Here is a 114,419-nt window from a genome sequence, read left to right as displayed (position 1 = left end):
GCGTTAGTTCGAATTAGCTTAGTTCGAATTAACTAATTCGAACTAAGTTAGTTCGAATTAACGTTGTAGTGTAGACGTACCCTGTCTCTGTGAACTACATTATGTTGGACCAATCTTCATTGCTCAGGCTCAGTGCTTCTGAGTGGCAGAGAGCACAGTTGCAAGATGCTGATATTCATGACACACTACTTGCAAAAAGAGAGGGGCAAAGCCCTAGTGCAGTTGCCCCATCCACCCATGAGGGTAAGCTACTGTTGTGGGGGTAGTGCAAACTGGAACTAATATGGGGGATGCTACACCGGATCACCATAGATCCTTTGCAAAATCAATGAACACAACTAGTGCTACCAAAAGAATACAGAGCCCTGGCCATGAGAGCCCTGTGTGATGATTTTGGGCATTTGGGACTGGAGAAAACCCTTGAACTTATCCATAGTAGGTTCTACTGGCCCCGGATGGCTCAAGATGTACGGAAAAAATGTGAGAACTGCGCCCAATGTGTTCAGAGGAAAATTCTGCCTACAAGAGCTATCTCTCTGGAGAATATTACCACCAGCAGGCCTTTGGAGTTGTTGTGCATCGATTTCTTGTCTTTAGAAGTGGACAGGAAAAATATGGGGAATATTTTAGTAGTCACTGACCATTATACCCACACATGACCAGAAGGCCACTACTGTGGCTCGAGTTTTGTGGGAAAGATATTTTTCAGTATATGATCTCCCAACTCGGATACACTCTGACTAGGGCTGGGACTTTGAGAGTCACCTCTTGAAGGAAGTGCTACGATTGTCCGGAGTTAAGAAGTCCAGAACAACACCTTACCACCCCCAAGGTGACCCTCATCCCGAGCAGTTCAATCGGTCTCTACTAAATATTCTGGGGACTTTACGCCTGGACCAGAAGACTTCCTGGAGCCAGCATGTCACATTTTTGGTGCATGCCTACAATGCTACAAGGAATAATAATACAAGGGTCACCCCATACTTCATGATGTTTGGACAAGAGCCGACATCTATAGACATATGCTTTGGAGTATCAGAGGATGGTGAGAGCTATGAATACACTTGCAGTATGTCTCCCGATTAAGGGTGTGTCTAGACTACATGCCTCCTTCGACGGAGGCATGTAGATTAGCGAGATCGGAAGAGGGAAATGAAGCCGCGATTAAAATAATCGCGGCTTCATTTAAATTTAAATGGCTGCCCCGATCTGCCGATCAGCTGTTTGTCGGCAGATCGGGGGAGTCTGGACGCGATGCCCCGACAAAGAAGCCTTTCTTCATCGACACAGGTAAGCCTCGTGAAACCAGGTTTACCTGTGTCGATGAAGAAAGGCTTCTTTGTCGGGGCATCGCGTCCAGACTCCCCCGATCTGCCGACAAACAGCTGATCGGCAGATCGGGGCAGCCATTTAAATTTAAATGAAGCCGCGATTATTTTAATCGCGGCTTCATTTCCCTCTTCCGATCTGGCTAATCTACATGCCTCCGTCGAAGGAGGCATGTAGTCTAGACACACCCTAAGAGAAAAGCTGCAGAATGCCTATCGCTTGGCTACTGCGGCTGCCTTGAAAAATGCAGACTGTAATAAACACCGATATGATGCCTGAGTGTGCCCAGAGGGGCTCCAACCCGGAGACAGAGTGCTGCTATGAAATTTGGGTATTGCTGGCAAGCACAAGATTACTGACACATGAAAGGCAATGCCTTACCTGGTGGTGGAAAACATAGAGATCTACCTGTCTACAAGATTAAACCAGAAACTGGGTCAGGGCAAGTAAAGACAGTGCATCGGAAGTTTCCATCCAACACCTTACTGGCGTGAAATCCCCAATGGTGACAAAGTGGAGAGGCCATGGCTTATGTACTCAAAAACCCAGAATGCTGCATACTGTTTTTGTTGCAAACTCTTCCAATCTAATGTTCCAACCAACTGGGTTCTACAGGAACAAAGGACTGGAAAAATCTGGCTAGAAATTTGGCATGCCATGAAAAGGCAGCAAATCACCAGAGAGCATTCCATAGGTGGAAAGTGCTTGAGATGAGACTAAGGTTAAAAGCCACCTTAGATGATCAGCATCAAGAGAAGATTGCATCAGAATCTCTTTACTGGCAAAATGTTCTGAAAAGGCTCATTGCCATTGTGAGAATGCTTGCTACACAAAACCTACCACTGTGTGGCATTTCAGATAAGCTGTATGTGCCAAACAATGGAAACTTCCTTAAAACTGTGGAGCTGATGGCTGAGTTTGATGCTGTACTCCAGGAGCATCTAAGAAGAGTCACCACCCAAGAAATGTACACACACCACAACCTTGGAAAAGCAACTCAAAATGAGATCATACAGTTACTGGCAGCAAAAGTCAAACAGAAGATTGTGGCAGATCTGAAGATATTACTCTGTTATTCTGGACTGTACACCTGACATGAGCCATACGAAACAAATGACTTTAATGGTATATTTTGTAACATCAACAGAACCTAGTGAAAATGTCCCTGCAATGGTGTACGTCACCACCCCCCTTCCTCTCCCGCTGTGGCACTCAGCTGAGTGCTGCACCCCTCAGCTGGGTCACCGGGGGAGCCAGCAGCACAAGGGGCCGTTTGGGCTCCCCCACAGTGGGAGGGAAACGGAGGGCGGTGACATACACAGACCCACCCCCTGGCCATGTATGTCACCACCCTGGCCCCCTCCCTTGCGGCAGCTCGGCTGAGCAGGCAGCACTCAGCCAAGCACCACGGCAGGAAGGAAGGGGAAGGGGGAAGGGGTGCGGGGAGAGACGGAGGGGAGAGAGAGTCAGGAGGAGGAGAAGAAGAGAAAGGGAGAGTGAGAGGCAGGAGGGGGAGAAGAGAAAGAAAGAGACGGAGAGAGAGGTAGGAGGTGGAGGAGAGCTGAGGGGGGGATGCAGTAGGAGGAGCGAGAGAGAGAGAGCGAAAGAGAGATGGAGCAAGAGAGCTCAGGAGAAAAGACCTGAAAATCCCATCTTCTGACTGGCTAATTGGCTAGTTTGAAATAAATGTTGAAAGCAAGAGACTCCAAGGTGTTAACCTTGATATATCTGAAGCAAGGGAACAACTGGACAAAGCAAAGTCATACCTACAGTCTGACTTAGATGAGAGATTTCAAAACATTCTGAAGAGTACACAGAAGATGGCATAGGATCTTCACACTGAAGCTATTTTCCCACCCATTCAAGAATATAAGAGTCACCGAAGAAGACATTTTGATTATGAGACACAGAATAATCCCATAAGAGACCCCAAACAACAATTCAAAGTTGAATTCTTTTACCAGGTGCTAGATTGTGTAATACAGTCAGCTGAAGAACACTACATGCTGCTCAAGGAACACAGCAGTATATTTGGGATGTTGTATGATATTCCAAAACTCCTCACTATACCTGAAGAAGACCTACACCAGCAATGCAGGGCACTAGAGACAGCGTTGACACATGATGACATGCACAATGTTAATGCAAGTGATTTAGGTGATGAACTGAAAGCCCTTTCAAAATACATTTCAGCAGGATCAACTCCAGAGGCAATACTGGAATATATGTGCACAAATAAGATGACCACCGTCTTTCCAATGCTTCTGTTGCTCTGAGCATACTTCTAACACTTCCTGTAGCAGTTGCCAGTGGAGAACACAGCTTCTCCAAGCTGAAGTTAATGAAAACACCTCTACGCTCCACAATGACACAGGAGAGGCTGGTCGGCCTTGCAACCATTTTAATAGAGCATGAGCTGGCCCAGACTGTGGACCTTCAGGAAGCAGTTCAAATCTTTGCAACCAAGAAGGCACAGAAAGCACCACTTTGATTATTCAAACAGATAAAAATGCCAGTGTTTACTATGCAGACAAGAAGAGTTACATTTGCTGTACAGGCATTTGAAAGTTAAGTGTTACTTAACATTTTTGAACAAGGCATTTTAAGTTGTTAGTTCTCCTTTATTGGAGTAGGTAGCAGAGCAGAACCATGAGAAGAGTAGAACAGGAAAAAGACAGAATTGAGACCTATCAAAGTTTTGGCCCAAGTGAGGAGGCATGGGTGTGTCATTTGAGCTCCCTACCTCAGGTGCCAAAATGTTGTGGGCCGGCCCTGTTTCTACCTGCCTCTGCAGTGCCACTGGGTTAAGTCTTTTTTTTTTTTTTTGTCCTAGTAAACAGTGCCGAGTGGTCCTATGAAAGGAGACAACCGAAGAGGGGAAATAACTTATGGTATGTCTACACTACCCCCCTAGTTCGAACTGGGGGGGTAATGTAGTCATATGGAGTTGCAAATGAAGCCCGGGATTTGAATTTCCCGGGCTTCATTTGCATAAAGCCGGCCGGCGCCATTTTTAAATGCCAGCTAGTTCGGACTGCGTGCCACGCGGCTACACACGACACAAACTAGCTAGTTCGGATTAGGCTTCCTAATCTGAACTAGCTGTACGCCTCGTGGAACAGATTAGGAAGCCTAATCTGAACTAGCTAGTTCGTGCCGCGTGTAGCCGCGTGGCACGCAGTCCGAACTAGCCGGCATTTAAAAATGGCGCCGGCTGGTTTTATGCAAATGAAGCCCGGGAAATTCAAATCCCGGGCTTCATTTGCAACTCCATATGACTACATTACCCCCCCTAGTTCGAACTAGGGGGGTAGTGTAGACATACCCTTACACTTACCTGTGAAGCTTATAATTGAGGAAAAATAATTCACCAAATAAGAAAACAAATCTGTAATTCCCCATTACACTGTACAGTGTGCATTATGTGGTCATGATTTTCCCAGTTGCAGGAGAAAGATCTCCACCTGCTGGGAAGTCTTGCTCACAACTGATTATTAATATTATTGTTGTTTCCATTGTTATAGTGAGAAAAAAATTGGAATTTTCTTTCTTTTACAGTACGTTTCTCTTTTTTTCTCTATTTTTTTACCAGTCTTATCTGGTCGATGTTTTGAGAGATCAGATCTCATACAAAACACAGCAAAGGGTGAGCAAATTGAGAATTCAGCTGGATGTGTGCATCTACTCAGAATCCCCTGAGGTGAGGGCACTCAGCTGGGATATGTGGGACCCAGCTTCAAATCCCTGCATATGTTATACTCTCTCTCTCTCTCTCTCTCTCTCTCTCTATATATATATATATATATATATTACAGTGCATCTATCTGTCTATCTGTGAGTCCTTCTATCAGTGTCTGTGAGTCCATTTGCATGAGAATTCCTCCTAATCTGTAAGAGCTAAGACCATCAAATTTGGTATGCAGCTTCCATTTACCCTAACTTCAACCACAGTTAGGGTTTGGTGGTGATTGGAAAAGGTAAAGTGCCAGGAATGGCACTGTTTCCGATAACACAGAAAGGGAGGGGGCAGAGAGAGGAGGGATGTGATACTGAAAGTGGCAACTGGAGGCAGCAGCAACACCAAGAGAGTGGCGGGGGAGGGTGAGAGGCCTGAGGCTCCGCCAACTTGCCTACCTTCAAACTGGGTAAGAAGCCCCCCTACCCTAAACCCAGAGCCTTTTCCCCCACCTCCATGGAGAATCTGCAGGCTGGGGAGCACTGGATAGGCCACATCTGGAGGAGTGAGTAGCTTCCCAGAGCCTAGTCCCCAGTAGCCCACTGGCTGAGGGGGAAGGCTAGTGGAAGAGGATACATCATCCTCTCTCCCCCCCCAAATATTCTGCAGGTGTTGCCACACGTAGGTATCTGGGGAAGGAAGGTGGAGGAGGTGACAGACCCCAAAGCCTAGCCTCCCTGACAGCCTTCAGGCTGCAGTGGGGCTGCTGGAGACCAGAGGCAGACCCTGGAGCTTTGCCCCCTGCTCCCCAGACAGCCAGCAGTGGAGGGGGTGATAATCTCCAGAACCTGAACCCTTCTCCCCCCACAGCCTATAGGCCCCCACTGCAGTAGCCCCCAGAGCTTTGCCCATCTCAATACCCTGCAGGGTGTAGTATGGGGGGTGCTGGAGGCTGGGGACAGCCCCCAGATCCTGGCCTCCCTAGACAACCTGTGGGCTGCAGGGGGTCAACTGGAGGGGGTAACAGCCTCTGGAGCCTGGTCCCCCCAGACAGCCTGCAGGCCACCGTGGGGGCAACTGGAGGGGTTATAGTTGCCTACAGACCTTTGAACCATAAGCCCAACCCCTTTCCTCTGCTTTTCACTTCTAGCTAGCTTAGGCAGCTTCCCACTCTCATGCAGGCTTGTGGGGATCCCTTTCCTTGGTGATTAACTCTCCCCGTGTATTGTACAGGAAGCCTGGGTTAAGGCTGCTAGGGGATGGCAGCATGTCTAGGAGCTGGGTGTTGCCACATGTAGGTCTCTGTGGCTCTAGCCAAGGAGATTGCAGACAGCTTAGAGGAAGAGGAGCTTTTAAGTATTAATAGCTCTATTAAGGCAGTTCCAGAACTGGGCATTTGAACAAACATCTCCGGGAGGCAAAGTCCTGAAACGGTGAGTTGATCAACCCCCAGAGATTTATATTTAAATGTAGTCGAAGAAAAGGTGATTTTCAACTGAGGAACATGTTGGCACTGTGTTTACGTTCCACGAGGCGTACAGATAGTTCGGAATGGCTTGCTAGTCCGAACTATCAAGCCCGTGCCGCGTGTAGCCACGCGGCACGGGGTTCGAACAAGCCGGCATTTAAAAATGGCGCCGGCCGGCTTATGCAAATAAAGCCCGGGAAATTCAAATCCCGGGCTTCATTTGCACGTTCGGTATGCATACATTACCCCGCTAGTTCGCACTAGTGGGGTAGTGTAGACATACCCAAATAGATTAGTAAGGCATGATTTCCTTTTACAGAAACCATGTTGACTTTCCCCCAACAAATAATATTCATCCATATGTCTGACAATTTTATTTTTTACTATAATTTCAACTAATTTTCCCAGTACTGACATTAATCTTTGAGTTATGCATATTTGTGTCCATAAATCTATTTTGTAAAGCATGGGGGGTGGAGGGGAAGTCATACCCAATATATTAATTCTGTTTCACAGTAAAACTTAGTCTTTGAAGAGAGATGTGAATGCTGCTGTTTACTTAGTTGAGTCTTCACTGGAAGGAAAAACTTGCTTTGCTTCAAAAGGTCTCTTCAAAAGTGTGTTCTGTCAAAAGTGCAGTGTAAGTTTCCAAGTACCCTGGAAGTTGCACAAGTGCTGTTTACACTGTTACCGGAAGACTTTATGTTGTAAGAATTCCAGCTATTCATTGAATGATATGAACATATACTGTTTTGCCTATTGTTTTTTTCAGATTAGTTTAAAACAAAAAAATCAAAAATATGTCATACATTGCTAAGACTTTCTGAAGTTTTTACTTAAGAGAAGTATTTTTCTTAGGTCTGCTCATAAGCCAGGCTACTCTCATGGTTGATGCTAACATGACATAGCACACAGAGTCGATTGTGCAGATCTTCTAACTAATCATCCCTCTTTTGCTGCATACACCAATCAGCTGTGAAAGTATTAAAATAAGATAGTTACCAGCTCTGTTACCTCAGGCTGTCCACAGACTCTGGAAGACATTGCCTCACCTGTTTCTGCTTCACATTTTGAAAATAATCTACATAAATATAAGGGTTAGAGACTTTTTGAAAATGAAAATACAGGGTAAACAGTAAACAGGGGTGGGTATAATTGTGTTCACCACATGGTTATGGTTATACATTAGATGGGTTTTCACATTACTAATTTAAGGCCTAAAGAGTGATGTAATTGATAAGTGTATTTACATACTGACAAAGATAAAAAGATGTACTTGGGCAAATTCATTGCTCACTCGCATCCCAGGTAGGAGGATCTGAGATGGAACAAGTATCAGCAATAAAAGTGCCCTGATTACCCTATCCACCCCAGGTCACCTATTTCTTTTCTAACACCCAGTAGGGCATTGGTGGCAGTAACCACTGACAGGCTTGCATCCAAGGGCTTGTCTTTATTATCGCTGGAGGGTAGTAGAGCTGCACCAAAATAATAAAAGGTGCAGATTTGCCTGTGTGGATAAGCCTCAAGGATATACTGGTAAGTGTGTCAATCTGTGGGATGGTGGGGTGGCGCAGGGCCACAAAGAGTAGGAAGAAGAGAAGGCGATAGATAGAGGAGAAGGGGACCAGCCAGACCAGCCTGCCAGAGAACCAAGAGATCCTCTTGACCTTAGAGCTGATCTACTCCCCCCCTTTCCAGAACTTCTCCCACACCATCAACAACCTTGAGCAGGGCAGTTCTAGTGAGTTCTCTAACTTTCTCTAACTACAGGCAGGGTCAGACAATGAGCTGTAAGGGTGGCACACTCTCTCTTGGCCTATTCAGTGTGAGAGGCGCAGAACAAATTGTTCACATGCATCCAGATCGAGCTCCAGTCTGGAGTATTCAGCTCCAGGAAGCTCTCACACAGGAACCCTTTGATCCTTCTCACAAGGTTCCCGGGGCGGCCTGCCTTATTCCATCCTCCATGGTAGGACACTTTCCCAGCATAGGAACTGTGCAGCATGAGGATGAGGTTCATGGCCACATTGAGTCAGCATTCATTCCTGATCAAGCATGGTGATACGGAGAAGACTGATATTTTGCATGGGAACCTGCCGGGAAGAGAGGGAGAGGAACCTATTAGCGCTCTCTCTCGCGCTCTCTCTCGCGCTCTCTCTCTCTCTCTCTCTCTCTCTTAGGGAAGCCAAGTCTGCTGCTCACACACAAATCCCTCACCTCCACCCACTCCTGCCCCCTTCCTATTCTCTCAGCCTGAAGGTAGGGAAAGAAGTTCTCTCTCCAGTGGGTCTGGCCCACGAAAGCTCATCATCTAATAAACCATCTTGTTAGTCTTTAAAGTGCTACATTGTCCTGCATTTTTGCTTTCCCAGGAGACTGAGAGTTCCAGACCGAGCATGTGCCAGAAACAGTCGGATACTGAGCTGCCCCTTTTCCCCCTCCCACCTGCAAGCTCCTGGCCTAGCCAGGAAAGTTGTACTGTCTTGAGAAATCATGTGTGCCGGACACAGTGGGAAGCTACTCTCTGTCCCCACCCTCCTTTTCCCCACAATCGCATAACCTGGCTGTCCATTTACCATGAACACTTGCCTCTGGATTCTGTGTGTCCCAATGCTCCCCTGAGGACATCTGTGAACCTGCTGTAAGGTGCCCATTTTAAAGCCAAGACCTGGCCTTGCATGAAATACATTGCCATTGTCGTACAAAGTATCTTTTGTGATGCCTGCCCTTGTAACTTTTCTTGACAGCTGGGTCATCTGCAAGCTGGACTATCTAACACCTCTCACTGCATCTGCCACCTGTATGGGATGTGAAGGTGAAACGCACAAGTAGTGACACATGAGGGAGCAAATAGATTGCCTGCACTCTCTGGTACAGGAAGTCGAGACAGAGCGGCAGAATTTTGTTACCAAGTGAGAGGAGAGCAGGGCCGACCAAGAGACGAGAAAGGCCACTCAGGAACAGCTCATGTGTCAGCAGGAGACCATGTTCTCCCTCACTTCGGTGATGGAATGCGTGGTGATCTGCCTTGAGCGAGCCAATGGCCAGAACCTGCCGTACCCTGTGCCTTCCACCGCAAGGGTTCCCAGAGGTTGCCAGGACCCCACAACATGGGGGCAACCTCTAGGGCAGCTGGAGCCTCCTGGGCATCTCGAGGGCATGTGGGAGTCCCAATCCCATTCCTGAACCCGGCTCCCCCCTTCCCAATCCATTCCCTTCCCTGTTGTTTTTTCCCAATATTAATATTCCTGTTAATTGATCTTTTTATTGCTTGAACTGCAAGGGAGGGGAAAGCAGAGGAGGGAAGGGGAAGAATTACAAGGGGTGGGGATGCAGGAGCTCTTTGTGGAGATTCACAGGGAAGAGTCTCACCACTGGCCTTCCATAAAACTGCCCTTCATGGCCTCTCAGATTAACACTGCCCCATGCTGTGATTTTCTCAGGTCCAAGCAGGTGAGGAAACTCCTGCACCTCCCCTTTAAATGTCCAAATGCACATTCCACCACCATTCTGCACCTGGTCTGCCTGTTATTGAATTTCTCCTTGCTGGTGTTCAGGCTGCCCATATAGGTCTTCATGAGCCAGAGGAACAAGGGGTAGGTTGGGGCACCCAGGATCACAATGGGCATGTTCACCTCTCAGACTCTGATTGTCAGTCTGGGAAAAGTGCTGGTGCACATCTTTCAGAAGAGGCAGAGTTCCAAAAGATGAGTGAATCATGCGCCCTTCTCAACCATCCACGCTGATGCCAGTGAAGCTTCCCTTGTGATCCAGGAGCGCCTGCAGCACCATGGAGAAGTACCCCTTGCAGTTGATGTACTCGGCGGCAGTGTTCAGGGCTATGATGAGGATTTGTGTTCGGTCTATGGCACCCCCGCAGTTAGGGAGTTCCATAAGAGCAAAGCCATCCAAGATGTTGTCCTGGTTCCCCAGAGACGCAACCCTCCATAGCAGGCTATGGTTGGCTAATTGTATGAGCACAGCCCTGACTGTGGAGATTCCATAGGGAAATGGCCCCATGCTTCTGCACGGTGAGAATGCATCTCATGTGGGTATTCTGTCTCCTGAGGGCAGGGGTGAGCCATTCGCAGAGCTCCAGGAATGTGGCTTTGCTCGTGTGAAATTTCTGTAGACATCCCATCCCTGCAACGTGACATGGTCCCACCAGTCTGGGTTCATCTCCTGATGCCAGCAGCAGTATTCCACTGTGTCCAGGGGATTGAGCGGCCTTCAGAATAACATGATTACCATGAGTTGCCTGAGCAGGGCCAGTGATCCACGCCGAGTTTTCTTCTCCTCGTCTTCCTGGTCCTCATCCTCCTGCTCCTCATCCTGTTCCTGGTGGACAACATGTGGGCACTCTCCAAGTCCTGCACCATGAGAGCCAAGAGCATTGCAATAATCTGCAGCACCTAGAGCTCCATGTTTGTAGTGCTGTGGCAGCCATGCAGGCAACCAGGACATGAAAAATAGCATGTCCACTGTGGCCCATTTATGTCACGTGAGGGGGGAGAGAGTAGGGAAGCACCTTCTGGGACTCAGACAGAAAGAGTCCCCGTAAGTATCTGCTGATGCTTTTTGGACCCAACAGACACTAGAAGCCTAGGCCTTCCTCACTCTGAGTCTTCCTCACTCATAGTACTTCCTCACTCTGGCTATGTCTAGACTGCAGGCTTCTTTTGAAAGAGGCTCTTTCGAAAGCATCTTTCGAAAAAGCCTCTTTCGAAAGATCGCGTCTAGACTGCAGGCGGATCTTTCGAAAGAGAAATCCGCTTTTTCGAAAGAGAGCACCCAGCGAGTCTGGATGCTCTCTTTCGAAGATGGCCTCTTTACATTGAAGAACGCCTTCTTTCGAAAGAGGAACTTTCGAAGGAAGGCATTCTTCCTCGTGAAATGAGGTTTACCGCCATCGAAAGAAAAGCCGCGTTCTTTTGAAATAATTTCGAAAGAACGCGGCTTGAGTCTGGACGCAGGGGAAGTTTTTTCGGGAAAAGGCTACTTTTCCCGAAAAAACCCCTGAGTCTGGACACGGCCTCTGAGTCTGAGGCAGACCCCATAAATGTGTATGCACTACCTCTGAGAATCTAATCTTCCCTGTAGTGGGGACACAGCCCCTTGCCTTCTAAATATTGGGGTCCAGAACTTGATCACAGTACATTCGAGCTTATTTCCTAGTGTAGATAAGCCCTCAATGTTTCTTTTGTGTGAAATTATTTCTGTTCTGTGAAACAAGGAAATAAAACATGTTCCAGTGACTGTGAAGGAAATGACTTAAGGAACTAGCTCACTGTATGTCTTGCAACACTTTCCAGGAGCCACATATTATATAATGAGAGCGTATTCTTGCAGCACTGCCAGAGCTTCAGACTCAAGCATTCCTGTCATCTCAGAAACAGGGCCTTAAGTTAAATGAAACATAGGCCTTGTGCAAGGACGAGGTAAGCTAGTTTTTGGCTTCATTTTAGTTTGTTGGGGAGGGGGGGAGTATTGTAATTTTATTTTTCAGGGATCCTATGACATACCACAAACATTTTCAACAGGAAGAAAAGCTCTATGTGACTGAGTTCATCTATCTCCCAGTACATATTCTTCTCCCTCCTGGAGGGATGACCTCTCCAAAATTTGGATGACACTTTATTATTTATGGTTAATGATCTGAAGGTAAGTATACTTAGCTCAATATGAGTACAGAGAGTGATCTGACTTCCAGCACCACCTGCCAGAGCCAGAAAAAACATTAGTAATATTTTCCCTCATCTGTTGGGTTGCTTTATTTTGTCTGACAGCTACTTTGTGTATCCAGGAGAAATGTTACTGTCTCTTTCTTCTTATAAAATATAATTTCTTGTAAATGTTCGTAAGTTGTCTCTTCTACCTGTGTGTGTGGTTGGCAAGTTCCATATCACTCTATAGAGTGAATCAGTCCTAGGAATATTGTATTCAAGCATGAATTGATTGTATATTTCAGTGGAGAGTACAGAAAGGATGTATGCCACACAAGCCATGTTCTGTAACAGCCTCCCAATACAAGTAACGGAGACAAGATACCTCAGTGGTTTCAAAGTGGAATGTATTAATGGATTACAGGCCAGGGTGCCTGTGACAGCAGCCCTGTCTCTTCTGCCAGTGGTCCTGCCCCTTCTGGAAATACAGAGCCAACCCTCATATCTTGCCCTGGGGCCTGGCAATTCTGTCGGGCTGCCTGGACATTGGGATTCCTATTGTCCTTCCGGATCCTCCATTAAAATGTGTCGATTCCAGCCAGTTCTTCATGGTGCATTCATACAGCCCCAGACATCAAGGTAACACAAACACCTCAGATCTCCTGCTCTATTCCAGAAGACATGTTTTAACCCAGTGGCCACCAATCAGTACATTGGGATTTACCAGGAGATCTTGGAGCCTCTGACAGGTGCTCCTGACTGGTTTGTCCAGAAACCTTTCAAGTGCTGGTACTTCAGTTGCCCCTCTACCTACTGTCATGTTGCTCCTGCCTTCTGCCTTGGAGCTATCCCCTACAGCATTGGCACAGGAACTACCGCTCAGGGAACCGCCTAAATTGGTGTCACCTTACCACACCCTACTTTGTGTGGGTGACACACAAAGCAGATGGAAAGTTTGGCGGGATTAGGGATTTGGGGTAAAACAGTTATCTGGGGGAGATCGTGTGACGAAGATGCATAGATTACGTCTCACCACATCTGCAGCCACCTTCCTACTTTCACTTCCTTATTTGAAGTTCCTTTTAAGGAGGGTCTGAAGGCAGCGTGTAAGCCCATCAAGAGAAGTGCTGCCAAAAAGCATCAGAAAGCTGGAGATGGGGGCAGGGCAGAATGGTGGAGGCAAGAGACCTCTATGGGGATGGTCTCTCTCTCTCAGTAGACATCCTGAGACTGGTGAGGAGCTGATACTCTTGAAGCTCCTGAGGAGAGATCACCTCCCCACTCATCCTACGAAGTGGTCCAAGAAAGTTAAATGCAATAATACATGTATTTGCCATGTGTGAATACTTAGTGTGATTAGAACTGAGCGCCTGCTGAACTGAGTTGAGATTTCACAAAGATTTACAAACATAGCCAATGTTTGGACAGTTGTTCAGGAATTCTAGTGATTTAAGTGTGTAAAGTTCTTGATTGGTACATTTAGGGGAAATGTATTTTTTCCTGTGCATGTAACAATCACGTATGGTAAAAGCCCAAGCATAAAAAGTTTTGGCTCTAGAGTATTTTGAAAGAGAAAGTGCTAAAGAACTGAAAAAGGGGATTTGTAATGTTGGAGGTACATTAGTGGAGTCAATGAGAAATAGCAATGAATAACCATATAATTAATTTTACCATCTATGGGTGAAGGAGCCATACTAATAACATAGCACCATAGAAAGGGTTTTTTTAAATTAAAATAAAGAAAATGAAGCTAGTCAAAAACTTCCTAATATCAAGTTACCTAGACCTAGTAAGGAGGTTTTTTTATTTAACAAAAACAAAGAAAGTTTGGAATGGTCCTAAAAAAGAGGAAGTGGATAGATAAGAACAAAAATATGACAAAACACAAGATTGTATTTGTCCACATAAATGTCCTTCAGAAAATCCATCCAAATGGATTTTGGTAGAAACAAATTCTGACAGGTAAAAAAAAAGATTCTAACTTGAATTTTAAATAGCAAATAGATTAAAAAAAATGAAATGTGCCACAAGCAGAGTACCTGTAAATGAGTTGGTGTGTCTGAAGCACAGGACTAAAGGTTATAGAGCTACCACTGCCTCTGTTTTGTACAGAAATAGGAGGGAACTCCTGCCACTCCCGCAAGAAAGGCTTGGTTCCTGCGTCCAGGAGAAGGTTACGTGGCTGCATAGCCCAGGCAAAGGTAGGTGTCTCCCTCCAGCCTCAATTTTGAAATCTAACTCCTGGAAAGGGATGAGGATCAGGACACATCCCTCCCCATATCTGCTATTGGCTTGCTTTGACAGCTCAGTTCCTGTCATACATTCTTTCATAGGCCCCTTTGTTACACAGCTAGCTCTCTGATGCGTTATACAGAGAGCCTAGTTGTCTAGCCCTGGGTGTGTGGATTCTACCGAGTGGCAGGACACAACAATGGCTGTGACCCTTTGGGCCTAAAAATCCAGCCCAAAGTCACAGTGAGTCTGTGACAAAGCAGAAGCTTGCACTCCAGTCTTTCAAGTGTCAGCATAATGCCCTAAACACTGGACCTTCTTGCTGGTGCATATGTGTGATTTACCGTATTTAGCTGATTCTAGGGACTAATGAGAAAGTCTCTGATTCTGTCCTTCAAAGAAATTCAGCTTAACAGAAACCTAAGTCTGCTTTGGTATCAGTCTCTTTCTCTTACAGGTTTTATTCCTATTTCCAAGAAAAATAAAGGATGACTGCCACCTTCCGACTTGTTTCCATGATTTGGAGAGTCCTGTTCTTTCTGATATGGTGTGCTGACTATGTGAATACAAAGAGTATGTATAATACTTTATAACTGAGATAATCTAGGACTGGGTTTAATTCACCTCACTCTAGGTATTGTCATGTAGGCCTGCTAAATACCAGCCTCTGCACCTGAAAACATGGAAAAATCATATTGCATCCTTTCTGATATTAATTCATAAAACTTTCAGTGATGCCATCATCCTCACCCATTGCCAACTTGACATTCAGTCACACAAAGCTACAGCTGACCTGGGACAGCAGCATCACTGATATTGACTACAACTGTTATATCGAAACAAGCCAGGATTATACAGAGAAAGAGGTAAGTTTTCTATTTACTTGTTAACAGAAATAATTAACTGTACTTTTCCTTTTATATACCTGCTCTATTGACAAATATATATATTTATCACTTAGAATCATAGAATTATACAGCTGTGAGAATCTTCTAGAGGTTCGAGTCTAACCTGCTCTTAAAAATATCCAAGGATGGAGGTTCTACAACCTTCCTAGGCAATTTTATTCCAGTGCTTAGTCACACTGACAGTTTAGGAAGTTTTTTCTAATGTCCAACCTAAACTTTCCCTGCTACAGTTTAAGCCCATTGCTTCTTGTCCTATCCTTAGAAGTTAAGGAGAATATTTTTTCTCCTCCTTTTACGTATCTGAATCTATCATCATATCCCTCTCTTTTCCAGACCAAAAAAACCAAATTATTTAATTCTTTCCTCATAGGTCATGTTTTCTAGATGTTTAATCATTTTTGTTACTCTGGATTTCTCCTATCTGTCCACATCTTTCCTGAACTGTGGCACCCAGAACTGGACATAATACTCCAATTGAGGCCTAATCAGTGCAGAGTAAAGTGAAAGAATTACTTCTGGTGTCTTACTTACAACTCTACTGCTAATACATCCCAAAATGATTGGGCAGAGGTTTGCGGCATGTCACATTGTTGACTCATATTGAGCTTGTGATCCACTATGACCCTAGATTCCTTTCTGCAGTACTCCTTCCTAGACAATCACTTCCCATTTTGTATGTGTGAAACTGAATGTTCCTTCCTGTGTCAGGTACTTTGCATTTGCCCTTATTTTATCCTATTTACCTCAGACCATTTCTTTAGCTGGTCCATACCCTGTGCAGGAATAGCCATGCAGGCAAGCAGAAACTTTGGAAACATGCATTGGTAAAATTTCCTCCTTTATGGTTTCTAGTTCGCTTTGCCCTCACATAGACGCCACTGGAGATTTGGTCACATTTGCAGATACAGACAGCTCCCTGAGAATCCATTGAAGGGAAGGGGCATCCAAGCAGAAGCCCTACACTGTCACCCAACCCTTTCCTGAAGAGCCCCTTCAGACTACAATCCACACAAATTGCCACATTTTCTTTGGTCAAGAGTGGATAGATCCTAATGGAGCATGGTTCCTTTCAAAGTCTTGATCTCTCCTGCCCTGCTTCAGGGCTGGGATCTTTCAGGGCCTCACAGAGGAGTTTTGGGACTTAAGGGAAGGTGGCTGTATAAGAACATATCAGATTTCAATAGTAATTTTAAAAGTACCTCATAACCGTTTCTACCACTCTATAGGTGTGAATGTGTTTTCAGTGAGAGCTTTCAAAGAGGAAGGAAAGTTCTTGGAGAGTTCCCCAAGGATGCTCTACGCTTGGTCATAGTGCCATCCCGGTGCCTGGATTGGAGATTTTGCAGCAGTCCCGGTCGGGCCACACATACTCAGTATCAAGTTGCATGCCGTGCTAGTCAGCACCACGCATTTGCAGCCCACACCCTCCAGTTCCTTCTCAACCGCCCTCAGCCTGAGATGGACCTCTGCAATTCTCTGCCTTGTTCATTCCTTGTTCACACCTTGTTTTCATTAGCAAGTTTTAGTTAGTTAGGTTGTTAACAGTTTTGACAGTAATAGTGACCAAAAAAAAAGAAGTTTTTCATCATGCCCGGCTCTCCGGGTTTCACACACTGCACCTCCTGTAGAGACGCAATGCCTATCTCGGACGGACATTGAGAATGTATCAGATGTCTAGAGAGCACCACTCCATTCAACATTGTCCCCACTGTGCCTTACTTAAGGCCAGAACTTGTAGGGACAGGAATCTTCACCTCAAACTCATCCTTATGGAGAAGAAGACACACCCAGATTCAGACCCAGGAACACAACCTAGGGAGGTACATTCACTCCCAAGCTTACCTCAGTGCAAGAAGGCACCCAAAAAGAGGAGGCCTCACATCAGCACTTAAGATGTGCCGGGCATCTCAGGTGTCCAGGCACTGTCGCACACTGCCAGCACTGACGCAAAGGTCTTAGCCATCGCCCTAAGACTGTACCGACACAAAACTCGGTACCGTCATCCACATCGGTTCCAGCTCAGGCACCACCCATATTGATGACTTCATCAGTACCAACGACTACAGCACAAACACCCTTATCGGTACTGGACTCTATGGCACCAACTAGTTCCACTGCACCTGATGGTCCCTTCTCATTCATCGGTACTGTCGGCACCATTGGCACCACTCAGATCATCGGCACCGCTCATATACTCAGTACTGCTGACATACCAGCGGTCTCTGCCATCTGTACCGAACACCCTGACTGTACCATACAGACACACATTACAAATTCCAGCACTGATCCTTGTGGCACTGTTGCCATATATTCAAAGTGCTGACTTGGCAATCATGTCTGCCCCTCCATCACCACTCTTCAGCACCAATGATTAGCTGATACCAATGACATCTCAGGCTTTATCCCCGGTGCAGTCGCAATTCTCTAACGATGCTGAAGGAGAGGTACAGGGCTCCTTTTCTCTGCACAGCAGCTCTCTGATGCAATATTACAAGCCCAAATATGGGTATGTCTACACTACCACCCTAGTTCGAACTAGGGTGGTTAATGTAGGCAACCGAAGTTGCAAATGAAGCCCAGGATTTGAATTTCCCGGGCTTCATTTGCATCTTGCCGGGTGCCGTCATTTTTAAATCCCGGCTAGTTCAGACTCCATGCCCGCGGCTACATGCAGCACGGACTAGGTAGTTCGGATTAGGCTTCCTATTCCGAACTACCGTTACTCCTTGTGGAACGAGGTGTACAGGTAGTTTGGAATAGGAAGCCTAATCCGAACTACCTACTCCATGCTGCGTGTAGCCGCAGGCACGGAGTCTGAACTAGCGGACATTTAAAAAAGGCGGCGCCCAGCAACATGCAAATGAAGCCCGGGAAATTCAAATCCCAGGCTTCATTTGCAACTCTGGCTGACTACATTAACCACCCTAATTCGAACTAGGGTGGTAGTGTAGACATACCCCAAGAGTTGATCATCCATAGGGACCTCTTGAAGAGGAAATGAGGTTTTTCACCGCATGCAGTAGCTGCAGTTCTTCCAGACGGTGTCCCTGTGGATGTTCTATGACCCATCCTCCTCGCCCTGCTTCGGAACTGGAGCCTCCGGGGTAGAGAAGGAATTGGAGAGTGCGGGCTGCGTATGTGCAGTGCCTACTGGCATGGCGCACACTGGTTGGTACTGCGCATGTGCAGCCTGGCAGGAACTACTGCAAAATCTCCCATATAGGTGCTGGGATGGTACCAAGACTAAGCGTGGAGCATCCCCAGGGACACTACCTTGAAGAACTCCAGTTATGGCACAAAGTGAGTAACCTTCATTTCAAAGACTAAGGCACTAACCTCATCTCTGCTCTGTCACAAATTCCCTGTGCAACCTTGGCAAAGTAATTAAATTTTTCTGTGCCTCAGTTCCCCATCTACAAAATGGGAACCTTCACTAGCTTGTGAGACAAGCAGATGTTACGGTAAAGGGGGCCATATAAAATAGCTAGTTCCAGTAAGACTGATTCTGCCCAGCAGGAGGTCAGATCTCATAAAGGGGAGTAGGCCACAGGGAATATAGCTTTTACCGTGAATGCAGCATAAACACATAAGATTTATATTTACAATACTAAAAAAGAAGAAACAAACCCTTGCATTTAAAACTCTGAGGCTGTGTCTACATTGGCCCCTTTTCCGTAATAGGGATGCAAATGTAGCACTTTGGAATAGGCAAATCCGCGGGGGATTTAAATATCCCCCGCGGCATTTGCATTAATATGGCTGCCACTTTTTTCCGGCTTGTAGATAAGCCGGAGAAAAGCGCCAGTCTGGACGCGATCCTCCGGAAAATAAGCTGTTTTCCGGAGGATCTCTTATTCCTACTTGAAAGTCTTATTACTTGAAAGTTGGAATAAGAGAACCTCCGGAAAAGAGCTTATTTTCCGGAGGATCGCGTCCAGACTGGCGCTTTTCTCCGGCTTATCTACAAGCTGGAAAAAAGTGGCAGCCATGTTAATGCAAATGCCGCGGGGGATATTTAAATCCCCTGCAGATTTGCCTATTCCAAAGTGCTACATTTGCATCCCTATTATGGAATAGGGGCCAATATAGACACAGCCTCAGAGTCAGGCTTGCTTTCCTTTTACATTCATATGAGAGCTGCCTTTCCCACCTACCAAAATGCACTATCAACATTTCACCTTCCTCAGTCTCTGGTTTCCATTTTTCAAAAGTATGGATCTCCTAGAGAATCATAGCACTGTTTTCTTGGGGTTAGAGATTTTTTCGTCATATATATAGTAGCCCAGTGTCTGTGCATCTGTAACGCTGATGGGAAAGCCACTTTCTTGGGAAAGAAAAACAAAGGCTTAATACAAATGCATGTTATTTTTCAGGCATCGAATAAAACCTGTATATTTAGCAGACATATACATATGGGGGCAAAATTGGGAGTTAAAGGAACATACAATGGCACTGAATATTCAGAAGAAATCAGATTCATTCCCCCAGGTAATGCACTAGTGTTTGTGAAAGGTTTGGTCTATCTACAATATTTGGAGAAAAAGAATCCCCTCAGAATATATTTTATTCTAGAAGCCATTAATTATTTCATTTCCTCTATTGCAAATGCTTTTGCAAATTCACTGCAATTATGCCATTTGTAACCAGTGGTTGCCCCAACTGTGCAAGTGACATTGTGGCAGAACTAATTTCTACTTTTGCATGATGGAAACATCTGTGTGTGATATAGTTGTTTTACTTCCTTGAGCCTCTTAGAAAATCTGAGGATTAAAATGGTGCATAGAAAAATAAAACTCTTAGCACATTGCATCTACGTCTACACTGCAGCACTATTTTGGAATACCCGAGGTACCCTGGAATAGCTATCCCACATCTTAACAGCAAGCCCGTTATTTCAAAATATAACAGCCTCACTATTCCGACGTCTCTGTAAACCTCATTCCACAAAGAGCAAGGGATATTTTGGAATAGCAGGTTATTCTGAAATTTGGAGCTGTGTAGAGATTGCCAAATTACAAAATAATCTATTTTGAAATTGACTCGAAATAAGCTAAGCAATTTGTGTAGCTCTAACTGAGTAGCTTATTTTGAGCTACAGCTGCAGTATAGACACACACTAGGTGTCCCCACTTAAGCAATTTATGGCTAATATGAGCCTTGTTGTGGCTGCCCAATACAAACTAAGTTCCCTAGTCTTATCGGTAGTGATTATGACAACTAAGAATAATCACTGTTTAAATGTAATCCAAAAGTTTTCAAACTTTAGTGCCTAAAATTAGGCACCTAAATCTTTAGTTACCTAAAATCAATAGAAGTTGCACATGCTCAGAATCTCTCTGCATCTGACCTACTATGTGAAAACTTGTACCTTCTTGAAACCATAACTCACTTTATTCTTCATCTTGCAAAACCAACCAGCAATATATAAATACACATGTAATTTTTCTTGGTTTCCAGGCAAGAATGGAACACGTGTTGAAAATTTCTCCTGTGTGATTTACAATATTTCCTTCATGAATTGCACTTGGGATGCTGGCAGAAAAGCTCCAATCAATACCCAATATTGTCTTTCATTGCAGTACCCAAGGTAAATAATTTTTACTGTCTGAAGGAAGTTTTGTATTCAAATTTGACAGATGCCATTTTTTTATGTTTAACTGAAACATTTTGGTATTTACAGTGAAAAAGATGCACTAAAGTGTCCACATTACATAAAAGATGCGCTTGGAAGACATATCTCATGCATTTTCCAAAATGTGACAATAATTAAGGATCCAGTTTACTTCCTGGTGAAGGGGGACAGCAATGAATTGGAGATTCAGTTTTATGATGAGTTCATCAAACTCTATGAAATTGGTAAGGAAAAAATTTTATTCTGTTTAATTCTTATTTATACTACAAGTGGCATGGACCATTTTCACTGGGAGAAGGGCCTGTATTTGTTTCAGAGCTATGCTCCAGAACAAAGCTTTTTTTCTTCCATTTGTTCAAGCTGTTTCTAACTGTTACAGTTGCAAAGGTTGAATTCCAAATGGAAGCAGATTCTTTATCAAAAGCTGATTTTTTATCAAATGTAATACTGATGATTTTCTTCTAGAAAAGTTAACTCCTCCAGTCAATATCACCGTAAACTGTTCTGAAGACCAGCCACGGTGTATCGTGCAATGGAAACGGCCCCAGTTAAGCCACGAAGAAAGAGATATAGATCAATGTTTTGAGTATGAAATTGACATTCGAAATAAGAAAACTAACGTAAGTGTAATTTTTTCAATGACTCTCACCCCAAATACATATTTTCTGTTTATCAGCCTATAACTGATACACATCACAACCCACTCTTATACTACTATCTCCTCTTCTTCCTTGTCTGACATGCATCCTTTTTAGTTCCAGGCATTCCTGTATGTAGCATAGTTCATTGCCTTATTTCCTAACCTTGCCCACATGACTGACTTAAGAAAATAAGAACATAAGAACGGCCATACTGGGAAAGACCAATGGTCCCTCTAGCCCAGTATCCTGTCTGGCAACAGTAGCCAATACAAAGATTCCTGAGAGGGAGGGAACACAATAGGTAATCCTCACATGATCCCTCCTCTGTAATCCATTTCCAGATAAACAGAGGCTAGAGAGACACCATTCCTACCTGTCCTGGCTAAGAACCATTGATAGACTTAACCTCTATGAATCTATCTAGCTCTTTTTTGAACCCTGTTAAAGTCTTAGGGTATGTCTATACTGCAAAGTAAATTCGAAATAACAGCCCTTATTTCGAATTAACTTCAAAAGCGTCTATACATGCAAACCACTATTTCAAATTTAATTCAAAATAGCAGAGCGCTAAATTCGAATTTGGTAAACCTCATTCTACAAGGAGTAATGCCAAATTTGAAATAGCTATTTCAAATTAAGTGCTGTATAGACACTTAATTGGAAATGGGGGGCCTCCAGACCTTCCCAGGGAGCCCTGGTGGCCAGTCTGGGCACAACCAGGAAAACTTACTCTCCTCTTCCCCTGCCCCGGAGCCATTAAAGGGGTAGACCCTGGCCACAGTGCCTGTGCCAGCTCCAAGCCTGCCAGCCCAGAGCCAGCGGTGGCCACCAGGGCCCCTAACCCAGTGGCCCCAAAACATGAGCCAGCAAGCCACTGGCAGCCAGCTCTCTACTGCTCCCCAGGAGCAGCTGCCAGCTCCCAGGAGCCTGACAGGGGCTGGAGAAGCTGGGCACCTTCCTGGTCCAGGGTGCAGATCATGGACCTTATTCAGGTTTGGGGGGGATGCCCCCAATGTCCATGATCTCTGCACTAGACGGAGGAATGTGGCCATCTATGGCAGGATAGCTGCCAGCCTGGCCACTAAAGGCCACATGCGAACCCAGGAGCAGGTTTGCATGAAAATCAAGTTGGTCTGGTGAGACCCCCAATCCTGGGCCATGAGCTTCCCCTCCCACTCCTTCCCCTTGCTTCTCCCTTCCAGCTCCCTCCTACTAGGTTTCCCCATCCTCTCTCCCACCCTCTCTCCATCCCTCTCCCACCTCCTTTTCCTAGTCTCCTCAGAGATTCATCCCTTCCCCCAGTTTTGTTCAATAAACCAGGTTTCTATTTTTGAACATATGTGTCTTTTGTTTGACATCAGGAAGGGGGCTTAAGGAGGGGTAAGTGGAAAGATGTCAGGGAGGAATGGGGCACGAGCCCCCGATGGGGAGGACCGGGGTGGTTCTGCAGACTCCTTGGAATGGAAGCTCTCCCGCAGGGCCTCCTGGATCCTGACAGCCCACTGATAGGCCCCCCCAGATGGCAGCCTGCAGCAAGTGCAGCCGGGCTGATGGCAACAACCCCATGAGATGCACCAGCATACCCAGGGGCAGCTCTGGCTCCATGTGGCCGAGTGCTATGGTGTCCCGAGTGTGAGCACTCAGGGCAGACCAAGACAAGACTGCTTTGCTGTCCCTCATCAAGGTAGACAATCAAGCGGGGAACCCTGAGAACTGTCTGTCTGGGGTGGGGGTAGGGTCCCTTTAAGCACAGAGCTCAGTTAGCCTCAGGCAGCAGCCCCACACACTAAGTCCTAACCTGATGCCTTGCTGGCACTGGTTCCAGCCATCCTTAACCTCGGTTCAGGGTTCACTCAGTGTTGACATGCTATTTCAAAATATTTTTTGCTATTTCGAAATACTGGGTCCCTGCCACGTGTAGACGTGGGTAGTTAGTCTGGACTTGTACATTTCAAAAATGGCAACCAGCCGGGAAGATGCAAATCAAGCATGGGATATTTAAATCCTGGGCTTGATTTGCAACTTCGAATGCCTACCTTAGCCTCCTAGTTCGAACTAGGGGGCTAGTGTAGGCATACCCTAAGAGCGTATGTTTCCATACTACTGATACACTAATTTAACTCATCCCCACCTCAAAATATGCCTTTTTGAAGTGTAAAGATGACCCATACAACATTACAGGCAAGGCTGATAGTGCAGTACCAGCTATCATTAAGATTGCCCGGCATTCCCAGTCTAAGACCTTGCTTTTGGTTACTACTAACTTTGCCAAACTTTATAACTATTTGGGTTGAAATGTTCTATACATTATTAGCCAAAATGGTCCAACAAATTTCAATAAGAAGATTAGAGAAAAATAAAGTTTTTGTCAGGGATGTGCCTTTTATCATCCAAGTGAAAATTTGCACAGATATAACCAGATGGGAAGTCTTTGGAAAAAAATCAGTTTGTACATTCTGAGTAGAGACTCACTGAGCATACTTGACCCTCTCACAGCTCTTAATTTTGAGTAGACTTTGCAAGTGTGCTGTCCCCACAGAGCTGCTGAGCATGGTCCAGGCCAGGGCTGCAAGGTTATGGCTGCTCTCAATAGGTGCTGGCAAGGTGGGACTCAATACTAGAACTAACAGCTGGACTTTTCTATGCTCTCAATGTATCCCCACTAGAGCTCTGGCAGTGTGGAGGAGGAAGCCATCTGATGCAACTATATTATAGGGAAGGCCTGGTGGCAATGTAGATTGGAACAAGGAGCCAGGAAAGGTGGAGCTGGGATTTGCAAGGAGAGTTGGTTTCAGAATCAGTGAGGGAAACAGGTGAGGGAAAGAGAATAGGAGGGGGAATGAGATTGCGTGGAAAGAGATTGGAACTGTCAGGGTAAGGAGATGGCAACTAGGAACAAATGCATCAGAGAGAAGGAGGTTGTAGGGAAGAAGAGACAGATCTGACAATGAGTTGGAGAGCAGGGGGAGAACTGGGACCAGTGGGGCAAAAGAGAATGGGACAAGGAACCATGTGAGACAAGGGCGGAATGAAGAACCATTAGGGATAGGAAACGTGAGTGTGGAAGGTGGGGCTGTGACTAAAGGCTGCAGAGGGAGACTGACAGATCAGGAAGTCAGGACAAGCAACTGGAAACAGTTGAGCAGGGAGATGGCAGAGTCTGGGAGCAGGGCAGGGAACTAGGACTGGGTATGGGGGAGACTCAGAATGGAAGGTTGGATGGGTGAGATTAGGGCCTATTGAGCAACGGGTGCCTGGGATTATGATCAGAAGTCTGAAAGTGGAGACTGGAACTGACTAAGTGAGGAGAATTGGATGGGGATAAGCAGCCAGTTGTCGGCTCTACAGGACTGGCAGAGGTTGGAGGGGGAAGGACAGAATGGGGTGAGCTTGTGGGGAATGGTCAGAAAAGTCTTTGTCCATTCTGAGACTCCCCTCCAGAGCTTGCAGTGAAACCCATGATCCCAGAGTCTCAACGTTGTTCTGCTTTCAGCAACTATCTGTGAAACTCACTGGTAAAGTGTCCATGCCCTTTCCAGTGCTGGTCTTGTGGTGCTCAGTAATTAAAGACTGTACCATAATGCATATTAGAAAGGAGACAAACTAAGTTTGCAAGGAGAATTTTATTCTTATGTTCGCTAACTTTTGAGTGCTTTGCTTTGTGAACTTAATGCCTCCTTAGCACAGGACTTTTGTGTGTGATTTCATATTATGTTGTAGGTACAGGGAACCAATTACACTCAAGAGTGTCTATGTGTTTCCATTATAAAGGCCGTGGTATAGACAAGCTTTGACATTTGCAATTCTTCCCTTTGCTCAGTTAACATTCTTGTGCAGTAGCTCTTTGTAATGACTATAATTTTATTCCACTTGGGGGGAGGGATAGCTTAGTGGTTTGAGCATTCACCTGCTTAAACCCAAAGTTATGAATTCAATCCTAAAGAGGGCCATTTAGGAATCTGGGGCAAATCTGTCTTGGCCCTGCTGTGAGGGCAGGGGACTGGACTTGGTGACCTCTCAAGGTCCCTTCCAGTTCTAGGAGATGGTATATCTCCATATATTATTTGAAATAAATTGATTGTAAGAGTTTGTTCCAACAGACAGGGATTTGTGATAATTAACCAAACAGCTTTCTCTGTTGAACTGGTGTGATGTTATGCACTGGGTTGTAGCAGCAAGCTGGGACTAGGAGCAAGTTGAAATCAAGGCTGAGATACAACATTCTTAAGACCAAACTCAGCCCTGGGGAGAGGAAGTATAGCTGTCATTGATTCAATGGGAATAGCTCAGGACTGAAGTTGCTTACTGGGGTGGGAACCTCTTTTAAACAATAAAGCCAGTCAGTAAAAGCTAAACCAGTAATGTCAATTATGGAATTAGGGATCTTAGACTGAAAGAAGAAAATCAAAGATGCCTGAAGGTAACAGTTTAAATATAAAGGGCTTGTGGATGTCTACATTATAGACACAACAGCAGCACGGCTATGGAGCTGCAATAGTGAGGATGCTTCCTACAGCAACTGATGGGGATTTTCTATCACTGTAGTTGTTACCTCTCTGAGAGGTGATGTCTATTTTGCATTAGGGTTTAGGTCAAACTAATCACAGAACTTCAATGTGCAGGATTTTCATACCCTGAGCAATACAGATAGATCGCTCTTGTTTTCTCAGTGTAGATAAATATCCCATTGGTGTAATGACTGGGCCTTTCCAAAGTTACATAAAAGGATCTCAGGTTGCTGTTTTCCAGCACAAGGATGAACAGATTTAAGTTACTTTGTCTTTGAAATAATGGAATAAGATGACCACATGATGGCATCCTAGAAACCTAAACAAGACATGTTTTGTTATGCTACACTTCAGTATAACTGATTCTAGAAAGGGCTTCTTTCCACATCCTCAGAGATCAACACCCCAAAGATCAATCTCCCAGGCTTTGATTTAACAGGTCTAGTAAGAACTCACTAAATCAGGGCTACTCAACTTTGGAAGCCCTGGGGGACACAATGCACATGCCAAGGGCTACAATTCAAGTGTGGTTGCTTATACATAAATATATAAATATATATGCAAATAGCTTCTTTCACATTGACAAGAATGAACACAAATGCCCCTGCACTCCCAGCACCTCCTCCCTGGGGACTAGAAATGCCGACAACCTATACCTGTCTGTTCCAGCCAGTCTGTCTGCTTGCATCTTTCAATGCTCACCCCGCCTGGGAGACGGCTCACCGTTGTGGAGGCCATGTTCAAAGGATCTCCCCCCCCCCGTGGGCCACGTGTTGAGCCCTGTGTAAACCCAAATTGCCCCACGGGCCACAAACAAACAGCCTGCGGGCCACATGCGCCGCGGGCCACGTGTTGAGTAGCCCTGCACTAAATCAGCCACTGATGGCACTCTCGTTAATCCTGGTTCTTCACTGCATTTTGAGGAGTAAGAGAAGTCTATGGGAGAGTTTCTCCCATCAACCTTCCACAGTGGGGATGCTGCAGAAATTTGACCTAAGGTGCATTGACTCCATCCATGATATTCTTGTAGCTGGAGTTGCATATCTTAGGTTGACTTTCCCCTCTAGTATAGTACTGGCCTTATGATTGTCTGACCATAATGGTTTCCTTGCAAACAGAGACCCAAAATAAAATCATAGAAGAGAGAACGAAAGTCAAACAAGATTAGCCACTTATGCACCCAAGGAACCAGCCTTAGTTTCAGCCTCTGCCTCTGCTTCCTTTGTGATGTCACAAACAGGGCAAGCGGGGAAGAGGAAGACTTTAATCAGCACCAGCATCATGCAATTGCTTAGTCAAAGAAGGGAAACGAAAAATGCAAGAAGCCCAAACATTGAATAAGAAACCCATCAAAGGGGAGTTATTAGAGCAGACACTCCAGGTTTGCCAGACACTGATTACAAACAAAGAAATCTGTATATGATAAAAGGCCATTTATTCCATAATATAGGCTTTGTAAATTCTATTTGCACCTTCTTCTGAAACAAGCAAGCACGTAAATTATCCAAAAGGAAAAAAAAGGAAGAAAGACATTATTACAGGGTAACAAAAAAAATAATAATAAATATTTTTCTTTCTTTTGCAGGCCAACCCCGAGGAAAACAAAAATGAGCCTCATACGGTAACAATTCTCTTTCCATACCAACATATGGGCTTATCCTAGTTTTGCAAAGATTTTCAAAAAGTCCTTCCAGGAGCAGTATAATAGGTCCTTGCATAGATTTTGCTTAAATTCTTCCATAAAAATTTGCAGGGACAATTCAGATTACCTGGCGATCTCAGTAAGGCAGCTTGAACTTCCTCTGACAAAATTTAAGCAGTTCTTAAATGGAAAGGACTGGGCAGTAGAATTATGTTATACTAGCAGGCAGTGGCACAATAGGTATTCTGTTATTAACAGCATGATTGTAATTAATTTTTAAATTACACAATTAATTAATATGTTATCATTTGATAATCTTAGTAACAACCATACAACAAAATCTCATAACTTCATATACAGTAATATTATACATGTTTGGAAAGAACAATGAGTTTCTGTCAATCATGCCCTTTCACGAGATATCTTACCTATTCATACCACAACCGTATATGCATGATGAATATGAGGGTTTCGGAATTCCATTTTGAGGTACAGTGTGTGTCAACCATATTCTGCTTTCATAGGTAGGCACAAATATATGGTTGGGGCACATCTACATTGCAGGGCAAAAGTGAAATTAAGCTACACATGTTCAGGTACATCAACTGTGCAGCTGAAGTCAAAATAGCTCAATTTGGCTTTTGGAGCTATCTATACAGCAGAGAGTCGAAGGAAGAACACTCTTCCTTTGACTTCCCTTACACTTCATGAAATGAGGGTTACAGGAGTTGGAGTAAGAAATTGTCCATCTAGACATTATGTCGAAATAATGGCTTGCTGTGTAGACATGCAGGCTGTGTCTACACTGGGCCACTTATTCCGGAAAATCAGCCGCTTTTCCAGAATAAGCTGCGAGCTGTCTACACGGGCCCTTGAATTTCCGGAAAAGCAACGACGCTCTACTGTACAAAATCAGCCGCTATTCCGGAAAAACTATTCTGCTCCTGCTCGGGCATAAGTCCTTATTCCAGAACACTGTTCCAGAACAGGGCCAGTGTAGTCAGCCCAGTAGTCTTTTCCGGAAAAAAGCCACGATCGCGAAAATGGCGATTGGGGCTCTTTTCCGGAAAAGCGCGTCTACATTGGCCACAGACGCTTTTCCGGAAAAAGAGCTTTTCCGGAAAAGCAGCCTGCCAATGTAGACGCTCCTTTTCCGGAAAAACTGAAAACGGAATCGTATTCCGTTTTAAACAGTTCCAGAAATTCATGCCAGTGTAGACACAGGCACTGTGTTATTTCGAAATAATGTCACTTATTCTGAAATAATGCTGCTGTGTAGATGCACCCTTTGTAAACTTGGATCAACAAATGAAAACATTGCATGTTAGCAACTCTACATGTACAATGAAAAAGAGTAGTTAGTCTAATTCTTTGTTGTACAGTGTCTAGCACAGTGGGGTGGCATTCTTGCCTGGTTCTTAGGCACTATGAAAATAAAAGTAATGAATAATAATAATAATAGCATTGTTTTTAGGCACAAGGAACAAGTTTCACATTTGAGAATTACAATGTGAAAAAAAAATACTCCTTGAAAATCAGAGCCAAGGGAGATGCTTGTCTCATAAGCAAAAAATGGGGGGAATGGAGTGAGCCCATTGACTTTGGTAAGGATGTTGAGAATTTCCTTTATTACTTTTCTCCCTTTGTCTACTGATGGAGTCCTCATAAACTCCTGAGCTCTATGGCCCTGACTGATCTATGCTTCTGTTGTTGGATTTATATATTCTATCTGCTCCTTAGTCCTTTACTCACCAAGGTAGTTCAGATTTCACAAGAAGGCTTTTCATACTGCCATTGATTGCTATGAGTAATCTAAGCAGAGATTTGACTTTGTCACCTGTGTTCATCTTTACTGTGCTAAACATGTATAATCTTTGTGACTATCTTTCTTTAAGGTAACACAGATGGTGCAGCCCTTATGTACCCAATTGTTTTACTTCTCATAGCAATTGGAACAATCCTAGTGGCACTGCTTATATTTTTTCTATGCAAAAGGTAAATCTTTTTGTGAAACATGTATATATCCCACCCTGCAGAACCACTTTACATGTCTAAATTTTGCCTGATTATTTTTGCAGGATGATATTTATATATAATATAATATAATATAATATAATATAATATAATATAATATAATATAATATAATATAATATAATATAATATAATATAATATATTTGAGGGAACTGGTACCACCACTTTTTATTAAGGTTGCCCACCATTTGTCATGCTAAGAATCCTGTTTTCAGTTGTTTATAACTTTGCCAAACCATTTGTTTGGAAGTTTTCCATGCTGGGAGTCTGCAGTATGGTCAATTAACTAACTCATTTTCTTCCTTTTTAATGTCAGCCAAAAACAGTCAGTCATTTCAGAGAATTAGGCTAGGAAATATATGCTAATTTGCGCATTGTAAAAAAAATCAATGACATTTTCTTGGATAGCTCTAATGCTGATATAGCCATGCTTTGGAGCATGGATTTGAAATTTGGCAGACACAAACCCTTTATGCCAGGGTTGTGTCTTGTGCTGTTTCTGTGAAAATTGAAAAAATCTGACCAAGTTATAAGCCCTTGAATAATGTAGGTTTGCACATGCTCAGTCAGGTCTTGCCAGAGCTTAGCAGCTGAAATCTCTAAAGAATTTACGGTCCCCTGCATGCTTGAGCCTCTCACAGCTCCTCATGCTGACCGAATTGCCCATGCATTATCCCCAAAGAGTGACTGGAGCATGCTCCTGATCAAGATTAGGATTCAATGGCTGCTCCGGACTGAGGTGGGGCTAAACACCAGAAATGGGATCAGGAACCCTGTCCCTCCGTCTTCAGTGACTCCCCACTAGCACTCTGGCAACATGGAGGAGGGAATAGTCTGATTCAAATGTAGAGGGATCAAGAACCCAGTGTAAATCCCTGCATGAGAGGTCTGGGGGAACAAATAGGGTTTCAGGGCAAAAACTGGGCCTGGTGGCCAAAGAGAGAAATCTGGGAAAGACAGGTGGAGTATGGGTGAGGGGAAACTGGGACTAACAGGGCAATGAGACTAGGACAAACAGCTGGAAAACACTGAGATTGGATGAGGGGCCCAAGGAGACATACTGGGAGTGAGGGTGGGAACTGGGATGGACTGAGTGAGACAACTGGGAACAAGGGACTAGAGCATGAAGAAAGGATGGACTGGCAATGGCTGAGCAAGGGGACTGGGAGCTGGAGAAGACTGAGCTTTGACTGAACAAGGAGACTGGAATAGGGATAGAGAATGGGACTGGAATGAGTAGCCAGTGGAGGGTTAGAGCCAGTACTGTCAAGGTATGTCTACACTGCAGTGCTATTTTGGGATACCACAGGTATCCCAAAATAGCTCACCCTCATCTTCACAAACCACCCGTTATTTCAAAATATTTTTTGAAAGAACGGGCGCGCTATTTTGGCATCCTGGTAATCCTCATTTCATGAGGGTTAAGGGATGACTTGAAATAGCACTTTATTTCGAAATAAACTCAAAATAACATGCAATTTGCATAGCGGAAATTGCATAGCTTATTTCGCCTATAGACTGCAAGTGTAGTCATAGCCTCAGAGAGATAGATTTGAGGGAAAAGATGTAAAACTCTTGGGGATGGGCAGAAGAGTCTGTACCCACTAAAGCAGTGGTTTCCAAACTTTTTGGCATCACGCCTCCTTTTTGATTTTTGAGAAACCCTCATGCTCCCCCCCCCCCAAAAAAATAGCAGCAAAACTTGGGGTGGGATTGACGGGTGTGTGTGTGGCTGGGTTGCCTTGCACCCCCCCCCCCCTGGAATTTCTTCACGCCCCTCCCCCTCCCCGCCCCCAGATGGGCATGCCTCCCAGTTTGGGAACGCATGCACTAAAGCATCCTCATTCAGAGCCTGAAATGGAACCCAAATTCCCTGAGTCTTACCATTCCTTTGCAGTCAGGAAACTCTGTGAACCTCATTGGCAAAGTGTCCTATCTCCCTCTACTGTTGGTCCACTGGGGATAACTACTGTTATCACTTATCCATGAACTGAAATGGCAGGTCTATATGGTGGAGGTTTAAAGGTTCCAACCCTGCTGACAACCATGAAGATCAATATGATGCCACATGATGGAATTTCGATTTTTTTTAACTGGCTTTTGAAAAAAAATCTAGGCAATTGAACACAAAAAACTGTTAAATCACATTAATGCAAAGTCAAACACTCATAAAATAGGAAAGAGCAATTTGTGCTACCTTCATTTATCTCCCTTCTGCACATACATTATGACACAGTCTTTAATTACATGATCACATACTATTTTTTCCACAAAACCGCTGTCTCATTCAGTGCACAGAATGGTGTGCATTTAATGAACAAATAGTCAGTAGTTTGTTATTATTCAGTCTGTGGCTCAAAGCCTTTTTTACTGCACTATATTCTAATCCTGTGGTGCGGACAGAACTGATGGTATCTTAATAGGCTTTTCTATGGTACACATTACCATATCATCTTCATTAGAATGCTTCACAAACATTAATGCATTTATTTTCACAATACTCCTGTGAGATTAAAGGGGCTATATTATTCCCATTTTACAGATGGGAAGAAGAGGCACTGAGAGATTAAGGTCAACTAACCACTAATTTTGGATGTCCAATCTGAGACTACTGGGACCAAATATATTTTAGAGAACTCAGAGTTAAATAGAACTTCTTGGCTACGTCTACACTGGCACCCTTTTCCAGAAATGCTTAAAACAGAACAGTTTTCCATTATAAGTATTTCCGGAAAAAGCGCATCTACATTGGCAGGATGCTTTTCCGGAAAAGCACTTTTTTCCGGAAAAGCGTCCATGGCCAATGTAGAAGCGCTTTTCCGGAAAAAAAGCCCCGATCATCATTTTCGCGATCGGGGCTTTTTTGCGGAAAAGACTAATGTGCTGTCTATGCTGGCCCTTTTCTGGAATAGTTTTTCCAGAAAAGGACTTTTGCCCGAACGGAAGCAGCATAGTTTTTCTGGAAAAACACTGACAATTTTACAGTAGATCGTCATTGCTTTTACGGAAAAGCAAGCGGCCAGTGTAGACAGCTGGCAAGTTATTCCGGAAAAGCGCCTGCGTTTCCGGAATAAGTGGCCCAGTGTAGACACAGCCCTTGTGTTTAAAGTGTAGCTTTCATGGACTTTGGTTGCAGTTGTAAGCACTCAGTGCTTCTGAAGATCAGACCAAGGATTTCAATCCAGGAACTCTTAAAGTGGAATACACAGTTAGGGCACATCTCCACAGCAGGGCTAAATCTGAAATAAGACACACAACGCGAGCTATGTCAATTGCGTAGCTGAAGTTGAAATAGCGTATTTCAGCTTTTGGCGATGTCTATATAGCACAAAGTCCGAGAAAGACCACTCTTCCTCAGACTTACCCCAGCTGCTCTGCCACAGGTGTCCCCAAGTCAGCAGCTGCTGAAAATGACAAGTGGCTGACTACAGGAAGCCCCTGCCCCAGGCTTCCTGGAATCAGCCACTGATCAGTTTCAGCAGCAGCTGACTTGGGGATGCCTGGGGTTCTTAAGTTGAATCTGTATGTAAGTCAGAACTGGCGTCCAGATTCAGCCGCTGTTGAAACTGATCAGTTTCAGCAGCGGCTGAATCTGGATGCCAGTTCCGACTTACATACAGATTCAACTTAAGAACAAACCTACAGTCCCTATCTTGTACGTAACCCGGGGACTGCCTGTATATTGTAATGCATGGAACACAAGAAGACAGAACTACATTTGTTCAGGCAAAATTCTGGCATTTCCTAACCTCGGAGTGCTTGACTTTGCAATTTAATATGTTCTTGTAACAGTTTTTGGAGCAGTTACATAGAAAGATTGTCTTTTTGAACGTTTTATGTCCCAAAAAAACTTGCAGTCTAATTTATATAAGTAAACTCTTGGAGTAGTGAAATCAATAACACGTCTTTAACTACATTTGACTATCTAACTCCTGTCAAATATTATTTGTACTATTTCTTTAACACTGTAGCAAGAAGCTAGATCAGTGGAATGGCACTGAAGCAAATTTTGGGAAGGTTTAAAAGTGGAACAGATGAGCTTTAATAAGGGGCCTAATTCTCCATTTCCCTGTGCCTTGTGTGGTTATTTACACTAATGTAAAATAATGTAAATTGCAGTCATTCCTATTTAGCAGCATTTTACATTTACATTGCAATGGCATGACTGATTTCCCAACTTTTATGGCACTGGAGAATCAGACATTATGGTTTCTTTATTCTAATCTAGTTCCTGTTTCAATGGTATAAGTGACTTTATTTTTTAAAACTAGTCACGAGGGAACAGAAGTTGTCTTATTCTAAAAAAATAATTTATGTTACTCCACTGATTCTTTGTATCTTGAAAAAGGAAAATAAGAAATGTATCAAACATGTAAGAGAACAGAAAATGTTTGTCCATGTCCCGTATCCATCTTTTTTTTTTCACTATTTCTTCTTGTTCACAAAGGTGCTGCAATTTGAAAAAAATGTTTCCTCCAGTTCCACAACCAAAAAACAAATTTTACGAACTTCAGGTATTTGATAAAAATATAAAGGTATATTTTTCATATATAAAATGTGTTGATTGTAAAGATCTATCAGTCTGAAAAGTCTGACACAAAAAGTCAAGGTTTGCATTTCCATTTATAAACACTGTGGCTATGTCTATACTTCATGCTTATTTTGAAATAACTCATGTTATTCTGAAATAACAGTGTGAGTCTACACAGCAAGCCCATTATTTTGAAATAATTTTAAACACTTCAACTTCTATAACCCTCACTTCACAAGGAGTAAGGGAAGTCAAAGTAAGAGTGTTTTTCCTTCGACTTCCTGCTATGTATACAATGTCAAAAGTACAGTTAAGCTATTTCTACTTCAGCTACGCAATTAACATAGCTTAACTAGACTTTGTCCTGCAGTGTCCTGCAGTGTCAAGTGAGTAAGGCCAAAGCATAAAGATAATTCTTTTGATAGCACTGCTGAATTGCTTCTTTATTAGTCTTAATATGCTTAATTGTTACTGCCTGCAGACCACACAAAACCTGGGATCTCAGGAGCTAAGGCTATGTTTAGACTGCAAACCTCTTTCGAAAGAGGCTTTTTCAAAAGAGCCTTTTTTGAAAAAGCCTCTTTCGAAAAAGAGCATCTAGACTACACCCAGTACTTTCGAAAAAGCAAGTTGCTTTTTCGAAAGAGAGCACCCAGGCAGTCTGGATACTCTCTTTTGAAAAAGCACAGTTTGCATTATATAGTGCCTTTTTTCGAAAGAGCACTTTTGAAAAAAGGCATTCTTCCTTGTAAAATGAGGTTTTCCGTGGTTGAAAAAACTGCTGCGTTCTTTCGATTTATTTTCGAAAGAACGTGGCAGCAGTCTAGATGCAGGGGCCTTTTTTTAAAAAAAAGGCCACTTTTTTCAAAAAAACCCTGTCGTCTAGACACACCCTGGCTACGTCTACACTGGCCCCTCTTCCGGAAGGGGCATGTAAATTTCACGAGTCGTCGTAGGGAAATCCGCGGGGGATTTAAATATCCCCCGCGGCATTTAAATAAAAATGTCCGCCGCTTTTTTCCGGCTTTTAAAAAAGCCGGAAAAGAGCGTCTAGACTGGCCCCGATCCTCCGGAAAAAGTGCCCTTTTCCGGAGGCTCTTATTCTTACTTCAAAGCCCCTATTCAGAGTAAGAATAAGAGCCTCCGGAAAAGGGCGCTTTTTCCGGAGGATCGGGGCCAGTCTAGACGCTCTTTTCCGGCTTTTTTAAAAGCCGGAAAAAAGCGGCGGACATTTTTATTTAAATGCCGCGGGGGATATTTAAATCCCCCGCGGATTTCCCTACCACGACTAGTGAAATTTACATGCCCCTTCCGGAAAAGGGGTCAGTGTAGACGTAGCCCCTAAGTGTAGGATTCTCTACAGCTTGAGCTATAAAACGAGTTGGCTCTCAGATTAGGTTGTAGAGCTCTCTCATTGTTATCTCTTGCTGTAAGTGGTCTAAGTGCCACTTCATAGGACAGTGAACCACACCACATAGGTGTGAGGGTTACATAAGGACTGCAGAACTCCCATTCATGTTACACTAAACTTCTAATAATCCGGCACCTTTAGGACCCAGGGGGTGCCGGATTATCAAATATGCCGGACTATCAAAAGGGGGGGCTATGAGGTGCCTGGGGGGGCTATGAGGGGTCCGGCAGCACCCCAGCTGCTCTGTCCCAGGTGTCCCTGAGTCAGCTGCTGCTGAAACTGATCAGCGGCTGACTCCGGGAAGCCTGGGCAGAGCTGCTCTGCCCCGGGCTTCCCGGACTCAGCCGCTGGTCAGTTTCAGCAGCGGCTGAATAGGGGCGCCTGGGGCAGAGTATCTGGGGTGCTGCTGGGTTGGTCCCGTAGCGCCGCCCCTCGGCGCTGCGAGATCAACCCGGCAGCATCCGGCTGCTCTGCTCCAGGCATCCCCAAGAGCAGCTGGGGTGCTGCCGGGTTGGTCCTGCAGCCCCGAGGTGCAGCGCTGCAGGACCAACCCAGCAGCACCCCAGCTGCTCTGCCCCCGGCTTTCACAATTCAGCTGCTGGTCAGTTTCAGCAGCGGCTGAATTGGGGAAGCCAGGCGCAGAGCAGCTCCAATTGTCCTGCTGCCCCAGGTTCCTGATGGTGTCAGACCATCAGGAGTGCCAGAGCATTGGCATTTTACTGTAGCATTGGAGTTTTACTGTAGCTGGAATTTTCTCTGAGTAAAAACTTTTAGGAATCAAAGTGATGCATCCTTTATATCTTTGAGTTCATAGGCACTATAATAGAGGTGTGCCCACTGTTGTTTTCCTTGCAAGAGGTGGCATTCGAAAGAAAAATTAAAGGGAAGAAAAAATTTTGAAATACCCTTACCTGTTAAATGAATAAACTGGGGTCTCAAGTGGTAAATCTCTAATCAATCTCATGCATGAAACTAATGGAGATTGTTTCTTCTTCCTACAATAGAAGGAAGGGATGGATCCACCACTAACAAAATATGAAACTGAAGAAATAACTACTGTTGAAGAAGTTGCATAACTTACCAAAAGCAAAATGAAGCATGTGGATTCCCCAAGTTAAACACCTACAATCCTCATGGCAATGCTGTGCATTTTGTACACTCACTCCCTTTCTCTCACCTACAAATATTACTTAACACTTCTAAGATCCTGTTTTCAGTTTCCTATAATTTTGTCAAATTTGGACAGATGTTTTTCCATGCTACGTGTCTGCATGGGTGAATTACTTGGAATGTGTCAGAAAAAACATTTCAGTAATTTGGAATCCCTAGCAGCTCAGCAGCAGTGTGGGGCCGAGTCTCCTGATAATCCCCGAGCGCAGGGCGAGAGGCCCACAGCAGCCCCCCAAGTCAAGGGACTAGGATTGGAGCCCTGAAGCAGCTTCTAGGAATGCGGGCCGGAGCGCTGTGTAAACCTGCAGCAGCACAAGGCCGGTGCTGGAGTCTTTGGGCAGCCCATGTTGGAATGGGGCCGAAGCTGCACAGCAACGCCTGGGAATGGGGGCTGTGATTGAAGCCCTGCAGCAGTGTGGTGGCGGAGCCTGCTGGCAGCCTCCACAAATGCAGGGCCAGAGCCAACATAGCAGCCCCTCAGGCACCTGGGGACTGGAGTCCTGCAGCAGCAGAGCCGGCCCAAGGTACAGGCCAATCAGGCTACCCGCCCAGGGCACCCCGTTGTAAGGGGTGCCACGCGGGGCTGCTGGGCTGGGCAGGGGCAGTACCGCACATGCTCCGCGTGCCCAGGGTGGCGCCACGTATGCGCTGGGCGCCTGGGGGCAGCACCACACATGCGTCGCACTCCCGGGGTCGGCACTATGCTCCCGGAACCTGGAGTGCACAAATGGCTCGGGCCGGCCCTGTGCAGCAGCCCCTGGGCGTGTGGGGATGGGCCACAGCCCCCCGCAGGAGCCGGAGTCTGTGCTGCTCAGGAAGCCAACAGCAGCTAGCCAAGCAGCCCAGCCAGTTTGGAGGGGAAGGTGAAGCAGGGTGCTTCCTGAGGCAGCCTGCCAGCTGCATGGGCTTGGGTTCCAGTGGCAGACCTCCCCATGTCTGGCAAATTCTCTTGTTCGGGACCAGTTACATCCTGATGGTGCAGGACAAGGGAGGCCCAACCTGTACTTTGACCATTGTTGCATTTTCTGCTTTTGTCCTCCTTGCATCATAAGTAATCATAAGCACCTACCCCTATCCTTAGACAATGTCCACGCTTAGTATAGCCACGGCAGCAGTGCTGTAATTTGTTGCACTCGGGAGGTTTTTTTCACCCCTAAGCAAGGAAGTTGCAAGGCAGTAAAATGCCAGCATAGACGAGCTTAGTATTTCTCTTGTTTCTAATACATTTCTAAAATGATTTCTTGTTACTCTTTATTTTCTAGCTAGTTTTATCTTACTGTGTGCCTTGGCCTTACTAATTTTTTTCCTACATGCTTGTGTTCAGTTTTTATATATGTAGTAATTTGACTTAGTTTCCACTTGTATATTTTTTTCCAAGTTTCACATCTTTGACAATCTCTTGGCTAAGCCCAATAACTAGGTTGGGGTTCTCTGTTGGTTTTAACCCCCAAGTGGGATGTAAGCCTATTTCAACAGGGTCACCAAGACTGGTGTCAGCCCTGACCCCAACAAGTTTGAAGCCCATGGCCCAAGGCTAAGGTTACAGCTTTGGGATCAAGCAGGCTCAGTGTTCAGTCCCCCTCCATGGAGTCGTGTAATACTTTCTTTTTGTCAGAAGGAAGTCATGATGCAGTGAGAATTGAGAACCACTGAACTAGATCAACCCCTGGCCTTTCACGAAGCCCATTCTCAGAAGGTGGAGAAATATACCACACTAGCCAACTCCCTGAGAACCCAGGGGTATAAGTTACAGATTCACACCGGGATCGTGTGAGTATGGTGCTGTATGTGGCGTTGATCGGCGCCATGCTTGACTTATGAGGCAGCTCAATGGTGTCTGACACCATCGAGTGGTCTAGAGCCATTTACACAGAGCACACCACAGAACACAGAGTACCAGGATGCATAAACAAGACCACCACCAAGAGACACAGTCAGGGAAATAACTCATTGCCTTCCCTGATCAAATTGTGGAAGAAAACTGGCATGTCATGCCAATTTTCTTTCACAATCTCATCTGAGGAAGTGGGTCTGGCCCACGAAAGCTCACCCTCTACTAAACCATCTTGTTAGTCTTAAGTGCTGCATAGTCCTGTCTTTTGTTTCAGCAAGACTAGACTAACATGGCTACATCTCTATTACTATTCTGCCTGAATAAAGGTTGCCTGTGCACTCTAAACTTGATCCCTTGTGCATGTGTATTGTGATAGTCTTTTCCCATAAACCATAGTTTGTGTACAAGACAGATGTTTCTCATTGAACCAATAGCTGTTCCATTTTTTTTTAAAATTTAGCATTCAGTATGTGCAGCGCTTAGATTCAAGCACAAATGTCAATTTCATTCATCTTTACAACAGATCAGTGAAGTAGGAGGTATTGCTATCCATTTACTGTAAGTGAAACTTGAGATGTACCCTGAAAAAATCAGATCCTAGACATGTCCCATGCCAATTAAATTTAACTGAGTTGACCCATACACTTACGTAAAAAATAAAGTTATATACCAACCAATCCAACATATTTACAAAAATTAAAAGTACTAAACATACACATTTAAAGGCCAGCCTTGTAAAAATTGTCTACAGGTCGTAACTTCCTGTTCTGGTACCTTTGGGACCCAACAGGTCCTAAACAAGGGAATCTGCTAAACTGGAGAAGTCAGTGTTGGACTCTCTAGGGCCACTTCCTGTGCAGCTCTGCACCAGTGGCTGGAGAGGAGACAGCATTGACTGACAAAGAATGGGGAGTGAAGGGGCTGGACTACAGCCCAGTGGAGTGCTGCACCCACCATACCTCTTCCCCCGAGTGTCCCCCCTCTTCCTGCCTCCACTCCTCCCAAGAACAAGCACTACTAGTAAACCATTTGTGATGGACTGGAAGCGCTGAGGCTACGTTTATACTGGCATGATTTTGCTCAAATACGTTTAACGGGAAAGTTTTTCCGTATTTGTGCAAGAGAGCGTCTACACTGGCACAGATGCTTTTGCGCAAAAGCATCCGTGCCAGTGTAGACGCTCTCTTGCGCAAGAAAGCTCCGATTGCCATTTTAGCCATCGGGCTTTCTTGCGCGAGAAATTAACTTGCCTGTCTACACTGGCCCTCTTGCGCAAGAATACTTGCGCAAGAGGGCTTATCCCTGAGCAGGAGTGTCAAAGTATTTGCGCAAGAACTACTGATTTTGTAAAGTACAAAGTCAGTGTTCTTGCGCAAATACTCGCGGCCAGTGTAGACAGGCAGCAAGATTTTGCGCAAAATCTTGCCAGTCTAGACCCACCCTGAGAGGGTGAGTAGGAGTCGCTGAGGGTAGGGCCTGGCTTTCCCCAGGGGTGCACCAGCCTGATAGCACCCACTGGGAGGGGGGACAGGACGGGACACGACGACACAGCCTATAGCAGTCAAATCTATAGTTTTCATACATTTGAAATTTTCTATTATTCAGGGTATGCAAACGATATCTGTTAGTGCCAGTCAGTCTTTTGGGAGTTCCAGTTAAATGCTTTGAATTTAAACTGTGGTTTTATTCATTTGAATAGAAACTGGTTGTTGCAGTAATACAGAAAACAAGTTTTTAATATCTCATTTATTGTTTAGAACCTATGCGTCCACACTGTTTAATCACAAATAAAGTTGTGTTGCTAAATATGATAGAGAACCATAAAAAGCATGAAAAATGACACAAGCTGTAATTTACAGCAGAGATATAGGGAATACAAATTCCATCAGCACGCCCTTGAAAAAAAGACTGGTTTCCCTCCTCCAGTTCATGTGTGTATGTGTTAAATACATAAAAATATATAAATGTTTCAATACTATACCAGTCACAGTGTGTGCTTTATTGGCAGATTTTGGCCCCCCTCTCACTAGATAGAGGTGCGAAGTACATAGTGTACCTTCTGTATTCTCTCTACCTTCATGTCCCAGTGGATCCTAGAGGGAAAAAACTAGGAGGGTTCCTGTTTATTTTACTGCTTTAACAAGCAGTCTTGACAACAAACAGCAGCTTCAACTGAGAAATAAGACCACAAGAACTGCCAATTCTGCACAAACTAATAAGAAATATTAGCATAAATTATATTGAAAACAAAAAGTGAACATAATTGCTGGCAGTAGTATGATAATTAACCATGTCTGCTACAGGAAAACATACCATGTATCTAAGGGAGGAAATTACATTACATGAAAACTTTTAAATCAAGGAGTAGCTGATCCAGCTTTAACTCTGAGAAATGTCTGCGAACCTCATGCCTACTGTGGCCAAATCACAGACCAAGTAGCTCAAGTGTCTGGTGCCCAGTATGTTATACTGATGGGTTTCAATCTTTTCCCAGGGGAGAGGCACTCACATTTCAGAAGACCTCCCATCATGCTCCAGCATATTTTTTCCATTTGTGAAGGGACAGAGGTTGAAAATTTTAGAACAGAGGGAGGTGGGGAGAAAAATGTTATTTTGTCTATGTTCTCTACTTCACAAAGCAGGGTTTTTTGACACCCCCCCCCCCCCCCTCCAAAAAAAGCACACGCCAGACTTATGTGCACCATAAAATGTAAGAGCTTGACTTTCCAGCTTTGTCTTTATTATTCCATGCTACCCAGGTTTGAATTAGTCTTCCACAGCTGCCAACTCAACATGGCACCCGATAGCAATGTAGATCTTTTACTCCTCAAATACTCGCATCCCCAATAATAAAGACTATGCAGGCTCTCTTTCACTTGTTACAAATGTAACTTAAGCCCTGAGTCATACCTGTGCAACAAACTGGCTTAAATTTTGATAGATAAGTATAATTGACTAAAATCAATGCAGAAATCCCATCTCTCCCCCAAAAGCTATTGCTATTAACTAAGAAAGATAAAACTTATGCGAAGGACAAGATTTACATAAAATACCTGGATACATTTTGTTGCACCTACCATAGAGCTTAACAGAGACAGAACAGCTATAAAAGTGTTATACGGGCTTACCTATTACAGAAATAGGAGAATGATTAAAGCACAGATTGCTTATATTGGCCATACACAACTCCACAAAGGAAATTAGGTCTCCATTTATAGACTCTCCCGGCCAAACCCAAAGATGATCCCATTTTTACAGCCGGTTCAGACAACTGCTGAAGCTGGAGGCATGAGCCACATTTAAATTTAGGGCAACATTGCTATGGTACCATGGAGGCATGAAAAACCCACCCCCATGAAATCAGTTATGCCAATCTAGCCCCATGCAGTCATGGAGTAAGGTCAATAGAACAAAGATCAATGCTAATGATGGAAGAATTTTTCCAAGTGGTGTTCCTACAGCAATAGAAAAATCCCTTCTATCATTGCCAGCTGCATCTAGCTCCAGAGTATTATGGTAGCACACCTAGAATGCCGCAGTATGACACCATAAGCCACTATGGGATAGACACAGCCTTAAGAATGCACTAGTTGAATTTAATTCATTTACTTGAGCTATTACACCATTCTGAATATCAAGCCTCTCCCTCCCCAACAAATATCCCAAAAGAAATCCAAGCTCAATTTAAATGTCACCTTCCTATTAAGCATTTATTGATTAAAACTAATTCAAGGGAGATCCACTACCTCCTTCCAGGGGCTGGAGTGAGAGAAGGAAGAAGAGAAGGGGGCACAAAAATATAGGAACTGGGTTGGACATAGGGGTTTCTTTAACTTTTCCTGAGGGAATGTGTGTGTCTATTAATGTGTGCATCTGATGAAGTGAGTCTTTGCCCACGAAAGCTTATGCTCCTACACTTCAGTTAGTCTATAAGGTGCCACAGGACTCCACGCCGCTTTTGTCTATTAATAGCTACTTCTCAAACAGGTATTTTGAAATAAATCACAAAAATAATTTAAACTGGAATGATTATATAGTATTATAACACATTTTTAAAGTTAAAAAATGAGGTCAATGCAACAACAATTTCTTGCATTTACCATACCTAATCCTGTTTAGGGCAAGGTATGTACTATGTTGTAACATACTGATTCAAATGAAGGTATCAAGTGAAATTGGAACGTTATGGAAAGAGGCTCGCACATTTTCCCAGGAGAGTCAAAGCTTAAATATTAGTTTCAACACAGTAAGTATGTTTATTGTTTTACAGCAGAATGCCCCAATTTAAAAAACATAATTGCTAGATGTTCAGTTGTGCAAAATGGTACAGAGTGCTTAAATACAAGTGGAATAGACATGAGCTGTTAAATACTCAAACAATTTTATGGTCCTATAAGATAAGATGTGAAACTACAGACTGATCTGAGGGCAGATATAGAAAACATGATTTGTCCAAACTGCTTGTGAATCAACCATTTTGGACCTGGCCCTACTGCCACTGATATCCCAACACTAATATAGACAATTCAGAATGCTGAACTGTCAATTTCAGTGTCTGTCAAAGTCAATCTTTAAATAGATCAGTTTCCTTAAGTTTCTAGTCTCCCATCTACCAACATGATCTGGCCCCGATAAATAATACAACACAGGAATTTCTTGAAGGTCGATGGTCCATAATAGCAAAGTTATTCTACATGATATGCTCAACTTGATTTCCAATTCTAGTCAGGCTGTTTTTAAATTACTTTCTTGAATTCATCATACAGCACAAGCACAAAAGCACCACCCATGCCTCGGAGAACATTGGACCATGCACCTTTGAAAAAAGCTTTTCCTCCCTCATCCCTTGCAATCTTCCTCCAACAATCAATTGTTCCAGAGTACATTATATCAGCTGTGGAAGAAACAAGAAAAACAGTTTTTCAGTACAATTTGCTTCAGTATTTTTCTTAACTACAATGTTATAATGGGAACGCTTCAATTTTATGAAAGCCTAATTGAGACAGTAACTGACAAGAAAGATGTCATTGACAAATGTAATGCCACATGGGAAAGTACCCATAAAGATCAACACTGCCTTACATAAAATACAGTATCCTCAATTTGAGAACCTAAACTAATTTGTAAATATTAGAAAGTAACAGATGAATAAAAGCTAATGTCTTGTGATTTAAAATGATCATGACAATTAAGGATATTAAGCAGCAAGTAAACGACTAATCATATAGTCGATACATGATTACACGAGTACATAATTAGTCAATAAGGAGCTGCTGCGGCTCTGCAGTTTAAATGTAGTAAGAACTGGGCGTGCAGACAGCCTGGTGCCTACTACATTTAAGGTACAGAGCTGCAGTGGGGGCAGGTCTGGGAACCGGCATGACCTGGGACTACTTAGGCACCTCTGCCTCTTCCCCACCCACCCTGTGGACACAGTACAGGGAGAGAACCAGCTTTTGGGGGTAGGGAGGAAATGTGAGTAGTCGACTCAACTACCCGACAAGCCTAGGTTTATCAAGTAGTCGACTAATGGACTACTCCGAGACAACCAGCTATTCAAGATATAAAATGAGCGCTGATGGATTAAAGCTTGTTCTAAGAAAAGTTTATCAAAAAAGTTCAAAAGAAATTTAAATTACCAGTATTTGCATCTGCATCAAGTCAAAGGCACTGGTAATTATACAAACTATTGCTAAACTGCAGAACAAAGTTTTAAATTAATAAATATCAAGAGCTTACCTGTTTTACGTCCTGACTGCATCATCATTCGGCGCCGCACTGTATCAAAAGGATAAGAGACAACACCTGCCACAGAAGTCACTGTTTGTGCAATCATCCAGCTTATCACAATATGAGTGTTTCTGGGATCCGGAAGCATGCCTGCAGTAAAGACACCAAAACATATATGTCTGGGTTCAAACTCCCTCCTTCCCTGCAACTCACACAACCAACTTTGAAAGTTACCTGTTATTCACAGTTTTACAATAATGAGCAACTCCACGTGCTGTAAGGCTAGCATTGCACAAAATGTTGCACCAGGACCATAGTTCTCTCTTCCAAAAATAGTCAATATACAGGTTCAGAAATTTAAAGATAAAGTGCTTTTGTTTTGTAACTTTAATTAAAGAACATTAACATCAATTGCCCAGGGACTTCACAGAAAGCAGGGGGGAAAATATTCCAAGCCTTTAAAGTAAATATTTGCTTTAATAGTCCGTAAACAAAATGAATTTGTTTAAGTGAAACTATAACTGGTATCAATGTGATAGATATGAATCGCCTCTAAGCAAATGAAAAAAGATTAAGCTACTCATTCTACATATAGTTCAATGCAGCTTTGTGTGTGTATACGTTCATATTGCAATTAAACACCCAAGAGTTAAGAAAGTTTACTTTTTCGCCTGTGCAATCTTCCAGCTACCCCTATAAATTACCTTTTGCAGTATCATAGATTCCGAAGTAGGCAGCTCTATAGATGATGATGCCCTGAACAGACACATTGAATCCTTGATATAAGCCACGCAGACCATCAGACTTGGTAATTTTGACTAGACAGTCCCCAAGACCTCTGAATTCTCTGTCAGCACCAGCTTTTCCAACATCAGCAGCCAAACGGGTTCTTGCAAAATCCAAAGGATAGACAAAGCAGAGAGAAGTGGCTCCAGCTGCACCACCAGAAGCCAGATTGCCAGCAAAATACCTCCAAAATTGAGTGTGCTTGTCCACTCCTCCTAAGAACACCTGCTTATACTTATCCTTGAAAGCAAAATTGAGAGCCTGAGTGGGGAAATATCTGATGACATTAGCCAAGTTTCCACGCCAAAAGGACAGCATTCCTTGCTCCTTTGGGATACGGACTACACAATCAATGATACCCTTGTACTGTTTGTCAGCAGCAATTTGTCTACTTGCATGTTGCACCTATAAAAAAAAAATCCATTTATTATTTTGACCACATTTACAAAAACACTGCATGTGGAAACCAATATTAAGAGTACAGACAGCATCTATTCATGCTAGAATAGAAATCAAGGTAATCACCAAGTTTGAACTGTTCCCAATAATCATTTAGCTATATACATATACCTAGGTATATGTATACATATAGAGTTAGGTATACATATACATATATAGTTAGCTATATACGCATACATATACCCATCACAAATTAATTTTACATTTTCAAAAGTAGTTATACATGAAGCTTTCTATTTATTTGTGTAATTATAATACAAGCATTCTGCTTGCACATAATTTTAGAAGTCCCTTCAGGTCAACACTACCCAGGAACTAAAAAGGGTGTGCCTTGTTTACAAAGAAAAACTGAACAGCTGACTGTCATGAGAAAAATGCCTACATCCTTTCCGTCCTGGGATGCATGAAGGCCTGGAAGGTTCAGCATTTGTTACATACCTACCATTACAAATGGGCCACCTGCCTAGGCTGACCAGTGGAGGAGTCAGACAAGAGCAACATCCCCCTCGCTGATTGTGCCACTCCATTTACTCCTTAGTCCAGACATTTACTGTAAGTCAGGGGTCTCCAACCTTTTTAAGCACGAGATCACTTTTTGAATTTAAGTGCAAGCCAAGAGCTACCTCAAACCCAAACACCCTGGCCCCGCCTCCTTCGTGTCCTTTGAGGCCCCGCCCCTTGCTCACTCCATCCTCCCTCACTTTCATCAGACAAGGGCAGCAGGTTGGGGTGCAGGCTCTGGTCTTGGATTAAGGGGTTTGGAGGGTGAGGGGCTCTGAGCTGGGCCTGGGGCTGGGTGCTGGAAGGATTTCTAGGTGCAGGCTCTGGGAGGGTGTTTGGATGCGGGGTGCTTGAGGCTAGGGCTGGGACTTGGGGTGCAGGACGGAGTTCATGAACAGCGCAGGGTTTCAGGATGTGGGCTCCAGCTGGGCACTGCTTATCTCCGGTGGCTCCTGTTTAGTGGTGCAGTGGGTTAAGGCAGGCTTATCCCTGCCCTAACCCTGCACCACTCTCAAAGGCAGCCAACAAACTCCATCCCAAGCCCTGTTATGCCCTTCACTCTGCTCAGAGCAGATAGGATTGGGGGGGGGGGGGAGGGGAGGGCACTTTGACACCTCTTCTCCCTCCCCTGCCCAGCAAGCAGGCAGCTACCAGAGGTTGGAGGAAGCAGCTCCAAGGCAAAGGGCAGGAGCTGCGCAGCAGTGGGAAGAGGGGGCAGCTGAAGCCTCTTGGCCAAACCAGTCAGGGTCCCGTCAGAGGCTCCAAGCTCTACCAGTAGAGCCCGTGTAAGTGACCAACTCCAAAGACAGGAAGCCCCCCCCCAGTGCAACGGCCCCACCACCCGTTTCCCAGGGCCTCAGGCCAGCAGCTCCTGCACAAGGGGCGGGGCTACGGCGGAAGGGCCCGGCCCCAGCATCCCAGAGCCGAGCCCCAGGCCGGGCAGTGACGTTGGAAGCCCCCAACGGGCCGGGGGCAGTTTCCATGGCGATGACGTGACCTCACGGTTCGGGGGAGGGGCCTGGGAAGGCCGCCGCCGAATGAAGGGCCGAGCACAGACCGCGGCCCGCGCTACGCCACTCGCCGCCACGTGACGGTCATTCTACGCCAGGGAGACCCGCCCAACCCGCGAGCGCGGGCCATGATTGGTAGAAGGAAGCGTGTGACGCGGGGGAAGCGCCTCCACGCGCCTCCTTCGCAAGGCGTCGCATAGCGGAACAGGCTCCCGCGCGCCCTCTGCTCACGTGACCTGCGCCCGCTTCTAGGAGCCGGCTACCAGCTGGGCCGAGCGAGCAGCCACGCCAGTGGCGGCGGCTGCAGCGCGAGACAGACGCGCTGGGGCGCGAGCGGGACCAGAACTCCCCGCGTCCCTTAAGGAGCGCGCGCTGCGGGCAGAGCGGTCACGCGCCACCGCCAGGCCCGCCGCTCCTCCCCCCCGCGGTCCCCGCCACGCGCCCTCCGCCCGGCTCCCGCGCGCCGCTGACCTGCAGCAGCAGCTTGACCCGCTCGATGGGCGCCACCGCCGTTTTGCTGATGGCCGCGGCCACGCCGCCCGCCAGGAAGTCCTTGGCGAAGGAGAGGGCCTGGTCCGCCATGTTCCTGCCGAGCCGGGAGCTGCCGAGGGGAAAAGACGCCGCAGCCGCTCAGACAAAAAGGGCCGGGCTCTCCCCGCGCATGGGCTAAACCGCCGGCCCCGTCGGCCCTGCCCCCGCCGCGCCATTGGCCGCCCGCAGTCCTGCCTCCCCGCCCCGCCCCTTCCCGCCAGCTCGTGTCGCGCGCGCTCGCCAGGAGGTGCCTGCCCGGCCCCCGCAGCCGGTAACGGGCAAGTCCCGCCGGCCCCGCTCGCGCCTCCTGCTGCGGGGCTGCCCCCCCCCCCCCCCCCCGCGTCGCAGGTCACAAGCCGCCAGTATCCGCCCGGCTCCCGCCGCCCTCGTGCACGTGCGGCTGCCCCGGCGGAGCGACAGCGCGGCTGGCAAAGCTTCTGGACCTCCCCTCACCGGGCTAGGAACCCTCCACCGGCTATTGCTGTAGCTCCCACGTCTGCCGATTCACGGATCAACTGCCTGCAATAGGGCAGACTTTTAATAAAAACAAAGACCCACTCCCGTTGGGCATCCTCCCTGCCTTTCCCTGTCACCAGAAGTTTTGTGTACAGCCTGTGTCTGACTTAGGAACCGTTTACGGACCAAGCAGTTGGTCGTAACTCGGTGTGTTCGTAAGTCGGACCCCACTGAGTTACACACCACCGCCATTTACGACATTGTTGGTTGTAAATGCGAATGGTCGTAAACTGTTACCCACAACTTAACAAAATGAGTTGTGATCTGGCTAATCATGTAGTCAATACAGAGTCACAATGGGGGGTAATTCCAGGAGCTGGCTTGAGCTGGGAGCCACCCTTTCCATGGCTCTGCATTTTAAATGTAGTAAGAGCCACTGCGGGCAGAGGCTGTGCCACAGAAAGCTCCTCTATCTCCACTCACTATTGCTCCCGCCAGCTGCCCTGCTGGCTGCCAGCTGCCTACTGGTCACCTGTTGCCACTCTCACCAGCCACTGTGCCCACTGGCCGCTCCCACCAACCAGCCAGCTGCCCTGCTAGCCGCCCTGCTAGCTGCCTGCTGCTGCTTCCATGATGGGTCTGGCTCTGGGCCAAACCTAGTGATTTCAGCTCTTGGTCCACCACATAGGTTAGCCAAAGATTCCCTTCCACTGGAATAATATTTTAAAATAATAAAGAGACCCTTGTGGAGTCTGTTTTAGTTCTATCCTTAGAGCGGGAGGGTAAACAAGTTGAACCAGTCTTACAGCTGGTGGCATGTAACCTGCTGGTTCAAGCTCCCTTCCCCCCTTCAATCCATTTGAGTCTAGAAAGGGAAGCCTTGTCCATCCGAGACTTTACATTGACAGTGTCTCTCCTGCAAGCACTGGTGGTTATATTTTAGAATTCCTACATTTAAGATTAACATGATTTGTGACCTCTCAACAGCCAAATTAGTTACAATACACAAAATTCTAACAGTTGACCATCCATCAGGCCTGTAGCACTGACTGAACTGGATTCACATACCCACACCCAGGACTCCTTTCCCCTTTCAGCTGGCTGCATTGGAAGCAATGGTTCAGACCCTGCTGACACACAGAAAGGGAGAGGGCTGATAGGAGGGACAGTGATATACTGCAGAGTGAAAACAGGGAACCACACCAGGAAGAGAGTGGCTCTCCATGTTGCTAGCAAATGGCCCAGGTAAGTAGCCTTTTATCCCAAACTTCTCCCTGGACCCTCAGCCGCAGCAGCAGACCAGAATGGAGCCACCACTTAGCAGCCCTGTTGCCCCAGAGAAGAGCTCCTGGAGGCTGGGGCTGGGCTACAGAGCTTCACCCCCAACCTCCCAAGGTACACCACAACCAAAAACCTCTAGGAGGAGCTGGGGGGTAGGGGCAGAAGCTACAGTGTTGTCTTTGCTTCCATAGGCAGCCTCAGTGAATCCCCCCAGACCTCTGAGCCCACTGGCCTAAGCCTCCTGCTTCCTATCCTGAGCCCCCTACATCTCCCAGCCTCTTGCCCTGAACCATACCCCATCACACTCCTGCCCTGAGTCTTGTATCCCTACGCCTTGTCTTGAGCACTTCCACATACACACACCCAATCTTCTGCCCTGACTCTTGAACTCCCCACACTGCCAGGCCCCTGCCCTGCTAGACCCAAGCAATGCTGGGTATGTCTCCTGGTACCAATATAGGTTTGTACTATAGATCAGTGCTGGAATTTTTCAGCAGAATTATGCTGCTTGTATATGCTGTCAGTTTTCACATTATTGAATACTGAAAGTGATATTACAAACATAAAAGCCACACTTCTGACATTATACCTACTATTTTAAGAGTACCATGTAAAATTAGATTATACTTGAGAGAAGACAACTATTTTTTCAGCTGTGCATTTGACAGCATATTGTGCACTGCAAGTTTCATTATTTTCCCTTTAATAATTTTTACTTGTCCTTTCTATTGATCTTTCATACAGCATGGGGCCGGGAAATGCTGTTCAAAATGCCCAGTGCCTCTCCCCCTCTTAAACTCTCTTCCCTTCCCCTGTCTAAGTCTCTGGAAGGAAGTTTGGATGGGAGAGGGATGCGGGCTCTGACTGGGAGGGAGTTTGGGTTCCAGGTGAAGGCTCTGTGCTGGAGCAGAGAGTTGGGAGAATGAAGAGGATGCAGGTTCTGGGAGTTTGGATACAGGAGGGGTGAGTGGTGGGGCTCTGTGATGGTTGTGTGGTGGTGGTGGTCCGACATGCAGGCTCTGGGAAGGTATGTATATGCAGGAAGGGGAAGAATGCAGGCTCTGAGATGGAGTCTGGGTGCTGTCTCTGACCTGCCCCAGGGTGTGTGTCTCTTGAGTGCAGGCTCTGGGAAGAAGTTCAAGGGCAGGATGGAGGTGTGGGAGAAGAGGATGCAATCTCTATAGGTGGAAGGTTCTACGCCTATCTGGGGTACCTCACCCTGGCAGTGGCTCTTAGGGGATGTCTGTGGACACTGCTGCCCACCTGCTGCATCCATGTGCTCCCTCCCCCAGTCCTACCTGACATCCCTGTGTGATTTAAAATGCCCTGGGGGCCCCTGTTGTCACCATCAGTAGTGCAGCAGAGCTAGAGTGCCTTCCTGCTGCTCGCTCCTCTTGGCTGCCAGCATGTCCCTGTGGCCCAAGGAAAGGGGTGGGCTCTGTACACTGTTCCCTGTTCCAGCTGTAGGAGCAAATACACTGCCCCCTCTTTCCCTGGCTGCCAGGACACACGTGCCAGCAGCCATGGGGAGCAAACAGCAGGAAACTGCTCTAGCCCTACTATGCTGCCGGTGGGAAGCGGAAGGGCACGCCCTGGAGGATTTTAAGTCACCTAGGGACAGCAGAGCTATGTCTACACCAGTGGCTTCTTGTGTGAATAATATGCAAATGAGGCTAAGCGTGGAATATTGCTGAGCCTCATTTGCATACCAAATGAGCCACCATTTTTTTCCGAAAAAGCTCTTGTGCAAGAAGGAAAGTCTACACTGCCCCTTTTTGTGCAAGAAAAACCCTCTTGCGCAATGCCGTTCTTCCTGAAAAGTAATAGGTGTAACGGCATTGTGCAAGAGGGTTTTTCTTGTGCAAGAATGGGCAGTGTCGACGCTCCTTCTTGCGCAAGAGCCTCTTCTAAAAAAAAATGGTGGCTCATTAGGTATGCAAATGAGGCTCAGCAATAGTCCATGCTTAACCTCATTTGCATATTACTCACGCAAGAAGCTGCGAGTGTAGACATAGCCCAGGTGAGGTTGGGGGAACATACAAAGGGAATGCAGCAAGCTTTGGTGGAGCCTGGCCTAGGAATAGTCATACTGTTGGGGCACCAGAGACCCAGATAAATTCACGGGCTATGCTTCTATTATTATGTAATAAATTCCTGCAAAATGTTATATGGGATATATATATACACAACCACAATTACTTGGATTTAAAAGCGGTGCTGGCTTGTAAAATTGGAGAATAGCATATGTCAGTTCTATTATTTGGAAATGTCCTGCCTAATGCACTTTTATTGTCAGCAATTGCTCATACACTACAATGGACATTAGAACCTATTCTTAAGAGAGGCAATGTTAGACAGGACACAGCATTATTTCAGAGTAACAACCATTATTCCAAACCAACAATGCAAGCATCTAGATGGCCATTCCAAAATATTTAAAAAAATTCAAAATAAAGGGTAACTTATTCTGACTTCTGCAAACCTCATTCCACAAGGAACATCACCTATTCCAAAATAACAGTAGCAAGGACACGCCACTGATGCTATTTTGAAACAGCTCTTCCAAGGACCAGTCAAACTAATTACTCCCCAGAGCCTCCCGTGTGTCTAAATCAAGGTAGCAGGTCCACATTATTTTGAGGCTTCTCCGTAGTGTAGACATGCCATTTCAAAACAAGCTATTTCAGAGTATTTCTTCCAGAATAGCTTATTTTGAAATAAGAGTACAGTATAGATGTAGCCTTTAACTTAGTACCCACATTTCTGGTTAAGGGCAGACTATTCAGGTTGAATAGTTTCTCTGTAAACACTACAGTTTGTTAAGAAGCCGCCCCACTGTTGCATTCGATTAATGTTTTTACTTGTTTGGGAAAACAATTTATTTTCCTCTTAATTTTCGTCTTTTCCAAGTCATTAAACTCTGAATCTCACCCATCCCCACTCCTGTCATTTCTAGTAGATCATGAGTTAATTGTGTTTAGAGTTTGTGTGTTTTGCTATCAACTTTATTAGTAATAGAAAGAGGTAGAATAGAGCTTCTTCTGACTGCCACGAAGTAGCTGATCTCCTAGGATAAGACAATGGGGATCCAGGAGTGGTATTTCACCCCTAAAGGTGAAGGGCAAAAGACAACAGCGAACACCTGGGGCTGGTGCCAGAATGTTATGAACAAGGAGAAAGGTCAGAGAAGGAGAGATCTTAGGATGGATTGTAGGTAAACTGGGGAAAGAAGTCAGGAGGTGTGGTGGGTGAATGTAGAGTATAAGAATTGGAGGTGTTCTATCTTCGGTAGGCAACAAAGATGCCCAGAAGAAGCAGGAATAGTGGACAGTGGGGGAAAAAGTAAATGTGGAGATAAAAGGAGGAGTCTTAATGAAGGAAGAATTAGTATAAGCACTGTTCTAATCATTTTCTCCACATTCCACCAATGCCCTACCTTGACAGAGCAAGGGAAGAGCTAATATACAGTGAAAAAAATGAAAACAGAGCATGAAAAAAATAGGACAAATTACACCGAGGAAAGTTAAAGAAGTCAGGTAGAACTTGAAGCCAGAGGCAAAGTGGGCGAGTGAAAGATGAATAATGGTCCAAAAAGGAATGGAGCATATAGAGGACTAGAGTAAAAGTTACAGTAAAAGGACAGTAACATGGAGAGCTGCACTAACATCCAAGGGATAGTAGGAGGGTGAAGAAATAGCAATGAGTTCTGGTCCAGAAATGCCATCTTATGTGGACTCAGAGAAACAAAGTGGTTCATTAGCAATGCCAAAAATGTATCACTGTTGATACATCTTCCGATTTTGGAGTAGTTTTACAAAGTACTAGCACTTCAATGCAGCCACAGAACTACAATGCAGCCACAGAGCTAGTGGTATTCTCACTCACATTTTGGAATGGGTATACAAATCTCTCTCAATTACTGAAGTAGTTTCAGAAAGCTTCCAAGGCTACATGTTTCTTGCATAAGTTGCTGATGGGAAAATCATCATAATAAAAACCATCAGATGTGATTGCTGTTGTATTCTAATTTTTATTACCAAGTAACATTTGTTTAGTTCTTAGTCAGAAGACATCTAACATTTTCTATCAGTTTTCAATTTCTGTATTTGTGAAGCAATGATGTTCCAGTCTATATTCAGAGCCACTCCTCTCCTTTCCCTCTGTCTGAAAGCATGTTCAAGGGCTGCAGCAAACTTGAGCTCTTTCCTTTTCTTCCCATCATCCAATACCATTTCAGCCTGTAAAATGGCACAGCCTAATTTAAAGCAATACAAAACCAAACTCATAATGCTCATCTGCAATAAAATACAAAAAATACAGGTGCTCTACAAAATTGCATTATATAATGGTGGTGGTCTAATTTTGCATTTCAGATGTACTCAAGTTACTAGATCAAAATGACTACATGTATGTATACACTAGCTCCTTGTAGAAAACACAGTGCCACTTCCTTTCACAAATCTGGATTCAGATTTGGTGGACCTGGCCGGGGGTGGGAGGAGAGAGACAGACAGAGTAAGAAATAGGAGAAATGCCACCTCAGTGGCACTCACTGTCCCATCTTCTTTTGAATCGTTTATATTTATATTGCAGGAGCATTGAGCTAGGCACTATATAGCAAGTGACTGTCCTACAGCAGCCCCTCCATAATGCTTCTCTGGGGATAGAAGGGCTCAGGTGTGAGTACAGAGGAAAGAGACTATGGTGAGGCTATTCTCCATTGCATAAGATAACGTTGACCAAACTGATTATTTTATTTGCTATTCTCCACTGTCCTGTCAAATCATTTACATCAGTGCAAAATGGGTGTAAAATGCTAACAAATCAGACCAACCGAACATTTTACACTTCTTTTTTACAGATGTAAATGCCTGCACAAGGTGCAGGACAACAGAGTCAAATTCATATCTGTGTTCTGTCCCTTGCAACAATTACCTCAGAGGCACTCCTGACATTATGGCTCCTGCTGGCAGGTGTGAAGCTGTTGTAAGAGGCTTCTTTGTGGATGTCTCAACCTGCCTTGCAGAGCATACAAAGAAGGTGACATTCTTACCAGCAGAGAACCTGGCTGTGTATAACTGAGAAACAAACCCAGTATATGAATTCTCATTTGGTCATACAGCCTGAATATGTACAGGTTCTGTTGTAGAATGGCTTCCCCCTCACACCTCCTTCAGCAAAACTGCTGCTCCTGGCCACACTGCCAGTGTTGCTATACACAGCAAGACAAGGCTAGCACTTCTAGGCTATTGAGCCAGCTTTGTAATACAACTGTTGAAGGAACCATTGAGAGACATTGAAAGGAAAACATGAAGAGCAAGGCAACTTTAATACACTATAGTAAATCACATTTGAATGCCATGAACATAACCTGAACAAAACATACGCAAGGGAAATCAAACACTGCCAGTCTGGAAAGGATGCCAATGTACACTATAGAGCAAAAAAAAAAAAAAAAAAGTCTGCAGGTAAGGAGCATTTTACAGTGGAAATGAAGACCATTCTTGAGAAAGGCTTAGACAGAATTTAACTTGAAGGCTGGTCATACTGATCCTTGCAGAAGCAGAAATTACTATGTGAGGTTCTTTGACCTCTTGGCAAAGGTCAGGAGGAAATTACTGTAACCGTCCTTGTGATTGTAGAATTGAGCTAACTCAAATTAAATTAATGAACTTACATAATTATAAAACAGGAGTGATGCAGCAGTGAATCATGCCCTGCACGTTTTGAAAGCTGCAGGCAGAAATGTAGAGGTAGAAAAAAGGACAGTCCTATAATTGTAAGAGTTCTTGCAGCAAAGCAGCAATACACAAGGGCTTCCACTTAAATTAGCATAAGAGGAAGGGAAAATAGGAATAAGCCTATTACACAGTGACTGTAGTGGAAGGGAAGGGGATGGGGGAAAAAAGAGGAAAAAGGTAAGTTGTGTTTCACAGTATAAATGCACCTAGTAAAAGTAGCTGATGACTTGTGTGTCAGGGCCACTGCAGATTATGTACTCATTTCTAAGAATGGCAACTAATCTTGTTATAGATTGCTCCCAATCCTCATTTATTTTAATAGGATGATTCTGTGCAAGTTTGTACTCCTTGTTTTCTCTCCCTTCCCCTTTCCCCAAATCCCCCACTACATTAGATGGGCTATTGGATCCATGAACCTTGAATTTAGCTCCTGGGGACTGCTGTTACATGATGTGCGCTCCCCCTAGTATCAACCAATTTAATTTCACTTCAAGTGGACCATGGCAAAATTCCCATTGACTTCCATGGGACTAGATTTAGGGCCAGGGATGCGGCTATTGCTAGAGAGCTTCTGAGCAGGCAAGGTTTGCAAGTGTATGGGTGAGCTTTCCTGGGCTGCAGCCACAAAACTGTTCTGTAGCAGACCAACCCCAACATTTAGCCTCAGAAATGGCATCCTTAACTCTATCCCTAGTACCAAATAAAGCAGCTAGAGACATGGCCAATGTCAGGGAGGAGGTGGTGCCTCTTCTAACATTCCATCATGGTTGATAGACAGTAAGGGATGCCATGAGAACCTGGAAGCTCCCCTCCAGCACAACAACAAGCTGATTAAAACTGACCTGGCAGCCAACAAAGGGAGAGGGGAGCATAGCCGGTAGATAACACTTCCTAAACCCCTGTGGTTGGAGCTCGAGCTCATATTGAGCCATGCCACAACCACAGCCCCTTTGATCTCTCAGGCACAGAAAGTGGTTAATTTCTGAGTGAAAGTATTAAGGTTAAAGCTGCCCACCGTAGGACTTTGACCTGGAGTCTCCCAGAATCAGCACAAATCTCCCAGTGACTACTGACGGCAATTGAGGATATGTTAATAGGATATTAAAAAAAACTGTCATATTGGGAAAAAAATCTCTCAGAATAGCTTCAGTCAAATTGGGGGTGGGGGGTGGGGAGGAGGGAGGAAATATATACCACAAACCTCTGCTGTATCTTACCAAACATCACTCTCACCCCCAAGGATTCTTATTCAGAGAGTGAGTAATTGAGCTCTCTTTTCTCTGATTTCCTTCCCTGGGTTCACTGATCTTTTAATCCCAAATGTAATAAAATGAAGCCCTAAAATATAAGCTCATAGCGCACAGGCCTGGTTTGAGGCCTGAAGCCTAGCTGACAATTGATAACACATGGCTAATATACAGCAAAGCTAAGCTACGAGCAAGAGGCAGGCCGGCCCCTGGCTCACAGAACTTGGCATGAACAGGGAAGAGAATGTAAAACACTAACTGGTAATAGGCTCAGGTGTAGGAGAATAATTGATACTAGGCACTGACTGTAAAACAGTAATGGATATTGGTCACAAGTTGAAAGCACATGTTACCACCAGCTCATTAAAAAAAAAATTAGTCCTTGGTACCCACACTCCCCACAGATATGGACCCATGTTCAGGAAAGGATCTAAAATGGCAGTATGATGGATAGAGATAATCTAATCAAACCACAAGGTACAGGGTGATGGTAGTATCTAAGTAGTGTCAGAGGGTGGTAAGTTGACAATGTCAGATGTGATGTGTAACTTGTTAGTACCTGTATATAAACAGGATGTCTGGGGGGAGATAAGTCTTTGTCCAGCCAGAGGGCAGCAGGGTTTCCCACTGGTTGGCTGAAGCCATTGTTAGGAGTACATGTGCATAGTGAATCTGTAGAATCTGACAACTATTATTGTACTTCACTTAATCAACCTGGCTTGGAACTTTTGATCCTTATCTGATTTGTGGTCTTTGGGGGCTCTCCCAGGGTCTGCTGAATAAGTCAGCATGGCGCACACATTGAACACACACACAAGCAGCCTTCTAGTTATCAACGGAGCCATAGACCTGTCAAGACACGGCAGTGAATCCTGACCTACTACATCAGTGACCCGACACCACCAATACTTTGCACCTTTTCTCCATTCATTTGGTGATCTATTTGGCCTCTCAGACATAATTCCATTAACCGATTTATGTCATTTATATAGACAGCCGTAAAGAAGTCAAATGAATATGTGGATGAGATTCTGATAAGTAAACTGAATTCATATGAACATCCTCTCATGTCTAAAGAATCACACACAGAGTTACATCCATTCATTTTAGTGAGTGTTGTTCTTCATATTAATATGGGCATTCCTCACTAGCATGAAGTAGCCGACCACTAAACAGCAAATAGTGAACAAATGGGTTTTAGTACTGGCAGCAGTTCAGACATCTGGATGATACTAAATTATCCTTCATTACAGATTTGGATAATTGTAATGGGTCACCTAAAACCACTGTTCAGACAGTGGAAATTTTAAGACCCAGTCATAGCAACAATAGTGAACAGAAATAAATTTTGGATAGGGAAGCAATTTATTAATATTTGTACCTTTATAAAAATCAGATTATTGGTCTAGTATCTAGTATTCAGAATGTCTGTCATTCTCCCCATAAGTCTATAATATATTAAACTCTCTGCCCAGCCCAGCCCTGAATTCAATGCACTTGCTGTACTTCCACTGAACTCAGTAGGAGTCTTGGGAATGGAAGGAAAAGGCCTGTCAGCAAGCAAAAATGTTGCAAATGTCTTTCCCCTCTCTACTCTGGCTACATCTATACTACAATCCTCTTCCGCAAGAGAAAAGGCAAATAGAGTGCTCATTTTCATATGTCACACTCATTTGCATTTCCTACTCTGATCCCTTTTGCACAAGAGGTTTTTGCACAAAAAGCACTGTGTAGACTGCTCCTTTTTGCACAAAAATCCCCCCCCCCTTTTTTTTAAAAAGTAAGAACAAAAGGCAATCTCAGCATTGATCTTTCCTGAATGTCAGCCAATCTCTCTGGAACGCTTTAGACTGAGACAAGCTAACACCCACTGTTGAGCAAAGTACATGCTCCTGCAGCTCTCATTAGCTACCCTTTGTGAGACATTCAAAGCCAGTTAGTGAAAACTATTTTAGCTGTCCCCTTTCACAAAGAATTCTGTTTCAACAGTTACTTCAGATGAACGCCTTATTTGAAATTTTCAAAAAGGTAAACTTTTTTCTTCCTAATTTTGCAAAGCTAAAGTTAATGCCTAAAGAGATTAGAGTAAATATATACAATCAAATAGGTTTGGAAGAGACCTCAGAAGGTCACTGAGTCCAACTCCCTGCTAAAAAGTAAATCATCCCAGCCAGGGCTGTGTCAAGCTGGGATTTAAAAGCCTCTAGGGACAGAGATTCCATCAACTCCCTAGAGAACCCCATTCCAGTATTTTACTACCCTCCTACTGAAATAGTTTTTCCTAATATCCATCCTAGGCCTCCTCCACTGCAACTTGACATAATGCTGTGCTTTTCTCATTCAAGACACTGGGTTTATGTTTCAGCTGACTGTTCTATAAAAGCTTTGCAAATCATAAGTGAGTACACAATAATGGGAGAGCAGAGCTTTAATTTAACAGTATGATAAAATACGACTGTCCTACAGCTTGTGTAAATCTGTCACTGCTTGGTGAGACAGAATCAAACTTTCATCAATTGACATAATAATGCTATTATTTTAAATATAGACCAGTTAAAAGTAGAAAGACTACTTTTTGTACCAAAACAGATACTTGGTTTTGGTTTATTCCATTTTCAATAGTATAGTCTTACCAAATTCTACTCACCTAGGGCAAGAAACTATTACAGGTGAATAAAAATAGTCATTATTAATTACTACTACTATTGTAGGAAAACATAAGTAGCATGTGACAAATTTTCATGATAAACATGAATGGTTGAACCATACTGTTCTAAATATATCCCTCGGATATTTTAACTCACTGCACCTTTATCCTGCTCAGTGCTCAAAGAAAAAAAATTATGTTAATGACAGACATTTGTGTTATAAGATTAACTTACAAGAAACTGTGCCAGACAAAGCTCTTGTCCTTGCTAAAAGAATTTGACAGTTGCTGAGATCCGCGACTAAAAGTATGTACAGCCGCTCCTTTTGTGTCCTGCCTGAGTGGGGTTGGAAATCTGCTGTAGCCAGTAAACTCACAAATGCCCAGAGATTAAAAAACCAATAGCTTTATTTACTAGTCGCTATTAGTTACCAGGAGAAACACCACATGAAATAGTGGGAAAACCAGAGTGACAAGTTAGTTGATAATCAGGACATACAATACATATTTATCCCCCTCAATTAAAACCTTAAAATCTGGTATTTCTACGTGCCTCTTCTCTTTTCAACACCATGCTGAGAGCACTAGTATTTTGATAAGGAAATAACAGATAGAAAGATGATGTAATCATCTAACCCAAGGGTGGGGAACCTAAGGCCCAGGGGCCGGATGCGACCCCTGGTTTGCCTGGATCCAGCCCCCAAGGCCTAGGGTTCCCCCCCAGAATTAGGGAGCCCATAGGGCTGGAGCACACAAAATCTACTAGCCTAGGTTGCCCTAGGCTCTGGTATGTGAGGGGAAATGTTTCTCTCTCAGTCAGGAGCCACTTCAGTGAGTTTTGGTTTTTTTGTACTTCTCACTTGTGTGCAGTCCCCGACTGATTTTTCTCTGGGTGAATGGCCCCCCAACCAAAAAAGGTTCCCCACTTTTGATCTAACCTTTTACCATGTGGATTCTTCTCTCAAGAACAGCTGTACTTGAGAGGTATGATTCAGGTTGAGTTTGAAAGAGCATGTTGGTGGCCAGTTCACTTGCAGGACAGCCTGAACAGAGGCTGCAGTGAAATTGTCACCATAGAATCTTGAGTCAATAGTAGTAAAGACCTTTGTGACAGGATAGTTCTGGTTGGGAGTTTCACAAAAACCTAAGTAATGAAGGGGCAGTTTTGCCTATAATCCTGACTTCTGAAAAATCCCACTTTTTAAAAATTTCTGTTTGCAAAAATATGCGTGTCAAGGTTCTCTCTCCTCTTCTGCTTTGAGCAAAGCACTAAGGCTATGTCTAGACAGCATTGCTTTTTTGGGACACCAGAGGTATCCTGAAATAGCAACGCTGCGTCCAAGGAATGCGCCTGCTCTTTCACCATCCTTGTAAACCTCATTCTACAAGGAATAAGGGTTGGCTTGAAAGAGCACTTTCTTTCGCAATCTGGCACCGTGTAGCTGTGCCAACTTTCGAAAACGCCCCTTTTGAAAGTACAATAAAACTCCAATTGTTTGGCATCCAGTGGTCCGGCATTCTTGATAGTCCGGCACCAACTGGAACCCAGAAGTGCTCCAGCCAGCTGGACAATTGGAGCTCCTGTGAGCCCCACTCACGCTCAAGGGCCGGGAAAGGGAAAGGGAGGGAAAAGGGATTATACCCATGACGGGTCTGCCTGGACCCACACTGTGGCTGGCTGGGGGGCGGGGAAAGGCATGACGAGGGGCGAACCCTCCACCGTTTTGCAGGGAGGCAGGGGAAAGCCCCGCGCAGCTGCCTGCTACAGACCAGCTGGGGCTACAAGTGGCAGTGGAGAAGAAGGGGGTGAGGCAAGGGATGGCGCTGTGGGACCAGCCCAGCAGCACCCCAGCTGCTCTGCCCACGGCTTCTCCAAGTCCGCTGCTCATCAGTTTCAGCAGCAGCGGACCTGGGGAAGCTGCGAGCAGAGCAGCTGGATTGCTGCCGGGTTGGTCCCGCAGCGCTGCTCAGGTGAGGGGTGGCGCTGTGGGACCAGCTGGGCAGCACCCCAGCTGCTCTGCCCTGCCGCTTCCCCAAGTCCGCCGCTGCTACTTGCAGCTCCAGCTGGCCTGTTGGAGGGTTCGCCCCATGCTGCGCCATTCCCTGCTGACCTCCCTCCCACCCGTCACAGTTCCCCTGCCGGAGTACCTCCTGATACTCCGGCATATCACATAATCCGGCACCCCCTTGGTCTCAAAGGTGCCGGATTATCGGAAGTCTACTGTAAATCAGAAAAAGATACGCAATTGGCTTACCGCAACTTGCATATCTTTTTCTGATTTAACAGTGCAGTCTAGACGTAGCCTAAGGGACCAAGAGCAAAAAGAGTGCCTCCCAAAATGGTCAAAATTGTACAAAGTGCATTTTTGTAAAGGCAAATTCAATTATTCATAACCACCAAATAAGTTGCTTAAGGAAGAAAGTTCCTGCAGATTTCAACCATTTTCCAGAGAACTAGGACACTAGACTTAAAAAAAAAAATAATAATAAAAAAAATCAACCCTCTTCTCCCCCCCCCCCCAAAAAAAAAAAAAAAAGCCCACATAGTTCATAGGGTACTTACACAATTGACAAAACAATCCATACTATATCTGGCTGATGGTTGTATGAAAGTGAAGTTACAAAAGCTGAGTGCTCCACTTACTTGCAGTGCAAATTAATGTGCAGAGGTTCTCTTGAAGCCTAAAATCACATCTAAGATGTTTCCAGTGATCTTAATTTGCACATTGGTGAATCCATATTTCTCCAGTAGCTGCTTATACTCTGAGCCACTTCTCTGATTGCCTTCAGTCATACTGAGGGACTGTAATACTGCTCTATGAGGGTGTGTCTTCTCTTCATCAAGGACAATTTCTGCCACTAGCAAGGCACTGCCTGTGTTTCCAAAACAAACAAAATATTCTTAGCTTCCAAATGGCAATGCTGTTGATTCAAGTGCTATTATAAATGGTGAAAAAGTGTATCTATGCCTAATGTGTTAAACGTCTACACAGCACCCTAAACTCAAACTATGATGCACCCAATTTTGAAATTGGGTGCGTCTACACAGTGCCAAATTTTGAAATAAGCGCTATTTCAAATGAGGGCTACAGGGATGCCAGAATAGCATGCCCGTTATTTTGAAAATTTTTAAATAACGGGCACATTTCAAAGACATGGACATGGAATAGCTATTTCAGGGTACCACCGGTATCCTGAAATAGCTCCACTGTCTAGACATACCCTTAGTGAGTTTGCGGCGTGAGCCTTTGGCAAACATTTCCCTTTCATTTCTCACCCCTGAAGTGGAGAGATGTTAGAAGATAGAGAAGCCTGGAGAGTTGTCTTTAGTTTTCTGATTTCTCTGTGAAACCTTTTCCTTTATCCACTGTCTAGGCCCATTCTCTCAAACTAACAAGAGACTACTCTACAGGTATAAAACAAGAGGGTGTTGAACAGGATTGTCAAAGTATTTTACACAGCTCAGATGTAATACTATTTCACAGAAAAGGGTTCAAGATCACTACAGTGACCATTTCCTGATAGATGAGGAAGGTAGTAAAGAATAAAGAAAGCAGGCACTTCTCTCTCTGGTTTTCAGGAGTGATTCAGCAAAGTGATTCAGCAAAGATCACCATTACTACTTAAAGCATATTATCAGCTAAATGATATCATTATGTCAACAGCCAAACAGAGACATGGCTTTGTGGCAACATTTAGCCACACAGCATTCCAAACAAGTGGCCCTGGTCTACTCTTAGTGCTCTCTATGTCCATCACTTCCAAGGACTTTTTTTCATGTCACCTGTTCTCCATCCTTCATTAAAAGTTACTGGCAAATGCAGTTATTTGGTTATCACTTTTCACCTAAATCCTCCTACCAGTCCCCACTTCTCCTTGGTATTTTTATATTGTTTGTAGGGAATGGTACTGCATATATGAAGTTCATATTTCTGGAACACTTCATTATTTTTATTTCAAAAATACCCAGAATATGCTGAATACTATTCACACCAGAGGAAAAAAAAAACCCATCAGCCCATCTCTTAAAGAGGTTACCATCAAAGGCCCTGGATCCTGAAAACATTTATGCACATTTAACTCTAAACACAGGATCTCATTGTGTTCAATTTCATTAAGACTTACTGAGTTACTATAAGCATATGCAGAATTGTTTACAAGTTCAGAGCTGATGGAAAGCAACACACTAAGGGAAATGGAGGGGGATAGCTATTGCCTAATTAATTAGTCATGTAACCACATGAAATCTTAACGCCCAGGGATCCCCTTGCCATCTTGCTGCCTCTATTACAGGCATCAGTGCAGGTTGCCAGGCAGGAGCCTATCCGCGAGGGCAGCCAGTTTAAAAATCAACACTTTGCGCAGACCAGCAGCCTGCCACCCTGCACTGTTGCCTCACAGGCATGGCAGCAGCCCCTGTCCGTGAGGGGTCCAAGCTCCGCATGGACAGAGGTTGCTCTGTGGGAGTTCAGACCCTCCTGTGATCGGGGCAGCTCTGTGGGATGTGGAGCAGCCTCTGTCCATAAGAGCTTTCTCCTTCCCCCCCCTTCCCCTCCAATAGGGGCTGCTGCTGTGGACCAGCCTCTGTCCATGGCAGGCCCAGGCCACTGTGGACAGAGGCTGATTTGTGGCAGCCTGCCCTGCCCCCTACCCCTGCTGCCTCTGATTTGGGGGGGGGGGGGGGGAGGGAAGGGGAACAGGAGGCACCACAGAGCTGGTGCTGAAGGAAACAGGCTATTAAGCTGGCTTCCCCCGCCCCTCCCCCGGCACTGGCTCATGTAGGAGGCAGCAAGGGTGGGGGTAAACAGGTCTGTGGAACTGGCACACATGGGGATCCTGTTGAAAGCCAGCTCCCCATGCATCTCAGCTCCAGCCTGCCCCCTCACCCTCTGTGCTGCAGCAGAGGCAGCAGTGTAGGGGCTAGGGGGGCAGGTGGATCTGGGGCTCTTGGGGAGCCTGTTTAAAGCCAGTTCCTCATGGGCACTAGCTTCTACTCCCACCCTCTCTTGCTGTTCCTGATAGAGACAGCAGGGGGGGGTGGGGGGAGGAAAGTATGTAGTCGACAAGATTAACTGATAAGACCAGGCTTATTGATTGTGTAGTTGACTACATGTTGACATCTTTTGTCAAAACAGGCATTTTTTATATAGATATATTTAACTTGTAAATTTAAGTAAGTGAATTGATGGTTCCTTTGTATAATTATAGTCTTGATAGCTTTTCTGCTTCTGTGTATGTTGCACTGTAACAGTTTGCAAACGTTTCTATTTAAAATGGGGGGAACTGATGGATATATTCACTTTTAATTGGAGTCACTGTAAATAGCTGCACATAAAATCCTTCTACTATCAAGCAGTATACTGTAAACACTACAAAAACCTCACAAGATGAAAAATGGTTACCTGGTTTGCAAATAGCTGATATTTTGCTTAACAGTATGTGAATCTTTTCATCACTGCAGTCATGTAGAATTAGAGAGAGGATGTAAAGATCTGCTTCTGGAAGATTATCTTTGAAAAAGTCACCTGTTAGAAAAATATATATTTGGTGTGATATTATTCTACAAAACCAAGTGAAAGAAATTTAGGTAACCATTTATGATTGTTTATAGCAAGAATGTAATTTAGGGATGCATAACATGCAAGGTAAGAATTTCAGTGTCAGGTTAGATTTAAAGTATGTTTGGTTTTCCAATGTTCTTTTGCGCCAATTAGCAAGTCCATAACATATTTTAGAAAGGAGGAGAGGAATCACAGCCTGCATCCTAAAATAAACAGGGGGCCATGAAGAAATCTTTTCTCTACGTCACTTCCTACATTGGCTGGAATTCAGAACTCAGAACAGGTGAACCAAAGTAAAGTGAGTTTCAATAGTTAAAAGGACACGATAATGAACAACAACTTCATTCAGCACTGGTGTACCACTGTGCCGCATGCATAATATTTGTGTTGACAGTTAAAGAAATGGTGAGAAGGACAATTCAGGTCAAGAATACTGTAAAGTTTATGAACTGGGCAGAAGCTAGGGTCAAGAAGCAAAATGGAATTGTGCTTGAGGATGTTACCATCACCATTATGCTAACCCAGCCTATGCAGAAGGAACGTCCTTGCCAGGCTCTAACTGGTGTCATTTAAGCCATCAGAAGGAACGTCCTTGCCAGGCTCTAACTGGTGTCATTTAAGCCATGTCTCCTCAGCTACCCCTATTCTACACTCTAATCCTGTCTTTTTACTCTACCATCTTATGAGGAAATGAAGGAACATGCCAGGACCCAAGTCTTCCACTCAATATGGAAGACCCTGCCTTGTACTTAACCTTGTTTGCCCCAGATATAGCCTCTGCTCACACTTCGCTGGAGCAGACCAGTATGCTCTATACTGCACAGTGAAGCAGGACTGGCAGGATCAAAGCCTAGTAGTTGCAGTTACCTGCTGTGAACTTCACTGGAGTGGTGTGCTCTCCTGGAGGCTGAAAACAGGAGACATTTGCAATGACATCAGGAAGGTCAAACACAGTTATGCTTAGATTTGGGTATTTGTGCGCTAGTTCATGGGCCAGAGTTCCAGTGCAACCTGTAATAAGTAAAAAAATAGCGAAGTGAAACTTTTCCTTTGTACCTGCAGACTTTTACAAGATGGGGATGGCCAAGAGACTACAAGGGACTTTGGAGCTAGTGTCACCTAGTGGACATAGGTCTGGAGAAGGACTAAAGAGATATAGGTTCTGTTCCTGGCATTGTAACTAGCCTGCTGGATAAATAAGGGCAAGTTACTTTCCCTCTCGGTGTCTTAGTTTCCCAACCATTAATGACACTGACCTCCTTCGTGGTGGTGGTGGTGGTGGTGTGTGGGTGTGTGTGTGTACACACACACAAAACAGCTACACATTATACATGAATTGCCTGGCAGTAATAATAGTTTGAAAGTTTCTCCTGTTGGAAGGCAAAGGATGCAAAGAAAGGGATAGGAGCTCCAAACTCTGTGGAGGGTCACTGGTAAAAGCAGTTCTAACCGTGCAATATACTGGGCCCAATGTGCTGTCTACCTTTCCACCCCATAGGCAGCACAGTTCGCTCAGGAGCTCTCTTCTAAGCAATCTTTTCCTACATAACAGCATGTTCTCTGTCTAGAATCAAGCACAGAGTACAAAGACACTGCTAGGAACAGCATTAATTCCATGCTGATTCCTACAGACATTCCTGGAGAATGGCAGCTTTCCAGCTGGATCCCTTTGAGGCCTGGAACTTGGACACTGTACTGCTAAGTTAAAAAACAATACCAGATACTTGTGGGGGCCATCTTAGATTTGTATCCAATTAGAGATTGTCTCACCAGAATTTTTTTAAATCCTCAACTCAATTATAATTTTAATTACTCAGTTTCCCTAGTGCTTTTCCAAGTTCTTTACACAGGTGGGTAAGCATTTTACAAGTGACTGAAATAAATATTTTCAAGAGTGATAAGTGATTTTGTGTTTCCTATATAAGGCACCCAAAAGGGCCCTTGGCTTCAGAAAACACTTAATCCCAAACCTCTGTAAAACAGTCCCCTTTAAAATGTCTCAAGATTTGCACCAAAAATAGAGGCATCCAAATGTCATTAATCATTCCTGAAAACTGACATGATTAACATGTGCAGCTCACATAGGGTACATCTATACTGCGAGCTAAAGTTGAGCTAAGATATGTTACTTTAGCTACATTAAGATAATTGCATAGCTGAAGTTGAAGTAACTCTGCTTTAGGTACTGTCTACACTGTAGGAAGTCAAAGGATGAACACTCTTCCTTCGACTTCCCTTACACCTTGTGAAATGAGAATTACAGTAGTCAGAATAAGAAGCCGGTTATTTTGAAATAATTTCAAACAGGATTGCTGCATAGATGCGCATTCTGTTATTTTGAAATAAGTGTGGAGTGTAGACACGGCCTTACTGAGGCTATGGCAGAGCTGGAAGTGGAATTCCTAGTTCCAGTCCCAGCAACTGAACCATACCTACTGCTCTTGGCAGGGAAAATCCCAGTTTACCAGCCATACGCAAAGTAAATGAACAATATTAGAATCCATCAGCGGGGCAGCCATGTTAGGCTGTATCTGCAAAATGCAACCAGGAGTCCTGTGGCAGCTTAAAAGACAAAGGCATTTATTTGTGCACAAGCTTTTGTGGACAAAGACCCACTCCGACAGATGCATGTCAGAATGTATCTGATCAAGTAGGTCTTTGCCTATGAAAACTTATGCCCAAATCTGTTAATCTTTAAGGTGCCACAGGACTCCTCAATATTTGAAGCTAGTGTCCTTCCATTTAACTTCATTTTAGCTTGAGCCAATAACTGCAATAAATGTACTAGTTAGAGCAATAATTGCAATTAGATTCTTACAATGATGATGTACGTATCTTTCATTTACTTGTATACAAGTTAGTGTACTAGCCATACCTCCCAAATCACAGGCAGATTTAAACTGAGAAAGGTCAAAAGCTCTTGCCACATCTTTTGCTGTCAATTTGGAAATGCTGTACATGGCAGTCATAAAACACTGCTTTGCCTCTCCACTGTGATAACAGGAATCCTTAAAAACAGAATACAAAGATTTTATTTATGCACCTGAAAGATGCTATATAGCAGTGTTGCTGTAGCTGTGTTGGTCCCAGAATATGAGAGAGAAAAGGTAGTTGAAAGAGACAAGCCTTCAAGATACATAAAGGTCTTCAGAGCTCTTCAGGACAGTGTCTATTTGCCAATGTTGCTGCAGCGGTGCTGTCACCTCCCAACTACCACCGCTCACTGGAACCCACACAGAGCATCGATTACAACCCATGCTATACTTCAGAAACAAGCTCCCCATGGACCAGTACCCAGCAACTCAAAGAGGCACCAGATCCTTCCAGAACAACAGATACAAAACCTGCACGCATAGCTCCATTCCTACAATGATCAATACCCCCACAATACACCTACGCATGCCTATCACAACATGTGGTTTAGCTCAGTCAGTGCGCTATATGCCCAAATAGCAACTCTGTGGTGAAACCAGACCACCCCTACAATATGCTGAGAGTTCCTTTGGTAAAATCCAGAAACACCCTAACATCAATGGGTGAATACTTTTTCAGTTACTCCATATCAGACCTCAGTCCCCATCCTCAATAAGGACCTGCATAGCACCTTCAAAAACATAAGTTGTAGCTTAAATTCAGAACTTTATGAGACAATGATTTGTAGAATCTAGCGGACACCTTTCTGTTGTGTGACTGCAGAGGTGTTAACTATTTACTTCACTTTGAATGGTTTCTTTCAGTTGTTAACTACTTATGCTAAGCAACTGGTTACACTTTTATTTAGCGGTGACACTCTTGAATACCTTTTCCAGTTCTAAACAAGATCTCTATATAGCTCAAAAGTTGGTCTCTCATTAACAGAATTTGTTCAATAAAACAATTACCTCACCCATCCTGTTTCTCTAATAAATTTAATCTAGGAACCAGCCAGCCGGCCATCTATGAGTCCTTTCCACCCCTTCATCATTGTGGGAAACATACCCTCATGGGAAACATCCCTCAAACGACAAAATCCTGGTCAAACATGTCGTCTTCTCACATTCTAGGACAGTGTTTCTCAACTTTTTTTTTATAAAGTACTCCCAGTACCTACAGTTTGACAGTTTTTTAAACCATTGCAATACATTTGTTTAAACAACTTAATTGTAGTCAGGTGGGCAATGAAATTTTTGGTGTAAAAAAAAAAAATACAAAAATAATGAAGCGCTGTAAAACTTAACACAAATTCAGTTCTCCAAATTTCAGTTGTGTTGATGTATCCCCCAGACTTCTCTCGAGTACCCCTAAGGGTACTCGTACCACTGGTTGAGAAACGCTGTTCTAGGAAGATCACCAGAAGCTGATTATTTTGGACCAAGCCCCAGCGATCTTCCAAAAAATGACCCACCAATTGCCCCCTCTTTTGTAATGATGGGGATCCAGACTGAGCACTCTTACTGGCTGGAGATGAGGCAGCAAGAGAGACAATCCATCAGAAAATGCTTTCTTTAACCAGTTGCATCTGTGATGTGTGCATTTATATACATAATTATGCTGCATTCAAGATCGCTAGGTGTCTGTTTTACTATAATCTTGTTTTGAGAAAAAAGAGTGCATCTTTGCTTTTAAAGTGGGTTTTTTTCTGCTATGTTTCCCAGTTGTTTTCACTGCACACAGATGTTTATTTACATCTGTAATTCTTTGTCAGCTGGAGTTTTAGGAGGTATTATGTAATATTCATGGAGAGAAGAGAAGGAGAAAAGAGAGTAGAGAAGAGAAAAGGTTTCTCAGCAGATTGCTTTCCTGTCCTCCAGTGAGAATATTTTTATTAATTTATAATTTCAGAGAGGCTAACTGACTCTGAGGGGAAGGGGAAGGAGAAGGAGAAGAAAAAAAATGGAGTCCCAGACAGTTGAAGCAAGTGTCTCACCCCCTCAACTGATGACACACAGAGAAAACACGGAAGTAGATTACTGATCAGGCAAGAGAAAAAGGCAGCTAGAGTGTGTGGTGAGAGCCCAAAGAGTTTGGAAAACCAGGAAGGTAGTTTGCAACTGAATTCTGGAACTGAAATCTGGACTTTCTAAGAAGGAATAAATCACATCACTTCCTGAAGTAGAAGAAGTCTGGCTACAACATTCTTGATTCCCTGAAGTTTAGAAAAGAGGAATTTGGGAAAACTATTATAGGAAAATGAAACAAAAATAAATAAATGCCTAGTAGATACAGACCAGAGACACAAAAGCTTGTCTTGGCATTGCTATTGGCTCATTGAGTCACTTATCCTACGTATGCGACAGTTTGTGCAACTGTAAAACAGGAACACTTACTTAAAATGACACTGGCAGCATTAATTAGCGAATGCTTATAAAACACCAAGTTTCTTGGGTGAATTTATTATTTTTAAAAGTGTCACCTTGTCTCTAAGCACACTTACATACAAAACCATAGTAACTGACTGATATGAAAGTAAATAGACTCAGTTTTACCCTTCAATCATATGCATGTAACCTGAGCAAACACTATGCCTTTATCAGAGTCGGACCTGGACAGTGTTCTAGGTCAGATGGGAAGCACATGACAGAGGCAAGGACCTTACTGGAAACAGCTGCCACCGTTTCCCGACATTCAAATCTAGAGAGTCTAGAAATAGTACATCCATTTATCGACCCTGCTGATGTGGTGCACAGGAAAGAAGTTTACTCTAATCTCCCAGATCATGCAAGCACATCACTGGGTTGCTATGTGTCCTCAAATCAGTATTCTCCCATCAAGGGCAGCTCTTACTAGGTTGGAGCCAAGCTAGCTGAAGACTTTGAATAGGAAGATTACAATCTAGGCCTAGATGAGGAGGCCACACACTGTGCCTGTTTCCCACTTGTATACCTTTCAAGCCACAGATCAAGCAACCATTTGCCATTCACATGATCCTTGCTATAGATATGCATGCTGCTATAACCTCTAGAACAGATTGCTTTAATATCTTCTGCGTAGGGCAACAGTGAAAACTGTTTGAACTCTACAGCCAGCAAAGAATGCATGAGCCCATTTTCTTAGCATGTTAACATTACACTTGTACCCAAAGACTTTGCCTCCTACTCCCCATTCATTTCAAAGTGCAAATCAAGGTGTTTATTGATTTTAAGGTGTGTGTATATATCATTAGGTTCTTGAAACCCTGAGGTCAGGAAACTGAGGATGTCCAATGCCTCCTAAGTGGTGCTCAGTACCTTACAGAAAGGAACTCCTGGTCCCTATACTCCTAAGCTTCTTCAACACAGACACTCATATTAGCTCCCAGAACTCTGTCAGTCATGCTGGTGCATATTCTCTGCATCTCCTGCCTCCTCCCTCCACTCCCCTCCCTCAACTACAGCCCCCTTCTGTAATAAGCAAACCAAGCAAGAGAGAGGCCTGAATGGGATGTTTGCAGTGCAAAGAGAATACTGGCAAAGGGGTAAATTGTATGATCCTTGCAAAGCTACTAAATGGCATGATACACATGACACTAATTATTCATCAGATGGAAATACATGTGACAAATAGAGAGTCAAAGGATAATGAATTCTGAAAATTTTTGAATCAATGCAAGGCAGATTTAGAGACATGCTTAGATAAGAAAAGGTTTGGTATCAAAAGCAGATTCTAGTCAGGAGCAAAGTTAAACTCAGATCTTGTCTCAATGACATTCTAAAAATAAAATATTTCTATATGTCTACTGAAGAAATTTTTGAATGAGAAGCTTTCAGGAAAGAGCAAGTACTATACTGTAGATATTAATTTGGTTTTTGGGTAACTATACTGACATTCCAAGTGCCTCAGCACCTCAGGGCTCAATACTGCACACCATTAAAGCCAATGAGAGTTTAGCTACTGACTTTAATAGTAGCAGGATTAAGGGCTTAAAAAGTTGAATGTATTGGTATTTGAGACATTTAATAGTTTATTCGATTCCTAGATTACACTAATCTGTATGACGACACTCAGTTTGCAATTCTCATTGATCAATTTTTCTGGGCCCTACAATTTCTTGATAATTAAGACAAAATAAGAGCCAGAATCTGCATTACCTGAAACAAGTCCTCGGTTGTCTTTCCAAAACCCCGATGGCCCTGCATGGTCCCCTCTTTGACAGCAGTCTCCAGGTGTGTAAAGTGATGCCAAAGGCGGTCATTACAGTGGATAATGTAACCATGAAGTGAATATTCTGTGTCTGACACCAGATACATGTTTGCTGATTCTGTATTACTGTAACCTTGAGGGGGGAAGGAGGAAAAATCCTTTAATTAGTTTTTTGCAGTGTTGTAATAGCCATATAATTTGTGGCTAGTTATACAAATAAGTGCAATTTTTAGTTAAATGTTTGGGGTCACATGGCAAAGTTCCACTCACTCCAATAGATTTACAGTAGCAGAAGACCCGCCTCTTGATCTGTAGAGTCCTGCATCTGCAAAAATAAGTCATGGAAATCTGTATCCATATCTGCGGATGCAGGGCTCTATTTGATCCACATCCTATTTAATTTAAAAAAAAAAATCAATTTCCTTTCGTTTTGTTGAGTCTGTACACACTATAGAGTTGATCTGCAGAACCAGGATACCTACATCACAGCAAGTTTAACACAACAGCAACTTGCAGTTTAAGATGCCAAATACATTGAGTTTTTTTGCTTTTCGTGTTACAGATGTGACAAACTAGAAGTAGTTACTGAGAAAAGCCCACCTCTTTGCCTTTAACGTATCTTGGTAGTTGTGAAACGAAAAAATGCTCCCTTTTTAAAACCTGAATATTAAAAACTGAATATTAAAAGCCAGTAAGTAACATTAGTAGTGAGTATTTATTGTATGGCGACACTCAAAGTCCCCAATCATAACTGGAGTGTCACTGTACAAGCACAAGTTATATCTACACTACAAATCTGAGGCTAGCTCGACACTGCCACTTTACTGTGCTGCAACTTTGTCTCAGGGATGTGAAAAAAACCTCACTAAGCACAGCAACTTACACCAATGTAAAGCTCCAGTGTAAACTGGGCTGCAGAGCCAGGAGCCTTGCTTGCAGTGCAGTTAGCTACTCCCCTGGTGGAAGTGATTTACCTGGAATATTGGGAGAGCTCTCTCCCAACAATCCTCCCGTGGCCACACTGTGGCATTAAAGCACTGCCATGGCAGCTTTGTTGCAGCTGTGCTTTAAAATTTTAAGTGTAGACAAAGCCAGGTCAATTTATATTAGGTTGATTTACAGCTACTGCAGTAATTACTGCAGAGGTGCAGGTCTATACAACACTGCTGGGCTTCCTCAACAGGAATGCTTCCACCAACCTAAAACGGTGAAATGTGAGGGGATCAGAGTTCTGTCTCTCATATGTGCTTGCAGCTCCTGCCCTGAGCCCAGCAGCTCCACAGGTTCCTGGGCATGGGGGAAGCCACCTAGGGGTTCTCCCATTCTGCACTCCCCACAATGAGCAGGAGAAGCTGCTCCGGGCTTCACCCCCAAGGATTACGGTCCAGCTGCCTTGGCTTCTTGTCCTCCTGCCTTATTTGCTTCTGGGAATGGGGCAGCCTTGTTAGTTTTATGGCTGGGGAGGGTGGGGGGTGGGGCCCAGGGTGGGGCCCAGCCCATAGAAGGGAAACAATCCCTGTCAGGAAGCTTTACAATCTAAAGGTATGCCATTACACTACAGTGAGGCAACAGCAACTGTTGCAGTTAAGCGTGGTGCACAGATTTCATTGTAACTACTCATTTCCAGTAATTCATGATTTTCTGAAATGTTCCCCACTGAGAGCAAAGTTTTCCAGGACCAGTGTACTCAAAATACACTTTTCTTATTTTGAAGTTTGAGAAAAGCCATTTTTTGTGGGAGGGGTGACAATTCTTTCACACCAGGAAAAAAAAAATATCTGGCAGCATTTTCTCTTATGCACTAACAGGTCTACAAGAAAAATAGCTAGATAGCTTGTGTTTGTCATAGAAATCATCCTTTGAGAGTTCTTATGGCATTCAGTTTGGATGTGATCATATTCGGACCCGTTGTTTATCTGAAAGCTAAAAGTTACGTAGTGCAGATTGAAAAGGAAAGTCTGAAAAGGAAAGTCTGAGCTTCTTAATTGTTCTATCATCTGTTTAGATCTTAAAACATTGCCAAATATAATTTGCAACAGCTAACTCTCTGTTGTCCAGTTTCAATGCCACCCTCTGAAACTCTCCTTTTGTCACATTCATGGCTATCCTACTGCAATCAGTGATTCTTCATTAAAGGGAGAGCAAAATTTGCCCCCCATTGTTTGGCCTACACGAAGACAGCACAGGCAGAAACAGAGGCAGAAGCAGAGAAATCAGGAACTTCTGCACAGAGGCCAAGGGAGTGAGGGCGGTAAAATGACACTGCCAGGACTACCTCTCATCCCCAAATCCTCATGGACCCTCATGGACTGTGCTGCAGAAACCCCTCCTCCCTCATTCTGGGGGCAAATGGCCGTGGGAGAAAAGATGCAGAGAGAAGCCAGTCAGAAACCCCAGCTACTAAGGGCAGAAGAAGCCACAGTAGGGATCTCAGGACATCCAGAGCCATGTTTCTGAAATCACTCCGCAAAACCACTTTGAGAAACACGTTAACTGGACGCCACAGTTTGTTTATTTACTGGCGCTGTGGCCACAGAGCCTCGCAGCTTCCACTGGCTCAGTTTAGCTCTTCGCAGCCAAGCGGAACAGAGCAGATCGCTTTAACACACACACACCCACCCCCTTCCCCGCCACCCCCAGGAGGGGATCCCAGGGTGCTTCCCATCCCGCGCGCACAGGGGCAGACCGGCTGGGAGAGGATCCCGGGGTGCTTCCCATCCCGCGCGCACAGGGGCAGACCGGCTGGGAGGGGATCCCGGGGTGCTTCCCGTCCTGCACACAGTCCCGGCAAAGCACGAGCAAGTCTGGCCCTAGGGATTCCATCCCTCCCCAGCCCTGGCACCGCCCCTCCCCTCTCCTCCCCTGCGTAATGCCTGGCTGGTAGACACGTTTACGCTGCGTGAGCGTATCTACGAAGTTGCATACTGCCCGGCTGGTACAGATACTCATAATAAAACTTAATTAGAAAATACCGGACATTTATATATACAGTATTCTCTCAATTTATTTCCTGGACAGAAACCTCAAATACAAGATTGTCTGGTTCAAAACTGGACACCTGGCAACCCTATTCATCCCTTAAATTCCCCTTCCCTTCCCCGTTGAGCTGATCACCTCAGCTCAAAGAGCTACTGGCCTGGGGAGCTCTGATTTGACTTAGGAGGAGATCAAACTAAACATACCTACTTCTCCCCAAAAATGTCATGGAACTAACATGTTTGCTGCCATCACATTGTTGTGTGTTAGACTTCTTTTACTACATTGCATCTGTCTTGTTTATTTTGACTGTAAATGCTTTGAGGGTACCACTCTAGACAGTGGGAGCCTGATCTTCATTAGGTCTATCTTAATAGCAGTACCTTAATAAATGAGATTAATACCAGTTTCATTTGCCAAGTTCTAGAAATACAGTAGAGTCCCTGTCATCCGACCTAAACGGGACTGACATATGGTCGGATTACCGAATGTGTCAGATGATAGGGACTCTACTGTAGAGAGCAACGTTACAGCTGATGCCGCTCCTGCCGGGACGAAGCATCTCCAGCAAAGCAGCATCAGCTGTTCCACTGCTCTCTAGGAGCAGCTGATACTGCTCCTGCCGAGACACTTCCAGGCAGGAGCGGCAACAGCTTCTCCTAGACAGCAAGTGAACAGCTGATGCCGCTCCTGCCAGCGACGTCCCCAGCAGGAGCGGCAGCAGCTACTCCTAGAGAGCGACGGGGCAGCAAGCGGGGCCGTTCTCCTGGCCCGCACTGTATCTGACCCTGCAGGGTCGGATAAAGCAGAGTGTCGGATTACTGGGTGTTGGTTAATCCAGACTCACTGTACAGGAAACTTCTATTACTACCAGTTCACTGGTAGAAATAACTGATTTTCATATAGTGGACAATAATACATTTGAAGTTCCTTCTTCCATCTCTCCTTGTTCTGCTATACATGAATTGTTTTACAATAAAAAAGTCACCTTGATGGGTTTTCTCCAGTAAGCCAAGAGAAGCACAAGCATCAAGCAGTCTTTCTGTTCCACACACAGAGGCTTCTATCTTATTGGCAACATCCGCAGCCTTCAGTACACATTTATCTTTCAGAAGATCAAACACTTTCAGTTTAGATGCCACAAACAAAGCCTGTGTATAGGAAACATGCATTAGTGAGTTAAATTTAATTTACTACTGCTACAAAAACACAACATTGTACTTTTGTTTTTAAATATTTTTGAAAGCTTTCCAGAGGTATGAATTAAGTTCAATATAAACGTAAAACCATGCCATAAAGAACTAAAAAGTGTCTGTTGAATTTGCTCTTGGAAAAAGTGTCAGTTTAGACCTGTTACTTCTGGAACAGTTTGTTCCTGGCATCAAAGCAGAGATGTCAGCTTCTTTGCCATGGTAACAATGTTAGGTGAAGAAAAAAAAATAAAATAAAAAGCCTCACTAGTTAAAGCTTGAAAGAACCTGAAATGCTTCAGGTTTTGGTGTCTTAGAGTCTTATTAATCAGGAAACTTAAGCATAGGACTTTCTTTAGGCATATTTCATAATCTCTGCCATGTGCTTAAGTATGTTTCTGAATTAGGGTCAGAGAAAAAAAATGCAATCTTATTCAAGTTGATTTTCCTAAGAAAATAAATTTCTTGGAATGTACGTTGTTTTATAGCTGTATTTCATTCCACACTAATTTTCTAAAAACAAAACAAAACCCAAAAAACTAAAAGCACATACAGCTGTTTTAGTTGAATACACTAATTACAACCATATACTGTATAATTTTATTGGAGAGGAATTTTTCATATTATGAAACCATGTGCAGATTCATATCTAAGGTGAGGTTGCAATACTGTTTCTTCAATTAACAGTGTGTGAGGAACTATAAAAAATATTACAAAAGAAAAATATCTATATAGCAGTTAAATTCTTTTAAAAATCAGATGGAGAAGTGCGGATGAAACATGGGGATTGCAGTTTCTTTAGATCAGTGATTTTATATTTAAAATGTTTATTATTTTGGGAGTGAAGTTGGTATATACAATGGAGAGGGGCTCCAAGGTGCTACAAAAAATTAATGTTTGCCATGGTCCAAAATGTTGATTTGTTGATTTGTTACAAAAAATGACATTAAACTACTATTACATTTGACCAGGAGGGGAAGGTCTCATGAGCACTGAAGGTATTTAAACAGTTTATCTGCAATAGTGGAATGTGATAAGTGACCAGCTGAAGGCCTCTGAGTTCTAAATTTTCAGTGCTGATTTACATCATTGGAATATCATGGCTCTGTAAATGAGGGGGTGGGGGTGGGGTAGAAAGGAAAGGGGAGTGGAGGATGTGATATACCTTGACTTTAGCAAAGCTTTTGATACAGACTCCCATAGTATTATTGCAGACAAGTTAAAGTAGTAAGGCTGGGTTGAACCGTCTATAAGATGACTAGAAAGCTGGCTAGATCACCAGGCTTAATGAATAGTGATCAATGGCTCAAAAACTAGTACGCAGGCAATATGAAGTGAAGTACCTCGAGGATTGGTTCTGGGACCAATTTTGTTCAACATCTTAATAATGGGTTAGTTTGTACTCTGCAGTAAGTTCACAGATGACATTAAGCTAGGAGAGGTAGATATGCTGGAAGGTAGGGATAGGGTCCACAGTGACCTAGGCAAATTGAAGGAGGATTGGGGCCAAAAGAAATCTGATGAGGTTCAACAAGGACAAATGCAGAGACTTTAAACTTAGGATGAAAGAATGCCATGTATTGCTACAGTTTGGGGACTGACTAGCTAAGAGCAGTTGTATAGAAAAAATACTTGGGGATTATAATGGACAAGAAGCAGGATATGAGTCAACAGTGTGCCCTTGTTGCAAAGAAGGCGAACAGCATATTGAACTGCTTTAATAGGAGCACTACCAGCAGACCAAGGGAAGTAATTATTCCCTTCTATTTGGCACTGGTGAGGCCACATTTGGAATATGACATCTAGTTTCGGGCCCCCCCCCATTGCAGAAAAGGTGTGAACAAATTACAGAGTCAAGTCACGTGCAATGAAAATGATTGGAGGCTGGAGCACATGACTTACGAACAGAGGCTTATTTAGTCTTCAGAAGAGCGAGGGGGGGATTTGATGGCAGCCTTCAACAACCTGAACGGAGGCAGGGGGCGCAGCATTCCAAAGGGGATGGAGCCAGGCTATTCTCAGTGGTGGCAGATGACAGAACAAGAGGCAATGGTCTCAAATTGCAATGGAAGAGACCTAGATTAGATATTAGGAAAAACTATTTCACTAGAAGGGTTGTGAAGCCCTGGAATGGGTTACCCAGGGAGATGGCAGAATCTCCATCTTTCTGAATTTTTTTTAAAGGCAAAGCTTGACAAAGCCCTGGCTAGTTTTGCTTTGAGCAGGAAGTTGGACTAGATGACCTCCTGAGGTCTTTTCCAATCCTAATCTATGATATCATGAGTAAAAAAAGCCAATATTTATATTATGGTAGCACCCAAATCAAGACGTGTTGTGTGCTCTACAGCTACAGCAGAATCAAGCCAAACAAAATTTAACCTCCAATTTCCATTGAGCTCACTGAGTGCAGAACCAAGCAAAAAGTTTGGACACACAATTTTAATAAAAAGATTATTAGTTTTTTTTCTTGTTTGTAATTTACTGCAGCCTGCACTGGGAAGACTCTGAACCCACATGAAGGTCAAAAGGAAGTCATAAATTTAATTACAGCTTAGCTGTTAGTTTTCACTGCACTTTCAGTTTTTAACATGCTTTGGATAATAACTAGCTTCACAACTTTATTTTCTCCATTTTACAGACAAGGCAGTGTCAGGAGACATAGTATGAAATTTGACCAAGGTTACAAGGTCAGTGTCAAAGTTGAGATCATATGGTTCTCGGTTTCTAATTAGAACAAGATGAAGAAATAAATGCCAGTTATTCTAATGTCACCTTTTCTTTAGCTGCACTATTCTGACTCTTAGTGGGAAACCTGGCAATGATTCAAAACTATCCATTTATCAGTTGCTAGTCACAGCTGACTGCTGGAGCACATGAGTATTAGCTTTTATGTACATGTCTTCATGAAGGCCAAACACAAGTTACTGCATTGTGATCATCAGCTACAGCCCTCATTCAGACAAGAGATTTAGACAAATATTTCAGTGAAAAGTAAAGATAAAACAATATCTGAGCAACCAAGAAAAGGTAGGTCCTAAAGGAAATGACCATAAATGTAACAATAAAAGATTGAGGTACAGCACAATAGATGTTACTTAATAGGGATGATAGATGGTGTAACAGAACAGTCATGTAATCACCTGAAATTTTAGCGGTTACATGACTATTTGATCACCTCCAGGGGCGGAGCCAGTAGCCAGTGTCCACCCGGCCCCCACTCCCGGGGAGCCCTCTGCCACCCCACATTGCTGCCTGTCACAAGGTGACAGGAGGGAGCCAGTTTAAAGCTTCCCACGCAGAATGGCTCCCGCCTGCTGCCTCTGATACAGAGGCTTCAGCATGTGGCAGCAGCAGCAGCCCCTATCCGGAAGGGGTATGAGCTCCTCCAGACAGAGCAGCTTCTGTCCAAGGTAAGTCAAAGCCTGCCACAGACAGAGGCCGCTCCATGGCAGCCTCCCCACCCCTGTGCTGTTGCCTCTAATGGAGGCAGCAGTGTGGGGAAGGGGCAGGCAGGAACTGGTGCTTAGGGTGATCTGGCTCCTCTTACGCACTGTCTCCTGCCTTTCCCCACCCCTGCTTCCTCTGTGGGAGGCAACAAGAGGTGAAGCAGGCAGCTCTGGAGCCAGCATGCACAGAGGGCCAACTTAAAAGTTGGCTTTCCCATCCATACCAGCTCCCAGCTGCCTCCCCTGTCCCTCTGTGCTGCTGCCTCTCTATCAGAGGCAGCAGCAAAGGAGGAGGATGTAGTTGACAGGATTAATTGATAAACCCAGGCTTTTTTATTTTAAAATACATTTTAAATGAGAAGTGTTTTCTCTACAGAAGTTAGCTTCTGTGAACACTGTTACGTAGAAAGTTGAATTGTCCTCTGAAGTGTTACTATGCCAAATATGGAGATTAAATTCAAATATTACAATGAAAAAGGAAGATTTTAATCTTACTTCAAGTGCAAATCTCAACAAAGCCTTAACTTCAGAGAGGAATCACTACAGACCGTTCCATGTTACATATTTCTCACCATTTACCTGCTGTTTCAGATATTTTGGATTACTATTAAATAAATGTTACTTTGTGAATAGCCTTATGTCTTTTCCCAAAAAAGTTTTACAAATACATGTAATATTTTAACAGTCACATAATCCACTCTTTCCTCTTGTATACATCCTGCTGTCCCATCCTGATCCCTAGCCCTCCTCTCCCTCACCTTTGGTTCCCTCCATTTTCTGAAATCAATAAAAGATACAGATGTTCAGCACCTGTTAGGATCAAAATGCCCCCAAATAATTCTGCTGTTTTGGAGTCTCTCAATGGAATGTGTGCTACTTATTACGGTCTGGATCACTGGTGCAGCTGCAGGAAGATGCCACTACCTTGCGTAATCAGAGCGAATATTAAATATGGGTAAACTAAATGTATTAAATAATTTTTGTACATGCAGCAGTTCCCCATATGCAGTCGTGCTGCCTTTATTGTTAGAACTGCCAAAATATAGACAGGTGTTTAAAAATACAAATTTGAAGAATTAGATATTAGATCAAAGAGGGTTTTTCTTGTTACCTTTGAAGCTTTGAAGCCATCCATAAGTTCTATAATTTTTGACGGGAATGTAGCTGGATATTCCATCATGCCACCAAGATTTTCCACAGCTGCTGGGTAAACAGGTTTGATGTTACAACTGTTTACTGAAGTATAAATAGCTTCTGGAAGAGATATCCCCTTGTTCTCTAATGTGTTAGCACTTTTATGATGTCTGGGATATGACGAGTCACTCTCTCCATCGCTGAGGTTCTCAAAAGTCTCAACAGAGGGGATAGAGTCATGCTTTACATGATGTATGGTATGTTTGGGGGGTGGATAATACAACTCTGCTAGCTTTTTGCAGAAATGATTCAGAGGAAATCCCACCACGTTCAGGAAGTCTCCATGAACATATTCAACTAACATTCCACCAAGGGCCTGGATTCCATAACCACCAGCTTTGTCCCTAAGAGAGGGGAAAACAGACATTTAAGAGATGATCAAATAAAGGAGTAACTATCTAGGAGTGATTGTTTATCCCAGCATATGAATAGGTTTCATAAAAACAGAAATGGCAGAACTCCGCAGTGATTGAACTGTTTTAAAGCTAAAGCTAAACACCTACTTGAGGTTCAACACTTCAGCTTTTGAATCACAACAGAAATGCTCTGCTCCTTCCGCTTGTAACAGTAGATAGTCAAGTCCAAGTGAGAAATTTGATGCAAAGCTTCCTCTTATAACTTAAAAGCAAGGTAAAGTTTTGTTTTTTCCTGTTATCACATCACTCTGCATCCCACAGAAACAAGTCTCTCCCACACCCGGCCTGGCTCTTCCCAGAGCACACATGGTGGGCTGGGGCTGCCTACAGCCCCAGCCCTCCCCTTCCAAGTGGTCAAAACTGGGCCTGGTGTGACCCACATGGCGAGCTGGGCTAGGCTCACGGCACAGCCTGTCCCCACTTGCGGGGGCTGGAACAAGGCCGGGTGAGTGCTGCGGCCCAGACTATCCCCAGCCATGGTGGCTGTGTGTGGGGGAGAGAGAGAGAGAGAGAAAGCCCTGAGATAGTGTGGCAGAAGGAAGAATGGGCCCAGGATGGTGTAGAGGGGAGAGAAAGGACCCTGGTTGGCAGAGGTTGGGGGGAGGGAGAAGGGGCTCTGGCTGGTGGGGAAGCATGGGGAGGAGAGACAAAGGGGACCTGGGCTGGCATGGCAGGAAGAGAAGGGTCCTGGGCAGGTGCAGCCACAACCTGTCCCTCCCTAGTGGCCAGGAGAGCCGGGGTTCCCTACCCCGTGCGAGAGGGAGGTTGGCGAGCATAGCTAGCAGGGGCACAGCCCCCTAGTTTTTTATAATGAAAAAGACTGGGTCTGGTAGGAAAAACAGTTATACTACAGAATGACCACAGGGGGGACAGCAAGGGGCCAGAGATGGGGACCTGGAGAGCTATTGTTCTATAGGGCCAGCATCAGGCATAGGTGAAGGAAGGGATGGCTATCTACTATATACTTCAGAGACTTTGTCTGTGTTTGTGTGTGTCTGTCCCCTAATTGGTGGCCATGGACAGGTACTTCTCACCTAGGCAAAGGTGCTGTGATGAAAGGGTTGGGGTTGTCCTCTCTCCCCTGAGGAAACCTGCATACTGAACCCCTCATGCCTAGCCTCACCCCAGAGAAATAATTTAAAGGAAGAAAAATAAAAACTTACTTTAATTAATTGACCTGGGCAATGTCAGATGAATAGTCGAGTCCTAAATCAAGTGATTTTGGAGATCTAGATTCAATGTTCACCGGGTACTATTGCAAATTATTTTTGGATTATAGCCTCAGACACATTCAAATTCTACTGGGCCAAATGGAATTGTCACCCCCATAGATCAAAGAAAGTTACCCAATTTCCACTGAAATCTTTGGCTGTATGTACCTAATGGAAAAGTTTAGCCAATTGGAATTACATTTTATACTCAAACATCACAATTTAGGATTCCAAAATCCACAGAAGACTCAAGGTTTAAAACTGTCACGTTGGATTTTGCTAATCAAACACTGAGTACTATTCTATCACTTGGGGTCTACACCGCACTTTTGAGCAACGCTCCCAGACCAGGTCCTCAGATAAGTTTGTGCTAGTGCTCTAAAAATGGCAGTGTAAACAGTGCTTTGAAGTTAAAGCTTACGCTACGGAGCCAAGTTCCAAAGCCTCAGCTCTAGCTGAAGCCACAATTTCAGTCTGCTGTCTATATCGCTTTTTAGACTGTCTACACTGCTAAGTTTAAAGTTTAGCCTCAGCAGCACTTTAACGTGGCAATGTGATCATGACACCAGAGCTGGGAGAGAGCTCTCCCATTGCTGTAGGTAAACCACCTCCATGAGGGGGGTAGCAGAGTGTGACTCCCAACCTTGGGAGCCTGTTTACACTTGTGTCTTACAGCACTGTAATTTGCTGCACTCAGGGGAGTGTTTTCTCACACTCCTGAACGTGAAAGTTACAGGGCAGTAAAGCGGCAATGTAGACCCAGCCCTTAGAGGTAGTGTGAGTCCCCATTAGCCAAATCTGTTGATCCACACTAGGAAGCTCGTTTCAAAGTGACATGTAAACATGTCCACAGGATCTCTGGCATAGTAAGTTAGTACTCAACAAGAGTAAGCTTGGTACAATCTGGTCCTTTATTCTAAACAGAATAGACACCTCCTCATAGCCTGCAACTTCAGATTTCTGAATTGTCCCCATTCCCACAATCACTAGATTTCTCCCTATTCCAATAGGACCAGGGGAGAAATGTGATATGCCACTCTGGGTCATTACGCTGGAACGTACACTGAGATAAGATGCATGAACTACACTGGCCTAACCACAGCAAGCATATTATTTTTCTAGAAAAGATCTGATAGAGTCAGCATGGGAATTCAGGAGAAAACCCCTTTCTAGCATTTTACTTTAGTCCTCTACTACTGCAAGAGGTGCTGTATGATTTTCAACTGCCAGGGTTCACCTTTAGCATAAATTCATTGATCAGCAACACGTGCAACAATGCTTTTAGACTGTTGCTTCACCATTTGCCTGTATGGAACTGCCCACAATGCCCCATGTTATACTTAGTCACTGTTTCTATTTGGAGAATGAAAGGTTAGGTGACCTAGAATCAGTTAAAATTCCTTCCCACTGGTTTCCCAATAATTCTTCCAGTGCTAAAATTCAAGGAACTGGTAAATATTTGCACTTTACACACATTTTCACTGGCTTTTTCTAACTCTAGCAGTGAACTACCTTGTTGACATTTCAGACTAGATGCATACACTGATATGTGGCTATCACAGACCTTTTTTAAAACAGTCCTTTAACATTGTCAATGATGCAAGAACAGCAGACTACATCAATTCACCTACATTGGATCTTGCCATGAATATGAATGCCCTTGAGGATCTTGACTTTAACCACTGTTAAACATAGTTGAATTTAAAAAAACAACTAATGTCAATGTTGGACCAAAACATTCTTCATTAGTTGTCCGTAGTAGGTTGCCTCAGAAGTCAAGGGGAGCCATATGCACATGTGAGGTTGAAAAGTATTTCTGGTTCCAAGACAATGTAATGTCTTTATTGACAGCTCTGCAAAGAGCAGCATAGCGGTGTTGTGGAGGAAGCTTTGTCAGCATCTTTGGATAAACGGAATATCACACAAAGAGGGATTCTGAGAGATTTTTTTTTAAGAGGGAAATAAGAAATGGACATTCTTGACTTAGAAATATGAAGGATCGTTCTCTAAATCAACTAGGTTATTTTGTATTATTCAGCTGATGTTTATAAAACCTTGCACCAATTACTTCAGCGTATGCTGACTTGGGCTACATCTAGACGGAACAGTTTTTCCAGAATCTTGGAAAAACTGTTCCGTGTCTAGGGAACGCATTTGCTCTTCTGCTTTTTTTGCAGAAGAGCAAATGCACTCTTTTGGAAGATGTAGGGGCTTCCGAAAGCAGGTCTTCCCCCCTCCCCCCCAACATTCGGCCCAGTCTAGACAGGCCAAATGTAGGAAAAGCCTCTTCCAACAAAAGAATCAGAAAAAGCTACACAAAAAAAGCGGTAGTGTAGACCTAGCCTTGGAGAAGGACTATATTAATCTCTAACTCTGATCCACTGCATGATTATCCTCATTTACTTCGAGCAGAGCACCAAAAAAGCACTGACTGAAAGACTGCTAGTGCACTTAAAAAGATTGGGTTCAGCGCTTCCTCTCTGGGAATTCAAATACTAGTCAATGTTGTGAATGCAACTTCCATTTAGTTTTCTACAGTGCATCAAAGACTGTCAATTAACACACACAGAGCGCATACTTCTTTCTTTGTACTTGAGGCCAACAGTGTCTTCTGGCCTGTACTCATATGGTATCCTGTCTTCAGCAGCCTACTTACATTGGCTCTCCACTATGAATATATTCCCATAAAAGCTCTTCAGATAGTTCAGCAAATTTAACTTTTGTCTCTTCATAGAAATCAGTGACTTCAGTTTCCAGATGAGTCTCTGCAAAACAAAAAACAAAAAAAACCCACTGTAAACAAAAATTGTAATATGAAAGTAACAATACAAGGATAAAATAAATAAGCGTTTTACCTTTAGAATACACTACACCTGACATTGTCCATCAGACAAAATTGCTATACAGACTTTTATTTTTAAAAAGTGTTATGTTTTTAAAATTAAAAGGTCTCAAAAATCTGACCTACTTCCTTGCCTTCATTCATGGCCTGAGTCCGTAAAAAGTCCAGATTCCTGTATGTGCAAGACAAGGGCTGACTCCTAATTGAGGTGACAAATCAATTCAAGAAAGCCAAAGCAAGTAAAAAGTCACATTGCTAAGGTCAGCTCTACACTGGTGGAGGAAAAAATACAAACAAACAAAAAAACAAATCAATGCAAAATATGCAATTCCAGCTACAACAATTGTGTAGCTGGAATACATCAATTTCCTGGGGGGGCCCCCACAACGGGAGGTCCACCAGAGAAACTCTCCTGTTGATTTCCCTTACTCCTTGTAGTTGTGAGGAGTACTGCAGTTGACGGGAGTGCCCTCAGCATTCGATTTAGCAGTTCTTTACTAAAGCCACAGAGTCCAACATGCTACCCACTGGCCACCTGTGCTTATTTGGCCGGTTGAGCATTGGTTAGTTCGCTGTAGCACTTCAGAACTGGTTGGACAGCACGGTGCGAAATCAAACACCAGAAGGTCAATCTCCAGAGCTCCTCCTGTCATTATAGGCAAGCCCTGGTTCTCCAGAGTTACAGCACATGACTACCTGCCCAAGAGGGAGGGGGGGGGGGAGTGAAGAAGAGAGGAGAGAGAGAGAGACAGAAATCGTAGTAGGATAAAATTGGTATAGCAGGACCTTATTCCCTTTTAAGGAATGCTCTCTAAATTAACTGTCAGTGACTACCATAGATTGCCTGCACTGGCAGTATATCTGCCTAGCTCAAAATAAAATTTAGTGGACATGCAATCAAAAACAGAGTAAAAGATATGCCAGAGACATTCCCCCAACACTGTGAATTACCATTATATCTAGCAATGTGTTACAGCATAAAACTGCAGCAATGAATATAACACATACAATAGCTGGAAGCAGCAGTCTGTCATCCAGCAGCAATTCCCTACTATCCTAACATTTCCTCTGCAAAGCTGTAACATGCTCTGACAAGCATTTTTGGCTTCTGAGTCTGTAGAGGGAAGCTGATTGTAAGCAACCTGCAATACAGAGTTATGCTAAACTCTGTGCGCATTTTGCCTGCAGGGAAAAAAGCTTTAGTGTGGGGAATTAGAGCCCATGTGGACTGTTCTAAGGCAGGGCTACTCAACATGCAGCCTGCTGGCCACATGCGGCCTGCAGCCCATTCATTTGCAGCCCCGCGGTTTGGGTTTACATGGGCCTCAACACATGGTCCATGGGTGGGTTCCTTTGAACATGGTCTCAACGGCAAGGTGTCTCCCAGGCAGGGTGAGCACTGAAAGATGCAAGCAGATGGGCTGGCTGGAACAGATACAGGGTGTTGGCATTTCAAGCCCCCAAGGAGGTGGTACTGGGAGCACAGGTGCATTGTGGGAAGTGCAGGCTGTTTAGCCTTGTGAGCAGAGCATGAAAGGTGCTGACTGGCTCACACTGGTCATGCTTGGGTCTGGTGCCACAGCTAAGGTTTAACCTTTGTATTTGTACCCATCAGTGTGAAAGAAGCTATTTGCATATATGCAACCAGACTTAAGTTGAAGCCCTCTGTATGTGTAGAGAGTATCATTGTGGCCCCTGGGGCTTCCAAAGTTGAGTAGCCTTGTGCTAAAGCAGTGGTCCCCAACACAGTGCCTGCGGGCGCCATTTGTGTGTGCCCGCCAAATGCTCGGGGCTGGCCTGGCCCCGGGCATGAGGTGCATGCGCTGTGCCGGGAGTGCCATGAATTGGCTGCTCGCGCCCTGGGCGCGCGGCGCTTGGGGGGGGGGGGGGGGGGGGGGGGTACCGGCCCCGGGCATGTGGTGCTTGCGGGGGAGGGGCCCGCACCCCCGAGCACGCAGCTATGGGGGGCCCGCCCCCCGGGTGTGCATGTGTCCCCGCCCTCTGGCTCCTGGCAGGCAAACGGCCACGCCCCCTGGCACCCGGCAGCCTCTAAAGGTTGGGGACCACTGTGCTAAAGGATCTTCAGCATACTACTACCCTACATATACTGGTAACAAACCAGTCTGCACTCAATGATAGAGCATCACGTCTCCTTCCCCCTTTCTACCAAACCAAGGACAATATTCTCCTCTTATCTGCACTGCAGATCACTCGTTAACATTCTGACAGCAGTGGAAGTTTCCTGGCAAAATATGCTAGAGAACTGCAGTATAGAACAGAAATAAGAGTTTGATTCAAATATTACAGTATGAGTGATGGAAAAAAATCCACATCTCATGAAAGTGTATTGATTCAACTAGATAGTTAAAAAACACTCAAAATCAATAACGCAAAGATATTGTCAATTTATCTTCAATAGCTTGTAAGATGACAACGTAGTCATTCAGGAACACAATACTCAATAATAGGCTTTTAAATAATCTGTCAACTGAAAAATAGTGCATGCCAGAAGCTGTTCTGTTAATTGCAATATTCTGGGGAATATTTTTATTTATCTAATGCGGCTTTGGCTCCCCTCAAACAAAAATGGAATCCGTTGTCACACTGTCAATAGTATTGGATCACTCCTGTTTACTTTGTAAAACTCAAAAGAGTCAATAAGTATTTTTTTTTTAAATACTGTTTATCTGAACCCCTTGACAACTTTCTGACAACTGCATATGCCTGTTTTTCACATGAGTTGTAGGAGATCTACATACAAAGAGAAAGAAGAGGAAGAGGTTTGCACAAGTTTCAGATAATTGATACTTCTGGGCACTCCCTGAGTGAAATCTTAACTTGACTGAAGTCCGAGTTTTGCCATCAAGTTCCATGGGGCTGGGATTTTATACCATGTGTAGAACTGCTGTTATACCACCATCCTCATGAACCAGAGTGCTATTGTGCTGGTTCTACAGACACAGAATAAAGACAGCTCCTCCCTTAAAGACTTTACAGTGTAAGGACAACAGAAGAGACAGCAGATGGCCCAGTGGGGGATTACAAGGAAATAATGAGACCATACCAGTCAGCATAATTTGATGAAGAGATCTATTAGTCAGAAATCAACTCATTTGATTGAATCATCTATGAAATAACATAAGAACATAAGAAAAGCCATACTGGGTCAGACCATCTAGCCCAGTATCCTGTCTACCAACAACAGCCAATACCAGATGCCCCAGAGGGAGAGAACACAACAGGTTATCCTCACGTGATCCCTCTCCTGTGTAAGGATCCGTATATTATAATGGACTCCATTTTGTTATGCTGGACTCCATCTTGTTCCAAACAACTCCATCTTGGATTGTGCCGTGCATTGGAAAACCAGCTCCATCCGGTTTTTCCCGCCAAAGCGGAAATTACCTCAGGGGTGCACTACACTGCACACAGCATGGGACATTTTGCACATGGCACAGAGACAGTGCACTTAGCCCCCTTGCTGCTTTTCCCACCTAAGGAACTTTAAAAGGACTGTCAGTCTGAGGGGTGGGGCTCCTCCTGAACAACCTTGCTGCTTGATTCTTCAGTCCTTGGTCTGCTGCTGCTTCTTGCCTGTCCTGCTGTCACTTCGTGGCAGAGGCTCAAGTGAGGCCTACCATCTGGCTGCAGGATAGAAGCTGCCCGAGGGAGAGGAATCTCTACAGGCAGCAGGGGAATAGCGAGGACAAGGTGTGAACTGGGAATCAGCTGATTTCCAGCTCGCACCCAGTCCCAGATGCTGCAACTCTGCTTTTTAAACGTATTAAAAGAGGCCTTCCAGGTCTTAATACATTTAAAAAAAAAAAAAAATCAGAAGCACAGTGGGGGGTACCCAGTATAAGCCAGGAACCAAGTGGCCCAGCTTGTGTTGGGTTCCCCCTGCTGCACATGAGCCTTTTAAATGTACTAAGAGTCCTTAGACTCTTAATACATTTAAGAGGCAGAGTTAGCTCCTCGGGCTCTCCTGCTTTTTGGCTTATTGATTAGTCAATGGAAAATCCATCAACTAGTTGATTAGTTAATTAATCTGTATTTAACATCCCTATCTTGAACTCAGGCCAGCACTGTTAAAAGTTAATGAACAAGCCATTATTTTACCAAACAGCATTTTTAGAACTGCTATTAACAATGGAAAAGTAATTTTCTAGAAATCCATTCTCTCCACCACATAGATACTAAAACTAAGAAGGACTCACACATGTGATAGTTTTCATCATACTTGAACAGTAATAGCCCCTTCATTCTCACCAGGATAAAGCCCCACCAAAAAGTGACTATGAATCAGATTGAGCCCCCCTCCCTCCCCCCCCTCTCCCTCCGTGATCCAATGTTCACTGAAGTGAGCACAGAGGTACTTTCATTGGTTATTACATCAGGTGCTCTTGGAGTAGTCCCCTATTTCAATATGTTACACCACTGCAATATCTAAGCACCTATCAGCAGTGCATTAGGAGATACGACTAACATTTGTAACATGTGGCCCATTCTTTTCTCATCCTTTATATATAGCATTGTGTTTTGTTTGTAGGACAGTTTATCTAATTATAGAGAATTCAGTGTGGGACAGGATGACAGATTTTGTATTAATCTCCATTTTCACAATTATAATAGAATTAGATAACAGATGTCTGTAAGAATGTACAATTTGGTCACATAGCTATCTGTACAGTTTTCTACAATTACCTTTACTGCTACAGTGAACAATGGCCACTCCCGTAAAGACACTGTGTTCCTTTCCACTTAACCTATAAGCACAAAATGAAACATTACTACAAAAGTTTTACTACTTTCTTCTTAATGAATGCACACTGCATTACTATTTCAGAGGTTTACAAACTGTTCCACAAATAAGCCACAGGATACCACTGAAAAAATACCAGCTCTGGCTCATATCCTTGTACACCAGATACTGCGTTTTGATTTTTCTTTCAGAAAAGTTAAGCACTAAAAGACAAAACAATGCAGGAGGAATGGTACACTTTCAGTACTTCAGGTCTCCACAATATTAACATGTCCTGACTGTTCAGTGTCCTAAAATTTGTTCATTTTTATGGAGGTAAAATTAGAGGGATTTATTTTATTATTTTGCAGCTCCAGGGGACAACTGAAAATATATTGCACATCCATGCTTGTTTTAAACATTTTGGAATGACTGAGTAACGTAACATAAGACAAGTTTATATTAATTCTGACACAAACATTTTTGTAAGTTTAAGTACAAGAGAGTATTTTCTGGAAGTCACCAAACGTATAATTTCAAGCAAAATTACGTACCAAACGAGGAGATCCTTTCCAGTCAGTCAATCTCCTTCATGAGTTTGGCAGTATATGTTTGGTGTCCTGATAATGTCACATTCTGTTCTTACTCATTCACTCTAACGAACCATTCTGTTTTATGGCTTCACCAAACATAGAAACCTAATTCATCAGCACAAAATCTAACTTAGAGCCACAAAACCGATTTCAGAAAGCCATATGCTGTCCAATAAATTTTTCCTAAATTAGTTTGTCTCTATCAACTCATTCAATAAGTCTTTTGGGACTGGCAGTTTGCCACACAATAGAAGAATGATCAGCAGACTTTTCCACATATTCTTTAACAAAGGCATCATTTTATTTAAAAAATTGTAAAACAGCAGCCTTGAGGAAATATGGCCACGTAACCTCCTACTTACTGGTCCCACCCAAATAACCCAGAACTGTACTCCTTTCATGCAAGTATGTCATAGTTTATGAATTATTACCTGATAATGTCTTATCTTGATATTTGCCTGATACCTAAAGCTTTCATCTGACAAAACTGGCACACATTTGTTTATGATATTTTTCTACTACATTACATAAATGTTTGTTGGCATGGTCTCAGAACTGCAAACCTTTAAAGGAAAAAAAGTAGGTGACTGAGTTGCCCTTGGAAGGCAAACATGATTCCTGTAGATTGATACACAATCTTGTTTCCTCCTTCAACCCACAGGACAGGGTAACAGGCTTAACAGACTTGCAGCTTTAGGGTATATCAACGTAGCAGAACTAAAGTCAAATAAAGCTATGCAACTCAAGCTACGCAATTGACGTAGCTTAAGTCAAAAATAGCTTAATTTGGCTTTTGGCGCTGTCTACACAGCAGGAAGTGGAAGGAAGAACACACTTCCTTCAATTTCCCTTACTCCTCTTGAAATGAGGATTACCAGGAATTGGAGTAAGAAGTTCTCCAGTTTGACAATTTCAAAATAAAGGCTTGTAGCGTAGATACGTACTGTTATTTCAGGATAATGTCAGTTTATGACAGACATTATTCCGAAATAACACTGTTGTTTAGACATACCCTTCGAGATCAAGTGACAAGGCAATCAATTCAAGTGTCTTAGCCTGGTAACAGACCACAGTACTGTATAACTGGCACTTATTAAAAATGATGAGCTATAGAAAAAAAGAAAGCTCACATACATTAAGGAATGGAAAGAGTCTGAAACATGGGGAAGTGAGTATCATTAAACTCAAATGGATGAACTACATTCAAAGGAGAGAAACTGAAGCCTGCGGTGATTTAAGGACCCCAATCTATGACAGGGGAATAAGGTAGGATAGTAAACCAAGGCCAAAACTTTGCTATTGGTTACACAAACGTAAATTCAGAGTACTTCTATCAAAAACATTGCTTGTGTAAAGGAGAGGACAATATGGTTACAAACAAAGGAATTCCTCATTAGTTTTCTCCTACCACACACATCAGGCACAACACATCTCAGGAGAGGCAAAGGACGTCTACCAAATGCCTGTGCTGTTGAAATTTATTATGAAGTCAGTAATAAAACAATTGCAATCCCAATGCCATAGATGTTATCCAAATGATACTAATGCAAAATTATGATTGTGACTTTGCAAGGACACAAGTCAGGAAATTCAAAGCAACAGGTTCAAAACACACCATACTTCACATCCCTTGTACACATTAGTAATTTGTAATATTTATTTATAATCTTGTATTATTTCACTGTCTAAGAGTACCAATCATGGACCAAGCCCCCACTGTGCTAAACACTGTACAAACATCTGTGTGTGAGTGTTATAGAATTCCGCAGTTCCAGTTACTGCAGTAAATATTGCCTCTATGTAGAGTTGCCCAATTACGTAAGTTAATCTTATTTACAACTACAAACCTTGATAACATCTTATATGCATCTTGTTTATCAACTGGTTTCTCCAGAATGTGTTTCCCCAAAGTCTGAAATGGAAAGAGAAAAATATCCCTAATATGCTGAATTTGAAATCTTTTGCACAGGCTTTTCAAATCATTCCATTCAACATCAGTATTGAAAAAGTACTGTGTTAAGTATCATATAATGATTCTGATCTCCTCCGTAAAGCTTTGAGACCCATGGATAAAAAGCACTAAATGAGAGATAGATAGTATTAAAAACCTTGGAGACATGAGCCTTCTATTTATTAAGACAGCACATACCATCAGTGTAAGTGTCCCCTCCACTCTGAGGCTGCCAGAAGGATCTGCAAAGGTGAGTGGCTAATTCAGTATATCATAATTCATTCATTCAGTGGGGCTATGTCTACACTGCAGCGTTTTTGCGCAAAAACGGCTGATTTTGCACAAAAACTCAGAGCATCCACACAACAAGCACAGTTTTGCACAAGAAAAAGTACAATAGATCGTCAGAAGACAGGGCTTTTTGCGCAAGAGTTAGTCCTCTTTCTACAAGGAATAAGCCTTTTTGCACAAGAGCTTGTGCGCAAAAAAGGTGTGTGTGGATGGACAACAGGGGTTTCTTGTGCAAGAAACCCCTATTGGAAAAAGCACAGATGCTATAATTGCCATTGCCATTCTGTTAATCAGCTTTCTTGCACAAGAGCATCTAAGACAGTGTGGATGCTCTCTTGCGCAAAAGCACATGGCAGTGTGGACACACTCTTGCGCAAGTACTTTTTAACGAAAGATCTCTTCCACAAAAAGTTCTTGTGCAAGGAGCCTACAGTGTAGACATAGCCCTCAAGTGCTATTTTTATTGGCTGTTAAAAATGTCTTAAACGGAATTTCTTAGGTAATGCACCTTTCCTGAAACTAACAGCTGTCAAATGAGTGTCTTATAACGTATTAGAGATCCCAATACAGATTATGGAGTAGGTCTTAGAAAAAAGGCAAGGAGGGAAACCCTGTCATTTGAGACATTTCAAACCAGCCTGCAAAAACATATTGTAGTAGGGACAATTCTTCATAGATAGGAGGATGGACTAGATCAGAGTTTCTCAACTTTTTTTTTTTTAAATAAAATACCCCCTTTAAAAAGAAAAAATGTACCTCCAGTTTTCAGGCACTTTTTTCCTACTGCAGCAACACATTTGTTTAAACAACTTAATCATAGGTGGGCAAGCAATGAAATTTTTGGATATAAAAAAAAGTACAAAAATAATAAAATGCTGTAAAACTTAAAAAAAAAAAATCAGTTCTCCAAATTTCAGTTGTGTTGATGTAAGCCCCCCCCACCCTGACTTCTCTCGAGTACCACTAAGAGTACTCGTACCACTGGTTGAAAAACACTGGACTAGATGTCTTTTCTATCTTTAAATGTCTATGAAGTTAGATCCCCAGAGTTAAGACACTGGTCAGATATGATTCAAGCTACTGCTAAAGTGCATAAGAAATCTTACCACAATAGTGTCTGCTCCTATAACAATATCTGGAGTTCTAAAATGTTTCTGGAAAGATGAGAAGACAAAAAAGTAAAACACAAAGAAAAATTCAAGATTATTCAACCAAAAACACTGTAGCTTTACCATTCAAAAAGGTACTAATCCAAATTTATGTAAGAGGGAGGTGAAATTTATGCATCCTTAACAGAATTGTGACCAGTTACCACAATGAAAAAACCAGAGAAAGCAAGGATTATGGGTAAAATAACTAAAGGTATTGTTTTCACCTGCAAAACTTATATTGGTGATGAAGTGCAGCCAGGAAATAATTAACTCCATTCTCCAAGCACAAGCTGTGTTTCAAGGCTGCTAGTTACAAAACAAATAATTTAGAACAATTTTTGTTAAAAGCCAAGAATATTGGCTATGGAAATCATTGGGACAGATTAAACATGAGACCCACAATGACATTTTAGAGAGTTACTATTTAAAGGCACATGGCTCCTTAAGTTAAGTGTAATTACATACTCCTCAAACACCTGAATTTAAACGTATCCAGCCATTAACAGAAGTTCTAAGGTTTGGTTTTATAGAATTCTCTCAGCCTTTTCCTCCCCCCCCCCCCCCCCCCCGCTCTCAAACAGCATACTCTTTTTTTGTTCAAGTGTTTTTGCATGCCTACATTTAATTTGAATGATTTCAGATGCTAAACCTATAGTTTCTCATGTTACAAAGTAGCACAGTTAGGACTTAAAATTATTCATTGTTTGTGATGGAATAAACTGTTGATATACACTTACTGCTTCTTAAGGCAGATTCTTCTCTATTCATGAAAACACTCTAGACTTAATATACCTGTATTAGGATAACTTAAACAAATGGTTTGGTAGCACTTTATAGACTAACACGTTTTGTTAGTCTATAAAGTGCTACCAGATCATTTGTTGTTTTTTAAGTTTATCCTGTACAGACTAACTCAGCTACCCCCTGAAGCTTCATAATATATTAGGTAAGAGTTAATATAGCAAAGGAACTCCATTGTCAACTAGTGCAAGATGTGATACAATAGAAAATGACAGCGCTACCAAATGAGTTTTAAACTGTATGCTACATCCATATGCTACTTAACTAAATCCTATATAGAGAAGTATTCAAAATCCTTATGGATGAACTTAAGAAAAATATGAAGTACCATGAAAAATTAATTCTATTCCACACTTAAAATCTGCTATATTCTTGTTATTAAAGAAGTGAATTTCAAATCATATCATCATATTCTAAAAAAGAAAGTGACAAATAGATATTATTTGTGTAACCATTTGCATATGAAATAATTCAATATTTGTTCTGGCAGTCTCATTTGGCAATTGCACTGATGTGACAGAATACGTGAATTGATCACCAAAGACGATTAGTCTCTATTACCTCCCTTCTAGAGGAAAGTTATTAAGGAAATGTTTGCAGGTCCATACCAGCAGAAAAGAAGGATAAGTTGGGTTTTTTTTTTGTTAACGTAATCAGTTGGGCTTCAAACTTGGTTGTGGCAGAGCACATTAGGCAGAAGGCTAATATCTATACTAATGCCAATACATCTACAGTAAAAACTGTTATCTGGCACTCCTGGGGATTAGGTCATTCCTGTTTTCTAAACATTCTGAGTAGCAGGGGTGAGGGGGGCAGGAGACATGTGGGGCCTACGAAGGGGGCAGGAGCAGTGCAGGGGCTGGGATGTGGCATGCTGGGGGGGGGGCCATGAGCCACCGAGAAGGGGGGAGGAGGAGAGAAAGGAAGGATGCAGCCTGGTGGGAAGGGGGGGGGTGTAGAAGCCAGGGGTGGAGATGGCAGGGGGGAGGGGGCTGACCTGGGGATGGGGGCAGGAGGCACAGGCTTCCAGGGCAGCCACAAGCCACAGGGGTGCTGGAAGCAGAGGGGAGCTGGACCTGCCAGGGAGAAGGCCAGGAGCGCACTGGGGGGAAGGGGAGCGGCGCGCGGGAAGGGGGGAGGCCACCTGGCCACGAGCCACAGGGGAGCTGGGATGCAGCCTGGAGTCAGGCAGCTGGAGCAGCCGTTTGCCCCTCCCCCAGGTACCTGTTGCACGCACGTCAGGCAGGGGGGTGCATCTGAGGAGCGGCCCAGCTTAAAGTGCCAGTTGCCTTCGCCCGTTCCCCCCCCCCCCCCCCACACACACACTTTTAATGAGTTTTTTCCCCAGCTCCAAAATGTGCTGGTTTCTAAAGTTTTCCGGCTAGTTAAGTGCCGGATAGCACAGATTTTACTGTATCATTGGATTTCAACAACTTTGATCACAAAGCTGTCGGCCTGACTATGGTACTAGTGAAGAAGCAGACCAAGGCCAAGTCTAAACTGACACTTTACAGCACTGTAACTTTCTGGGTCAGGGGTGTGAAAAAACACTCCCCCCCCCCCCCCCCCCCCCCAAGTGCAGCAAGTTACAGCACTATTAAATGCTAATGTGAACCAGACTACAGCTACTCCCAGCACTGTAGCTACTTCCCTTGCATAGGTGGTTTACATGGAGCACTGGGAAAGTTTGCTCCCAGCACTTGTGCCATGGCCACATTTTCAGTCTGAAGCACTGCCACAGCTGTGCTTTAAACTATTAAGTTATCTTAGCTCATTGTTTTCAGAAAGAGGTTAGAGGACTTTGTGCTCAGCAGCTATTTTATTTTTGGTTTTATTTATGAAGACCCACACTCCTCACTTCAGTGAGGCTTCTTGTTCAGTCAATAGTTGAAGCCACTCAGACTGCAAGGCATTATGAGTTACTCTGTCATTAGCATGCCAACGACAGTTCTGTATCTCCTCATAGGATCTAAATGGAATTGCATCTCTGAATGCCTGGAAATCCTGTACAAAGTCTAACTATCTCAGACTCAATTGGGATAGGTAGCTTTTGGCAGTACTTGGTGGTTATACCTCAATTTAGAGCATCTGTTTGCTGTTGGAGCTGTTTGTAACCACTGTTTTGCCTTCCATAAACTGTAGACACTGGAGTTGCTTTTAGCAAATCTAGTCCATCTCAACAAGTAGTTGCCACAACAGTAATTTAGGATCTAAGAGCTTAACCATTTAAACAGCTATCAGCTTATCCATTATAGTTAAACTCTTCACTGGTACATGGCAGCTGGCTCCCTGGGAGTATGGCTAGCAGTTGGGAGCCAGGGCATCTAACCGGCTCTGGCTGCCAAACCCACTCCCAGGGAGCAGGCTGCAGCCCCATGCTGCAGGCAGGAGCCGGCTTATACTGCACTTACAGTGCATGTAACTGTTAAAAAATCCTAACAGCACACAGTCACTTTTTAAAATCTTTTTTAAATCCCTAATAGGGATATGGGGGGGGGGGGGGGGGGGGAAATGTGGCTGTTTACTTAAAGAATTCAAAGATATCTATATACTTACTACTGTACAAATGTATATAACAGTAATAATAGTCAAACCGCCATACCCCACAAATACAAGATTTGACTATGAAATAGCTATTAGACTCACTATATGCATTCTATTTGCCACTTCAAGGGCCTTCTGCTTTGCTGTTTCTATCGCATATTCATAAGGGGCAGCAAAAGATGACTTCTCAAGTGTTTCTTTAAACCAGGATGGAACTACCTCAAATCGGAGACCCTATAATATACAAAGGAAAGGTAATATTGTGAGCATGATCAGATGTTTTGAAAAGAACCTGTAAAAAAATATTAAGTGGATTTTGCTCTTTTATTACTATAATTTTTAGGTCTCATTTCCTCTATTGTGTAATTTATATTTATTCATGCAAATAGTAAATTAGAATAGAAAGGAAGCTAATCTAGATTTTTTTTAAAATTAGCCTACTAAAAAATGCCAGGTGTCCTCACGAGAAAAAAAATAAAGATAAATATTAGTAACATATAAACAAACTGCAGAACTACAAGTCTATTGCAAACATTACAATCTAGTGCAAACATTTCAAAATTTAATCATTCCATCAGCAGCATGCAATCAACATTAACACAAGACCAAAGCTAAATTCCCATTGTGTGCATTTCATCTGAAAAGGAAGAACCCTGTTACATGGAGTTGTTTTGAATTTACTCTTCATTTGCATACATCTCAAGTCAAATGCAAAAAAAAAAAATACACAGAAAACAAAATTTGAAGACTTTGAATACTTATTTTACTCTTATTGGTTATGCACTTAACCTAACCACAAATGCATGATGACTCTCCCCTTCAGGGTGGTCTGTAACATCTATCATTGTTGAATCCTGTGGTTCTAGGTAAATTAAATTATATGGTGAAATCTTTGGTGGATATATTGGCATTTACTTGGGCTATAAAACACCACAACATTTAACTGAAACACATCCATCAAATGTATGCTTAGATACAAACATTCAAATGTAGCTAGAAATATACATATTAGTTTTGTGATAGCAACCTGTATAGTTTTCTGGATCCCCCTCAATTCCTGCCTCAAAACTACACATTCAATCTTGTTTCACCAGTGATTGCCTGTCTCTGCATTTTAAATTGCAGAGCAGCAGCGGGGTTTGGTCTCAGAACTAGCACAAGCCAGAACTGAGCCGGGCTGTCTGCCCAACCACCACCAACCTCTGTCCACGGGTGGTCCCAGCAGGGAGTTGAGACCCCTGCAGACAGGGGCTGCTTCCGGAGCAGTCTGGGCTTGCTATGGGCAGGCAGCAAGGGGGCAGTGGAATGCGAGTAGTCAACTCAACTACTGGATAAGCCTAGGCCTGTGGTCACCAACCAGTCGATCGCAATCAACTGGTCAATTGTGGGGGCACTGCCAGTTGACCACAAGGCAGTGTTCCCAGCCTCTCCTTGCTCCCCCTGCCCCCAACAAGGAGCCCACACTGGCACGACAGCCTCCCACAAAAATGGAGCTAGCTCTGGCTTCCTGCAGGGGAAGGGGACCAGGGCGGGGGAGTCCTCTGGCTTTGTGCCAAATCCAGCTTCTCCCTCTCCTCCCCATGCTGCAGGAAGGATGGCAGGCAGCACTGGGAAGGAAGGGAAGACAAGGAAGCACATGGTCTTCCCATGCCAACAACAGCGCATGTGCTTTCTTGTCTTCCCTTCTTTTCCCCTGCTCTGTGGACGTGAGAGGGAGGGGTTTTAAGATGGCGGTGCAGGATCCGGAGTGGCTGGATTTCTTAGAGACACCACATGTGTGCTTCTTCCAGTACTCCCTGCAGCTCCTGCCCCAGAGGTCATTGTCCCTGGAGAGTCCCAAGCACTGGACGAACTGTTCCTACCCCCTCTCCTGACCAAACCATCCCCCCACAGCACCCTGGTCCCTCTTCCCTAGTCCAACTCTCCCCCCCCCCCCCCGCCCCAGCAGCCTGGAACTGCCCCCCTGGCCAGACACCCACCAGCACTTTGCCCCTTCCTCCTGGCCCGACACCTACTCCCAGCTTGCTCTTGTTCCTTACTTTCTACCCAGATTCCACACCCATCCCTATCCCACTCAGTGGCAGCCCTGACTTAAATGCTAGATCCCTCATTTTTGGCCCTACCTCAAGAGCGTAGTGGGGCCTACAAAATCCACTAACCCAGGAACCCCAGAGGAATTTCTGGCCTGAGACCTTGAGCCTTAGTCTTACTCATTTCCCTGGCACTCCAGCCCAATGGGAAGGGGTTATGTATCAGCAGGGTAGCCCTATTAGTCTGAATCTGCAAAAGTGACAAGGAGTCCTATGGCACCTTATAGACTAACAGATTTATTGGAGCATAAGCTTTCATGGACAAAGACCCACATGCATCGGACGAAGTGGGTCTTTGCCCACACAAGCTTATGCTCTAATAAATCTGTTAGTCTATAAAGTGCCATAGGACACCTTGTTGCTTTTGCAGGGGAATGAGGTGTCTCAGCTGGGACATCAGTGAGGCTTGGGGGTTTTTTTTGTATCTCACTTGTGGATTACCTGACTGATTTTTCTGTGGTCAGTGGCCCCGACCAAAACCAGGTTCCCCGCCTCTCCCATAACTAATGGCAATGCTGAAACACTGGGTTGGGCAGGTATGTTCTGATGGATACATTACCTATCAACCCATAAGCACAGGTGCTGACCCTTGAAAAATGTGGAAACAGCAACAGGAAAAGGAGGGAGAGGGGGGGAGGAGAGAGAAGGGTCACTTGGCAAACTGTGAAGCCTCACTCTTGGGCGCGCACAGAGGAGCCGGGCTGCTGCAGGCGCAGGGAGCAAGGCAAACGGAGAGAGGGCCGCCTTGCAAGAGCCTTGGCCGGGTGCGTCTCCCCCGCAAGACGACAAGAGGGCCTGGCCAGCTGCTGTGCAGGCTGCCGCCGGCCTCTCCAAGCTGCACCTCTGGCACCTCCCGGGATCCTGGCGCCTCGGGGGCAGCAGCGGCTCCAGCCCCGGTTTGCAAGCGCCGTGCGGGCAGCTCCTGTCTCTGAGCGAGCTCAGCGCCCGCAGCCCCCCTCCGGCCTGGCAGCGAGCGGGCCCCGCACTCACCGCGTTGCTGAGGATCTCCTGGCGGCGCGGGGAGGCGCTGGCCAGCACCACCCTCTTGCTCACCAGCTTCCCGATCACCGGGTTCAGCGCCATGGCCGCAGCGACGGGAAAGCGGCGCCCGGAGTCCGCCACGCCCGGCTAGGGGGCGAGGCGCGGCGCGGCTTTATAGCGGCGCCGCCCGCGGGGAGGAGCCGGGTGCTCGGCGGGAGGAGGCGCCGCCGCTGCTGCTGCTGCTGCTGCAGGGCAGCCCGCCCTGGCGAGCTCCCGGCGGGGGGTGGGGACAGAGACGACTCTCTGCAGGGGCAAAATGCCAACGCAGAGTAGCTGGCGGGCCGGGCTGGAAAGTTGCATCTAGGGGTGAAGAGCGCAGGAGAATTCATCCTGAAGTTTGCAGCTCCCCCCCCCCCCCGGCAGCGCTTAAAATCATGGTTCAGGCCAAGGGCAGGGGTGGGCAATCATGTTTGACGGGGAGGGGCACTGCAGAATTTTTTGAAGTGGCCCCAGGTGTCCTGGAAGGAAGGGGTGGGGCCAGGATTCTTCAGTGCTTCCCCAGCCTTTGTCCCCCTCTCCCCAGCTGTTGCGAACTGCTGGTGGTTCCCTCTAGGTGCCCATACCGCTGTCTGTGGGAGGAGACTTTGTGTGCTTCCCTGCTCCCAGGCTCTGATTGTCCCGGGGATGGGAAACCCCTGAAATCTAGGTATAAGAATCAATGGACACAAATCTGATATTAGGAATGGCAACATACAAAAACCTGTAGGGGAACACTTCAATCTCCCTGACACACAATTGCAGGTCTAAAGGTAGCCATCCTGTAGCAAAAAAACTTCAGGACCAGACTTCAAAGAGAAACTGCTGAGCTATGGTTCATCTTCAAGTTTGACACAATCAACTCTGGATTAAACAAAGACTGTGAACGGCTCGCTAACTACAAAAGCAGCTTCTCCTCTCTTGAATTCACACTTCCATATCAGCTACTAGAAGTGGGCCTCATCCTCCTTGATTGGATCCACCTCGTCATCTCCAGCCTGATTCTGGCCTGCATATTTATACCTGCGTCTGGAAATTTCCACTACATGCATCTGACGAAGTGGATCTTTGCCCAGGAAAGCTTAGGCTCCAACACTTCAGTTAGTCTATAAGGTGCCACAGGACTCTTCGCTGCTTGTGAAATCTCCCGCTCCCGGTCCTCACCATGCTTAGAATCACCCACCAGGGTTGACTCTAGGCTCTGTGTGCTCCCTGGTCCCTAGGTCCTGATTGATTTGGGGTTAGGGGAGAGGCAGGGCCTCCACAGGCCACATCAACCCTAAGCAGCAGTTCTGCAGAAAAGGATCTGGGGATTACAGTGGCTGAGAAGCTGTATATGAGTCAACAGTGTGCCCTTGTAGCCAAGCGCGCTAATGGCATTTTAGGGTGCATTAGAAGGAGCACTGCCAGCAAATCCAGAGAAGTGATTATTCCCCTTTATTTGGCTCTGGCGAGGCCACATTTGGAGTATTGTGTCCAATTCTGGGCTCCCCCCACTATAGAAAATATGTGGACACGTTGGAGAGGGTCCAGCGGAGGGTGACCAAAATGATAAGGGGGCTGGAGCGCATCACCTATGAGGAGAGACTGAGGGTGTGTCTAGACTACATGCCTCCTTCGACGGAGGCATGTAGATTAGCCAGATCGGAAGAGGGAAATGAAGCCGCGATTAAAATAATCGCGGCTTCATTTAAATTTAAATGGCTGCCCCGATCTGCCGATCAGCTGTTTGTCGGCAGATCGGGAGAGTCTGGACGCGATGCCCCGACAAAGAAGCCTTTCTTCATCGACACAGGTAAGCCTCGTGAAACCAGGTTTACCTGTGTCGATGAAGAAAGGCTTCTTTGTCGGGGCATCGCGTCCAGACTCTCCCGATCTGCCGACAAACAGCTGATCGGCAGATCGGGGCAGCCATTTAAATTTAAATGAAGCCGCGATTATTTTAATCGCGGCTTCATTTCCCTCTTCCGATCTGGCTAATCTACATGCCTCCGTCAAAGGAGGCATGTAGTCTAGACACACCCTGAGGGATTTGGGCTTATTTAGTCTGCAGAAGAGAAGAGTAAGGGGGGGGATTTGATAGCAGCTTTCAACTGCCCCAAGGGAGGTTCCACAGAGGGTGGAGAGAGGCTGTTCTCAGTAGTGATGGATGGCAGAACAAGGAGCAATGGTCTCAAGTTATGGTGGGGGAGTTCTAGGTTGGATATTAGAAAAAGCTATTCACTAGGAGGGTGGTGAAGCACTGGAATGGGTTACCTAGGGAGGTGGTGGAATCTCCATCCCTAGAGGTGTTTAAGTCTGGGCTTGACAAAGCTCTGGCTGGGTTGATTTAGTTGGGATTGGTCCTGCCTTGAACAGGGGGCTGGACTTGATGACCTCCTGAGATCTCTTCCAGCTCTATGGTTCTATTAACCCGTTTGGCAGGCCTGCAGAGGCTCTTTTGTCCACCCCCTGGTCAAGAGCCTCGTTGGCAAATCGTGGGATTAAAAGAAACCATGTATAGTGGGGTGCTTTCCGGTTTCTGAACCCGTAGATGCACTAACCTCACATTTTTGACCTTTGAAGCAAAGAGGGCACAATAATATTATTATTTTATTACTATGTTTTATTAATGAATGTTATTATTTATTAGTGAGTGTTTTGATTCCAGTTGCTGAGGCTTTCAGAAAAATGCCAAATCACACATGACTTTTGATGAAATTCTGAATTGACAGCAATATTGAGGGCTGGTCTTATTACAAATGTAAGTAAAACTACAATGCTCAAGACAGAAGCTTAATTACGATGATGGAAGAAGCTCTCCTGTCATGTCAGCTTAGGTGTATCTTCACTAAAGTGCTACTTTAGCTTTTTAAGTGTAGACTTATCCTGAGTCCCATGAGGTGATACATGGCAGTAAGGGACTAGCTCGGGGTGAGCAATAATTTTTGATGGGGGGCACTCCAAGAATTTGGTAAGGGGTCATGACATTAATATTCTGTGATATTACTGGAGGAGGCATGGGGGCTGGGATGGAGATAGGGTGCAGAAGGAAGCTTGGGTTTGGAGTAGGGCAGGGACAATACAGGAAGGAGTTTGTGTGAAGGAGGGGGTTGTGACCTGGGGTAAAGTATTGGGGTGCAGAAGGTGATGTAGTGTCTGGGAGGGAGTATGGGTGTGGGAAAGGATTCTGACCTGGAGGACAGGTGAGGAGGGGTCCAGGACTTGGGGTGGGGGTGGGGTTGTGACCTGGAGCAGGGATATAGTAGGGGGTGCAGAGTTATGTTTGAGAAAGGACAATGAATGCCGTTAGAAAATATTAGTGTTTGACTTTAAAACTGCCTTTAACTCAAATCTTAAACAAAACAAAACATCAAAAACAACAATTAAAAGAAAAATCCTAGAGAGTACTGAAATTTAAAAAGGAAAAAAATGCCCATACTCACTGCAATCAGGCCCGTACGCAGGAATTTCTGTGGGGGGTGTATGCTTTTTTTGTAAACATGGACCGCAAGAGTGTGAATGCATGCCCCATGATTCTCCAAGTAAGCTGGGAAATCAGCCCCAGCCTTCCCTGGGCTCGTCAGAGCATGGGGGTGGGAATCTCAGGCAGCGTGCGGCTCCTGCCTTCCCCTGACCAGCCGGAGCATGCTTATTTGAGAGGTCATGGGGGGTGCTTTTGCATTCTTAGTTTCTCCCCTGCATTCGGGCTTGGCAATGATTATTAGATTACTAAAAGCAATGTGAGTAATGGATTCCCCATTCTCTCTGTCAAATCCCACAGAAAACTGTTCGGAGAGGCTGTGTTTACACTGGCATGATCTTACGCAAAAGTGGCCGCTCTTGCGCAAAAACTTGCTGTCTGTCTACACTGGCGGGGAGTTCTTGCGCAAGTAAACTGATGTTCTAATGTATGAAATCACGGCTTCTTGTGCCAGAACTCTGATGCTCCCACTCAGGACTAAGCCCTTTTGTGCAACTGTTCTTGCGCAAGAAGCTAGTGTAAACAGGCAACATGAATTTCTTGCACAAGAAAGCCCTATGGTTAAAATGGCCATCAGAGCTTTCTTGCGCAAGAGAGTATCTACACTGGCACGGATGCTCTTGCACAAAAGCACATGCCAGTGTAGACACGCTCTTGTGGAAGAGTTTTTTCAGAAGAACTCTTCCACAAAAGAGTTTTTGTGTGAGAACACGCCACCGTAGACATAGCCAGAGGATCTGAGAAATACGGAGAAGAAGGCAGTGAGTGTTATGCCTGCTACTGATCTCCTGAAATCCACACAAATCTTGTGAGACACATAAGTATTGTGGCCAAAACTGCTTCTTCTTCTTCAGGATTGTAGAGTTTGACATTCCTTCCCACACTTTCAAATAAAATAATGATAATGCTTGAAAGAGATGTTGCATAAATAGAATGTATAGTGTTTTTATTCTGCACTTGTGATAGTATCATGCAAAAAAGCAGGAGTGGCCTGAGGTAGCTGGTGCCCCAGGTGGACGGCGCAATTGTCCCCCCCCCCCCCCCGCACGTCCGTCAATAGTCATGACGTCATCACGGGGCGCCCGGGCCAGCGGCGTTCTAGGCAACTGCCTAGTTCACCTAGGCTCACAGGCTGCCCCTGTGCAAAAGGATTATAAGTGATTACAGTCCTGTCAAGGCTGCTGCTAAAATACTTTTGAAAGAGTATTCCATCCCTATCCCCATGACCATGAGTTTTAATATCATAAGTGTATAGCATGTGCTGAGCAGCTGCAACTCCCCCTTGAAATTAATGGAATTCAAAGAATCACTTCTTGGAGTCTGGACTATAATAAATTACTGATCCAAAGTCGTCATTGCTTGTATTAAACATTTGAAAGACTTTTTTCCTCCATCTTATTAATCTACCCGACTCCATAGTTATTTATGATGACGTATATGTGGCAAAGTTCAAATATCCCTGTGTGAACAAGCTGAGCAATGTTAGATAAGCTAACAGCAAGAAGAAGTAGATGAATCTCACACTTATATTTTTGATATCTAAAAATTTACTATTGATGGGTAAGGTAGCCATTATAAACCACTTAGCTGCAGATTTTTCAGAAATCACTTGGTTTAAGTATAAGATTCCAGCAAGTAGACTGAAATGAAGAACAATGACAGCAGTAGTTATTGGAAACATGGCTGTCTATTCTGGATATGCTGGTCAAAGATTAGCTCATCCAAGGTTAGTTGTGAAACTGCTGACTTTTTCAAATAGCTACTTTATTTTGATGAAAGCAAAGTAAAAATTAGAAAGGAATGGAAAGCTCTGAATTGTAAAGACTTTATTATCAGATGGGTATTTCAGTTTTAATCTTTTCCTTTTTGCCTATGTTTTTCATGATGCTCATCATCATGGTAACTGAAATATCCAAAGAAAGCTTTAATGGCCAAATTCTCATTTATACCTGTGTAAATTCAGAGTAACCTTACTGATTTAAATTTGGATTTACTGGATTTACTTTACTTGGATACAGTGGCTCTGCAAATGCTAAACCCTCCTTATCAGGAGAACAATGCATTTCCACTACACAGAGATGGCAGGGGAGGGGGCAGAGGGAGGAGGATAGGAGTGTGGTGCAGTAGAACCTCAAAGTTACAAACACTAGAGTTATGAACTGATAGTCAACCACAAATCTAATCTGGAACCAGAAGTACACAATTAAGTAGCAGCGGAAACCAAGAAAAACAAGCAAATGCAGCGCACTACTATGTTAAATGTAAAGTACTAAAATAATAAAGGGAAGGTTTAAAAACAAAGATTTGACACAACAAAGAAACTATTTCTGTGCTTGTTTCATTTAAATTACGATAGTTAAAAATAGGGATGTTAGAAATTGTTTAATAATAATAATGTAACTGCACCAATTCTTAGGGTTTACATGATTATTCACTGACCCCTGGGGGCAGAATAGGTAGCCAGCGCGCTTCCCGGCTTCACTCCCACGGAGCCCCCTGAAGCCCTGTGTTGCTGCCTCTGTATCAGAGGCAGCAGTGCAGGATGCCAGGCACGAGCAAGTCTTTGAGGGGAGCCGGTTTAAAAATCTGCTTCCAGTGCAGAGGCAGTAGCAGCCCCTGTTTTAAAACCAGCTCCCTGCATGGACCAGCTCCCTCCTGCTGCCCTGCACGTCTGCCTCTGTATCAGAGGCAGCAGCAGTGGGTGTCAGACAGCTTCCCTGCATGCTTTCCTGCCAGTCCGAGTTTTGAATGCTGAGCACGTAGGAAATGGAGAGGATGTTGTTGTAGTTAACCAGGACTTTTAACTGATAAGCAGTATCTTATTGTTTAAACAGTTAACTGGCTAACCACCAATATCCCTAGTTAGAAATGACATTTTTCTTCTGCACGCTAATGTTTCTGAGGTATATTCAATCAATGTTCAGTGGTAAACCGTTGAAAGAACCACAACATTTTGTTCAGAGTTACAAACATTTTACATTTACGAACCAACTCCATTGCCAAGGTGTTTATAACTCTGAGATTCTACTCTGTCTGTTACACTTTTAACCATATGACTCAGCTTTGCAGTCAGAACTTTGTTTATTCTGGCAATCCTAATGTTTGCTTGGTAAAAACTTCTTTTAGGAAACCTCCCTACTGCTTTCTCAAAGGCTAGCTCTCATTTCTCTTAGAATTACTATTATATACTTTGTGCTGGAACACACCAAATCTCTAAGATACCAGGTGTACCATGACCAGCAGGTAAGCGCTGTGGGTGTTTTGCAATTAGGCCTTGTTCTAGGATCCAGCCTTGGTGGTTCCTGTAACTAGGGATGTTAGCATGTACTCATTTAAATTATTAACCAATAAGCTCAGGTTTATCAGTTAATCCTAACAGTTATACTTACTCCCCCTCCTGCCCTGTCTGCCTCTGTATCAGAGGCAGCAAAGAGGCAGGAAATGGAAGCCAGTGTCTATGGGGAGCTGGCTTTTCTCCGTATGCTGGCTCCCATGGAGCTGCCTGCCCCTCCACATTGCTGCCTCTGATAAAGACAGCAGCGCGGAGGGTGGGAGGAGAAGGCGGGAGGAAGTATACACAGGAAGTCAGCTTTCAAACTGGCTCCCTGCATATGCCAGCTCCTGCAGAGCCTGCTGCCTCTCCCACCCTGCTGCCTCTCTATCAGAGGCAGCAGTGCAGGTGGGCAGGTGGGAACTGGTATGCGTGGGGAGCTGTCTTTTCAACTGGCTCTGCATGCATGCCAGCTCCTTGAACCTGCCTGTCCTCTCCCTTCTCCACAGCCTCCCACAGAAGCCAGCTTGAAAGGTTCATACTGTCTCCCATGGAGCCACTTGCCCTCCATGCTGCTGCCTCTCAATCAGAGGCAGCGGGGTGGGGAAGTGGGAGAGCAGGCAACACCAGCTCCCACCCACCCTTCTGTGTGTAAAAATGTAACCACTAAAAAAATTCAGCAGTTACACATTTACATAAATACACGATATGACATTCTTACCCGGAACCACTCTCAGGGCTAAGCGAAAGGGTATTTTACTAGGGCTGACAGGAAAGGGAAAAAGTCTCAGGGGGGTAGCCATGTTAGTCTGTACCTGTAAAAACAATGAGCAGTCCTATGGCACCTTAGAGACTAGCAAATGTATTAGGTCCTGAGCTTTCCTGGGTAAAATCCACTTCATCAGATGAGTTGGAGTGGAAATTACAGAATTCGGGATATATATAACAGCAAAAGCAGTTACCTGTCAATTGTAGGATCAGTATTAATGAAGCTAATTAAGTCAGGCTGGATGAGCCTCATTCACAATATTTTGTTTGGCGATGCAAATATCAAAGAAGGGGAAATTGCCTTTGTAATGTGTTAATCCATTAAAATCTTTATTCAAGCCTAAATTAGGTGTTTCTTTGTCAGGCTGCAGATGCCACTTGGAATGAAGAGTTTGCTGTTTTCTTTGTTATTTTTTTTTTACCTCCAAGGAATGATGGCACAGGGGTAACAACGGAGGATCATTAAGTCTCGATGGTGCCAATGTCATCGTCGTCGTCTTCTTTTTTTTAAGTGACAGGATTTGGCTATGGCTGAAGCCAGCCTGACAAAGACACAGTAAGGTCCAGCCCCTAGTAAATTTGAGCACTGCTTCAGGGAAAATCCCCTTTGTTGGCCGCCTGCCCCACTTGCCCACCTCCTGGGCAGAGTAACCAATTAGAGCTGCTACAGAAAGAACACTCTCTCTCCCCTCAGCACCTTGACACCATTCTCATAGGAGAGGCAAAGAGAGGAAGGTGCTAAAGAACTCGGGTGGTTTTGTTCTCACCTCTCTCCTATGCCACTGTGAGCAAGGGAGATGGTGGTTCTCCTTTTCCTCTAAGAAGCCTGCCAGGGGTTAGAGGAAGCCTGGGCAGGAGAGTGGAAGGGGACTGAGTGCAGAGGTCAGAGCAAGAGACTGCATGGCACAGAGGAGAAGCCACTTGCAGAAGGGATTCCCAAAGATCTCTACCCTAAGCCCAAAAGAATGCTCACGAGCCATGAGGAAACTGAGGCAGAAAAATATGTACCGGTGTGTTTATTATTTGATCTAGAGCAGAAGTTCTCACCCTTTTTTTTCCTTGAGGCTTTTCCCAACCTATAAAAACTACACGGTTGACCTGTGCCACAAAAATTGTTTTTATTTAAATCCAATAGATTAAAATTGCATTAAACTGATTGTTACACAGTAAAATACATATACCGTATATTCCGGCGTACAAGACGACCTGTGAAGTTAAAAAACATCCCCCAAAAATCGGGGGTCGTCTTGTACGCCGGATGCCCCGCCGCCGGAGCCCCTCCGCGGCTTTGAAAGCCTCGGGGGAAGCCGGCGGGGGGGCATCCCAGGCGCGCATGGGCTGCCCGCCCGCCAGAGCCCCTCCGCGGCTTTGAAAGCCTCGGGGGAAGCCGGCGGCGGGGCATCCCAGGCGCGCATGGGCTGCCCCCCCTCCGGAGCCCCTCCGCGCCGCGCGGAGGGGCTCCGGAGGGGGGGCAGCCCATGCGCGCCTGGGATGCCCCGCCGCCGGCTTCCCCCGAGGCTTTCAAAGCCGCGGAGGGGCTCCGGCGGGCGGGCAGCCCATGCGCCCCTGGGATGCCCCGCCGCTGGCTTCCCCCGAGGCTTTCAAAGCCGCGGAGGGGCTCCGGCGGGGGGGGCAGCCCATGCGCGCCTGGGATGCCCCCCCGCCGGCTTCCCCCGAGGCTTTGAAAGCCGCGGAGGGGCTCCGGCGGGGGGGGGGGAGGGGGGGAGCCCAGGCGCTCCTGGCGCTCCTGGCGGCTTTGCTCCCGGTGCCTCTGGTCTGCTGGGGACCAGCTCCAGCAGACCAGGGACACCGGGAGCAAAGGAGGCGGAGGGGCGCTGGGGTATAAGATGAAACCTATCTTTTAATTAAAAAGATAGGGGGTCGTCTTATACGCCCAGTCGCCCTATACACCGGAAAATACGGTATATTATAAAAATGAAAGGGACAATATAGATACAAAAATTTTAAAAAATGAATATTATTTTTGTTTCACTTAGTGTGAAAATTGATGCTGGTGCCAGTCAATGATTTTGTCAAGACATGGGATTATCTTTAACAAGCATATGCATATGTCATGGTCAGTGTTTATACTGATTCAACTTCAGCCTTGGGTGGCAAGGATCAGGCTTCAGTTTTCTGCCTTGGACCCCAGCAAATCTAACACTAGCTCTGTTCTCTGATTTAGTTTTGGTGGACCTCCCTGAAACCTGTTCCCAGCCTCTCCTTCCCAGGGGCCGCACACTGCTGGCTGAGAACTGCCGGTCTAGATCTCTGCATTTCTTGTGCTAGCATGAAGAGTAATTATTTTAGAACTCTGTGCAATGTCCAACTATCTTCCAGCTTGCACCCTCACATTCCCCTAAAGAAGTAAAGTATAAACCCGGAGTGCCTGCAAGAATGAAAGTGTGCTAGAGGGTGTGCTTAAACTTCTGTGGAGTTTGGGAGAGTCAGCACTAATCACACGCTCTTGGACCACAGGATCTCAGTGCTCAGGAGACATGCTAGTAGACAGAGGAACTGCACCCTGATAGATTTCTATAGCCTCTAGCCAAGGGTAGTGCCTGGACTCTGTTCAGACTCAAGAGGCTTCAGGAGTACACAGACAGGAGAAGCCTGATGATATGGACTTCAGAGACACCCGCTTGGTGAATGTGCATCCAGCAGGAGCTCTCTCAGGGCTGTGAGACAATTGTTCAGTATCCTTTATAGCTTTTAGGGCCAGTGGGAAATAGCCAGGAAGCCTGACTTGCCTTGGCTAGTGCAGTATCTCAGTGATATTAGAACATAATATAAGAACAGCAATACTACATCAGGCCAGAGATCCCTTTAGCTCTGTATCGTGTCTTCTGAGAGTGGCCAATATCATGTGTTTCACAGGGAATGAATTGAACAAATGATTCAAGTAATCCATCCCCTGTCAGCAGTCCTACGTTTGGGCACTCTGTGGCTTATGGACATCCAGGTGGGCTGCATTCCTGGTCATCTTGGCTACCAGCCTTTTATGGGTCTATCCTTCATTAACTGATTTAATTTTTTTTAACTCCCTTAGGGTATGTCTACACAGCAAAGTTATTTAAAAATAACAGCCATTATTTCAAAATAACTTTCCTAGCATCTATAAAGCCAAACCGCTATTTCAAAATTAATACAAAATAGTGGAGCGCTTATTTTGAATTTGGTAAACCTCATTCTACAAGGAATAACACCAAATTCAAAATAGCTAAATCAAAATAAGCTCTGTGTAGACGCTTATTTCGAAATAGGGGGCCTCCAGCCCTTCTCAGGATGCCCTGGTGGCCACTCTGGGCCAAACCAAGAAAACTCTTCTGCTACCCCCGAGCCCCGGAGCCTTTAAAGGAGTAGAGTCTTTCTGGCCACAGGGCCTGTGCCAGCTCCAAGGCCTGCCAGCCCAGAGCCCGTAGGCGCTGCCCGTGACCCAGTTGCCAGCATGAGCCAGCCAGCCAGTGCCAGCCAGCCCTTCACCGCTCTCCAGGAGTAGGCTGGCAGCTTCCCAGGGCTGGAAAAGGCAGGTGCCTTCCTGGTCCAGTGCGGAGATCATGGACCTCATTGAGGTTTGGGGGGAATCCTCCAACGTCCATGATCTATGCACTAGATGCAGAAATGCAGCTGTCTACAGATGGATGGCTGACAGCCTGGTCACCAAAGGCCACATGCGCACCCAGGAGCAGGTGCGCGTGAAGATAAGGGAGATAAGGCAGGCCTATGCCAGGGCCACAGGGGGCAGCTCCCAACCAGGGGCAGACCCAGACCCCTTGCCTGATTTTGACACCCTAGACTGCATCTTGGGGGGCCAGACTGTCCGTGCCCCCCAGGTGGTCATCAACACTGGGGCAGAGGGCCCTGACCGGGGCAGAGGGCCCTGACCAGGGCCCGGAGGAGGAGGAGAAGGAGGATGACGGTCAGGCATCGCAGGAGCCTGGAGGGAGCGTGGCACTCACCCATGACCCCCAAGCCATCACAGCAGCCATGTCACCACTGTCTTCTGAGGCTGGAGAGGCCTCAACATGTGAGTGCCATCACTGTCCCCTTATGCGGGGGGGGCGGGCGGAGGAAGGGAACCGAGGGACCACACATGTGGGTCTCACTGACCATGGATCATGCAGCAACCTGCCACACAGGGACCCTGGCCTGTTACCCACACGCATGTATGTATGAAGGCACATGACATGCTCCTGACCCTGGGGAGGGACACTGCACAATGCCCTCCCTGCAGAAGCCCCTTCTACGCAGAGGCAGGGCACATCTCCCCTCCTTCCCACCCCACACTCACACTATATACAGCACAGAAGCATGGGAGCAGTCCCGGGCCAGCTCACACTCCTGGGGATAGCAGGACTTGATGGTGCGGAGACCTGCTGTCCTTGCATTGCAGAGCGGGGCTGGGCTTCACCCACTGTGTCCCCAGGGATAACTGACCGCTTCTCTTGTTTCTCCACAGCCACACCCGCTGTGATTGCAGGGCGCACCACCCTGCCCAGGACATTCTCCCACACCCGGCTGGCAGCCATACAGGGCTGAACGTAAAGGCCAGCCAAGTGGTCGGCCTCTGCCATCCAGGCTGGCAGGAAAACCTCCCCCTTCCTCTCGCACAAATTATGCAGCACACACTCTGCCACCACGTGCGGAATATTCCGCTTGGATAGGTTAAGGCGGGTAAGGAGGCATCTAAAACGGGCCTTCAACCAGCCAAACGCCCCCTCCACGACAATGAGGGCCCTGCTGAGCTTGGCATTAAAGGCCTGTCGGGGGCAGGGGGGTTGAGGTGTCCCGTGTAGGGTTTCATCAGCCAGGGTTGGAGGGGATAGGCTGCATCCCCCACCAGGCACGTCCATGTCCCCGACCCTGATGTGGCGGTCAGGGAAGAAAGTCTCAGCATGCAGCCTTTGGCACACGGCGCTGCTGTTGCTCCTCCATGGCCCCCAGAGGGGGTCCGGAAGAGGGCCTGGGAGTTGGGCTGCAGCAGATGCTGCCAGGCAGTCTCCAGCAATTGCAGCCAGGCTTGCAGCAAGATATCCAAAATGAGCACCAGAGTGCCCAGAGGCAGCTCTGGCTCCATGGTACTGAGTGCTGTGGTGTCCCAAGTCAGGACAACCAAAGCAAGCAGATAAAAAAAATGCTTTGCTGTCCCTCAGCGAGGTTGGCAAGTAAGCGGGGAAAGCTGAGAACTGGCTGTCCAGAGGGGTCCCTTTAAGCACAAGCCTCAGATAGCCTTAGGCAGCAGCCACACAAAGCAACTACTGACCTGATGCCCTGCTGGAACTGATTTCAGCTTGCCTTAAATGCGATTCAGCATCCAATCAGTGTGGACGCGCTATTTTGAAATAGGAAAATGTTATTTCGAAATGCATTTTGTGTGTAGATGCGTTATTTCGAAATAACTTATTTTGAATTAACTATTTTGAAATAAGATATTTTGAAATAACGCTGTAGTGTAGACATACCCTTACAGTTTTGGCCTTCACAATATACCTGGCATCAGGTTCCACAAGTTGCCCATGAGTTGTGTTTTCTTTGGTGGGTCCATACTGCTAATGTTAACTTACTCAGGGAAAATTGCCACAGATTTCCTTGAGATGATGGTGAGGGAATCTGCTTCAGCTCTGTCGCCTTCTTCTCTGTCCGTCTCCCCCACCAAACCACTTCTCTCAAATGGTCAGAGAAGCTCAGCTGCATATAGTGTGCACATAAGGGCTTCTGATGGTGAGTAGGGGAAGGGGGGATATTATCTCAACTCTTTCCCAATTCTCTCTGACATTTAGTTTTGAAGAGTTGGTTTCCATTACTTTTATATCCATTGATGGGAATATTTTAGCCTCCCTATTTAGAAATTCCTCCAAATTGTTTTCTGTGTAAATGTATTTGTAATTCCCCAAACATCCCTGTGATAGCCATACTCTGGGCTTTGTCCTCACTGCATTGTTAGCCTGAATTATATTTTAACTCAAGCATTGCCCCCAACTCTATGCCTATGTACACACAAAATCTCTAGCTTTGAGTAAAGTGGTCTTTTACATTCAAATAAATGGGCTCATCACTTAACCCATTTATATTCCTTAAAGCTTCACAGGTGCTGACATCAGGGAGTGTATTGTACCGGGAGTGACGTTATTCTATGTTGCTAATCCATTCACCCAGGGTAGCTCACATATTTTGCAGTATGACTCTCACTCAAGCTAGAGTATGACTCTCGAGTTAAGGATGACTTGAGTTAACTCTGCAATGAAGATAAGCCCTAATGCTTATGCAAATTCTGGCAGGATTTCAGTCACATTATGGGTAGGGTTGCCAGATGGTTGAAACAAAAATACCGAACATCACCCCCTTTTTCCCCCAAAAAACACCGGGAAAAAATTCTGTTGAAGGGGGAAAAAAGGGGAGGGGGGAGACCAAAGTTGTTAGGTTTAAAAAAAAAAAAAGACTCCAAGGACTTATTAAACCAAAACAATAAAACAACATGTCCCCTTTAAGAGTGAGTGCAGGGATAGGAACAGGGGAGCAGTTGAGCATTGCTTCCCCTAGGTCTTTTGGCTGACAGCCATTTTGTGCCGGCAGCTTTGGGGATCCTGGTAAGCATGGGGGCTGGTGTTGGGGGCCATGGCAGGACTCGAGGGGAGAGGGAGGCTAGGTATTCAGTGTTGGTAGGTGCCCGGCCTTTTCGCCTCCTGGCCAGGGAAAAATTCAGCGAATACTGGACATCTCAGGTCCATTGGTGC

The 114,419-nt window shown here is 44.6% G+C and overlaps 3 protein-coding genes across 17 annotated transcripts; 1 reads left to right on the top strand and 2 right to left on the bottom strand.

Moving 5' to 3' along the window:
• Positions 1-6,202: 6,202 nt before the first annotated feature.
• Positions 6,203-41,348, top strand: LOC102458090 (granulocyte-macrophage colony-stimulating factor receptor subunit alpha-like). Of its 11 annotated transcripts, XM_014579884.3 has the most exons (15): positions 6,203-6,438; positions 11,789-11,914; positions 12,017-12,137; positions 14,252-14,340; positions 14,829-14,944; positions 15,104-15,237; positions 19,653-19,767; positions 20,737-20,866; positions 20,960-21,135; positions 21,377-21,531; positions 27,646-27,681; positions 29,177-29,306; positions 29,598-29,697; positions 34,183-34,249; positions 36,682-41,348. In XM_014579884.3, exons 5-15 carry the CDS (start codon positions 14,860-14,862, stop codon positions 36,751-36,753), a joined length of 1,200 nt encoding a protein of 399 aa, XP_014435370.2. In that variant the 5' UTR covers positions 6,203-6,438; positions 11,789-11,914; positions 12,017-12,137; positions 14,252-14,340; positions 14,829-14,859; the 3' UTR covers positions 36,754-41,348. The 11 variants fall into 11 exon arrangements, 10 of the variants coding, with proteins under 10 accessions (XP_014435370.2, XP_006135917.3, XP_075771966.1 ...); XM_006135855.4 differs by lacking the exon at positions 12,017-12,137; XM_075915842.1 differs by lacking the exon at positions 6,203-6,438 and having other exon boundaries at positions 11,587-11,914; positions 14,813-14,944.
• Positions 41,349-42,913: 1,565 nt separating this feature from the next.
• SLC25A6 (solute carrier family 25 member 6) lies at positions 42,914-47,828 on the bottom strand. The gene is made up of 4 exons (XM_075915898.1): positions 47,639-47,828; positions 45,116-45,602; positions 44,421-44,561; positions 42,914-43,575 (listed from the first exon to the last, which is right to left on the bottom strand). The coding sequence occupies exons 1-4, from the start codon at positions 47,747-47,749 to the stop codon at positions 43,418-43,420; spliced, it is 897 nt and encodes a 298-aa protein (XP_075772013.1). The 5' UTR covers positions 47,750-47,828; the 3' UTR covers positions 42,914-43,417.
• Positions 47,829-53,445: 5,617 nt separating this feature from the next.
• On the bottom strand, positions 53,446-100,340 carry ASMTL (acetylserotonin O-methyltransferase like). 5 transcript variants are annotated; one of them, XM_075915796.1, is made up of 14 exons: positions 100,157-100,340; positions 97,179-97,310; positions 93,687-93,734; positions 92,186-92,250; positions 89,709-89,770; positions 84,819-84,927; positions 80,453-80,879; positions 75,694-75,856; positions 71,678-71,862; positions 67,507-67,639; positions 65,499-65,642; positions 64,473-64,595; positions 61,715-61,944; positions 53,446-53,690 (listed from the first exon to the last, which is right to left on the bottom strand). In XM_075915796.1, the coding sequence occupies exons 1-13, from the start codon at positions 100,247-100,249 to the stop codon at positions 61,727-61,729; spliced, it is 1,902 nt and encodes a 633-aa protein (XP_075771911.1). In that variant the 5' UTR covers positions 100,250-100,340; the 3' UTR covers positions 53,446-53,690; positions 61,715-61,726. The 5 variants fall into 5 exon arrangements, with proteins under 5 accessions (XP_075771911.1, XP_075771910.1, XP_075771915.1 ...); XM_075915795.1 differs by having other exon boundaries at positions 53,446-53,673; positions 100,157-100,339; XM_075915800.1 differs by lacking the exon at positions 100,157-100,340 and adding an exon at positions 92,488-92,531 and having other exon boundaries at positions 53,446-53,673; positions 97,179-97,199.
• Between the last annotated feature and the right edge of the window lie 14,079 nt (positions 100,341-114,419).

This window comes from Pelodiscus sinensis, chromosome 1 (assembly GCF_049634645.1).
Source record: "Pelodiscus sinensis isolate JC-2024 chromosome 1, ASM4963464v1, whole genome shotgun sequence".
Taxonomy (NCBI): Eukaryota; Metazoa; Chordata; order Testudines; family Trionychidae; genus Pelodiscus; species Pelodiscus sinensis.
The sequence above is the reverse complement of the archived record's forward strand: the minus strand, read 5'-3'. Positions and strand labels throughout refer to the sequence as shown.

What these genes read in the sequence shown, in the direction of transcription:
- SLC25A6 (XM_075915898.1), bottom strand. Translation starts at nt 47,749, where the DNA reads ATGGCGGACCAGGCCCTCTCCTTCGCCAAGGACTTCCTGGCGGGCGGC. An exon ending in GGGTCAAGCTGCTGCTGCAG is followed by an intron (nt 45,603 to 47,638) that starts GTCAGCGGCGCG and finishes TTTTTTTTATAG; the next exon opens with GTGCAACATGCAAGTAGACA. An exon ending in GCAGTCAGGACGTAAAACAG is followed by an intron (nt 43,576 to 44,420) that starts GTAAGCTCTTGA and finishes TTTCTTCCACAG; the next exon opens with CTGATATAATGTACTCTGGA.
- LOC102458090 (XM_006135855.4), top strand. Translation starts at nt 14,860, where the DNA reads ATGACTGCCACCTTCCGACTTGTTTCCATGATTTGGAGAGTCCTGTTC. An exon ending in TGACTATGTGAATACAAAGA is followed by an intron (nt 14,945 to 15,103) that starts GTATGTATAATA and finishes TAAAACTTTCAG; the next exon opens with TGATGCCATCATCCTCACCC. An exon ending in GAGTGAGCCCATTGACTTTG is followed by an intron (nt 29,307 to 29,597) that starts GTAAGGATGTTG and finishes TCTTTCTTTAAG; the next exon opens with GTAACACAGATGGTGCAGCC.
- ASMTL (XM_075915796.1), bottom strand. Translation starts at nt 100,249, where the DNA reads ATGGCGCTGAACCCGGTGATCGGGAAGCTGGTGAGCAAGAGGGTGGTG. An exon ending in TAGGAGCAGACACTATTGTG is followed by an intron (nt 92,251 to 93,686) that starts GTAAGATTTCTT and finishes TTTCCATTTCAG; the next exon opens with ACTTTGGGGAAACACATTCT. An exon ending in GCATATAAGATGTTATCAAG is followed by an intron (nt 89,771 to 92,185) that starts GTTTGTAGTTGT and finishes TTGTGCTTATAG; the next exon opens with GTTAAGTGGAAAGGAACACA.